At 41.8% G+C, this 144,179-nt stretch overlaps 2 protein-coding genes and 1 long non-coding RNA gene across 5 annotated transcripts; 2 read left to right on the top strand and 1 right to left on the bottom strand.

The window, feature by feature from the left end:
* Positions 1-26,158: 26,158 nt before the first annotated feature.
* Positions 26,159-128,662, bottom strand: foxp2 (forkhead box P2). The gene is given in 21 exon segments (XM_040035143.1): positions 26,159-29,984; positions 34,671-34,978; positions 35,826-35,895; positions 36,065-36,186; positions 38,569-38,670; positions 38,827-38,903; positions 39,789-39,882; positions 39,884-40,000; positions 44,199-44,282; positions 45,858-45,945; positions 51,869-51,973; positions 53,677-53,962; positions 55,226-55,406; positions 57,329-57,418; positions 58,667-58,804; positions 67,507-67,596; positions 85,828-86,014; positions 117,484-117,550; positions 118,766-118,832; positions 124,799-124,950; positions 128,266-128,662. Coding segments are annotated over 17 exon segments (2,274 nt in total). The 5' UTR covers positions 86,005-86,014; positions 117,484-117,550; positions 118,766-118,832; positions 124,799-124,950; positions 128,266-128,662; the 3' UTR covers positions 26,159-29,839.
* Positions 95,754-100,021, top strand: LOC120735649. Its single transcript, XR_005696322.1, has 2 exons — positions 95,754-96,005; positions 97,380-100,021. It is a non-coding gene; the product is annotated as an uncharacterized LOC120735649 (long non-coding RNA).
* Positions 126,963-138,605, top strand: ppp1r3aa (protein phosphatase 1, regulatory subunit 3Aa). 3 transcript variants are annotated; one of them, XM_040035141.1, is made up of 5 exons: positions 130,254-133,030; positions 133,875-133,933; positions 134,029-134,126; positions 134,793-137,418; positions 137,521-138,605. In XM_040035141.1, exons 1-5 carry the CDS (start codon positions 132,258-132,260, stop codon positions 137,934-137,936), a joined length of 3,972 nt encoding a protein of 1,323 aa, XP_039891075.1. In that variant the 5' UTR covers positions 130,254-132,257; the 3' UTR covers positions 137,937-138,605. The 3 variants fall into 3 exon arrangements, with proteins under 3 accessions (XP_039891076.1, XP_039891075.1, XP_039891074.1); XM_040035142.1 differs by lacking the exon at positions 130,254-133,030 and adding an exon at positions 126,963-127,321 and having other exon boundaries at positions 134,793-138,605; XM_040035140.1 differs by having other exon boundaries at positions 130,257-133,030; positions 134,793-138,605.
* The last annotated feature ends 5,574 nt before the right edge of the window (positions 138,606-144,179 follow it).

Raw genomic sequence — 144,179 nt, 5'->3', positions numbered from 1 at the left:
CATGAGAGTGTGGAGGTGATTGATGTGAAATATGCCCTCCCTCATTGACTGGATGAACTCCATTTTCTGCTCCTAATGCAGAAATCACTCAGGGTCCCCAGCATAATGATTTACGATGAATCTGTGTCAATGTTGAACTCGGCAAACCCCACGTAATCCATCTTGCAGATATACCTACCTACCCCGCCCCACCTTGCCAGCTCTCACCCGCCCGTCCCTTGCCTTCACGATAGGAAGGTAAGGAATGTGTGTCTCTGTCTCGCTCCCTCCCTCTCTCTATGTCTATAAGTGTTGAATCCATTACAGGCCTGATGTGTAATCACAAAGGACCTCTGTGCCCCCTTAGACTGTAATTACCTGGATACAGATACTCCCTCACTCCATCCTCTAGAGCTGCTCAAAGCCAACAACTCCATTAACCAGCATGCAGTGCTTTCAGCCTGCCTGACTGGGTGCCAAATGTAGAGATACAGTTGAAAGGGGAGAAAAAAAGTTAAATTTTCATTTAAATAATATGAATTTGGCCTCGGGAGTGTGTAATGGTCACAGTTCAGCTTCTGGATAAAACACAAACAGATTAAAGCCTATACTTGAAGGGTCCCTCCTCGACGTATGGTAATCTTTTGAAGACTGTACATGCAACGTAAGTGCACCGTGAAATCAACCCCTGTTGTCAGTCTTTGTCTCTCTTACATAGTGACACTGCTGTTGCTGCTGACAAACATTATCTTGTGTGTGATCATGTGCACAGTGTCATTCCCCACTCCCTCCCTGCCTCCTTTTTTTTTTTTTTTTTTTTCAAAATAAGTCAAAGTGGAGCTGGCTGTGTAGACACAGTGGGTTGTCACAGTGTGTCAAGCGCTGGTGTCAGCATTGCATCTGTTGCAGTCACATCTCAGAAGACACAAGGAAGCATCTCTCTGTTGACTTCATCTGTTTGTTTGGCAGCTTGCCTGATTGCTAGAGTGTGTAGTGGCGAAGAGAAGCGCCGGCTCAGTCGGTGCACACGCTGCCGACAAGTCTAATCCTCCTTTGCCGGGTAAGGAGGGAGCCCAGCCCCAAACAAATACTGCAACTCCAGGCTACCATGTATTTCATCTTCCACACTGCACACCCTCTATGTGTCTTTAATATAATTACATATATAATTTATGTATAATAAATCAATTTTCTTTTTCCTTCTAAAAAAAGGAAAAAGAAATACACATTCGTTTTTTGGTTGGAGTCATCTACCATCTACCAGTCAGCATGGTGGTACAATGGTCAGCATTATCACTTTACAGCTGTAGGGTCCTGGTTCAAATCCACCAATAATTGGTGATCATAAAATGGCCATAGGTGTGAATAGTTGTGTGTTGGCTCTGTGACAGACTGGTGACCTGTCCAGGATGTACTCCTTGTCCTCACGAACCTGGATTAGATAAGTGGAGGAAAACGGATGGAACTCTTTAATACACTGTTATGTGATGGTGTGTATAGTTTTTTTTAATTATTTTATATTTTTGGTTTCATAAACATTGATATTTAATTTTAGACCCTTTGACTTCAGCACAAATATTTGCTGACCATTGATCTGATTTCCAAGAATTCGTTCATACAAACAGAGTCTGGCTAGCTCTGTATGAAAGAAAAATGGCCATAGTTAATGTCATGCTTGCAACAGCTGACTGACGAATTAGAGTTTGGTATTTCGACAGATGTCATTTGCCGCCCACCGTGAAAAAGTTGACCAATCGTCATGCTAGCTAGCTTAGTTAGCTAGCCATATCCAAAATTCACCACGATGTGCTAATTTTGGCTAGCAAAAAACAGTCCTATAATAAACTGGATTATCCTTACCTGTGATTTCTGCCATGAGCCCAGTACACAGTAAGTAATAAAAAAGATCACCCCAGTACAGTAGGCATGTTATTAGTAGTAAGGTGTTTTAACATAAGATTCCAGTAGTGTTAACTGAGTTTCAAAACAAGGCTCTGCAGATTTCTGGAACCTCTTCCTAAACTTAATTTAATCCTAGAGGTTTCTAAGCTAACTAGCACCTTCCTCCATATATATACACATATATATCACTAATAAACAACCTTTTTGTTGTGATTGTTTGATTTAAACTTTTATATATGTAAAGGATTTCATTTTCCCTGAATGCTCAATGCAGCTTTAAAAATATTCATAATGGGACTGCAAAGCTTTAGCATTCCAAGTAGGCTATATAGTTAGGTGATCTGTATGATTAACTGTGAGTCTCCACTCTTATCATGAGCTTGCTAATCTCATTTGTTTTTCGAGGAAACTTTTGTACAACTCTTTCAGAAACTGAGCTGACAATGAGAGATAGCTTTAGGACAGAATATCTGTAATTAGCCCTAATGAGCTTATTTCTTAGCACCCTGCAGTTGTAATAGAAATGCAAAAATTGGCCCACATTGCTCTCTGCATTGACTTTAATGGCCAGGCGAAAGAGTTGAGCTGTCATTTTGAACAGCAAGAACAGGCACCTGTACCTGAACAAATCTTCAAAGATTTTACACAGAAGTCCATGCAGAATGAGTAGAACTTAATAAGGAAAGCTCTTTGAAGCTGACCGTGACACCAGCTGAACCTTGACGCCCTCACATGATTAATAGTATTATGGTAAGTCCTTTTTTCTTCTTTTTTTTCTCCAAGCAAAAGATTGTTTGAGGCTGTCTGATCAAAACATTCAACCTTTTATTGGTCCAACTGTCAAAAAAGAGAGACTTTGTATTCGGCACGGAATTAATCTGTCTGGATGGGAAATGAACACGAATGGACATAAATTGATGGACTCATTAAAGAAACTTTTCTTCATGATTAGAATGAACCCTGTTGCAGCAACTGATTAGGATTTTGATGCTAATAAACTACCTATTTTTTTTTAATTACTTAAAACTCTAGGAGTGGAATAGAGACTGACTTTCTGCTTATATAGATGCACATCTGGAATCCAAGTCTGGAGTGTGAAACCACACGTAATCAGTTGCAAATGTTCACACAAAAGGACCAGAGTTCATAAATATGTACTGCTTGGATAAAGGCAGAGAATAATAGGTGATTGACGATTAAAAATGACATTAAGAACCAAGGAGCCCACTCGGCGGGTTATCACAATGGCTTGGGCCAGGCAATGCAGAATCCACATGTGCCTGCATTGCAGCTTTCGAGAGCATTCAAAATGACTTCGCCTGTTGAAGAATATGAGATCAAAGCTGACGCCCATCTGTAATTAATTGAAATTTATTGACAATCATCCAAAGCCACTGAGACAGCAGCTGTGTTTGACCCATCATTCAGGCTCATTGGCTTGTCATATGCTGATATTTTGATGATATGTGGAAACTGGAGAAAGGTGGAAACTGGTTTATTATTTAGGTTTTAATGCAGACCACTTGATATGAGGAACATAAACTCGCACACTCTACCCTCCCATGTTTTCCGGCACAATAAGCCCAACTTGTTAGTCACATTTTCATTTTAATACTTTTACACTGACAGTTCTAACATCTACTTTACATTATGTACATGCCACTAAGGTTCACAGAGATAGTTACTTATATGACCAGAGATCACTCAGATTTTGCAGAAAGTGCACACAATACTTCAACTCAATGAGAAAGTGCAGCTCAGCTTTATAGCTCAGTCATATGAGAGTGACACTGGGACAGTGCAAGCAGGAAAAATGGGTCATATTCCAGGGATTGCATAGCATTTGCTGTTGGAGACTGATTACAAGTAGTTGTGGTGTCCAACTGGCTCCCCAGAGGTTGAGTGTACAACACCCTCAATTTCCGGGTAACCACTTTCAGTGGCAAGGCAGTTACAGAGGTTGCCTTGTGGGAGAAGATCTCTACCCAGACACTGGCGGTCTGACGTTTTCAATTTTTCAAATAACTGCAATTTAATTTATAAATGCTTACAAATTGCCAACATGTTGCAATCACGTCAGTTTGCAGTTAAACTGCTGTCCTGAAGCAACTTTGTGATGGGTTTTTTTTTTCTCAGATCTGTAAGATTCTGGCTGGACTCTGAATGTAAGTAGTTAATGTGATTTTTTTTTTTTTTGTATATACACAGCAACCCCCATTCAATTCCAAACTGATAGCAAACTGATTCAATGTTAATGCCATTTTATCGCCCTTGAGGCAACAAAGTCACGCTGACGACAGTAGCACGAATCTCAAAGGCAATGAGAATGCAGGTTCGTTGAATATGATTTCAGTAGTTTTGGTCATGTTGAGGTTTCCATCCACTGTTTTCTATGTGACTGCAGCATTAATGAAACTCATTATGTTTCATACTTTTTTGTTTTTGTAGTTCTCACCCAAATTTACCTAAATGAATGAATCAATTACCCACACGTTAGATTTCTACTCCTGAAAGTTTTGTGTCTTCTTTGTCCTTTGCTGCCTTTGTTGCCCAATGTGGAATGATAATCAAAAAAATGTCAGACTGTTTGGATTTCTATGATCCTTTACAGAAGCTATTAGCATAAACCATAAGCCAAGCTAAAGCGACACTGGCTAAAATCACAGTGGGATCCTTATTTGTAAAGGCGTGACGCCTCATAGCCTGTGTGTCCTGCTTTGAGGTTTCCAACATGATGCCAGCACATGCCCCTGAGTCCTGTTAGTAAAACCCCCCTGGGTTGAAGCAGATCAGATTTTACCCAGAGGCTCGCGCAGCCACCCGCAAACACACGCATTCAAAAGAATACACAAACAAAGCACAAATATTCTCCAACATTCAGAACTCACTGACTGTCACACGCACAGACACACACACAGAGAGACACTTCCCTGAACCCTCCTTCACAGTCCACAAACATACCTATTTCTTGATTAATTCGATGCCCTGCCTAAGCTTCCTAAATTATGCTTTGACATAGGTTATAATTAAATAAGACAAATTTGGGAAGTGTATGAAATCTCTCATTTTCTGAACAGAAATGTGAGTTTTAATTTACCTCATGCCGAGAAAAGCTGCGGTCACCTGCAGAGAGCCAATTCACTGTGCATCGCTCGGTGCATGATGTCTGGCTCGGACAGAATGCGTCGTTAAAACAAAAACCCCTATGCCAATTTATGGAATAGCGGTCAAATATTTATCCAGTTGATGAGCTGGGCTGTGTGTTCCTCCCTGACAATAATTAAAGACAAACCAAAGCTAAAGGTGAGCAGCAGCCATGACATAATTTCACAACGACCCAGTCTGAATGAGAGGGTAGTGGACAGTATAAAAGCACAGATTTTTCCTTGTCTTGATGAATGCATGTGAAGCAGGATGGGGATAGGGATGTGTGAGGCAGCTTTGATTGTTTGATCCTGTTTGCATGAGCTGATCCATGATGGGTAAACATCCAAAACTGTAGAGTGACTGCTTATATAAACTGACCTGTGCAACAGCTGTGGCGAGAATAAGCACTGTCACTCCAGAAAACTGAAATAAATGAGCTTGCCCTGTTGATCCGAACTGTCGCCTCCCACCAAGCCACAACAAACCCTGCTCGACATGACACAGTGGAATCCTAGTCTTAATTCTCTCATCTGGAAAAAAGGAGTATATTCCCCATCTTCTACTGCACATACACAATAGACTTCAAAAGATGTGAGATTGTGCCTCTATGCCTCTATGGTTGCCTGCTACTCCCCCAGTGGAAGCTATTGAGATGTATACATGAATGGGTATGAATGGGATGTTGGGTTGTGTGTTGTGGGAAGGGCCTGTTGTGAGATCTGGGGTTTCTCAGACAGGGATCACAGCCTGAGGTGCTGCGTGTGTCCAATGAACAGTGCTCAGCACCATGGGATAACAATGAGAGCAGAGCAGTTCTGAAAATCAATAACTGCTTGAGCTCTCCTTGGTCTCCTTCGTAGAGAAATAACACGATGCTAGAGTCTATCTACGTCTCTTTATTTTTCTGTCTGGCTCTTTTAATACTCTCTTTCTTCAGCTTCTGCTTTATATAGACACGGTTACGGGGGGGGGGGGGGAGCAGAAAAAGTGGAGTCCATACAGTAAACACTGACATATTTAGTCTTTCCACGGGGAGGATATTTTTCTGTAGCCTATCTCGCGGTTAAATATGCCCTTATAAATGTCACAACTAATCCATGGACTCCCAGCATTAATGTGAAGATTGCACAGCTTGCATGGAAACAAGTCAGGATGGGAGAAAAGGGGGGATTTTGCAAATCTCCCATCAAAGTTGTCTAATTATGTTAATCAAGAATTCTCCAAATGTCAGCATCGCTGGAGAGGAAGAGATTTGGAGAGAGCGTACACTGTAAATGATGAATCAACCAATCAACCAGACCGCAATGATAGTAATGACAGTTAAAGTTAGACATACAAAAAGAGTCGGCCTTAAATAATAGGCGCACTTCAACAGTGAACACATGAATTAACGCGAAGAATCAATTTATTGCAAGATAAATATTTTCTTATGCTGAATTGGCATCGGTTTTGCTCCATGTTTATGGGAATAAAGAGCTGAGGAATCTGCCAACAGTTTAACAAATGACATCCAAGTCCCAGATAGAAAAAAAATAATTGAACCATGTGAGAAATAAAAATTGTTTCTTTTCTTTTCACCATTTAAACTTTTCAAATATTATGTTAATATTATGTTAATATAATATTATGAATCACAGGTTATTTTCCCTAAAATGACAAAAGAGCCCTTGACCTTGAGCACCACTTGGAATTAATTTTTTTCCTTTTTCTTCTTTGTAAGTTAAGTTTGTTTCTATTGTATGAAACTACATGCTCAATGGCTAGTAAGCTATCAGTTTTTATTACAACCAAGATCGTAAAGATAGAACGCTGAACTCGAGATGTGAAAGCGGAACTTCAGAAGCCAGCTTGTAATCTTAAATTGAAAAAAGCTAGCTGTTGGTTCTGTTTTTATTCTTCGAGCAAAGCTAAATATTGCATGGTTTAAACATCATAATTAATATACAGACACTAGCACTCATATTTGCTCATTTTTATTGCTAACTTGATAGATGCTATTTCGTTACCTTTGGGAAGAATAACTTCATTTCCCCCTTTCTCAGTGCTAGCTTAGCTTAGCTTAGCTGCTCATTGCCCATTTATTGTCACTTCTAGCGTATTTCGGGTAAAAACCTGGGGAAAATATTTTGGTTTAACTCTTAAAACAAATGAGCATATATTCAGTATCACCAGTGTCTACTCTATTATATTACAGTTTTTAGCATATTTTGGGTAAAAGCTTAGGAATATATTTTAACTTATGTTTATCAAAAAAGCAAATCGGCGTTTTATTCATTATCAGCAGGATCTACTATATTGCGTTGTTCTCAAAATATCTATGAGCCTGGATATTTTAGCTTTAAATATGCTCACATGTCCAGTAATTTGTAAGTCGACAATTGAAAAAAAGTGCGAAAAATGACAACACAAAGGAAGTCGTAATTTAATCATCCGCAAAATAAAATATTACAGTGCACAGTGCTTTCACACTCTATAAAGCTCCACGATCTGTGTAGCACGCATTAAAAACAATCATGCTGTTTATTGTGTTTGCTATAATTAGATCTTTATCAGCGGGAGGCTTTCTCCCCTCTGATTCTCTAATTTGATACAGTAGCGTGTGCCACAGGTTAGCCACATGGGGAGGAAACATTAATCTAATACAAGAATTCATTCAAAACTCCAGGGGATCTCCGCTAAGTGTTGCAATCTTTGGCTATTAAATTAATGCTGTTGTTTGTTTCATGATGGAATAAATAGGATATGCATGATGAATTAGTTAGTTTGCCGAAGACAGCGTCAATGAGACGCAGTAATGGATGTATATGTATAATATTAGATAAGTAGCAGATTGAAATTTAAATCCAATCTCATCACTTTATTTTAGTCTTTATATAATTTTGTTGGAGTGAATCACTTTGAGCCCTGGAGCTTTTCTATGATATACAATCAGTCCAAATACACATGAATAATTTGTTAGCTATATTGCCTGGCACACTTGTAGTTCATGATTACTGACTGCATTAAATCCAGACTGTTAAAACTCCTTTTACATTCATTTAAAATCTAATGACACAAGAGTACCTAAACAGGAATTTGTCCTTTGTTTTTCTTCTTTTGAAGAGGACCAACTCTAAGTCCTGACTGCCACCAACATGGCAGCCTTTCTTTAGACACTTATAGAGACTGATAATTCCCATAACACCGCAGACCTCAGTGGAATGGGCTTGAGCTCGACGCAAAATTATACCTCATTTGCATGTCATTAGGAAAATAGAAGCCACCTCCCCTTGTGGATTTAACCTCTTATAAATATATTTAAATATATAAATATCATGAATATATTAATTGACACGGACATCACAACATAATCACTAAAAACACACACACGCACATGTGGAAACAGTGGAGTCGCTTTTGGGCGAGACATGCGTGCAGACGGCTCTGAACACACCTGGAAACACGTTCCGATGCGCACACACACACGCACGCAAACAAAAATCATTACTGCCTCTGCACACATTTCAGCCAACTTATCCCTGACCTTCTCATAAACACACGCAGAGAGATCCACACTCCACCCTCTATAAAATAGTCACACATTCTTCCTCGCCACCCACACCTCCCTGCATGTCACATAAACCTAGCTCTCTTTCTGTCTTTCTCTTCTTTTCCCCTTTTCTCCCTCGCCTTTTCTCTCTGTTTTCATGGATCAGCGGAGAGAGCAATTACATCAGCGTCGGTCTGACGGCCTGGAGATGAAGAGCTGTGTGGTTATGGGCAAACACCTGGCCATGGTTAGAGGAGCGGAGCAGGACCAGAAGTAGAAAGAGGAGGAGGAGGAGATGCAGTGTAGACAGATGTGCTGCAGGTTCTTTGGGCTATGGGGAGGCCTAGAAGCACACTGAGTTTTGTGCGGGTGTGTGTGTGTGTGTGCATGTTAGGGGTTGAATTGTGATGGGAAGCACTGAAGCACAAGCGTGAGAACCCACAAGATGTGTGTGCGTGTGTCTGTTTGTAAATCGTGTGAGTGTGGTTGAGTCGAGTCAGTGAAGCCGTTAAACAACCCCCCATCACAAGCAGTTAACATTACAATCGCTCACAGCAGTCAAAACTCCGCACCACCAAAGTTTCAGGCTATCCATTCAGCATGCGTCTGCCTTTTCACTTATTGACAGAGTCACGGCCATTTGCATTACAAAAGGAAACTGTATGAAAATATTCACAAAACATGTCATCTGTGATATGGCTTCAAAATGCTTCAAACATGCCCAAAATCATTGGGAGAAAGAAAAAAAAACACACTGAAATACAACAGTAAAGCGGGCAATAGAATGTAAAACACTTGCTGTGCCTCCATTTCCTCCAATCTGTTGCTGAGGGATATTTAACTTTAATGTGGAGACAAAAGGAAAGAAAGAGAGGAAAAGTGTGTGAAAGAAAGTGGCGGCATTGAAAGAAACTGAACAATAAAGGAGGGGAAAGAGTGAGTTAGTGAAGTTGCGTGAGGATCACAGGTCTGCTCTTTGACCTCAGACTAACCTCAAAGAGTCCTCAGACAGACATGTGGTAGCCATCTGGCCTGGCTAACCATGCTATTATATCTGGTGATTTATACTTAAGTGTTACTTGAATTATGCTGCTATGGCTGATTTAGCTTTAGTTTTGCTTACGGCTCAAGTTCGTTAAACTCTCACTTCCAGTGACAGTGTGTCATACATAAATGGGCATTTTGAGTTTTATACACACGTGGTTATTTCAATCAAAGGAACCGTGCTCAAGTTAAATTGTGGTTGCTACATAGAGGATGTGTTATCTGCAATGGATGTCAGAATGAGTGGCAAAAAAGTCTTCCATCTTGGATTAAGTGCATTTAAAAAAAAATCAAGTATAGCTGAGAGGTTCCGGTGCTTGACAACCTCTATTCTTAAATGGATGCTTCAATCAAGACTGTAGTTAGTGCAATACAATATTTTACTTCCAAAATGCTCAAATTCAAGTGTGAACAACATAACTAAAGAATCAGATCATTTAGCATATTGCTAAAAAATGTTGGATAACCACATTGTTGTTAACCATCAAACTTCCACAGCTTCTGGAAAAAATAGGCCAATGCCATTCTTTCCAACACGTTCTCACTCCCAAAGCGTAACATTTTACGTACCCAACACGAGATTGAAAATATATTACCATTGAAAAAATGAGGAAACATGAGAACCATTTGGAATGAATCTACATTTGTAAGTTTGTTTTACTTAAATCGCTTTGGAAAAAACTATCTAACGTCATTAAAGTGCTGGTTAAGGTTAGTGCTAAGGTTAGGATTAGGGCTAGAATACGTGGCTGGAACGTGTATTACCTCAGGAGAGTCATTCTACTGGATTTCATCCATAACCTGGTGCGTAGCATAAGAACGCGGAAGGTCACCTTTCGCGTTCCTCAGGAACGCCTTGGGACTTGACAAGTCGTCACTATACTACGCCTCGGGAGTAAGAACGGGCTAACAGACAGCAGAGAGCGATTGTTTTAGTTGCAAAAATAATGCACTTGGTATATGGGAAAACAAGCTTTCAGCTTCTTACAAGAAGAAGAACTGAATGAAGATTTTTATTGGGAGTGACCGGGATGGGCCAGATTAGAAGCGAGCAAATCCGAGGAACAGCTCAGATTGAGTGGTTTGGAGTTGAAGAGAGGTAAGGCTGTGATGGCCAGGACATGTGCAGAGGAGGGATAGCGGATATATTGAGCCCCTAAAGAGGTCAGCTGAAAGATGAAGATTACATTTAAAAAAGGAGAGAAGTGTTACTCCATTCCTTAGTGAGATGGACCTCTCTTTCATCAAATCTGGTTTCAAAATGCCAAGATAAACATGGTGAAAATGCTCCAACGAAGGCTTCAAAATGAAATTTCACAATCCAACAGGTGACGACCCTCTGGGCATGCTCATCTTTTACATACAGTCTGTGTAAAGATACATATGCAAGAACAAAGGACACTGAGTAAACATGACGCACAACAAAAAAATAGCAGTTGGAAGCAGTAGTTAGAGGAGCATATTGTTCTGTTTAGAGCTTGCTTATAAGTATATTTAAATTGAGTAAGTTAGTCTTTCTTTTCTTAGAGTCTTCAATGGCACCAAAAAAGAGAACAATGAAAGCAATCACCTTCAGACTTCCATTTGGCTTTTGGGGGGCTATGAAAATATCACAATTATAGCCTATTGTTAAAGGGTATTAGGAACTCTATCAGCAATACAACAAAGCAAAGCAGATGCATAGGCTGCTTTGACTGGAAAGAGGCAAGGATGAAACAGATGGAGCTGCAGGTCCACAGCTCTGTTAAGAGGTACAAAAAGTACTGTCATGTTGATATCACGAAGACAAGATTGTTATTTTAGTATTTCAAAATCCAATTTGTAGCCAAGCCACTTTACTGTGAGCTTCACCATGGGGAGTGATGGGAAAACTTTCTTCAAAGATAGACTCACAGATAAATTGCAAAGAATTTGTTATTGTTCTCCCCTCAGTGAAGCTCAAGATGGAGATTCACAAATTTTTAAGTAATACTGAAGGTGTAATATACCTACCCACTTTTATGCTGGCTTACTTATTCATTCCACGACTCCATTTATAGGCTCTGTAACTCCAAAATTATATTTAATTTTCAAAAGAAGGGAAGGCACAGATTGTAAAATAAAAAGAAAAAAGCCTCACAGCGGAGCGTGTTCTTACTCCCAACTTATCTTATATTGATGAGATGCACTGGCTATCCTTAGGCATCATTTTGAAGCACAGGATAAATGTTGTGAAGGGCTGGTTTTGAACCCAAACCACAACCTTTCCCTAATTCTAAACAAGTGGGTCTGGCAGCTAAATATGAACAGAGTAAAAGTGAGAGTAGACAGAAACAGAAAGAAAACAGAAACTTAAAGAAAACAGAAACAGAAAGTAAATAGGATACAAACCAAAGTTCTCTTGTCAACAGTGCTGTAATTTACATCACATAACTACGGTGGCCCTGAGAGGCCAAATGGACTGCAGCTTAAGAAAACACCAGCAATAAGCTGCAAAAGCACACAAAACACAAAGGAAATAGGAAAAATGAAAACGGAAACCAAAACATGCCAGGTAAGTGTGTTTTAATCTCGTGATTTATATAATACTGATGACGGATTTTTAGCCTAATAGTTAGGCTAAAGCTGAAGACAGCTGATGCCAACACGCTGAACAAGCTGGTTAAAAAGGCTGGTTCTGTCCTGGGTGTAGGACTGGAGAACCTGGTGAAGTTGTCTGAGAGGAGAATGCTACAAAAGCTTCTCAGTATCATGAACAACTCTTCTCACCCCATGCACGCCTCCATTATGCGTCATCAGAGCACACGCAGCAAAAGATTCATCGCCCCAAAATGCAGAACTGACCGGCACAGGAAATCCTTCCTTCCTGTGGCAATAAGACTGTACAACTCCTCCTCGCTCTGTAGATTACCTTTAGGATTAATATTAATGTAACTTTGTTTTATACTCTTTGTGCAATATTATTAGTCATCTGTTAGTTATTGATTGTATGTTTGTCTATTTCTCACAGTATATGCTGCTACACTCCTTTCTTTTTAATTCTTTTTTTTGTATTCATTTTGCACAAGTATTGCACTTTACTGATAGGTATGTTATTATTTTATTTATTGTATTATATTTTTATTTTATTGCACTGTATTCTACTTTAGTGTATTGCATTCTATTTTATTCTATTCTTGTGTACTCTTTTTTCTTCTTTTCACCTTGCTGCTGTGAGCATGCTCGTGACAAAAGAATTTCTCTCGGGATAAATAAAGTTCAAAATTAAATCTTATCTTAACACACTTACCTCTCATCTTTTCTTTCCTCACAAAACCGATAGATTCTCCACTTCTTTTAAGTGTCTCCCAGCGCAATTCTTAGCATCTTTTGGTTCCTGCAACTGGTGCGTCGGGTTATTGTCTCCCCAGAAATACTTCCCTTGTGCTTTTGGAAATCTGTTTTTTCCTATTTCTGCTTTCATTTTTCCTATTTGCGTTGTGTTTTGTGTGCTTTTGCAGCGTTTTTCTTATTGCTGGTGTTTTCTTAAGTTGCAGTCCATTTGGCCTCTCAGGGCCACCGTACATAACCCCCTTCTGCCTACTTATAAGGTCTTTGTTACTCTTCCAAAGAGGAACATTTGTCTAAAACTCTGGGAATGTACCTTTTTCAGCATTCTGAAAAAATGTTCTCCCTGGGTGAAATTGGTTCAGAAGAGGGCCCTGCTCCAAAACCCTCCCTGGGTCACAAGCAGATTGCCACAACAATTTGAATGGAAGATGTTGACGTGTCTGCAAAAGTTGCAAACCATTTATAAGTTTAAAAGGGTGATGCAATTCCCTGAAATTCACTAAAGCCAGAATTTCTTTGAGTGTTAACACGTTATTCTAAGAGAGCACAAATAGTGAGTAGTAAATACAACAATAACCTTAGTGAATTTCAAAGTAATGTCGATGTAAAAGAGAATTATTGGCTGAACTAGGAACAATAAATCAAAACTGTCGTGCATTTAAAAGCACAGTGTAAGCACAAAAAAATTGTTGGTTAATTGAACTCAGAGGATGTAGATCTTTGTACTCGCAGCCAACACAGAAGCACTTGTTGCAGACAAGTATAAACCCAGAGCACGCCTCCTAGCCAATTAACAGTAAAATCAGCCCAAACAGATTTTCAATTGATAAATCTTTAATGATACCAGGGATTTTACACAAATACACACTTGACAGTGCTAATTTAAAGCAAATAGGAAGCTTGATTAAAAATTCCCCGGGCATAGTGGGGGAAGATAAATGTTTGAATAATTTATCAGATTTAATTGACACGACTGCGATGTTGTAAACAGAAATATTTTGATGTTCGTAATGCATTTTGACACGATGAGATTTTGGGAGAGATCCAAGGAAGAAGACGACAGATTCAGAAGGGGAAAGAAACTCCAGGAAGTGACAGAGGCTGAGGAAGAGGGAAATCAGCTCTCAGAACTCACCATTTACATATTATTACAGATCAAGCTGCCTCTACAAGCACTTTGGAAATTTTTATCATAACGAATGAAAAAAAAAAGTCTGGGAAAGTGGTGGGCTATGATAGGCAGTGGAAGTGATCAGCAAACCCAATGATACACAAGCCTCGGAGGCTGCCTGAGGCTACAGCGCTTTGGTTTGACCCCAAGAATGTGACACTAAACAAGGATGTAAATACAGCGAGAATCGAGTGAGAGAAGAGGAAGAGATGGAGGCGGGGGGGTTCTTAGTCAGAGCACATATGGTGTTTGTCGCAGTACGGGACGCATAAATACAAGCACACATCAAGATAGGGAGAAAGCGAGTGGAATTGTAAGTAAGCATCACAAAGATGACAGAAAAAGAAAAAAAAAAAGTCAGGGGGACCGTGTCATGTTCCACTGGGGACCTAGCAGGGGTTACACGGCCAGCAGGTTGCAAGGCCAGCACTTGTCCGATAAGAAACCGATCTGCACGTGCCGGCCTGCTTTCCTGTCCACCCCGGCTTCTGGTAAACATCCCAGTTATCTGCAAACAAACAGAGTTTACCTGTGACTATGAATGAATACATCAAATTTTGATGGAACCACCATGTAAGGCTCCCTGCACGCTCAGAATGCATCTCCACCGTGATATGGTGTACACCTGAATACATGAATAGCCAACAAGGAGGCCCTCGCTGTTTGTAGGGGTGATGTTGACTGAATTTTTAAAGATGTTATTTTGATTTGACACGACTGCTTGGCTCGGTGGAGTTCGGAGGGGGGCGGTGGTGGATGGTGGATGGTGGATATATAAGACAGCCAGAGGAAGAGACAGAAAATCATCCAAGGCAGTCTGTGTCTGGGGAAGGGTGCAGGATAAACAGCACTGGGAGAAGCTCCAGAGGACAGAGACAAAAGACGATCATGTGGTGAGGGATGGAATCATCATACCGACTGTCATAGGGACGGACAGTGCGGAAAGACTGACGGGAAGGAGACAAAGATAGAAGCTAGCAGATAAACAGATCCGGAGATGACAGGCTCACAGTGACAATCCTACACGTAAAGATCTGAAGGTACTAACACGCGAAGACAGCCAGATGCAGAGATAGACTATAGAATTAGATGTCAGCATTACAGACAGCAAGATGAAGTCACCTAGACAGCCCGCAGGTAATGTAAGTAATTGGCACCATTTGTTTTTTTCTTTCCCTCACACCTTCAATTTATTCCCAACAACGACAGAAAGAGTCGCCACAACACGAGCTTCCCCACATTACTGCACGTAAGATGCGAAAAAAGAAAAAAAGAAGTGGCAGCGGGATGGGGGGGGAGGCTAGGAGCAAAGCTGACATTACAACACACGAGCGTTTATGTTGCCTCAAAATGTACGGCATCAACATCAAAGGAAGCCTCACCTTTTGCAAAGAAGGCGAAGACGAAATAAGCGTAGGCCCCTCGCTTTATTAACTCCCAATCAATAAACATGCAGTCGGTGGAGAGGTAATCAGGAAACACTGGCAAATGGCCTGACAATGTATCAAAGCCGACGCTCCGAGGCAACGGCACAAACTCTAACAAGCATTTTATTACCGGTAGCTGTTACTGACATTAGTCAAAAACCAAGAGAGATAAAATAGAATAAGGAATGCAGCGTGGCTGGCTGAGAGGGCCCCTCGGCTGAGAGTGTGCACCTCCTGTGTTTGATAGCCACACGCCTCCTCTTTGATATGATAACAAATATAAATTGTTTAAAAACATCAAATAGGTAGCGAGCGGGAAGCAGTCTCGCTGTCACGGATGTCTAGGGGGCGATAATGTTGCTTGTCCACGAGGTTGAGAGTATTCTGCTGCAGGCTTTTTGTTTGAGCCACAGGACGTATTAATGGGATATTTCAGTTTTTTCTGCATGTCTAATATCACTGTTTTTTTCTTCCTTTTCTTTTCACTGCGTCGTCTTCTGTGTTCCTGTGGTAAAGTAGTCACATCCTAACTGTTAGCATAAGTACAAATGAAACAGTCCATGATCCACACGTAAATGTGCATTCTGTATTCACAATCCCACTGAGATAAAGGAGCTTCCAGCAAATGTTCTACACCGCCATGTCCATAATTGTGTTTATTTACTTTCAGCTAACGATTCAATCAAAATGAAACACTTTTTACAATTATTCTTAGTCTTATTAATATACTTTTTTGATCCAAAAGTGGATTTCTGTTTCTGTATTAACCGTAGAACACTATCGCTATAAATAGTAACACAATCACTAATGCCGGGTGATTTTTACCCGATATAATATGACCAACAAAAAGTACTTGTCATCAAAATATATCAAAATATGACAACACATGACAAATCAGAGTGGTCTGCTTTTACTTTCACCTGTGCCATGTCTAACAGAATGAAAAAAAGTGTCGTGAGGGGACGCTAAAATAATGCTGCAAAATTACACAAAAATCAGGAATTCAAGAACGAAAAAATTCCTAAAAAAAATAAATAAAAAATGACACTGGAAAGCTGGCCTTTGATCCACCCATTCCTGGGACATTTGAGATATTCCTAGTGAAGGCACAGTCTCCTTGACACGCTAACAGCTGCAGGAGAGAGAAATCATGTAACTGTATTTGCTCGGATGAAAATCACCCAGCAATAGTGTTCTAGGGTTAAAGCTATGCTCTAGGTACATTATAACAACAAACCCTTCAGAAACCCTATGACATAACCTACACCATAAGCTGATGACTGTCTTCAACAACTGTGATTGGCCTGTTCACTACCACTGTTTCCTCCTTTGCACTTCCATATACCTTTTGCTAATGAACAAGATTGACAAAGGAAATTGAAGCCACTGCAGAAATACATCTAACCTGCATTCTGCCTGAAGGTCACCAGATGGCGATAGATTTGGTTGCAAAACGACTTCTGGCTCTATAGAAGGCTAGGGGGAAAAAAGGCTTTCTGCCTTGACCACTGATTTTGCAGACACGTGATTTTTGGCATATGAAAGTCATCTTGACAATATAGAGTTAAATGAAAAAGGCTCCGAGTGGTTTGCAACCATCCAGCAGCCACTGCTTACAAGAGATAAATGTGTACTACCCAACCACTTGGTAAGTGGTGGCAGGAGGCTGAGGTTGATGGTAGATGTTCTGAAATCAATTGCTAAAGCTCTACTTCCACTTAAAGCGCCCCTTATGCAGGCTTAGAAACAATAATTCCTTGGCAACTTGGCAAGAAAACGGCAACAATCAGCTGATCCCTATGAGCAAGCACTCGGTGACAGTGGGAAGGAAAAACACCCTTTTTAAAAGGAAGAAACGTCCACCACAAGCTCCTCAGGAGGGGACGGCCATCTGCCATGACCGGTTGGGTGTGATCGGACGAAGACGGGACAAAGAAACTGTGGAAGAGACCCAGAGATGCATGAACAATACATAAAGAAATAGTGAATGAATAAAGGTCATGAAGAAGAAACACTCAGTGAATCAAGGAAAGGGCCTAGCAGCCTGAGCCTATTGCAGTGTAACTAAGGGAGGACTCGGGGTCACCTGATCCAGGCCTAACTAAGCTTTATCAAAAGGGAATATCTCTGCCAGACAAGTTGGGATCTTCCATACATCTGCCAGCAACCAAAGCAATGGTTCTGCAGCCTCTTTGTTTCACTTAGTTAAAGCAAGCAGCCATTTGCAGAACACGCATTTTTCCTCCGTAATCTGTGGTTGTATCCAAAATGACAGACAACTCTCAAGCAATATATGCGTGACACACATGAAAAACATCTATACATGTTCCTAGTAATTTTAGGGCCTCAGTCACTTACTTTGGGTCACACTGAATAAAAAATTAACTCTACTTTGTAAATCTTGGTCATACTGTGTTTCAAAAGGGATTACATGTCATATGACTAACAAGTCCTTGGTCAATAAACAAGTGGTTTCACAGTCAGACTCATCCATCCCATCACCAAGATGGTGAAGGTGAAAACAGTAATGTTGAAGATTTAAAAATGGACTTCAGAAAGCAGTGGATTACATCACATGAAACAGAATGAAAGAGAATGGAAAAAAAGCAAAAAGGAAAACTTAGATTCCACCAGCTAGCGTTTCAGCGATGATATTGCAGAGTAACATAGGCACACTGCTCGCAGGTGTAAAGACTGACAACAGCATCAGGCACTTCTGTGGGCTATGTTGTAGGATCTATGTAGGTTAAACAGAAAACTCTTAAGCAAGCCTGAGGTCTTTAAAAACATATCCCTCACTTGACTGTAGCCCAATAACTTTGATGGAAGTCAGTAGGTGTGTTTGAGGTAGGTGCGTTTAAGGTACCCGTGTTTGCAAGCCTTGTTCAGGAGAAGCTGCTAAACCCAAGGGCTGCTAACCTCGCATCCAGGTGAGAAGCCAAGACTGAGACCCGCTCCTCCCGTCAGCTAATTTGTTTGCTTCGTTCGGGGGCATAGCTGATATTAAAAGGAGATCCTGAGCAGCTGGGAAAGAGGGATGCAGGGAGCTGGGGAAAACGGGAGTCAGGGAGGGAGGGATGAGTTTACAAGCCCCAGGTACGGTGAGTGGGTGAGTGAGAAGATGCAGAAGAGAAGGCAATGAGGGAGAAAGGAAAAAAAAAAATCTCATCCAAATAATTTTCACCCTGTGGGCGCTAAAATGCAAATCACAGATCAAAGACGTTTGGAATGGAAACTGGCGAGATTGGGAAGGAATATCATCAAGCCGGGGTTATATATGTATGTTCAGGTTGTGAGAGAGACATGTTGGACTCAGGTAATGGAGCTGACCTGTACTTGAACACTGCCCCCCACTGCCACTATCATTTTCCTGCTTGCTTTTTCCCAAGGTTGAAGCGTGTACAGTACAGTGGAAAGTAATTCAGTTTCCCCTTACACTACCCTTTTCCCCCCTCTCTGTCTCCTTCAATCCATGTTTAGAAAGCCTTTTTCTCGAGCCAGTAACTGTCTAGTTTACACAGACCTTCATAAATGTTGAAGTTTGGCAACCGCAAATGGTTGTTTGCGTGTTGCCTTGTACATCAAGACACTTTTCCCACCGCTGAGTGAACAGCTTCTCCTTTCTAAGGAAAGGAATGTCAAAAGGCTGTCAGGGAACGGCAACAACAACAACCGCCGTCGGAATGTGTACCTAGCGAACGCGGCGCTCTAAGTGCTCCAACTACTTCAGTGCTCCAACTACTTCAGTGGTGTTTGATTTGGGGATTTTTTTGTTTTTTAAAAGACACGGGAAGCTAAACGGAATCATCCCAAAATGCATCTTGCTTAAAATGTTCACTCTAAACCTACAGTGGAAATAATAGCGCAGCATTCATCTGTCTCTATACACACTGATGTGAGAGAACATACGGTCGATGGGTGTGGGCAGAGAGACTGAGAGAGAGGATGATGGAGGTAGAGGGGGGCGTGCTATAGATAGAAACTCAGGGGAAGGATGTGACTGGGAGAAGGTGAGGGAAGTCTGTACAAGGAGTCTCCACATTAATGCCTAATTAATGTCTCTCTACCCATTAATGTCTAATTAATAATTTACATCTGTCTCATCCACCTGAAGCTGTCATAACTTTTCTTGTATCCAGAAATTAAATGTGACAATGTTACATTTGTTTTCTACTTCTGACTCCGGCAGGCAAAAGAAAGCATTCAGTTTTTATTTTGAACACATCTGAGTAAAAATATACCAAAAAATGTAAAAATCACCGCCTCATCCACTTGTTGATGACGTGGCATAATCCCATTAGCACGTTAGCACTCGTAAACCCCACGTGAAGGTCGCGGCAAACTCAGTCATTTCATTAACTTCCGATATCTTTGAACATAAGCAAATAAATGTGAAGAAATGGCGTAAAGCGCAGTCTTATTTTCCAGAGCCTCAGCGTCTGTTTTCAGACACAGGGCAGGTATTCGGTTGCGGTTCCCTGGGTGCCATCTGCATCAGCACCGAAGCCTTTCACTGACGTGGATTAGCGGTTCACGGCACTTTGACTCCGACCGCCGCAGGATTCAAAACACAGCTGGATTTTTATGGTTGGTCAGCACAACCTGTGGAGGGTCACCCTGCTCCCAGTGTTCACCGAGCCCTCCTCAAATACACCGTTTCCTCTCTGCTGTAGTTGCTTTCTTTCAGGGTATTTGCTTTAAGAATGTAAATCCTTAATCCTCCCATCTTTTTCTTTTCTCACTGCTGCCTTTCCCTTCTCTCCACGTCCACCCATTCTTCCGTCTTTTATCCCTGTTAACCTCTCCATCATCTCTATATTGCATTGCTGTCCGATGTTATTTTTTTCTTCCTTCCTGCGCCCGGTGTCACCTGCTTTGTAATCTGATTACTTCACAGCGGAATTAGTATGTATATTTAATGCAATTTTTTTTCTCCTTTTCTCCTCTCCGTCTTTTATTCTTTTTAAATCTTGATGAGTGATGCGCGGAGGAACGGAGATGGGGTGGGGTTGCTCTACTTGCATGTCTGGCGGATATGCCAGGGCCATGCTAATAAATGACAGCTGATTTATGCGTCTGTATTCTTTTATTTATAAAAAAATAGCAAGCGGGCTGATTTCTGATATTAATAATACAAGTGGATCCACTTTGATTAGGCTTCTGTGGAGAGCTGTGCATATTCAGCATTACAATTAAAGCCTCTGATGTGAAATAGGAATGACACGCTAATGAAGCGAGCTAGCGAGCCTGAACCACGACTGTCCAACAGCATTACGGCCCATCTCAGATGAAGAGTAATTATACGAGGAACACTGAAATGTCATTAAAAATCTTCAGTAAGTGATTTAACCCACCATTCCTCACTAATGCAAGATATTTCTTTTTTCTTTACCACCATCCAACCCCCACATGATCAGCTCCCTAGGTCCTTCCCTTTTTTTTAAGCAATCTTTTTTTTTTTCTCCACGAGACCCAAACTTCTGCCTCATAAGTTCCACAAACAAGAACAACAATAAAAGAAGGCCTCAAGACCCCTTAAACACAAACATATTGAGATTTGAGACGAAGACATACAGAAGCATTGTCCTAATTTAATTCCACAACTCCGCGGTGCCAGTGGTGGTAGATAATTGAAATCATTCCATTACAGATTCCATTATGAATTGGCGATTAAAGCCAGATGTGATTACCATGGATTAAAAGGATGATAGTTGTGATCCCCCCCCCACCACATAACCTTACCAGCTAAATGTAAGTGCTTTATTTATCACGGTTAAACATGTAAAGGTGAAAACACAACATGGAGTATGTAGCGTTGTTTTTTGTCTACCTGCCAAGTGACGAGAGATGCAAAGCAGCTGCTGGGGTGAGTCCGGTTCAATTTCTTTTTAAATTTTCCACCGTCCCCTCAAAAATAAACAGATGAATAATACTAGAGAGAGCTATAATGTGTAAAAATGATGAGGGGGGGTTGATGATGAAGGCAAAGAGTGTGTTTGAGGGGTGTGTTTCTTTCTAAGAGGATTTAGATAATCTGATTCTACCCTCTCATTCATTCTTTGATGTGCTCATTTTCACAGGCAAAAAGGAAAAAAGATTTGCCAGCAGCCTCGAAGGGTTGTGTTTGTTGTTTGTTAAAGCATAAAGCAAACAAATAATGAGCTATATCATGTCATCATATCTTATTCATTAGGACGGACTATCGAGAAGTCTCTTTGTGCGTGTGAGTGTGTGTGTTTGAGAGACGAGGGGGAGAAAGACCTGATAGGATACGTGTGTGTGTGTGTGTGTGTATGTGGCAGATAATGCCAAAGGCAAGAATTCATGAATATCAGCAGTTTCTCACCATTTTGTTGGGTTAATCCCTTGTTTCAGTTGGAGAAATAGGCATTTCTCTTGCATACATTACACCGGTGCCTGCACATCACATTCACACAAAGCAAAAAAGTGCGTTTACGTCAGGTTCCTCTGATGAAGCGATGAGTGAAGTTTTATGTATCGAGGTCATAGTTTTTTAGGGGTTTTTTGCCTATCTCAGCAGCTCCGTCCACAGAGTGGAAAGTCAGATGTGGTAAAAGGAGCAGGTGAGCTTGGAGTCAGGTTCACTTTAAAAGGTAGTGACTGGTGGAAAACACTTAGTGGACTACACATTGAAGGATTCTCATCTCATGGGGATGTTGTTTTATCCTATGTTTTTTTCTGATTTAACAGAAAAATCGCTGACTGTGAAGCTTTAAGAGAATCTTATATAAAAGTGGACAAAAACATTACAAAATCTGCCTCCCCCAACCTACTGCTCGTGACACAGATATGTGATGGCATCCGATCTCAGCACCGGCTGGGTGGCTACTAGAGCTGGGCGGGGTGGGGAAGTGTCCCCTCGCCCACCACCGAACCGAGCGTCATGCCTCCGAGCCATGCAATTATTTTTGCACTGCATCCAATATCAACTTGAGAGCAATGCAAATTATTTAAGACGCGCTTTTCAGGGCTCGCAATTATAATAATGATGATCTCAATTAGCGTTGCCATTGCCTCGGACTATTTAGCAGGCAATTTTGCAGCCTCGGGGTAAGGGTCTTCTAGGGAGCCGACACGCATCGTCAGGTCAGAAGGGGTGGAAAGAGAAAGACCGAGACGGAGACTGCACTCTTAATCAATAAGCTGAGACTAGAGATATTTACCACCCAATCCCACAAGTGCACGGTTCATAAATTGACCTAATTGGTCGTTGTTAGAGAAATGAATGATGCCAGGATGCACTGTCTGATTTAAAAGGCCAAGATACAAGCTAACTTACTAGCTATTGTACTGAACTCCTGAAAGTTAGACATGGACACTGATAGCACTCTCTTATAGCACTCGCTCATTGTGGCAAGTACAGGCTAGTAGCTAGTTTGGCCTAGTTTAATGATGAGAAACAGATGGAAACAGCTAGTCTGGTTCTTTCCAAAGTTTACAAAAACAAGATATAATATAGTAACAATTCATAAAAGTGCTCATAAATTACTTTTGAAGTTAGCCGCTTTCCCACTTAGTCTTTTTGCTAAGCTAAGTCTTCTGGCTGTAGCTCTATGCATATATTTAGCCTCTGTTATGGAACGATGCAGCTAAAACAACTATCAGAAGCTAACATCTTAGCTCACCTGTGGTTTCTCACATGACATCATGGACACATTCCTTAAGAGTTGTCTACAAGATGATACATCCATTGCCAACCAGAATAAACCACACCAGGGAGGCATGTATTCCCTGAGGTTCCTGGTGGTTTCTAGCAAACGAAGGTGCTGCGCCAAAAACCTTTTGATGATTACTTTGGTTGCTAGCAACACTTGCCTGTAGTTCCTCAGGTTTGTCTCTAAATACTCACAAACTGCTACTTCATAAAGTATAACTTTAGCAAGACGCAAACAAGAACTGGAGAAAATTCAACTGCTGAGTAAAAAATTGTCTCATCGCTGCAACTAATGTGTTTCAAAGGGCACAACTTTTGCTCTGAAGGTTAACCTTCTCCTTTTCTGGTTTGTGTCACAGTTTTCACAGTTTCACTAAAGCTCAGATAGTAGCAGTAGCAGCAGAGTGGCAGTGTTTGTAGACAAGGCTGTTAGTTCTAGTTAACCTACGACCACAGCAGTATGCTAGCGACCAAACCAAGGTGCACAGACTTGACTTCCAGTCTTATCGACTTCTGTTAACACTTTCATGTTGAGTTTATGGGGTCAGTCGCTCATTTCAAGTCATATTTAAAACTTTGTTTCTATCATACTTGTTTATACTACGCATTTCAGAAGTGAGGATCATCTGACATATGCTCATAGGCTAATGAATTCTGATTGAGAAGTCCAGTAAATACATTAAATACAATAAATATAGAATAAGTAATGTATTACTTCCTTTATATATTACCTGGTATAAAAAATGACTAATTATATTTATATAAATTTTGCAATTCTCCCTTTTGAATAAGGGATATGCAATCTGATTAGCCAGTTCCTCAGAGAATCTTGACTCGACCAAATCAAGCTTCTTTAGCCTGACCTGTTGCATCACTGGCAGGAGAGGCCAGTAACAATTATTTATTAATTATCAACAGCTGTATCACACACCCTGATAAGTTAAATGTGTATTTGTTGCTACTGGCACAAAGTTTACAATGAATGGTGATCTTTCTCAATTTTGAAGGAGGCAAACTAAAAATAAAAACAATTCTTAGCTGTTGAAAGTATACTTCTTCTCCTATCCGTCATTCTCCATTCACCTTTGTTCAGCTTTCTGGCTAGTAGCCAGGATTAGTTTCCCTGGCCATGACCTGGCGCACATTCACATACACATCATCACATAGCCTACCTAGGGGAACATGACGACACAATTAGGTATAGTGAGGATTAATAACTACAATACTTAATTTGCTTGAAAATGGTCATCAAAGGTTTGGTTTTTGGACCAATTAGTTTGAGATAATTTGCTGCTTTGTGAACCTAGATATTTTCCCACCTTTAGTCCTAATGCTAAGCTGAGCTTAGCTAAGCCTTCTTGCTGTAGATCTATATTTACTGCATAGAAATTTTATGAACTTTTCCAATTGTCAACACAAAAGTAAAGAAGCACATGTCTCTAAATGTCTTAAAGCTTCCAAACATTATTTTGTATTTTGTAGATCTTTCTTTAGAAATTAGCTGCTATTTTCAGAGCCTTCTCCCACTCCCATCACACCATGCAGTATACTTGCAGCGTACTGAATAAGGAGGAACTCCCCTCCCACCACCACCACCATTCATGTGGAAAAAGCTTGCACCACCAGCTACCCTTTCTTTTATTCATCGCTCTGTAAATAACTCCACTTTATGAAAAGCAGCCACTGTGACTCACGGATACCTCTCTAACCACAAGCCATTATTATTTCATGGCCTTTGAAAGAAGGGTCTATAGCAGGCGCTCTCACACTTTAATGTCGGAGCTCCCTCTGATGTTGTGTAGTACACAGCGGCCCTTGTTGCACTCCGTATGCAATCCCTCACTTGAATTCACAAACACTTCCAAGTGCATAAACAGCATGGAAGACAAGTGCCTTGCGAGCTAGCTAATGCTCTGGAACGCCATTGCTGAGGAGATAACAGCAGCCTGCCAAGGCTGATGTCTGGGACTGTCATGGGGGGTGGGGGTGGGGGGGGTGAAGAAAGACAAGTGCGTCTGTGTGCCTTTTTATGAAAAATGCTGTTGTTTTCTGACCTCTCATGGGACATCATGTGGTAAGGAAAAAGAACACGCATCAGCGTTACGATTAAATGACCAGCGGATATGATTCAAAGAGTCCCACGATGTCCCTGAGCACCCTTTGGAACGTGTAGAAGGCTCTCGGCATACAGACGAGCTAATGGGCAACCTATTGGTCATGGTAGATTCAGTTTGAATCTCAATGAGGGTGTCAGTGTGTGGCTGCTCCATGACCGACAAGGTGTGGTAGGCCTGCTGGAGTTGATTTAGCCACATTGCCTGTCATTGCGTTAGGCCAGTCAACATCCATCAGTCGAGAGGGTAAAAAGCTTTTTTTTTGTCTTTTCAAGTGTCAAGAGGAAGCTGCTGTCTTTGAGATTATGGAAGATGGAAGATGTCTGGTGAAATTTCACATCTTTGTTTTCTGTACATGACACAGAGCCGTGATGCTAATAAGGCAGATATTTTTTACATGGCAACAGACTTAATAATGCGGTTTGTGCCAAAACCACTTTTGCAGTATGTAGCCCAGAAATGAAGTCTAGTTGGGTGAGTTACTTCTTACAAAAGCTTTTCAAAGGTACACAGCAGTGCTTGGGTGTAGACTGGGACACGCGTACGGTACATGAAAGCAGTGGGCTTGAATCATACAAAGGCTAAACCCATTACAGGTCCAGAGGGGTGGGCAATACAGTGCCTTGTCCCGCTCCTCTAAACAAGACTCTGGGTACTGGAGGCTGGAAAAAAGGCTTGTAACACATACATTAAATTTTAATTGTTTTTCCACCCCCTTCCTTCACATCTCTGAAGTAGCAGCTCCTGAAACCTTAAAAGTGTAATGCCAGCTAGATTTTCATGGCTGTGCCTTTGTAGAATAAAAGATACAACAGTGGAGGGAAAATAATTTACTCTCTGATGCTGGAGGTAGACAGTTGCTTTTCAAATTCCAAGTTTTGGTCCTTTATTTTATTCAGCAGTGAAATGCCATGAATACAGAAAATAATGTCTGTTACAATTCTCAACCATGACCTTCTAATGTCAGAGAACTTTTAACGTATGGACACAGTACACATTAATGAAAAGTATCAAAAAAAGTCGCTGGATCGATCGATCAAAAAGGAAATGAAAACGAAAACAAACCAAAGAAAAGTTCTCACCAATTACATAAACATATGTTTGCTACAGTCCCAATTTACTGTATACATAGGGGGATCATATTCTCAATTATTAGAGAAGGATAGCAGTAGAAAGGATACATGACTCAACTGCCAGACATAATGCTTCATAAAGTATGCACAGAGGTACAAGCAATAAATACACACATTAGGTTAAGCCTTACAGCTACGCAAAGCAGATGCAGAAAAAGCAAGTTTGCTATTCTTAGCGAGCAATGAGAGAGAAACAGTAAAAATTCAGGTAAGTCAGAAAAGAAACACTGAGATTTTTTTTTTCCTCTTAGAAAAAAGTCTGGTAAATTTATGGGTCCACCAACATTTTTTTTTTTTTTACATAAGTATGCACAGTTATCAAAATACAGACAAAAATCAACCCAGAAAATCCAGACAATCCTAAAATCTAGTGGAGGAGCAGATCGCAGTTCTGGAGGTCTTTCTGGTATTATGTGCAAGCAACTATTTTAGACATTTTTTTTTTTACTTAATTTATACAAAACCCATGCAAATCTACAGGTAATATGCATTCTGTGGCTGACAGGTTTTTATCCCTCCCAAAACAGTATATCTGAGGTAACGCACTCCTATGCATTGTACGTACAGTTAGGCCATCATCCCCATGGTTTTTATTATATTCTTTTTATTAGTTCTCGTTTCCAGTCCACCAAATGATTTTTTTAGACATGCATTTTAAAAAAAACACAATATTCCCTTACAGATAATCTATACATTATCATTCTACAAATGTTTTGAGGACAACCTATTACAATGCAAATCTTCCATATCTTGACGCAGGGAATGTAAACGTTGGGCTTGAGCCACGTCCTATGAGACAAGCGCAGTAAAGTGTAACGGCTCTTGTGGCATTCTCGTAACTCGTGCAATCCGTCGTAATTGTTCTGAATTGGTTGTTGTGCAGAGGTAGGAGCTTTTAGAAAGCCTTTTTGGGTAAGTGGGAGACCCCTTTTTTTTCTTTTTTTTTTTGGAAAGACGCAGCGTCCTTTTTATTTGGTGTGATAAGATTATTAAGAACGTCGTCTTCAAGTCGTTTTGCTGACTCCAGCTAAGTATTGAAGGGATAAGCTTTGTTCCAGGGCCCAGTACCCTCTTGACGTGGAACTGGTACGCGTGTGTATGTGTGTGTACTTTACAAGCTGAGCGTTTGTACAGTACCGCACGTGTCTTGTGTGTTAAGCTCTTACAAGCCCTGTTCTTTGGCTTGGCACAACACTTGAAAACATACATATGCACAGTGTGTTTCCATTTTGGTCTAAACAGAGCAGACACGTTGCTCGCTGCCGCAGCAAGACACAAAGCCACGTCAGGTCATTGACAGCATACGTTTTCAGCAGCTGGAGATTTAACCAAAACAAGAAAGCTGGCAGACCACAAGCCTAAGGTCTGTGTATGCTAGTCTCTGACACATGTGTGTGTTTGTGTAGTTATACTGTGTGTAGTTTCAGGTTTTCTTTATCCCATACAAGAGGAGGCAGAATTTTGTGTAACTTTGGTTTACTGAAAACATAAATGACCATTAAAGCAACAACGCTTTTCTAGATGACACTGGCTGTGAAATGATGGGACGTAGTTTCCACAGTAACTACCTCTCTTTAAGTCACCCTAAAGCGTGATATAAAAAGCTGGCTGTCTACTCAGAGCGCCATCAGTGGCGATGCCTTTCGTACGCGTTTGGAAGCTGCACAGACCCACGCGACGAGGATTTGATGAAGTTAAAGCAAATCTCACCTAGAAAAAGGTAGATAATCCTCTTCCGCAATGGCTATTACTATTTGCTTTTCCACGGTAACCAAGCCACATCATTTCATATTCACTTGAAAATGTGACTTATTTGGCTTCACTAGATATTCTTCATGTTTGGTTAGCGATGTTTTCAGTTTCGGTTTTGACGCGGCTCGGAAGAAAGAAAAAAAAAGCCACGGAATAAAGACATTATTTTGACAGTCCCACTTAGAACAATACATATTCACCAGGTTAGAAAAAATAAAAATAAATAAAGAAAAAACAACTATGTGTAATGCATAAGAAAAAGTAAAAAAAAAAAATAGAATAAAATAAAAATTCACAACAACACAATGTTTCTGCACTTCCATTGAATACACAAATGTTTTGGTCATGATCCACTTTTACAGTTAGCTGCTCTCTACCAGTTACAGCACAAAATGCCTGCAGTTCAAACATCACATCACCTCCTACCTATGGTATGTCTGGCAGAAAATCTCCAAAGTGGACTTTTTTTGTTTGTTTTGTCTTTTTTTTTTGTATGAGTTAGCAAATTTCACATCAAAACCAGCCTTTATTTTCCCTCCATCTTCCTCATGATCATCTTTGTATAGGGCTAAATGAAACAATCCCAGAGGTTATTCCAAGGTAGTTTGCGGAACAAAAGCTTCTCTTTGTACTAGTTTAAAGTGGCAGAAGGCGGACCAAGAGGAGTTTGGTGGCTTCTGTCTATAAGCTATTGGCCATTGCTAGTGTTGGCTTTGGTTTCTAGCTGTTGCCTGTGACTGTTTGAAGGTAGACAAAGCTTTCGAACGAGGAGGTAAAAGGAGAACAGTGAGAAGAAAATTATGCAGAAATGCATTTGTTTTGGAAATGGCGCTTTTTAACAAACTTATTTCTTCCCCAACTTAATTTAATTTTTTTTTGTTTATTCACAAACAGATAACAGACTGGAAGCCAACTTTTTTCTTATTTTTTTTTCTCCTTTGTTTTTTTTTTTTTTTGTGTTCTTGGTGTTTTTTTTATGGACAGCTGCAACAACAGTCTTGGTACCGCAGTTCCGTTTCTGGTGTGATTTGGGGAATGGCATTTACAGTTGGTGGTATCTAAAAAGAAATCGTATTTGGGAAATTAACAATGGTTTTAAAAGAAAGCTGAAAATAATATACTGGGTTTCATAATAGTAGCAACATACAGGCAGTGACACAAATTTCTGAGACTACTCCTGTGCAAATGATAACAGAGCAACAACTTGAATTGAACCAGCAATTGTCTCTAGACATTAACAACTACTGTGGGTTGGATTATTCACAAACATAAAATGTCTTCCTTTTTGGCAGTATATGAGGCCGCTAGCTTTCAACGGAACATGGTGTTCCCCATCCATGAGTCTATCATCCTTACACGGTATGTGGCCACGCCATCCCCTAATGAAACAGGTCTCAAAGAGTTCAATTTTTTTCCCAATCAGACATCTCATGCCTGCTTGTGTTTGGGGGATCCCAAAGGGCTGCAACAAAGAGTTCCTTTGGCCCAGTCTCTATCCGGATACATGCTCAATAAATAGTCCCAGTGGTGAGAGAGACAAAGAGAGTCAGCTGTGGTTGCTTGGACTGTGGAGTGGTTTCTAGTCTTGCGGGAGGTCTGTGTGAGAGAAACAGTGCGGTTCGGTGAAGGGATATGTTGACCAAAAACTGTATCCTAGTCACTCCAGGTCTTCCGATAAGTTCCCTTCCTCCAGCTCCCGGTCCTCCTCCAGCTCTGGACTGTGATTGGCTGTCGTCACAAGTGACATCGGACAGTCGTCGTCGTCCATATTAAGTGGCTCCTCCTTTATGTGAATGGGTGGCCTATGACACAAGCACATAGGCGATAAATGATAAATGTTAGATTTATTCTTTAATTCAATGACAAATCCCTGCAGCACGATCACATTTAAAGGGACAGTTCATCAGAAAATGACAAGTTTTCTCAGGCATGCAGTGCTATTTATCCATCAGGATGGTTGCGTTTGCATCTGTTGAATGTAATGAAACGAAATCACATGTTTTAGGGAAAAAGCAGATAGAGGCTTGTGGGCCATTTAGTTTCTCTACGAAGTTTCAACGAATGCAGACACCTCTGCATCAGAATCTCCACAACTGGCCAACTGATACCAAAACAATGGATAAATAGCAATACAGGCCAGAGGAAAAATACACATGATTTTATGGTAAACTGTAAAGTATAACATTTAAAGTAAGGGAAACCTCATTTACAAGTAAATTATGAAGGGAACATAGTCAGGTGACTTATTACCACCATAACGCAATGTGCAAAAGAGGTGTGGAGGAGTAATTCCCGTTACTGCATGGACTGTGTTCAGCTAACAGACAAATATTCAGTGGCATCAAAAAAAACAGGCGTTACATGCATTATCTAGAAAGTAACATGTTGTTTGCGAGACACTAATTCGACATGATGCCTCACGTCTACTGTAAGTAAGCGCATGAAAATTGCATGAAAAACATGGCCTCTGTAAGGCCGATAAGCTGTGATGTTCCAGACATGTTTGGCATTTAAAAGTTTACTGATGACACCAGGTTGAAATACATGAAAAAGGAAAAAAAGGGGGGGGGAAAAAACAGGCCACATAATAAATAATGGAGAATTTCTCATCCCTGAGCCCCCTGGAGCAAAGGCAGAGGAGAGGCTTTTTTATCTAGTTAATAGAAAGCGCAGCCACTCGTTAATATGCAGGGGCTGTGCGTGTCGCTCCTCAAGAGGAAAAACCGGCAGCTAGGTTCTGCCATTAATCAACTTCAGCCCCGGCAGTTCGCTCGGACACCATGATACATGTTTTTAACTCTAAATGGATGAATATCTTTAGCCAGTGTCAATAAGCACTGGGCAGGAAGCAGCAATGGCGCTGCTCACAGGACGCCTTATGTTTCAGAACAACAGAGGAGTGAGCGGGGGAAAAAAAAGAAGTGTCGGGCCACTAACAAGAATAATAATGCTGTCACACACAAACAAGGCATAACACGATCTGGGGCTCTAGTCAGGGAGAGGGGTTTGTGCCATGATGATAAATCTGACAAAAGCTAATTATTTTTGACACATCGGATGCATCAGAAAATCCCCCTAGACTCTGAAAGAGGAGAGCGGGGAGAGAGAGAGAGGGAGACTTATCAAGTGGTAGTATGTTAGGAAGCCTCTCTCCTGGGTTGCCTTCATCAGTGGAAGCGGGGAGGGCAGGGGGGACTTTGAATTTGAAAAGAATTTTAAAAGGTACAGATGACTTTAATATTCAGAGCCAAATACTGTAAATTAATATTCTGATGTGGTGGGATGAGAAAGGGAGGCTGATCTTAGCAGGATGCGAACAGGAGCGGATGAACCTTTCTGTTTCTGTGCCTCAGGTTTACAGAAGGTGGGAGATAAGACAACAACACCTCCACGTCCTCTTACCTGCCGATGTAACAGCTAACAGCATGGAAAGACAGATTTTTTTTTAAAATTAAGTTATTTATTTATGTTGCCGATGGAGAGTAAAACTGGTGTTGAAAGGTGATAAAATGATGGGCTGATTGCCAGAAAGTTACAAATTTGTTGTTGAAATATTTTATGTTCTACATGAGTGCTTGGACAAAAACACTTCCTGCTTTCTGAGACACTAAAATGTGGCTGTATAAAGGGATGTTTAGGTCACTATGTGAGGCTGTACCCCACCTTTCACTCATTAGTTATAGCTGTTCATAAACGCCATGCTGTAAACATTTAATATGTCCACTGATGCTGATCAGTACTTTATATTTGTGTACTAGCACCAGATACAAATCATGGTTCAGCTGGTGCCCACAGCGAGTGAAGCGATGCATCCCTAGTTTTGTCGAGCACAATAAAAAGTGTTTCATAAAGAAGATTTTCATCATTTTTTTAAACACCATTTCCCGAAAATGACAACGAGTCTGTACTTGAATGCATCACGTGGATCACCTGGCAGACTGGAATGTGTTCTCATGCACCTCATTAGATGTTTGTGTGGCTCCGACGATAACGTTCACAGGCTTTGTGACACTTTATTAAAATATGTGGATGAGCCATTTAGTACTTAATAGCTAGCTGCCATTATTGAGTCACTCAGCAGGACTTTTGCGATGTAATAAATACGCAGTGCTTCGAGTGTGTGTATGTGTGTGTGGGTTCTAGAGATGCCTGGCTCTCACATCAATTGGAGATTAGCACCTGCAATCATGCAGAGGTATGTCGGGACAAATGCGATCATTAGTGCATGGATCTAATGGTAGGCTGCGATGGGGGGGGGCAGGGGAAGTAGTGCGGTGAGGAAGATAGAGTATGAGAGGAGTGCAGGCAGCCTGGGGAAGGGAGAGAGTTTTGGCAGTGAAGGAGGGGGCAATAAAAGTTTGCAAAATTTCAGACACCAAAGAGAGTTGGGCCTCAGTGTGATGACACGTTTATTGGCTCTCATCTCAGAATCAGTTGAGTGAACAATAACTACATCACTCAGGGCTTGTTGCGAGGAGGTTTGCAGATGTTTGGACTGGTGTTAAGGACACTACTACTTTTTAGCCTGTGGCTACACTGAACAAAGCCAAAGGTTTCAGTGGAAATATAAACAATAGACTTGGTTTCACCTAAAACCAGTCATTCATTTAGACATTTAAATTGAAAAAAGATGTGTTTACAGTCTTCAATCCTGTTATCAAGATTGGTGCAATTAAATATCTAACTCACTCAACGTGGACACGGATTACGCGGCTCCAACCTAAAACATGTTTTACGAAATGAAATAATCAATACAATAAAGTTTTTAGACAGCGTGGCACTTCTGCATAAGTATTCAGAACCAAAACTACATGACGTGCACACGCTCACACCAGTATGCACAAACCCGGGATGGCCCGGGGCAGCCTGCTTTGCGGTTAAGTAGATATCATTAACCTTCAGACATTTAGGAGAAGAAGAGGTTTGAATGGACTTGCTTGTGCTGAGGACTCCTCTCCAGAGAAAGGCCTTCAAGGTGATGTACTATTTAGTTTAGTGCTACAAGCCACTCTATTATTTAAACACATCTTTGAAAAGCCATTCATGAAAAACACATTTCTTCCATTTTGAGGTTGTTGTGGCTTTGTAAAGGCGGGCGGGGACCGAGGGAGGGATAGAAGGAGGGAGGAAGAGAAGGATGGATGGATGCGTCTAATCTTCTAATCTAGCTACCCTTGCAAGTGTCAAGGCTAGTGCGGCCGGAGAAAAGAGAATGCAAGAAAAAGGAAGTGCTGTCCTGTTACTAAAAATTAAATGAGCCGAGGGAGTGGTAACACTGGATTCTGTCTGGAGCTGGGCAGATTTGCTCCACTTATTACCCCCTTTCAGAGAGGGGTAAACATGTCCAAACAGATTAATGTATAGATGTCTGGTACTAAGGACTAACCAAACACTCCTCTGTTCTCTCTGATACACTTAGTCACATGAAGCAGAAGTGCATCTTTTATCCATTAAAGAAGTGACTAGCTGATAGGTTTCCAACATGGTCTTTGAAGGAGAGTGGACGAGAATCATATAAGAATCATTTCTTTGTGTTTGTTTCCGTGTGTGCTTCGTTTTTCCACAGCGAGTGCTTACGCAGATAGTTCTTTGTGACATCAGCAGCCCAGACATTCCTAAAAGTCACATGAAATCAATTTTTAAAATCACTCTCACTCTCTCTCACACTCGCTTTCTCTTAGCCACGTTAAATGAGGGATGAGGAAGGGAGAGATTTTTAAAGTAATTAATGCTACACTTGCTAAATATTAATAGGCACAGTCTTGCATAAAATACAGCAGCTAAACCCCTTTAATGCAGACGGTGGTGTAATTAAAGACAAATGTGTAATAGAGCCTATTTATAGACTAACTGTTGGCCAAGCGTCCGCCTCACCTCAGGTATAAGCACAAAGACAATCAAATTACAGCAGAAGATAAAGTCTGCTTATGATATCGTACGTACTGGAAATTGAACCCTGCCCTTGGGTCACAGAAAACTGAAATAAATACTGATACAGAGGGTTAAATGTCAGGCAATTAAACTAACAAAGGAATTCAATGTAGGCGTACAAAGGGGAGGGGTCAATGTGTGCTTGCATACTTAGATAAGCACTCTTAAAAATGTGTGAGGTGTAAATTAGTGCATACCCACCACATTTAACATTACGAAGCATGAAATAGGAACTCTGATCCATCGTGTGCATGCTGCAACATCATAGGTATGCTGTAATGGTTGTCATTTAAATCCACACAGCAGCTGTTATGGGCTGAGTAAAGGGCAGTATAAGCACCGGCAGCTTTTAATGAGATCGACTGGGGGTGAATTGTAGTTTGTGTTTCAAAAAGCTTTTAGGTTTTCTAAAAAGAATCTTTGACAATGTCTTAAGATCAGTGTTTAATCTGAGAAAAGTGCAGATGATGTGCACAAATTTGAGTTCTTAGAGGTCTAAGTAGCCCCAAGAGTTAAATTACTTGCAGGTATATTTTCTTCTATGTGCAGGAGCTTACATGTGTACTGGAGGGGAGTATCTGGGGCTGCTGTGTCCGTTGGTGTCCAGGTGGTCGACTGAACCGTTGAGGTCCTCGTGGGCTGACTGCAGCAGCATGGGGGGGCTGCCGCTCAGCGTAACTGGGGGACTAACACCCAGCAACCCCGGTGGGCTCCCTCCCAACTGGCCAGGCGGACTTCCTGCGGTCAGTCCGGACGGGTCTCCGCCGAGGAGGCCGTGGCAGGTGCCTCCCATCGGGCCTGTGGCACCACTCCCCATGAGCCCCGGGGTTCCCAGCAAAGGCAAGGAGGTCTCTGCTAGGGCGGCCTGTGGGAGGAAGAGACAAGTAGGGAATATTAGGAATTAGAACTTGAATAGACAGAGACAGGTCCAGGAACACTGAATAACTGGGTGCATAAGAGGGAGTAATCATTTACTGTCACACAGTTGTTTTGGTGGTTTAGAGGCAGTATGAAGAGTGAATATTATGATTTAACACAGTAATTATTTAAAGACCGTGGCTCAGTGTTGTTCAGCTGGAAACTATTTTTCCCCATGTGACACTTTCCTGACGACTACTTCCCCTCACCTGCCATTCCTGTGCCCTTGTGTGGTGTGGCTATTAAAAAAAAAAAGTCCCCCCAAAACTTTACCTCCAAATAATAAAAACTCTTGACACTTTCGCCTGCTGAGCATTAAAGTTATATACGGTGATTAAATTTTTAAAGTTTTTGCCATGAGCACCTCGCCAGCGTACACTATGAAGGCAAATCATTTATGACAGGTTAGATAAATATTAATGCACATGCCCTTGCATTTGCACATGCCGCTATCAATCTAGGGTGGCTGCCACTGCTGAAAGAAGGGAAAAAGAAGGGAATCAAGGAGCGAGAGTTGCTCCTTGATTCAACCACAGGGTGGCCTTCTCTGTCTGATGGCAGACCGGAAGAGAGCAGAGTGAGTGGAGAGGTGCAGAAATTCACAAGCAAGGAACAAGGTGGTAATTCAAGTTAGAAAAAGAAGAAAAAAAAAACTTGCTCCCTCTTATGCAAAGTGGAAGTATGAATATGGAGTTCTATTGTGCACATTAACTGCAATCATTCAGTCACTCAGGCAGTGGTCCTGTCTGTCAATCACGTAACACCGGCAGCCAGCTCAAGGTTTTGGTCCGTACCTGTAAGCTGGCATTTAGTGCAGTTCCATAGCCAAGACTGGAGGGCAGATTCTTGACAAGTGATGGGCTTCTGCATACAAAAAAGTACGCAAAACAAACAACAACAAATGAGTCAATCAGTTCATAACATAATGTGTAATGTAATGCTAATAAGAGAGTGCAGAGTGTATTTAACAACGTTTCCACTGATCCTTTTAATCTTTTACTGATCTGGATCTATGAGTCAGCAGAGCACCTACCCCGTGATCTTCTGCGACCTGCGTTTCTGGTACTCCACCTCATCTACTGTCCACACTGCCCCCTTCACATTCTCCACGCGCACAAAGCACTTGTGCAGACTGAGGTTGTGGCGGACAGCATTCTGGAGGCAGAGAGAAATAACGCACAGGTCAGAGGGATGAGGTAAAAAAAAAAAGCGAGTCATGTTCATTCATTATCCATCAAGAAAAAAAATGAAGACGAGGAAGGCTTCAAAATTGATTTTTTTTCCCTGCATTTTGAAGAAATTCTTAACATTCACGCACCATTGATTTAATTAGTAAAAAATTGAGTGAGAGCGAATGCTCTTACAAGTCCTGCACACAGTACATATCAATCAGAGTAAGTAGGCTAAAAGGAGGTAATCAGCATAGCGAATGGCTTATGGTGGTGACAGAAGTGGTAATGCCGGCCTTGATAATGTGATGTCAGTAACCCTTCCTGCTCCAGAAAAGCATTGCTCTTAATGGACACATCGCTTAAAAGATGACAGTATTGGAAGGGGGAGAAAAAAAAAGTCGTCAGGAGGCCCCTGTGTTTGTGTGTGTTAGAGACAGCGTTTTCCTGCAGAAGTCAGGGCATTAAGCTGAACTGACTTCTATATGTCTAAATACTCTGGTAAAATGACACGATCATCTTTTCGATATTATTATCAAAGCTGCTGTTAAATTAAAAGAAAACAATAAGGTGTTTTCATTAATTACTAAATAAGAAATAGCTAGAGAAAGAAGCACTCTTTTATTAATATGACAATACGTCCATAATTAAAACATGCATCAGACTCTACAAATAATAACCTTGGCTTTAATATCCCTGCCTCTCATATTTATCATCTCCCTTAGCTTGGTGTGTACTGCTCAAGAAAAAGGGATTCAGAAAAAAAAGAAAGAAAAAAACCTCATAAGCAGATCTCGCATCTGACCTGAAAATCCCAGGATTTGATTGATCTTAATGCCCATGGCTCTGAATATGATAATTTTAATATTAATGAGCAAATGAGCAGTTTTATTATGCATGCTATATAGTTAGAACTAATAAGCTTCTGGGTGAGAGAAAAGAGAGAGAAAGGAAAAGTGGGGTGTGGGGTGCAGATCCCTCTTTTGAGCTTATGAGACCAAGCTGAGATATTAAACTACCTTTCATTTCTCTCCTTTCTTCTTCCCCCCCCTTTTTTTTTAAAAACAAATTCTCTTCATTAATCAAATGACAGGCCGATCGCTGATCATCCCCCTAATGCTTACAAAGGGAAGCGCAAGGCTGTAGATGTAAATAGATCGCACTGGCTTTTGTGCAGGGTGGGGCAGATTAGGATATTTTTCTAAAAAAGGAGCAGGAAAGATTTGAAACCGTTCAGATGCTGGTGGCGGTGGTGATGTTGGTGGCAGCGGTGTTGTTTGGTGCCAGTGAGAACATATCGTAACATCACTACGCAGCAAAACACGGAGCGCGCTGTACAAACTGGAAAAGGGCACCCATCTTACTACGTGTCCTCTTGTATTGGTGATCACACACCCATGTGCTCATTTGCATCCCAAATCCAAATTAATTCACTTTGCTAAATCTAGTGCTGCGACGCGCCTCGCATGCTGATGAGCGGCTCGTTGAGTTTTCCCTCCAGTCCTCTGTGCAGCCACAAAGGCTAAAGGGAGCTAACAAATGACATACAGGGGCCAAGGATAAATAACAAAAAAAGAAAGCAATGAAGACAGTGGTGCTTAAATTGGGCTTTCTTTATCAGCAGACAGGCACACTTCTGCTTAAAACATGTGCTGCAGGAAAAATATCTTTCACCATCTTTGTGTTGGGGAGACAGGACAATAAAGTTGTAGGGACAGATATACAAATGGGCCCTTTTGTGTGGGTAAATAAAGAGTGCTCCCTCCATGACAGGCCAGTTCTCACTTTGCCCCCCTTGCTTTAGTTCCACACTCTTAACCCCTCTCACAGGCACAATGTATGTGCTCACGTGTACATTGAGTTCCTGTGTGCATGCATCTTTGGCCTCCGCACAGTGGAGAACTGGTTAACAGGCAAACAGCCATCTTTCTTCCTAATTAACCAATGATATGCGAGAGAAGGTGGTTTTCGGGACTAGGAGGAGGGGTGTATCTCTTAACAAAAGGTGCTGATGATGGAGTGGCTGCTGTATAATTAGTGCGTCAGAGCCCTCTCCTCTCCACGCCAAGCCTCCGCTATTAATTGCACCGAATTAGAAAACGATATCTGAGGGGAGAATAATTCTTTCGCCTGTCATTTCTAAACAGAAAAGGCAGAACGGTGGAAAAATAAATAAGAAGAAGAAAAGGGCTCCATTCAAGACAGAGGTTGGAAGGAAAGGGGAGAGGAGTGCTAATCGCTCTGTGCTGAGCAAATATATGCTTTCTTAAGGTTTTGTGTTTGACTTGAGCAGGAGGAAGGAGCAGGCTTTGCTGTGATGGGAGTGAAAGTGCACGGGAGGGTGAAGAGGGGTGTTCATGAAGGTTACCTTCCAAGTTGCAGCATTGCGTCTGAAGTAAGCGAACGTGCGCGTGAACCAGCTGTAGATTTCATTAAGTGTTAACTGCATGTCAGCAGAGTCCATGATAGCCTGAAATGAGATGACATCAAATAACGGTTGACTAACGAGACCAGGTAACTGACACGCATACAACAACAGACAGAGAGGAGAGAGGCAGAGCTGCCACGATTCATGCAGCAATTAATTTTAATCTAATCAGGCAAAGTTAATTTATTTCCCACTCACCTGTCTTATGAGGGTTGCATAAGTAAATGGCGGTCTGACATCTGCGTTCTTATAAAACTCATAGTTTGGGGCAATCTCTGGAAAAATAAATACTGTGTCACCACCTGAAATAATTGGCACATTTTATTCCTTTAGGTATTGAATTTACTCAAGGTTACATCAAATTAAAATGGGGTGGGGTAAGGATTGGGGTGGAGATGGGGATGGAGGGGGGTTGACAGAGAAAGGGGGCACATCAAATCAACATTTTCCATGTCTAACAAAATGCATTTTTAATTAATCTCTCTCGTGAGAGATCTTAAACACTACTACATCCCATAAAATGAAATCCGTGTAGTTAGTTAGGCTCAAGTTGAATAATTTATGTTGCTCCACACTAAACACAGAGAGTAAATATAAACATCAAAAGACGTCCCGTTTAAAATGCAAAGCTTAACACATTGAATGTCTTAATGTAATAAATATTGTATTTTTTTTCCCACCATTATTTGAACTTAATTAACATTCATGTAATATTTATGCACAGAGGAAGTTCTTGTCTATTTACATATAGAGTGATTAAACACACGCTTGCTTTTATAAACCCACCACCAGACAGCTCACACTGGTAAGACCAACAAGCCTCTGCGGTTTGTGGGTATGCGTTTATGTCAGTTGTGTGTGTGTGTGTGTTCACTTTCATGTCTGTGTGTGTGCTAAACTGCTAGAATATGATTAGTTGAAATTACTATTAATAGTCCAGAGCTCTGGGTATTGAACATAATTTTTTCATTAGATAAAAACAGAAACGTACCCTAAACTAGATAAGTGGCATTCTAGTTTATGTCAAATAACTAATATATAAAATATATAAAAATGAGAATAAGCCACTTCATGTTAAATTCAATCAGGGATTGAATTTTTCAGTAACTGGAAGTATTTTGATATCTGTGTTAGGTGCTGCGCTGAGTAGTTGGTCCTACCTGACGACAAAGGCATGGAATATTTGTCCGAGTGGCGTCTGCGCATGGCTCCCATGCTGGGGACGTTTGCTCCTCCCAGCACCTGATGGCACGTGGGGCATTGCAGCCATGGGTGTGATAGGTGCTGTGGGCGTGGTCGGTGTCTGAGGTAAGTTGGGGGGTGACGCCGAGGGCAGGTTCTTGGACATGGTGACGCTGGACACCAAGTTGAGCTGCGATGGGAGGAAGACAGAATGTGATTGGTGGAGAGCGTGAAAGAGACAGAAACAACTTGGGGGAGGGGGGGAAGGGGGAAGGAGGAGGAGGAAGGCATTATTTTGTGGTTTCTCTGACAGAGCAGAGTGTCTGCTCTCCTCCTCTCTAACACAGCTGTGTTTCCACTAACAAGGCTCGTGGAGAGGAGCCAGCCCATCTCCACTAATTACAACCACCAAATTGTATCATAAGAATTCTAATTAGAGCACGCTGTTCAAGATTATCCAACGATCAGCCTCCGTGTTATCCTGGCCCCATCTCTCTTTATCTCTCTATTTATCACACCCTCCCTCTCTCATTTCCTTCCTCCCTTTCCATTTACCCCACTGCAGCCACCCATAATTCTTATGCACTGAGGAAATGAGCATATCAAAACTCTTTTTCTACACTGTTGGAGTGCTTTCGCGAACATGGGCTGTCTGACCCTAGTCTCTAACCACAACTTTTCTTACAACAGATTTGAGCTATGTCACAAAAGGGGAAGGCTAAATTATTTATTTCCTGGATAGTTTTAGTTGACGGGGTGATCGGAAAGTAGGGAGAAGATGGGTTGAAGTTCTCAGCCTTTGTGTACAGGTTGCAAACTCTACTATCTGATCGACAGGCCCAAATATGTTTTAAAAATACATTTTGGTCAAACTGTATCCAGTGATTTTGTAATTGTATTCTACCAACTACTTCTCGCTTTTTGTGTTTAATGGGACTGTTTCATACTCAACTCTGATTTGTCGATACTAGACTAACCAAAATAATGTAACCAAAAAGGTTCTAGTGCAAAAACAAATCTCTCCTGTCACTTTCAGATTCTATATATTTAAATGAAGACACTATTAGCAAATCAAAGCAACTCCGTGGACAAAGTATGCCATGCACAGGGTCAAACTGCAACTAATTATGTTGCTTTTAACTAAAACTGTCTGCATTTGTAAATCTCAACACTGGGTGGTGCATATGTCATTAAACAACTGCTACAGTAACTAATTACATTATCTTTAGTTTGAACTGATCTGCAATTTGTTAGTGAGAAGAATTCAGGAATGGCGTCTGAAACAAAAACAGTAACAGTACTGTAACAAAGTAGTCGCTACACAATAAAACTTTCTTCATGGCCAGGCTTGAGATACTATCAGTGTGCCTTGAGTGTTACAGAGGTATATGACTCAGTGTGTGCCAGTGTAGATTTCTAATGAAGAATCATAAAGCAAGTATTTTTCCCCCTACTAAAAAGCCTAGCCTGAGTTTTAGTCTAATCTAAACTGCTCTGTAGGTGGACAGTCAATCACAGAAATTCAACCCAACAACACAACTGAAAGCTAATATTCCTCCAGGAAAGATTACAAATGTAATAGATTCTTTGCCCTTAATTCAGTGTGACTTTCAGTGCATGAGGAAGTATAGGAAGTGGGAGTTTGAGTTCTTTCTTTGCGTGAGCATACAAAAGACACTTGAATGAATTTACACGGACAGTGACAGCCACTCCACACACATGTGCACTTGGCGTCTTTCTCTCCTTCCCTCCTTTGACATTAGAGGGGAGGAGAGCGCTGCTTACCTCTGGCTCTGCTGCCAGCTCTGCTTGCTAATCGTCCAGCTTTTCCACCACTTTTGCATTTCCTTCCCAAATCTCATGTGAGAGGCTCTAACCGACTGGAAAATTCCTAACTGACCTTTTAGTCTCTGCTCTAATTTAGTCGGAATGGTAATGACATCGTTACATATTCAAACCAAATTGCCTTAATTGTGAATCTACAAGTGGAATGCATCCATTGCGAGAGTTTGAATTAAAAGTGACTTGAAAGATGGAAGGGAATGAGGGCGCCGAAGGCACTGAGAGATGGAGGAGCGAGGCTGAGGAGAAGGTACCGGCGGTCATTTGTGGCATGTGTTGATAAATACGATAAAATGTCAAGTTTGAGACACTCCGGTGGATGTAGTGGTTTTCACATGATAATTATATCCCCACTTAACTATAATGAGCTGCTGTAGCGATGGGCTGGGACAAGGGATGAGTACGGGGAATGAGAAAGAAACTTTAGAGGTTATGGAAATAATGTACATATTAACCTGTTTTAATAGATCGGATCAAGCGTGTACAGCTACTTTTTTTTAAAGCGTGTACCAGGTAATGTTTTAAACATCACTTTATCTGAACACAAACCATTAATTACACTCCAAGTGCTCCCTGTTGTGTCTTTCACTGTTAAGCACTGTTTTACTATTTTTTTGACAGACTCACACTGCACAAACACACAACTGACGCCTTCAATAAAAATAGCAATTCATTTCCTTGCCAGCTATGCCGTCATCAAAGTATGCAATGTGCAAATTTGTGTGTGATTTGAAATGTTTCATGTTGTTTTCTCCGTGCATCCTGTTACATACGTGCTAACTAGACCCTGAATTGTGAAAAACTTGATGTGTTTTTTTTTAAACAGGGTATCTGATAAACACTCACGTTCTGTATGGCAGAAAAAGTGCACTAAACATGCAAACTAGATTCTAAATAAATGCCCTTGTATATGAATATTGGGATGTATTGTATATTTATAATGTTAAAACATAAACATTGCAGACTCCTTGCCTTCGAGCCTTAGTGGCGTAGAGTTCCATTTTTACAAAGTGGAAGTGATTACAGCCAAACAGAAGAAGTGAGCACTTTGTTACCTCTCGCTCATTTGAATACACAAGGTTGGGAGAAAGAGAAATGCTAACTTTGACTCGCATCCATCTACGGCATGGCCAAAAGGTAGCATTTAATGAAGTAGAATAGGGTCATATTGGAGACAGTGAACCAGTGTCTTGTATTCATCTGGTATTAGTTAGCCATGGGCTTCACTAATGAAAAAATAGGACTCACTCTCAGCCCTGATAGGCCAGCGTGGACTGCTCATTTTTATCAAACTGTGGGGTCGATTTTCTGTCTTGCATCTGCAGTTCTACTGGGTGCAAACTCGAGCTGCCATTGGAAACCGGCCAATCACGCTCTCTTTTGTCCCATCTATTAGCTTTTGCAACAGAAACACGCCTGTGCATGTTATTCCCTGCAACAAATCTCCATATTACCTCCCCTTAAAAAAAATGGGGAATCCTCAAAATTGAGAACTTAACTGTTCGTTTAGGAATTCTGTCTGAATTGCCCCCACCATCAAATGCAATTAGCTGCTCTTTCATGTGTGCTTTATGTAATGCAATACTTCATTAGCATCATTCATTCATATTCAGGCATGGATTATAGGCTGCAAATTCTTTATTGGACGAGATGGAACCAAGCTGCTGGAGTTTTGAAGATTAAAAAAAAAAAACTACAGAGAGGGAGAGGAAGAGAGACAGAGAGAGATTGAATAATAAAAAGGGAGTTTGATTCCTGATGGAATTATGGGATAATTATGCTATCTTGTGATTATCTACATTCTATGATGAGAGGTGATGAGGAAAATTATTCTATTGAAAATAGGCACTTACTAAGCAGCAGAAACACGCTAACAATGTTTTGCTCTCAAATATTTCAAAACGTCTGAAATTGGAAGGAAATAATGTTTGCAAAAATGTATCATCTTAATATCAAATTCAAACACTGGTTAGGAGAGATGCATTTATTTTCATTCAATCTAAAAGTAAAAGGCGAGAGAAAGTAAATCCAGAATGGCATCATTTGCCTCCTTCGGTGACCCCGTTTACAATTTGGGATTTTCTTTTTTTTTCTGTAACCAATTTCAGCTTCGCTGTGGGTATTTATGTCAACACCACATCATCTTCAGCACTCAGCTGTAATTTTCAGGTGTTTGTTGTTAAAATGACACGTCTTCTCCTCTCCCATTTCACTTTTGAGTGCCGCTGCAAGCCACCGAGCCAAACAGTCATCAGCAGCCAACAGGTTGTTTTGGCTATTATATCTATCACAAAGAAATGACCCTGCGTTTTAGCCAAGGACTCCACCGCTCCGCCATCTAATACACTTCCAAACTCCATTGTCCTCTCGCGGCGCACAATAACCGATAAGAAGCAGATGTAACTCTGTATTACAAATCCCATTCCTCCCCCTCCCCTCCTTTCATCTTCTGTCACTCACTCGCACAACTGCTGCACGGTTAAACTGTTCATTTTCTGCGTTCATGGCCGAGCCTGTTTACAGTATCCAGAGCAATATGCACTCACTGGTTTGGGAGATGACTTGGGTTCTGAGGGCCGCATGTGCAAGTGGGTCATCATCGCCTGAAGACGCTCACGTTCTTTAGAAAGCTGTTAAGAGAAGAAGAGAGTACATTAGAGGAGGGAATACACAGAAGAATGAAAATAAACAAAGGTGAGACACGAGACTTGTCTGGTAGAGAGAAAAAGAACAGAAAAGAAAAAGAGGAGATGAATAAAAAGAAAGCACGAAAGGTAAAAGAAGTAAAAAACGAGGGGCTGGGGGAGAAGGTGCAGACAGGTCAGGCAAAACAAATAGCATTTCATCTTTTTGTCAATAGCAGAATTTAGGTCAGAGAGGCTCTGACAGTAACAAGCTGGCGAGGCCATAAATTAGGTGGTCCTGAGTGTCTGCTCAAAGTCCTGTGGACACTGTTAGGGGGATGGAGCGCAGCCAGCAGCTGCTGAGAGGTGAAGAGGTCTTCCAAACAGGGTGCCAGGCGGCCCCGCCTCCCCGGTCCAGTTAGTTGCTCCAGCCATTGCCTATCATCAATCTAATTCACAAGGAGTGACAGGGACTGGACCATGTGAAAGCCTGAACCCTCTCACGCCCTTAATACATACACACACGGATCAAACACGGAGAGAAACAGACAAGCAAGTAGGTGTGCACGCATACACAGACGCTGGGCCTCATTACTAGTGACGGCTCCCAAGGAAAAAAAAAGAGAAGGAGAGATGGTGGGAGTCAGGAATGAAAGAGAAGACAAAGAAGACAAGAGACAGGACAGGCAACACAAGTGCATCACTGTAATTGGTCACACTGTAAAGAGCAAGCTTCAGTAGCTTGGACAGAAAATGAATACATATTTGATAAACAGCTTGGATCTTTTTTTTTCTATTTTGCACAATTTATTTACTTAAAAAAAACAATTTATCAAACCAGAAAGGGTGGAGAGATGCTTGTGTTTAAGCAGGCCCAGACTGGCTGAGGGGGTTAGAATTTACACTGTATACCCTCAATTATTATTATTTTTTTAGCACAAAGGAGCTGATTAATAAAACTACCTTCATTCGCTGGGGAGAACTGCTCAAGTCGTAACGAACCACCATAAAGAAACCACCTAGCAGACTGACTGTTTCAGCTGGCACTGAGTTTGTACCCAGTTTGAAATATTTGTTTCTAAAGGAAAAGCAGCGCTTGTTGGCAGTGCTGAGTAATAATGTCGCTCAATCAGCGCTCTCATTATCTAGCCAGCATGACTTCTTAATAAGGTCACGCTCCACCTACTGAAAATAGTTCCCTCCTTTTGAGCTTTCTTCAGGTGCAAAGTGCAGTTAATTAACACAGCAGACTAGGAGAGATGCGTTTGCTATTAATTGGAAAGAAAAAGAAAGGAAGAGAAAATAAAGCATACGCTTAATTCAATTAAAACAGCCATAATGACTTTGGTTGTAAGGCCCGAGGATTCCTTTGTTTAGTGGCTTTGTTGAATTCAGCAGGTCCTGCTTGTCTGGAAGTATTAAGCAGACCACAATATGGCCTTCCTCTCGCACACGCAACTTTCAGAACATAAAGTTTTGAACGGCCGATTCACGAGTTAAGTTCAGTATTGTAAAATAAAACAATATGTGAGACTTCTTCCCCCCGTTTTTTTATCCTTTATTATCAGAAAGAAAACGTACCTGTATTTCTAGCTGCTGTACGACCTGCATCTGGACTCTACACTGAGCCGTGCTCCGATCGTCGAGGGCGTGCTCGCTGTTTAGGTGCCTGGAGGAGAAGAGATGACAAGCCAACTTTAAAATCCATACAATATTTCAAGCCCGAAGAAGACAGCAAGCGAAATTCATTTTCACCATGATCAAAATTTCAGAGGATGATAATTACAGTATCAACTTCAGCACTGTTTTATTTAGATGATAATATTTCTATACTGGGATAATTATCTATAGGATCCCGTACAGGCCCATTGTTCCACTCTGAAATGAGGTAATTAGAAGTAACATGACGGTGTGTGGTGCCATGTTTAACATGACAATAGGCCTGCGCCAGTTTAGATGGCTAACTTCAGTGCCACCCCGAGCGCCGCTTTCTACAGAGAATAAAAGATGCTGGGCCAGCAGAATAGCTTTGTCTCCTTCGTTTACCGAAAACAATACTCACGATTTAACACCAGCAACATTTGACACACAAAAGCGGCTCTTTGCTTGAAGGTGCATTATCTAGCAGCAGACATATTAAATGTATCTGGTGTGTTCGCCTCATTAAAAGAAAAAAAGGCAGCCAGACAGCCATAACAGTCAATGAGGGTTTTTGCCTTGATTGGATTTCGTCTGTAGGACACAAAAGCTCCACCATTAGGATAGACCTTTATTCTTGGTAAAGCGCACATATGCAGACACACACACACACACACACACGCACACATACACACACACACACACTCAGAGGAACACCAATATGGGGCAAAACGGGGGTTTCTAAAGTGTTGTGATGCTGGGTAATGAGCCTCTATCTAAATGATCATTGGTGACAAACTCACAAAGCAAGCTTTGAGGAGACATGCTTATGAAATGCCAGAGCTGCCACTTTATCTCCAGTAATTATAGGTTAGCTTGCAGACCCTTCAATGATCATTTACAGCTCTGCCTCCAGTGCATTAGAGGGAGTACAAAATCTCTCTCGCTGGCTTTCACTTTATCTAAGAACACACACGCTTGCTTACATTATCATGAGCTTGCACAAACACTGATTGGCACATATAAAAAAAAAATAGATACACAAATACACAGAAATGAGCCCCCTCCCCCCCACAAACCCCGTATTCCTTTATTTTCTTCCAAAAGCCTCACTTCTTGTTTATCTGCAACGTGCAAAACAAGCCAACTCACTGAGCTGGTTCCTCCCGACCTGCCAATCAAAACCTGAATAGAACATTTGTAATCACAATAGCTCTGTACCTTTCAATTAGCCTGTGCACATTTAAAACTATTCCATTCTGTCCCTGCTTATACTTTTATAACCATTTCAGGTCTAATGCTCAGAAATTTTCCATTATAAATCAAAAATGAGGTAACATTAAAAAAAGTGGTGGGGGGGGGGGGGCGCGGAGAGGGACGGATGAGGGATAGCAGCAGAAAGGGAAGGGACGAACTGGTGGATTTCCTCAGCCCTGTGCCTAATTGCTGTTTCAGAATGCGCATGCAAAAAGGGGGCATTTCATTAATCATTTAATCACGTCCCTCGCAGGATGAGGGAACTAATGTTGCAAATACCCTTTTCATTTCACTGCCCATAATGCTATCTTATGCACTTGATGTATGGCGTGTGTCATGAATTACAGCTGCTTCAAAAGCACAGAGCAGGCTGCTCGCTGTCCCTGAAGATACCGCTTTACAAAAAAAAAAAAAAAGACAGAGAGAAAGAGAAAGGGGGAAATCTTTATTAAGCTTGCCTCTCATCAACAAGAAGCTTGTTTATCTAATATTTTGCATGTGTTTGTGCTTGGAGGCCTTGTGGAAGTCCTCCAGACAGTTGCAGCTTGCTGCATATGCTCATCCTACTGCTGGCCAGTTAGCAAGACAATTACAGGAAGATTACTACATGCATTTATGAAATATTCAAATGGCTGTATGTCCTACTGTGCATTAATAATGCCACACAAAGACAGAAAGGAAGGGCGGGGGCAGACGCAGATGGGCAGACAGGAAGAAATAATGAAAGAACGCTGTATTTACTGAAATGTGGAAAAATAGATGACTGTGTTTCTGTCCTCTCTGAACTATGAACTTCTCTTGTCTTCTTTGATTAAACAGAAATCTCTTTATTAATCTTGTGTCTCATTTTATTTCATTATTCCTGAGTTGTTAACTGACTTTGGCTTCCTCACTTGTAACCAAATTGAAGCATTCTGATGGAATTGTACATTTTGAGGGCAAATAAAAGAATTGATCTAAAATGTAGCATTCAGATCAAACTACTCACACTTTGAGATAAAGAATACGAGCCTTACTGTCCATGAGCCATTCTAGAGAAACACGGATTTCTGAGGATTACCCGTGTGATGAAAGGAATGTAAGAGCAGCGTAGAGAACAGTGTTGCAGAGTGAAATATGTAGCCAAGGTAGCAGAATCAAAGCAAATAAAGAGATAAAGGGACTGATGAACACAGACTGTGGGAGGAGTGATGCACAGCTGTTTTTAACTCTCACATAAAGACTCGTTTTTATTGGAGTCTGCAGTTTCTCTTTTCTCTAAAAGAGAGGGGAACAAAACATCTCAAAGGTTTTTCCCAGTAGCTGGGTACATGAATATGTATAAGCCATCAGTGTCCACTAAGGGCCTGATAATAAATCTGCTCAAGTCCAGAATATATGGATGATACACTTTTGCTAATTGACTGTGTGTATTATCAGGGGCTCAGCACAGAAAGTTGGCCTCCATAACTGTACACAAATTGAGAAAACCTGATATCCACCGCATGCAGATTTACACACACATTCTCTCACACTGTCTCCTTGGTGTCGGTGCCCTCCCTTTTAAAGGTCTTGTCACGGTGCAGCAGACATGTGGAGTGGTAAAAGCAAGCTTACCTATCCAAAGGGGCCGGGGGGCCTGCCTGACTGAGGTGCCTGCCTCTACAGTGTGTGTATGTGCACATTATATAGAGACAAAGACACTTGCCTGATGCCTTGTGGGTTTAATTAGTAGCGGGTTACAGACACTAGGTTAGCAGCTGAGCTCACCATTTTAACATGGAGCCTGCCTTCCTGCCAGTAATAGGAAGAGCAGAATGGTGACGGAGAGTGTAACAGTTAACTGTGTGTGAGTGAGAACAAGTATGCATCTGCAGGTATATTACTGAGGGGGGAAAAAAGCCAAAGTAGGCGGAACAAGACGTGCATGTACAGGAGAAGAACGCATTTGATGTGTTCAAGCTTTGTTTTCTTAAAGCGCTATAAAAATCTGCAGTAAGCTGGCATTTATTGTACTGACAAATTATACAAATAAAACATCCACATTTACAGGTATTAATTGCATTTTCTGTCTCTTCTGTTTACCAAAAAGGCTCCCACCAAAATAGCCCTGGCACACAACCTAAAAGCATGAATGTTTCTTTCTCTGTCTTTCTCATGTAACTAACACAAACACACCCACAAAGCAGCAACACCCACCACTCGGAGAAACATTCCCAGCAATATTATTTCATTTTGAACTTCACAGAGCTAATTCAGGGTGCCAGCCACCTCGCGGCTACCTTTTCCAGGTGAGAACACTTAAAAGCGCACTGAAGAGCTATTAAATGCTGATCTTGACAAGTTTCTTCATGGAACAAAACAATAGATGACTAAACGTGTCACCGCCGCTGAGCCGAGCTCCTACAGCGAGCTACGAGACGCCAGCTTGACTCGGGTCCCCTCTCCCCCCTTCCACCCCACCTCCCTGCATACATAACCCACACCCAAGTACCAACATCTAAACTGTCATCTACATCTGACACCCACTTTATGTAACCCCGTTTAAGCTGCACTTGTGTGTGAGTGCATCTGTGCGTCAGTGTGTGTCGTCGACTGGCATCTCCGGAAACATGAAAGGACTCCCTCTGACACCTACAATCACTGCTCCGAGGCACGCCACCGAGCAGCCATCTTTGTTCTGATGACGAGTCTGCCTTCTTTGTTGGTGTCTGTTTTCATGTTCTGGCTGGGTTACAGTATAGAGCCAGCCTCTGACTTGCAGTGGTGTGTGTGTGTGTGTTTTCTGTTTTGTACCAGCCAATGTTCTGGCAAGTGTTCTTACAAAACCGTCTGCCAACCTGTGCTCTCGCTTTCAAGTATGAAATCTACCCATTTTCCCTCTATCTGTGGAGCTCTCTCAGTTTGTCTTTACAGCCATGCATCCTTTTGCATTGGCTTACCAGCTTATTCGCAGGCACGTGGCTTTACACACACTGTATCTATGCCCCTCACCTAAATAACCAGCTAAGCCACCTAGACACAGTATCCTTACAGCACACAGACTTACGTGTGTTTGAGCGTGAAAGGAGCATACAGTGCCAAGAAATAGACTGATGTCTTCTATAAGTAAGTGTACTAAGGTGATAGGACAAGATATCAGAAAATCTGCTAATCCGATAGAGGCTTGCCTTATCACGCACACATCTGTCCTCAAGCTGCAAGGCAAACTGTTCTACCTGGACTGCCGTACATGTATTCCAGGCTGGACAATGGATTGTACACATGCATTTGGCTTTTCATAAGCATGACTAGATGATGCTTATGGTTATGCCATGCTCACTCTAGAGCACTGGTATTGGCATTGACATGTATGCGGCACATTTTCCACAGGGGATTAGCAAACACACTTGTCAGACTATGATTCATTGAACTCCACTGCCGTCAATAATGGGGCCTTTAAGTGATTTTATGCCTTGGCAGTGTGTGAAAATGGAGTCTAATGTACTGCCTCCCTCTGTCTTTGAAAGACAGGTAAACACCATGTTTATTAGTGTCATTTCATTTTACAGATACACCTTTTAGCTTTAATTCACAAGCCGGCATTGAATTAGCAAAGCCTGACCTAAATATGACCGTTTTTTTAAAGCCTTTTGTAACTTTACAGCCACTACAGTAGAAAAATGCATAATTTGGAAAATAAGCCAGAACAATGTCCTGATTTTAAGAGTTTGTGCGAATTCACATGGACATTTACAGCCCATGAAAAACACTCACCAGATCGTTATTTCACAGTTAATTACAAATCTAATTAGAATATTCAAATTAAAGCTTTCCCCTTTCTTTTCTTCTCTGTGTGAGAGCAGGGAGCCGGGGAAAGAGTGAGAGAGAGAGAGGCAGAGGGAGACTCTCAGTGAGTGGCAATGTGATAACCTGTAATCGGCAGTGCTGCAAACACCTTCTTCCTTTGATGTCCCCCCACTAACATCCTGGCAACAAAGCCGGCCAATTACAAATGAGCTAATTAACTAAATTGTTGATGGAGCATGAAGAGTCCATTCGCTCTGGCGCCTGCACCATGACAACAGTGAATGGGGGCCTTTGTTGTGGAGGTAAGTGTGCGGCCGTGCGAGTTGCCATTAGCTTTTGACGCTTTTTCACAAACCTATCAGGCCCCTCCACGCCAGGAAGGAAAATTTGTTATGGACCAGAGTTGGTTTGAATCCTGCACTACTAGAGAGAAACCCTGTCAACTAGCTGTCTATAAGGTCAAAATGGGCTCTGTGAAAAGCAGTGATGTTTTCTTTGTTAGGCCCCCACAGAAAGACCAAGCACTGTACTGAAGGCGATCGCTTTCAGAGATTGTTATTTCCATCTTCAGTCATTTTTATGTGTTATTATGGCTCTGTTCTGGGAGCTCCCCACCCTTCCTCACACGCACACATGGAAAGCAAGAGGCAGGAACAAGAAACAGCACTACCTCGAGGGATGTGGGTTGCAAAGCAACTTGCAGAGGGACAGCGACTATATTCAGGCTAAAAATGCTTAAACAGCACACCCTATTTGAGATGTGTGGCATCAGATGATTTGGGCTGGCACTAGGATCAACTGATCAGGGAGGATGGCAGCGAAAACTGACTTTTCAGCTTGCCTGAACTACTGCTACACTCAGTATATTAGTATATATATAATATATGTTATTTCCAGTATTACGTATTTGTATTAGAGCATGTTCTTACTTCAAAAACTGTCCAAAGTCTTCACAGATGTTCTCACAGCCGGGCCACTTGCACACACCGTGACCATACAGGGGGTGAGTCCCTCCACTTTCTTCGTGTAGTGAACTAGAGGCGGGCCCAAAAAAATGAGCAAACAAGAAACGGGAAATAGCAGATTAAAGACACGCTGAAAGAGGTCAGAGCACTAATTCAGCAATTCATGTGATGAATAACCAGGGCTAAATCAGACAGAGAGAAAGCAAGGGATGAATGCAATAACAGCAGCTTTATAAAAAGGAAATTTGGGAACTGGGATGTTGATGGCTAACAGCCATTCAGTTTAAATAATCACTACAGGATATCTATATTAAGATGGCAAAGACTAATGTGTGAGAAATAGGCTGGACTACCATCCCCGATGGAAATCTAGTTTTGTCTCCACTGTAGTCACCATCCCATCTTGTAAAGCCATTATGGGGAGGAGGGGTGGAGGCTTTCAAGTAAACATTAAAAATCCAGACAGCCATATAATTTTCATCAGGAGATTAATACTCTGTGTAACTTATGTTCTTTGAGGACAAGGGGAGCAGGGGTGTTCTGGCGTTTTTCAAATGGCACCCAAATAAGTTACGACCCTTCCTAGACAGCACATCCTATTAAAGATGACAGTTTAACCTTTTAGGCCAGGCGCTAGTGTGTCTGTGTGTGTGTGTGTGTGTGTGTGTATGAAAATGTGAATAAGAGTGTGTACAGTCTGTGTCTTAGCATGTGTTTGTCTGTATATAGGTTACACATGTGCACGCATGTGTGTGGTCGATGGCTACATGCATTCATGCCCGTGTGTCTTAGTGCAGGCAGAGCTCACGCTGCGTTTTACAGAGGGGCTTTCCCCTCATCGATCCATGGCATGTTAGTAAGCAGTGCTCCTGACAATACTCCTTGTTCGATCATTATGAGACACCACACACCCCTCGGGACACAAGCAGATAAAGTCTTTTTTCCTTCCTTTCTTCCTTCTCTTCTTATCCATTCCTTTCCTCTCTCTTTCCCTCTGTCTTCCTTCTAAAGATATATTTTTCAAGCCTCCTTTTAGTGGTACTGGAGAGATAGCATCTACTTTAAACCAATTACACAGCACTTCCACCTCCAGTGTGAGTCTATACCGAGCATCTACACAGACACACACACACACACACACACACACCGCTACACCCTAAGTCCTTATTATAATATCGCCCAAGAAAAGCCTTTGAATAATGCATGGGCCAGATAGGCAGATATGTGAACAGTCAGTGTTTCGGTGCTGGATGCATTTATAAAAGACGGCATCACAAGGATAAACATCCTGGAAACGCCACTCAAGGCATCACGTATTCTGTTTACATGACAAGCAAGCATGGAAGGTAATTTTCAAAAGAGAAAAAAGAAAGAAAGCACTAAATACTTAATGTACAAGGGGGTTACCTTGTCTTCTCTGCCAGAGACGCTTGTTGTAAGTGCGCCTGGCTACATGGCGTCGTCTCCCCGCTTTTGATATGTGTGTGCAAGCTAAGTGTGTTCAACTGAACGCATGGTCCCCCGGGAGAACAAGGCTCTTATTTTTTTTCCTTAAGACACTAACAAACTTTTGAATAAATAAACAAAACGCCCAGCTTTCCCTGAAGTAACGATGGCTTGTTGTTGAGTGCCTCGTTTTGATGTGTTCAATCGTGGCACGGCAACAAACAAGCTCGTGTGAAGAGTACGAGTGCTGTAAACTTTTCATCTTCCCTTGCTTCTTCCTCTGTGACGCATCAAAAAGGTGGCGGATGGCATTTTAGTTGGTTTACCTCTCTCGCTCCCGTTCTCTTTCCCTTTCCCTCTCTCTCCTGTGGTTGAGGGCGGGAGACTGTCCGTTGGCGATGGAATGGTGAGAGATGGGCGGCGATGCTTTGGCGGGATTGGAGGAGGAGGTAGTTGAAGAAGAGTTGTTAGTGGACAGGTCTAAACCGCCGCCGCCACCCACGCCGGTGCCAGTGCCGCTGCTGTGTTTGATGCCGTTGTCCTCCATTCCGTGACCGCCGCCTCCGGTAACGTCCTTCCACAACTGCTGGAGCTCTGCGGGGCTCAATCCAGCTAGAGACATCAAGAAGGAGATAGAGAGAGAAATAGATAAGGGAACAGAGAAAGTATACTGAATTAATAAAGTTGCTCAACTTAACACTTAATACAAAAAAAAGGAAAAGAGTCCAAGCTGTTTTATTAGCTCTCACTTGCACATTGTGGTTTTCAGTTTAGGATGCATTGCACTCTGTGTTTACAGGACAAAAGCTTAGCTCTGTATGGATTATTCAACAGCCAGAGAAATTCCATACAGCTGCATGACTGAAGGCCCTGCTCCCAGCAAGGGCAAACTCGAATATGAAATCACAGTTTCCTGTTTATTGAAGCCACGTACAGTCTTCTCTGCACAGTCAAATACTGGTTTTAAGCTGGTTATGAATCACTTGTGTAGCTCTGACGCACAACGACTCGTGTGTGTCCAATGAGTAAAACTACATAAAAAAAAAAGACTGATTATACTGAATATGAGCAAGTTCCACCTAAAAACAACAAGCTTTGTCAACTGCTGCTTTTCAGCTTGGCACAGAATTAAGCAGTTTCCTTTTATTTCCGCCTAACATCTTCCTGCCTGTTGTCTTCGTCTGCGCCATTTTGGTGGTAAACAACAAACATAGGTGTTTACTTGGCTCGGGAGGGGAAAAAACAAAAATGGAGCCTGCTCTCCTCTCCTCTCTCTCTCTCGCTTGTCTTTTTATTCTTCTCTTTTGCCTCTCCTTTGTTCTCAGTAAAGGCAGTAAACAAAAACAACAACAACAACAACCTCTGAAAGAAGGAGGGGGAGTTGGGGAGTGAGGGAATAGAAACAGAGATGGAAAAACAACAAACAGAGGCAGAGCACAGCTGAGAGAGGAACAGAGGAAGACAGAGAAAGCCATAATCAGATGAGAAAAGAGTGGAAGAGAAAGGAAGAACAGAAGACTAAAAACAATCATGAGGGGAGTTAAGGACAAAGTGAATGGTAGAAGGGCATACCAATGAAGGGATGGCAGACAGACAGACATACTTAAAGATAACGTATGAGAGACACAGCAGCATACCAATTAGAAAAAGACAGACAGGACAGAAAGGCAGATGAGTAGTAGGACAGATGGGCTTGGAGACGCTAGACAGCCGGAAGGAACAATAAAACAGAGCCAGACTGTGAAAAGCACCAGTAGACAAAAATACAGGAAGTATGTGACTACTGCTGCAAGTCACGTGCTTAATATCAACGCAACTACCTCCCTGCTCCCTCTTCTTCCCACCACTCCTCCTCCGCTCTCCTCCTCCTCTTACCTGGTGGGGGTAGGGTTTGTCCGGGCAGGGCGGCTTGGCCTGGAGCGGGACCAGGCAGCGTGAGCAGGCCCTGCCGCTGCATGTTGAGCAGGTGCTGCTGCTGTTGGAGCTGCTGCATCTGCAGGAGCTGCTGCTGGAAGACGAGCTGCTGGGCGGCCAGCTGCTGCTGCTGCTGCTGTTGCTATAGAGAGAGAGAGAGAGAGAGGAGGAGGAAGAGGAGAGGAGCAAGAGAGGAGTGAAGAGGAGAGGAGAGGAGGGAAAATTACAGACGAATTAACAACTGAGTGAGCGGGAGAGGACAGAGGAGACGGAGCGCTGTTTGTGCGTGAAGAGTGTGCACTCAGTCGCCTCTGCTGTGACCTTAGCTACACCTCTCTGCTTCTTCTTCTGCTTCTCTACACGCTCTCTCCCTCTCTGTCTGTGCTCACTTAGTCTTTCCTCCTGTTTTTTTTGGGCTGTACCACCTTCTTCTCCTGTCTTTGTGTATGTTCATGTCTTTGAGCACATACACACACACAAACAAAGCTATGCTGATATACCAGCTCTCAAGCCTGTCAGTGTATGTGGCTTGTGATTGTGTATGATACTAAGCCTCTGGTATAATCCCCCCCACCACCACCCCTGATAGTTAATTGTCTCGCCTTCACTGATGGTCTGTTACAGCTTATGTGACCAGAGGGAACTAGCAGAGAGAGATTTAAAGCTGCATGTGAATGCATAGACACAAACACGCACAAACACAAACACACATCCACTGCACTAAACCCCCCCCCTTCCACTCCCTCTCAGCCCTCCTTGTTGGCTCACAGAGTTGTTTATCGCTGGGCCAGACAGGCAATTGCGTAAGCTTTGTGCAAAAAAAGAAGAAAAAAACAAAGACGAAAACAAAAACAACAACAAAATGAAAAACATCAAACTCAGCCACCGCTGCAAAACAACTGAGAAAGGGAGTGAATTTAGAGAGAGACAAAAGCAGTTGGCTCTGAGCTCTGAAACACAGCCGTACTGCAAACACCTATTAGGAAGCAAAAATCTCAGGTAATGATTGGCTGCAAGTGCACATTCACTGAGGCTTAATGGGGTATACTTTTCTGTATTTCCAGTTAGCTGTGCATATGTAATGCTTTAACCACAGAGGCCAGTTTCTGTTGTCACGTTTCTGTATGCTAGTGATGGTGTACCTAGAAAAGTATGGAGACTGAGGGACTGAGAAAGGGAGAGGGGTTGGGTGGGTTTGGGGGATAAAACCTGTGATGCGCTCACTGGAAAACAGGCTGCATAATGGAGTGGTGGCGGGAGGCGGTTTGCTCCCCCCCCCCCCAAACACCTCTCCTCTGCCTCAAGAGAAATAAGGGAGCAATTTCTATTCCATATTTGATGGCGAGCCTCCTGAAAAACTCTATTCACAAATCCAAACAGAAACAAAGCCGCCGGGAGGTCAGTTGTGACTTCCTGTAAGGGCAGCATAATGGGCTGCTTGAGGAGAGAGAGAGAGGGAGATGAAAAAGAAAGACGGAACGCGTGTGTTTATGTGATACCCATTTTTGAATCAATTTAGCCGTTCCCACAGAATTGCCTGGCCGTGGCTCTAGACCTGGACCGACGCTGTTACGCAAATGTGGCTGGGGCTGTCATGCTCCTCTACTGCTCCATGATATCCAAAGAGAACAAGACAGAGGCATGTCTGTCGACCGGCTGCCTGTCATTGTGATTTATGAGCGATGCACATTGCAACTTCAGAGGTGCTGCATGTGTTTGTGTGCCCGCAGAAACGCTTCATTAACGAGGTGGCTGCAGCACCCTTTGACTTGTGTGAGCATGTGTGAATACAGACAAGACATGAAACTGTCTTTAACTGGATCTCCATACTGTATAATGCTAGCAGGAATCAGAGGAGAATAGCCAGCACTGCATGTGTATGCTGTGGGGGTATTGTAGTATTATACCTCCGGGTTAGCCCGCTTAATTACTTTATTTCTAGAACAACAAATCTGTCTGTTTTATGGTGCTTATTACTATCTATAGAGAATCTGCATGCACACATTCACCATCTTTTCCCCATGAGGCTAAATTACTATGTTATGTCCCCGGGTGTGCACCTACCTCTTTAACCTGCTTGCCAGGGTGTTGCTGCTGCAGAAGTTGCAGATGAAGCTGTTCCTGTTGTTTCTTATAAAACTCCTGCAGGTGTTGCTGTACATAAACACACAAGCAAATACAAGCAAAAGTAGAAATTCAAAATGAGTTTATGTATTTATCAAAGCAAAGTTAAAAAAAAAAAACCCTGAAATTTTCTGTTACACAAACTTGGTGAGGCTGATCTATTATATCTTTTCAGTGTCAGACTCAGATCTTTGCAGTCTTTCACAATTTATTTCCTATGGAATGTTAATAGTCCCACAGTGCTGCAGGGATAACAATCCATCATATTAACTATGTATTTAGCTGCCAGAAGGTACTGGCTTCCTTTGGAGTGGTTGAAATAAACAAAATAAACTCTCTTAGGATCAAGCTCTGTACTTTAAACTGATTCTATTAACACACATAGTCAAACCGCTATTTAAACTTTCATATCATTTTTTTTCCATGTGGCTGTTTGGCCTAAAAAGAGAAGCCAAAGCAGGCCAGGCCACTGGAATGCTTGATCCAGTTCTATGCAAACTCCTACTGAAATATACACGCTTTAACAGACTATATGCAAGAATCAATTGAGAAATATTTTTAAATACGTAAATCAACAACAGAAGGTAGCAGATGTTGATTTTGTGACTGATGTGTATGGCAGATGATCAAGCTTTCTATCAAATCTTATGTGAAACTAAAAATGTTGAGTCACATTTTAAGACAAATCCCTGTACTTGCACAGTAGAGCGTGAAAGCATGTGACCACATCGAGCTGGGGAACTCTTAATGAAGAAGAAGACTCAGAATGACTGACGTTCTTAATTAAACTATTGTCTTTTTCTTAATCAAATCTATGAATGACAAATGCATTTCAACTCTGCCGAGTGCGCTTTCTCAAGTTGATTCCAAATATTACATCACCATCACTTATCGTTCAGCTTCTGCTGCACAGCCCAACTATGCCCTACTCTCACAGTCCCTGATGGATGCTTGTCAGGGAATTGAACCAGCGACACACTAGAGACGGTTAATTAGAGGTGACATGCAGGAGTACGTCAATTTCCGATTCCCCTTGGTAAGCGTGTCAAGGACATGGGGCTGTGGTGAGTTGGCGTAACTGGTGGCTGGGCACACTTATGTGGAGGGGTTGTGTGTGCATTTTTGTGTATGCCTGTACAAACACCAGACTACATTTTTATGTGGATTTAAATGTGTAACTGTATGGATGTGGGCAAACCAGCCTAGGTGATGATGGGGTATGTCACAGCATGAGTGTCACAATGTTCATACGGTGCATGTAGGTTGGAGTGTGTGTACCTGCTGCAGCATTACAGCCTGCTGCTGCTGGAGCAGAGCCTGGAGCTGCTGGGGGGAAAGCACCTGCTGCTGGAGGATCTGCTGCATCTGCTGCGGCGTCATCACCTGGGGACTCATCATGGCCACTGACACTGGAACCTATACATGGACGATGATGGGGAAAAACAAAGAAAACGAAGAGCTGAATACGTTTTCAGGCATAGTGGCATGGATCTGCTGGAAGTGTGGTAATTGTGCCTTTGTGTTGCTCATCTTATTTTCCTTCCTTTACCCCGCTGGGAAAAGTAAAGGATTTAAATAGACATAGACCTTAATTAGCAGGACCCTTGAACTCCCCCACTTTATCAGCACCGCTATTATGAAACAGCGTGAAAAAATGCACAACTCTAAAGTTGATTGAAACTACGCTGATGAAGTGGACGCATGGCAGTTTGGGGTGTACCTGAAGTATTCTTTTTTAATCTGTTGGAACAGTGTGAAAGCAACTCTTAAGTTCTCATAAAGGCTGCTGGTGTAGTAGGCTACGTAATTTTGAAAAATGCATGCCCTTTTTAGGTAATACTCGCTGCAGTAGAAGAACATCTCCAAAACAAAACCAAGATGCGTACGCTGCTTATGCCACATTCTTCTGAGGAGACAGTGCGAGCCACTTCTGAGGCAGCAGAACAGTAGAGCGATGATACGTTTCTCTTCAGGCTTTGATTGCATGCACACGTTCTAACAGGGGAGAGTAGGCTTGCAGTGATGTTGCGGAATTTCTGCTCCTTGTAGCTGCTTAAATATTGAATGACTTTTGTGTGTGTGTTTGTTTACTCCTCAGTTATGGAAAAAAGAAGCCAACATGAGTGAATGATTTAGTGTTCAGTTCGGTTCAGTAACACAACAGCTCAATGCTTTTTTACTGAATAAGAAGACTAAAGTGGCACATTTCCAACATTTGCAGATACAAATTAGTTTGTTGTTTCTTGAACAAGAATTGTGGCATCCTGGAGCTGAATGGTAAACAGGCAGGCATTTTAGACCTTAACATAATTAAAATATCAACATGTAGCAACACTTTTACTGAACTGCGACACTGCTTAGCATAGAGGTGCCATGACAGTAGCTAGCCTATATGGAGTGTCAAGGGGCCAATAAGACGTCCCTGTCCTCATCGCCAGCTAATCAAGCTGGCTTGATTACTTTCCATGTGCGTCTCTCCTCCCTCCCTCTTCCTCTCTCTCTCGTTCTCTCTCTGTCAGGCCTTGACACGTCCTTGTTTAGTTCTCCTCTCCTCAACGCCTACCCCCCACCCCAGGTTTTCCCCCCTCTTTGATTAGCCGAGACATTTGCATGGTCACTACACATTTTTCATTTTAGAAGTCATTATGCATTAGTGGCTCCTGATCGCCCGCCTTGACTAATCCTGATGAACTGAAAATCACAGCTGAAGGTCAACTTCCAGCCGGCCCCGCTGCACATTCATATTCATATTCAAACAAATCCTGCCTCCATTGTTCATTAGGGTCTTAGAGAGAAGGGACTCCATCTAAGGTGGAAGAGATGGAGGAGGAGGAGGAGGAGGATGTTGTTGTGGTACATCTCTTTTCTTCTCTGGACTCCTCGATGCAAGAGTACAAGAGAAAATGCACAAGGTGCGGAACAAAAGCCGTCAAAAAGTTGCAAATTAAACAGTCCACGTGTAATTATGCAAATGCTGTGCTTACACCTTCAATGCTATTAACCCTTATAGGTATATTTGCAAGGTAAGTAATTACCCCCGCAGTCACTCCTGTTTTTGTGTTAGATGCCATTACAATGGGATGCGTGCAGCCGAGAAACAACACGAGAGATGCACTCATTAAGACTATTAATTGGGTGCTGGCTCAGAGATGTTTAAGTTTACAAAAAAAGCACAAAGTATGCAGATGCATATATTTTCTGCATGTTATTTCTAACCGTTTTTAGCTTAGAACTGATAAACTATAACCATTCAAAGTCAGGGATTTTAGCAGCAATGAATGCAACTAAACAAAACAGAAAAAAATCAATAAAAACAGAAAGCAACCAAGTTATGAGATGAGGAAGCTCTCTTTATGCTTTTATTAACTTTTTAGAGACATAATGGGTGATAATCATCTTCATTTCACAGCTCCAAACAAAAAAAAAAAAAAATAAAATAAAGGAAGGGGAACCAAAAAGAGAGAAAAGGCAGAAGGAAGAAAGAAAGGGGAGAAAAGGCACTGGCCCACGTCTATTGTGAAGTGCAGCACAATGCTAATTCCAGCATTTAACTGCATGCTTTTCTGCTTGACGTATCAGAGGCTCCAAGATGAAAGCAGATAAGTAATTGCTCTCCTGGTTCTTATTCTTCACTGACAACCCATAAATTTAATTTTACACACACGTTCATTTACATTTTCGAGTATATGACATGATAATTGCAGGAATATAACACCTCCATTCTGCAGGATACTGCAGGAGGGCTTGATTGACATGAGCGGTGAATTGAAAGGAACAGGAGGCTGAATTGCTTCTCCTTGAAATGATTTTGCCACGAAGGGATAAAATTAATGAGCATTTAGAAGACGCTGGCAGTGGCGTAAACATCCGTGCACCGTGAATAGACTCTCTTTCGAAGAAGCAGAGCCGTGATATCCAATTGGTCTGTGCCTCTGTTTCTCTGTAATCCAAAAGGATACATTTCCAGTACTGCAGCACCAAAAAAAAAAAGGAAAAGAGAAAAATTATTAATGGTATTTATTAAATTGTCTGAAATTAGCTGCAGCTGATGTCGCCACTGGGGACCTTAAAAAACAGAAAAGGTTAGCCTCCTGGTTTTAATAGTGCAAATTTGGATGGAGAGCAGCAAGCTAATGAGTTTTAAAAATGGCATTTGAATGTAACACCAGCTTTATAGACATTTGTAAAAAAAAAAAAAAAAAAAAAGTAGTTAAAAACTGCATATTTTGAAACATTTGAGCTGCTATTTATTTCCGCCCCTCGTTTTAATAAGCATGTGGAGCTACACTGACATGAAGGTGGAGAGGGTAGAGAGTAAAACAAAAGCCATTTAAATTGGCTGATGATGAGAAAACGTTGCTGGGGCCCTCACCAGAACAAGCAGATCATTACAGCACACTTGTCACACCTGCACCCTATATCCAGCCTCTCCAACACCCTGTGAAAGGTCAAGCTCATCCACAGAGAGCTCAGGTATCTCTTCCTGAGATGGCTCTCACAGTTGTCTATCCTGACCAATGGACACTTCCAGACATTACACCCACTGTGCGGCACTTTATCTGTGAGATACGTTTTTTTTAACGAACAAACTCAAATGAGCTAAAGCAGAGATAAAATGTATCAGAGTTCTAGCTCGAACAATTAGTCTAGCAGAAGGGAATTCCTATTATTTGATTTTATTCCATCATACTTAGCACTAATAAGCAAGCAGGGGGGTAGGGGGTGGGGGGCAGTGAATACATGGCAGTCAGAAACACTGAGGGGGTTGGAACATGTGGCTGTTATCAACGACATAAGTTGCTGTAGTACTGAACGGGGAACTGTGTGGAGCTTCAGACACGGCTGAGATAAAGGCAATGAGAAATGGAAGGGTCCTAGTCGGTAATTATTGTGGATCCTTGGCAGGAGAGTCACTGCTAATTAAGCCACAAGATTCATTTTACACATGAAAAAGAAAAAAAAAAAAGATTAAGAAATCTAGAGAGAAAAGAGACAAACCTCTCTACATGTAGCCTCCCTACATTTCCTTATTTCATCTCAATCTCCTAAGCATCCCAGGGGGGGCACGGGCCACAACGCCGAGCAGACCTCCACCGTAGTTTGTGGACTTCTGACCTCTCAACTCCATTTCAGTTGACACTGCTCATTTACTAGCCAATTACTGCCAAATGTGGCTGGGCGATTATTGATAGCTGGGACTCTCCACCAGAGGACCACCAAGGCGACAGGGCGAGCTGGTGTGGCTTGCACCTGACTGAGAAGTTTGCAAGAGGCCCGATTGTGTTTCCTATGCAAAATAACACACGCATACATAAGAGTGATTACGCTCAAATGCATGACGTGTGTTCAGCTTAGGGAGATCAATACTGTAGATTGTCAGGACTGAAGCTAAGTAGATTACTGAATGTTTTCCTAAATCAATTTCCATAGCAGTTTGGCAGCAGTGCATGGGAAGTGCAATTTATCATAACATAAAGACCCATCATGTAAAAGCCTCTAATAAAAAAGCCCAAGGAGATTGGAACGGGCTTAGCACAATTTCCATATTGATTTATCTCTACACGAAAGAAAGTCACTGATTAAGCGTCTTGAATGTAGTGTAGCTGTGCGACATTGTGCACATTGTTTGTGTCACTATCAGTACAAATTGTCACACCTTTATCATTAAACTGGCACAATTCACTCTCGACTGATGCCTCCCTGCAGGTGCACACAGTTCAAGAGTAAATGGGAGCGACAGAAAGAGCGAGCGGGAGGGAATTATAAAAGAAAGTGCAGAGAGAGGAGAGAACTGTAATAGAAAGAAAGTGAGAGAGCACAAGTGAGAGCAGGTGGATGTGGGGTGCGTGTGTGTGTGTGTCGGGGGTGGGGGGGTTACTTTCCTCTGATGTTGCAGGTAATATGGCCTCCACTGGATCAGCCTCTTCATCAGTGACACACAGTAAATTACAAGTGCTTCAAGCAGCTCAGTGAATTATAGTTCATCACTTGGAAAGGCTTTCCCCTCACCACCAGGGCCCGGGCGTATCAGATCTGCCGGTTAGGATCCAATTAACACCCTGGCCAGAATCATCTGATTGCATGTGTAAGGGCTGGTATAACTCGTTTATTGCACCCATGTATCTTCTGTCACAAGGTAAATTTGTTGCTGCTACATCAAAGGTCTGAGCTACTTTTTTTTTTTTTTATCCCTCCCTCTCACTTTCTCTTGATCCCCCAAACTCAGCTACCTCGCCTTGGGGTAGCATTTCAACTTCTTTTGCATCACAATGATGAACCTGCTCTGTCCTCGCAATTTAGCAATCTTGTCCTGTAGGTGTTGTAAATGCAGGGGGAGGAAAAAAAAGAAGTAGGGAAGGAGGGAGATGAGGGTGGGGGGGAATCTTGTTTTCTGGTTACAAAAGCAGTAACCAAGGGTGTTTGACTTAAAATGTGCTGACGTTTTTTCCCCCTCTTTCTCTCTCAGAGTCAACAGAAGTTTTTCTCATGAATAACATAATACCCCCCCCCACCCCCCCCCCCCCCAACACTCTTTTTTCCCTTCTTCTCTGTGATAATTTTTCTCTATTTTCAGATCCAACCAGAGGGGATGCAGAGGAAAGATATATTCATAAATGTAAATGTGAAGTAGCATCCTTTAGCCACGCAGACTGGAGTTGGCTAACTTATGCTTAAGCCTGGCGTCACAGCCCTTTTCCCTGCATTTGTGTGTGTGTGTGTGTGCGTGTGTTCCGGATGAAAGCCAATAAGCAGATGAGTGCTGCTATTGAGATGATATTGGTTCAGTGGTGAAATGTGTGGACCTGACCTTTAAAAAGTGTGACACTTCCTAGGATGGCCCAGTGCCCGCAGCCGGTGTGACTGGCCTGGGCAGGAAGCTGCAAATTTACAGAAAACACGGCTAAACCAACATCTCTGCCGATCCATAAACCAACCATAAAACCTTAAATATTTTCATTCATAGCTGAGCTTTGCACAGATGGAGCTGAGGTTATTAGTCTTGTAGAAAAAAGTAGTCACAGCTCGATGGCATGAAAGGTGACACAGCAGCAGTTGCAACACTTGCTCAGGGCGAGCTCTCAGATTTTGCATGATTTAGAACTGGACGTTAAGTAGCACGAGGTGGGGTCGGGGCGGGCGGATGCCATCCAACACAGTCACAGTGCAATTTTACATGTGGCTCCTGAAGCAATCATGATAGGAGTGAGGAGTTTATTTGAGATGTCTGGTGGATGGTGAGCCAAAACCTGCACCCAGCAGGTGTTACACTAACAGAGCTCTGCTCTGTTTCTTATCGATAACGATCAATAGGGCCGCTAACAAACACGTTCTGAACAAAGTCATTTCGGGCAATGTAAAACTTTAAGCAACTGTCGCTGTGCTTGTGTTTGTGCTGGCTGTGTGTAGATGCATGGTGCGAGCGAAACAACTGTCAGATTCATAGGCCTCTGTAATCCTCTCCGCCTCTCCTTGTCCGCGTTTCTTTATTTGTATTCCAAATGTCAGTGTATAAATGCCTTTCAGAGAGGGGGGGGGCTGGTATTGGCATAGAGAAGAGGAGAGCAAGGGGAGACAGGAGCAGAGGAGCAGAGACGAGAGGGTGTTGTGTGCCTTAGGAGAGCCGTGTAAGCAGAGGCAGGGGATTTATAGGAAGAAATAGGTGTTTATTGAGTGCTCCCGTGGGCTTACTGTGTAATAATAGACCTGTCACATTACGCAAATGTGGAAAAGCAGCTTGTGTGAGTGTGTTTTTGTGTGTGTGTGTTTTTCGGGCTGTTTTATTATTATTATTATTTATTTTTTCACCCGTACATGTGAATTTGTGTGCATGTGAACGCTAGAGCTGCTTGCCTCCGCATCATCAACTTCTGAGAAGCAGCGACAAGCAAGCGGATAGAATTAGTCAGGCGAGAGCCTTTAGCCGCTAATACGAGTAATTAAAACTGCAAGCCGAGGCACTTAGATGCTTGTGTACTAAATAATTTACATGCCGTGATCTATGGATCATTTCTCGCTCTTAAATACCAAAGATGGAGAACAAGAAGCAGAGGATTTATCAGTATCTCTGCCATAAGCAGGATGTCATGGTAATATTAATCCTTTTCCCACTTTCTGCTGTGCTAATCATACAAGGGGATCAATCCGCGTGATTCCTCTAGTGGAAAACATGTAGCTTGATTGCCAGTGACTCTTATCTAGCAGTGAAGCTAATAAAATATTGCGCTGCAGCACCCATTGCGGCCTCATAATCCAGGTAAATAATGCAGCTTTATTGAGTAAACTCCCTCAAGACAAGAACACAAAAAAATGTGGCATGAGACGAGAGACAATAAAAAAAGCAAAAAAAAAAAAAAAAAAAAAAGCATTTTAATCAAGTAAGAGTTTCTACCGCTTTATACTGATATTTGCACAAAGGAGTAATACAGTTAAAATGTCATTTGAAATGAGTGGATTCAAGCAAAAGCACATCCACTGCTGGAAAAAAGAAAAAAAAGAGAAAACAATCTGGGGCCAGAATGCACTGAGCCCTGTTTGTGCATCACTGGGTGAGCTGGCAGCAGCGCCTCTCCTGTGACAGTCTGCTGAATGGAAACTTTTTGGAACAAAGAGGTGAGGATGTTAATAAAAGCTGGATCAACAAATGGATTAGCTGGGAGCCGAGGACAGGCCGATCGGCAGGGCCCTCTGATTCATATTGATTCATATCGTCAACGAGTCAAGAATGGAGTAAGCAAATGTAAATATTCAATATTTACCATCTGCTGGTGTTATTAGAGGCAGGGGCCTTGGACGTGGGCTGACGGTTACGATGCACCCACACAGCTCTCGTTCAATATTGTTCTTCATGCTATGTACTGTACTTGGTGACTGTGCAGGCATTTGCAGATCAGATTCCCATTTGTTTCAATTTACTCAGTTTGGCATACATTTACTCAAACAGAGAAATCCAACAATAAGCTTATTCTTGATGAACCCTCTTCGCCACAGCTAAATATAGAAATATATAGTAGAATAAATAAACATGCCACTGCAAGAGAATATACTGATAATATTAATGCTTTTGATGAGCCCCAGTCAAATTATTTCAAGGAAGGGAAGACTTAGTCCTTGCCAACCTTATCTCTCAGCCAGTACGTAATTAGGCACACGGGGGTGTGACTCCAATTGAAGGTGTCGCCATTGTTAGACTCTGTGAAAATATCAACGGGTGAGGTTAACGCCAATTTCCCTGTTATTAATGAAATGCACAGAGCTCCTAATGAGGTAAACCATTGCTCCTTGATAGTACTTATTAGCCGAGTGGAGGGCATAAACTCCCACACTTCAATTTCAAACGGCTAAAAATAAATTAAATTTAAAAAAAAAAAATCCTCTAATAAAAACACAGAGCAGATGTCAAGGGGCCTTACATAATTTCAAGCAGGAACTGTCTAGTTGACTGAACGAAACAAGTTGCTGGTGTGAGAAAAGTGTTAAGAGTAGGAAGACGGAGGACTGAAAGGACTGTTAATGTATATATGTGTGTGAGTGTGGCGTCAGCGCGAAACTGCGCACGCGTGTGTGTGTTTGTGTGTGTGCGCATCTGTGTACAAGAGTGACCTTTTTCAAAATCACTGGCATCAGATATGGACAGCTCTACAAATCAATAAGGTAAATTAGCGTTGAAAAGTGGAAATGAGAGGAAGTTAAAATTAGCTGTCTGTGTGACCCACGATCCAGGCTGACGTGGCTTTCAAATGATAACTAGCCTCTGAATTTTCTTGTGTCAACAGCATTATGGATCCAGTGTAGAAAAGCCAATTTGTCATTGTACCACATAACCTTGGGATATACTTGTGGTGTATTTGTACAGTTTCATGCATCACATACTCGAAAACAGGCAAATGGCCTACAGATGAAACAATGCTCCTTGAGATCTGCCTCTGTTGTGTTTCTCTCGCGTCTGTGTGACGCTTCAGCTTCCCGGGGACCCGCTTGTCCAGACTTTAAGATTCCAATGACGGGCCCAAGGATTGCGTTGGCAAATCAAACACACTTTGTGCAACAGAGGAAATCTTCTTTTCGGGGGAGCATGTATTATGGATGGACTTAAGAGATTAGACAGGGAGCTGCTTTACCTGCAGTGGACGCTGCTTGTCCTGACTCTTTGGAGATTTCAGGCCACTGCCTGGCTGCTGCAAGAGTAATTGCCTCGCTGCTTGTAGAGCCTGGGAAGAAAAAAAACACAAGACAAAAGACGGTGTTAAAAAAGAGAAAGAAATAGAGAGAGAGAGAGAGAAAGAAAGAAAGGTGCAGAGGAAAATAAACTATTAGATTTCCTAAAGCTGACAGTAGAGATAATTCAAATTTTCGCAGATGAAAACAGTCATCTTTGAGCGAAAGGCCTGTCAAATATCACCTCTTCCATTGTGACGTGGTTAACACTATGATATGTTTTAGTAACAATTCACAGAGCTGTGAGCAAGGATAAATACAGTTTGTCTAAAGCAACCCTGAAGAAGAGGGTGGGGAAGAGGGTGAGGCGGTGGGCAGGAGAAAAAAAAAGGCAGAGTAGAATTGACCTGTCTAGTGTGTGCTCAACTGAAATACCCACTTCTCTCTGCAAATTACTACCACATTTGCATATTCATAATATCAATTTGAAGTAGAGGCAGCACCATGTGAAGTGTCCCTGGGAGCTGTAATTAAAGTTGACAAAATCAACATCAGATTACATTTAGAGTGAATTAACTAGCAGCCCAGGTTTTACACTATGCATTAAGGGTGCTTATGCGCAGCGGATGGGTGATAGATAGAAAGATGAATAGATCGGTAGAGGACGAGAGGCCTTTCCCTGCCTGATGAAATTAGTTCGCAGCTGTTTACACACGACATGAAAAATTAGAAAAATCCTATTTTGTAAATTGCGAAATTTGTCATCAACACCCTTTGATGTGTTTGCCATACATCGATATGATAGGAATCAGAGAGACTGCTGGGATATGGCGTAATTTATTTCTCTAGGGTTTGACGGGATTACAGACACCCACCCCCCGCCCCCGCCTGCTTGTGTGCGCTGAATGCGTGCGACGAGCAAGCACCAGCTTCACAGGTAACGGCGGCAGCTGGGCTAGCAGCTTCACTCAAATTCTTCAAGAGCAGATGGATGAAAGAGCCTGGCAGAAAAGAACATTGTGCACAGCTGCTGCTACTACTGCTGCTGCTCCACACAAGCGTGTACCTTGTATTGTTCAGGCCCATGAGCATCAAGTGGGAGTGGAGAGAGGGAGGGGGGGGGGGGGGGGGGCACATGCACACAACACAACAACTTCACAGGTGTTTGGCTTTTTTGATGAAAAAAGAAGGGGACGAGGAGGAGGAGAAGCAAGAAATGGGGTGGGGGGGGAGTAAAACTCAGATGGAGAGTGACACTTCCTCAGGAATCAGGGATGCTCATTTTATTTTCCAGCGCTTGCCAGTATCCATGACAACAGCTGCCTTGACAGGGCGTGCATATGGCGCAGCTCTGCCAGCTGGTGGGAACAATGTTTGAACTAGTACATTGAGATCCTGAGCAAACAGGAGGAGGAGGCAGGAGAGAGAGCGGAAAAAAAAAGTTGCCCCATCTTAACCCCTTTGGGAATGCAGACAACCCCCTCGATCAATTATGAAAAGACAGAACTGGAGGGAGGGGGGGTGATTGTAAAGGTGGAGGTGGTGCTGGTGGTGGTGTGGGGGTTCTGTCTGGCTGCTCAGGAGGAGCCAGGCTTTCTGGACTGAAGTAAACAAACACATTACACTGGCACTGGGTCCTAACTGCATTGATCTGTCTCCTTGGTAAGATGAGCCTAGTTGCCATTGCTTTGTGTGTGTGTATGTGTGTGTGCATGTGTGCATGTGACATCTGTAAACTGAGCCTTGGCCTTTCTTAGGAACACACACTAAAATACACATTAACACCTGCAGCAAGCAGGCACAGACAGCCACATAAAGTTTTGTTGACAAACTGGATGTGAAATCAAACACTGCTTGACTCTCTTTTTCCTGAAAGACAACACAAATTCTCTGAATGCAGCCAATCACATCGCTAATTAAAAACACAGGGCCTAATTAATCTCGCCATGATTGGTGAATCAAAGTAATTATCAGGCTTATTGAGTCCTGCACACAGTAGTTAGAGGGAAGGCTGCTTGATGAGTGCAGCTCAAGGTATCTGTCAGGGGGAAATGTTTATCTGTGTGCGAATCAATAATGACTCGCTGTGTTATACCCAAAGTCAAGAGAGCCACTCAATATATTTCACACGGTCACGAGTACAAAGACAGAGATGTTTTTAACTGCGCTTCCAATATCCACGCCGAGTAAATACCGAGGGAGGTGCAGGCGTGAGAGGTGACGCATGGGGGTGAAGCGGAGAGATCAACTACACCAGGCTTATTAGAAAAGAAGTCTGCTCAGACTGCATAAAGAGTCCCTCTCCAAACATAACACAGACCTTATCAACACCGGCCAAACTTTTCCAGAGTGGTTTGTCATGTCTCAAACTGTCTGTCACCTCTTCCGTGGAAGTGGGGTTAGCTATTTTTCAGAGAGCCTGTGATGGTGTGGAAGGCAAGGGAGGAATAAAAGTCCCGTCCCCTCACTTTCGCTGGCTCTGAGTATTCTGCCATTACAGTAAAAAGCACCAATTTGTGCCACCCACTTCCCACTCCACAGAGATGGTAAAGCTGAAGCCCATCTCAAAGCACGAAAAAGCACCAAATGCCAAGGAAAGTCATCAAAAGTTTGCTGAAGAGCTGCTGGAGCGGACAAAAACACAGACGAGCACAGACGCACCGTCTATTTAACCTGGGTTGCTATGCACAAAAAAATGACATCCCCAGTCTATTAATGCACACATTGTATAAACAGCACAATGTGACACATTCTTCAGAATGAGAGCGCTAGCCAGACGGAGAGAGAGAGGGGGAGAGAGAGAGAGAGCCAGGGCCTGCTATATAAATAACAAGGCACTCAGAGGCATATTTGATGTTGATATCCATCACTGAGGTTGGAAAAAAAATAAGGAGGAGGGAAAATAACACAGAGCAACCGAGACCGCGACACGGGGATCCTTATGAAAATAAGATTCAGCCCAAATGGATCTGGTGTAATTGGTTTCAGATAGTGAGGTCAGGAGAAAGGCGATACAGGCAACTATTATGCGAAATGAACAGAGAAACAAGAATGTTTACACAGGCATTCCTCTTCTACATTAATAGGCATGCAGAGATCACCGGCGAGGAAGAAAAGGAGAGAGTGAGAAGGGGCTGACAGAAGGAAGGCGAGAGAGAGAAAACTGAAAATAAAAAACCTCATCCATTCACCCCTCACCTACAACTACCCCCCCCAGTCTCCTAGCTCTATACAGAACTACAGTTCTATACAGAACTGGGTAATAAGCTACAGCCATCATAGCACACCTTTGTAAGGAGCATGCAAAGATCTTAAACAAGCATGAAATACATTAGGAGGCCCTGTAATACTGGGCCAAACCATTACGAATCTCCAGATTGCTTATTGCATGTGGTGGTGGGAGAAGGGTGGGGAGTGGGAACAAAAAAAAAAAAGTCATCCACTAAGAATGCCACTTTTTCAAATCCACCTGGAGACTGCACAATATGCAGCCATGACATTGGAATTGGATATATTTGAAGGGCTGTGACATTGTGTTTGGACAGTGTAGATCACTTCCTGGCTCCAGTCACATAGGGAGTTGTTGTTATTAGGGGGATATAGCCAATATTGGAATGATGACACAGGGATGAAATAAGCTAGCCTCAACAGGTACTTATTTACAGCGCCCAAGCCTTGACAGGATGTTTGCATGTTCCAGACAGTAGCTGTAAATAGTTGTTGATCAGTACGAAACAGGATTGCATCATAATAACACAGCCTTTCTGTGGTGTGCGGAACAGATGTTATGTGCGTATGCATGTGTGTGTATGTGTGTGTGTGTTGTAGGGAGTAAAAGGGCTGCTGTTCAACACTCGACTGTCGGCCAGAACAACTCCAGTCACGCTGACAGCTTTGACAACTCTCACACATACACCCTTGATGCATACGCACACACAGTACTGCACCAGCAGGCTTATCTATCTGCTTTCAGGGAACACATACACAAGAGCGAGGTGGGGGGGGGGTGGGGGTGTTTGTGGGGAGGGGGTGTGCGTGCAGAAAAAGAAAAAGTATGACTCTTTATCAAGCTAGAGGGAGTCACATGCCATGGAAAACAAGGCACAAACAGTTTAAGCTGAACAAACAAACATGGCTGATTGGACTGAGGCAGCTGGCCCGCTGGCAGGGAAGATATGCGCTGACACTCCATACCAAAATATTTACACCCTATCTCCTTATATAAGTGGATTCAGGGCAGATGGATGGATGGATATGGATTTGGAGGGGCTGGCTGGAGAGGATAGACAAATGAGAGGAGAAGGGAAACAGGATAAGATGTCCCATACAATGTTTGAATGCAAAAGTGGGGCCCGGAGTTTGTGAAAACAAGCAAAGTGCGACCAGAGAACAGCACAGGGTTTCCATGCAAGAACGGGCATAGCTTTGAGATTACAGAAACCCTTTTGAAGTTGAAGCTGAATTAAACTGAGCGCGAGTTTATTCAGGCGGGCCACAAAATCAAGCTCAGCTGCAGTCCTGGAAGCTCATCGTAACGCAGGGACTGCTGAAGATCCCATCAGCTAATTCAAGTGCTATCCCCACATCAATTAATGGATCAGCTGATACTGTTTCCAGCATACAGTTGTTCCACATCTGCAAGCCACTTTGCAATCCACTTCCCTTTCATTTCAGCATGTCCGTTGTCACTGACGCCAGCTCTGCTCTGCTACTTACCACCTGTCTTTTCTTGCATGTTCATTTAGTGGCAAAGAGGGCCCAGAACAGACACAAAGAGGTTCTTTTGACCACAGAAGCTATGGCCGATAAATCAAAGCAAAGGCAACAAGGCAACAATAATTCCACAAGCAAGGGTGAGAACACTGTGAAACTTTCTCTACCACATTAATGCATTTGCTATCAATTTTAAGCCTGGTGTGTGTAAGATCACAGTACACAGATGCTGCTGATACCACTCGCCTTAAGTAACTCAGTCACAGGAGTTGAAAGACTCTCTTCATAAAAGGTCAGGATTGATGACAGTGCCTCGGTGCATCAACCATAGCTCCAGAATCTGTTCTCTTATCACCTCCACAAAAAGCCCAAACAGAGCAAAACACACAACTGGTTTTAGTCAACTCCGCCTGGTTGAGTGGTTGGATAGAAACTAAAAAATGATGACTTCTTTTGACTGCAGATAGCAGCATGCAGAGTTAATGGAGGTGTTTGGATCTGCAAGCTGCATTTTTAAAAAGTTATAGAAACCTATGGGTGAAATCTTAGAAAGAAAGAGTAGAGAAAAGGGGAAGAATGGAGAAAGTATGAATTTGGAAAGTATGTAGGAGTAATGAGCATTTTAATGTATGAGCCAATAAATCAACAGTCTGAAGTGAAAAAGGGACCGGGAGAGAGAAAGGGAGGGAGAGGTCCATGGAGAATCTGCTTGGGCCTCAGGACAGAGGTAAAGCTATCCAGCAGAACAATGGGCTTCTGTGTCCCACTCTGCTACCTCTATCTCAATATTTTCAGCAACTTCAGCTTCCTCTGTCTATATACAGCGGTATTTAGCCGAAAATAGAAATTAGATCGGTTTGTTGTGTTACTTATGTCTAAAACTTATATTGACTGCTTGTACTGTTCATTTCCTTATCGCCTATTTGCTGCACTTTGAATTCAAGTCAAACTCCTTTCTCTCTCGCCTCCCTCCGCCCGCTCATATCACATTGTTCATTTCTTCTTCTCATCTTTTCTTTCTCCACCCTCTCTCACCTCTTGTTTATTGATTCTCTAGATTAAGAATTCTTAGGATAGAGGATTGTAACACACAAGCATCAAATTATTTTTGGGTGTGCTTATTTGCCTTTCCCTTGCATCTATTTGGCCTGTGTCTGTAGACAATTATGCCTACCCAGCCCCAGACTCAGGTGCTAATAATGAAGGACAAATAGAATCGTATGTGTAAACTTCTCCCACTGATGAAAATTTATATTAACTTTCTACCACAGTAAACAGAGCTGCATAGCTACACCGTCCCGGGAGGATTGACGAGATGAATTTGCTCGCTCCTACCCCAGGAAGAAGGCTCGCACTGGAGCGACGAGCGCGAACGGTAGGAGGGGCGCGGGGGTGTCTAAAGCTCCATTGTGTAACCTCACGCTTATTTTTCCACTAACAAAGACAAAACGCGGGTCTGTTTTGCCCATCACAGATAAAGTGTGCGTGTTTATGGCTGAAAGTTGAAGAGTGCATATGCACCGATGTGTCTGCTGAGACACTCTGAGGCCCGTGCCAGCAATAACAAGAGAGCACAGCCTGCTGTCGCTCACTGCAACCACTAACAGTCGCTAACATCCTACCTCCTGCTGGTGTCACTGTAGATATTCTGTGCAAGTACAATGGTGTATCTGTTCTAGCAAAGGACGGCAGTAGTTTTTCTACTTTCAGGCTATAGATCTTTTTTTTTTTACCTGAACCACAAAAGTCATCACAATAAGCATAGCTGCTCCTCGACTTTATAATTTCTTACTTTTTCCAAATCATATAGAGATAATAACTGCTTCTATCCATTGTCTCAGTGCACCTCTTCCATGCTTCATCACCATTGAAACACAATTTACCCACACAATGTACCTGCTTTCCTTGTGCTGTTTCTCAGCCGGTGGCTTGTCTTTAGTGTGACCTGTGCTGTACAACTCCATTTAGATAAGATGACAGCAGGACCATTCAGCAAAGGTCTTTATCTACTGCTGTTCCAAGGGAAGTCCTTTAGAGCCTGACAACAGCAAACCTCCACAATACACTATCACAAAGAGCAAGAAAAATAGAGACAGACACAGAGAGGAGAAACTGGGAACGTATTTGTGTGAGTTGAGCAAGACAGAGGTGTGTGTGTTTGAGAATGACACAATTTGTGTGAGGTCAAATCTTCTCTTTGCAAAAGCAAGCCTGGAATTAGCTATAGCTTTTATTCTCTGTTTCTCCCACCGCGTTAACACTGCAAAACACCATGTTCATATGCTGCCATAGAAAGGTCAGGAACAAATTAGAGCTCACAGCCAATCAATAAAAAGTTGTTCCGAGTGACCCTTTTTATTTTGTGAAGAAACATTTCAATTGGTCTCTTCCAGGATGGCAATGTCTCTATACAAGGGATCACTTAGAGGTTTGGGAAGAATGAAAATAATATGAATCATATGCTATTGGCTTTGTGGTCATTACATCTCAGCACCACCACCATCAAAAACATCAAATGAGGTGAATATCATTTGGAAGAATGGAGTTCCAGAGGCTTGGTGAATCTATGCCAAGTTGCTTTGAAGCTGTTCTGGCTTTAAGATGCTTTTTCCTTTAATTTGTCACCCGTCTCTACATGGAATAGCTCTTTTTGCGCCTGATTTCATTCTCAGGTGATTATGGCTCGTCTACTGTTCACAGTTCCCGGCAAGTAGAGTTCACACAGCTGGATGAATAACTGATATGTAATGTGGCATTCAGGCCAGCCATAGTTCATTTGGAAAAGGTGCTGAGCTGGGCGAAAAAAACTGGAACTATGGGAAAAAGACCCCAAATGCTTAGACCCAGTTTCTTAAAAGTAGTATGCTGATTATCCAGAACATGTTGTATATACATTATATTAAAAATAGAAGTATTCGCCTTTTGCTTACTGTAGCTATTAAGGAAGCAAAAGCACACTCTTTTATATAAATAAATAAACAACCAGAGGTGATTAGTAAATAATCAGCACCCTGCAAAATGCAGACACCAGAAAGGATCAGCGTGTTGACACAAATGTGTGAGTCTGTGCACTGTACATAAGATGCGTGTGCACAAACAAAGTCCAGGAGCATAAGAGTAAATAAAAGGTTAGGTAAACCCCAGCACACCTCAGCTGGAGCATCCCTGGTAGGTAAACTGCATTTAAGTGCATTCCTCTCCCATTATACCACTGATAAAAATACCAAGTCAAAGCTCACACAAAACAATCATTAGGGAAAACAGGAAAGCTACTGAGTAGCAGTGCCCTACACCCTTCATGCCAAGGAAAACTCATTTAAATTGGGGTGATATCATTTAGAATCCTCAGTATTTGTTTGTGAGTGTGCATAAGCAACTCAAGCCTTAAGTGCATCTGTATAAGACCCCCGTCTTGGGGGCTCTGCTGTTGCAGGTCAATAGTATAAGTGTCTGTCTGTCTCATCCTGGAGAGCTCAGGTTAAGTGTCGAGTCTAAGTGTTGCTCTCTCCTGGCGTCATCGAAAGAGAGCACCCTGACCTTAGTGAATGAACTCACCTCACCCACACATACGGCAAATTTTCCAGCCAATTCAAGCAATTATTCTGCGTATAGATAGCAATCACAAAACAGCATATAAATTACTATGCGTGTGTGGCCTTAGATAATCCGTTGCAATGATTTTTACGTACGTCTTTTTTGCCCAACCGAATTCAATCCAATTTTCTTTCCACTAAAGCAAAGGAGCACAGACTTTTAATAGCCATTTGTACACGTTTATGTGACTACTTGGTCTTGCCATTAGCCCCCTGTCTCCTCATCCAGGCTTGCTCTCCATTGAGGGCAATGTATCTTTCAGTGAATGCCTCACTTCCCCGAAAGATCAGCTCAATAAATAGCCGCTGCATCTGCCTGTGGAAGGGCAATGGATCACCTTCACTCCCCCTGTTCTTTCTCTCAATCTCTTTTCTTATGTAACACCTATCTTGTCCTGCGCTCCTTCTCCTCCTCTCTTTCTTTCCTCCGATCTGCATTGTACCTCGGCGGTTGCCTTGTGAATATTCCAATTACAGCAATGTGTGTTTGACCTTTAAGTGAGCAGCAGAAGATATAGTTATCTGCCTTCCACTCAGACACCCAGCGTCTATCAATCAGTAATCCACCCTCCAGCCCCCACCACCCTCACTAGAACAGGCTACTAGACTCAGCTGGGTCTGGAGAAATGTGTGTGTGTGCACCCATGTGTGTGTGTGTGAAAACTGAGAAAGAGATGGAGAGAGGGAGCTATCATGGGCACAAACTGTGACAGGGGTGAGGTAGACAAAGAGGCTTGGAAAGCTTTACTGATAAAAAAAAATGTTAAAAAAAAATGCATAAGGTTTGTGCTTGAGTACATAAATGTATACCACACAAACAGACTCACACAAGAAAGAAAGAAAGAGATGTTAAACACTTTTTTTCTTTAATCTGCCAACAGCCTGACTGGGCCTTACTTCCATAAACAAAGACTTTTCCAGCATCCTATATCACGCTTCTAAGAACAAGCAAGCGTGAGCAGAATCATACTTCTTTAGTTTCATTCTTGTGCCCACCCTTTTTCCAAAAGGCTAATCTACATCTTTCATTGAATCAAGAATGGAAATTCACAAGAAATGCTTCTTTTTCAATTTCATGCTGAAGTAGCTCAAGTTAGTGGATGTAATTTCTCCTAACAAGAAAATTTATCACTCTGTCGCACTCTTAGTCTGGTGACTATGTGAGAACAGGGCCTCCGTTTTGCTTTTCTTTTTTCCCCCTCTCTGGGCTTTGATAAATGTGCCAAAAGCATGATCATTCCCTTCATAGCACTCCATACAAGGACAGAACAATTACAGTGGGTATTAAATAAATAAAACCTATGGCTAAAATTTGTATGAAAGATAAATGACATAATTTAAGACTTTGATAAAAACCTTACAAAATTAAGTAAGGGCTAAGCCAATGGGCGAATGGGGGTTGTTCTATACAAATGATAGAGACCTCAACTTCTGAGTCTAAATTATGCGATACTCTGTGAAAAAAAAAGAAGAAAATTCCAGTTATTTTCTGAGGAATTTTCTCCTCACACATTTAAAACCTGTGCCAACAAAGAAGTATTTCCTTGCTGTGACAGAAATTCTGGCGAGGACTAACGATGCAAGAAAAACTCCTACAAATCCATTTGAAGTTTTTGTGCAAATTAGGATTATCGGGTTCACGCTGAATTGGATGATGAAGTCCAAACAGGTGAAAAGGAATGCACAAAGAATAGTATCGCAGAAACAATACCACGCATGGCCAAGCCACCAGGCTAATGTATATTTATCATGTAAACTTCTGATAAATGCATATGCAGAAACAATCAAATCTCTGGCTTTCCATTGGAAGATTTCGCACTACAGACTCAAGCGTGAAACCAATATCAGCTTAGTGTCTACTCAAGCTTGAAGTGCTGCGCCTAGCCCACAAAGCATGTTCTGCATATGCTCATGGGCGTCATTTTTATTAGGGTGGAACAAGCAGCTTTCCACTGCTATCACTGATCAATTCATGTGAGTTAAGTCCCCAGTGTGGGTAAATAAGCAGCGGTTAGTTCTTGATGAGGAATGGCAGGCTGTCTGAGCATGAACACAGGCTGGAGAAAGGTGGGCCTGTCTATCTCTACTGAAATGGATTCCCAGCGTGACTTCTATTATTAACCTCTGTACATCTTATTCTCTGTTTTTACCCCAAAAGTATGCATTTTAAGTAGCGTCTTCTGACTGACTTTATAATTGTTACATTTGTCTTAATGTAGAAATACAGCAAGCCTGGCATTATTATTATTAAGTTGTAAATGATACAGATAGCACTCCACCTTGACTGCAAAAGTGAGGACCTGACCTTGGCTGATACACTTTTAAAAGCCACCAGCTTCAGCTCTAAAGCCTGCAGTGAAGAGAGCCAAAGCCAGCGCTAAGTGACATGTCAGTTTGCCTGTTTGGAGCTTTCAAATTCCCCACGGCCTGAGCTTATTTACTACATTTGTATGAAAAGCTGTGAAGAGGAGAGGGCTGAGAGCCCAGCTGGCTCTCTTACATATGTATACAGTGTTTGGAGGCAATGTGTAAAGACCATCTCCCCCTCCCCTTGTAGAGTGTAGTGTTACAACTACAAACAACTTGGGAGAAGGATAGAGCCATTTATATATTCAAAAATGGGTCAGGGATGGAGGTAATCGGAGCAGCAGGGAGTGTTAACAAGTGCAACAACAAAAAGAAAAAGAGAGAAAAAAACTGATGATACCTGGAATCTGCACAGATTGGGGCGCTTTAGAGAACGAGAGCACCGGTGACATTAAAGATGCTGCTTCTTCTTCCTAGTCATCTTCTTAACCAGATTTGAAGTCATTTTAATATTAGTTAGAGGAAGGGAGGGGGTGATACACAACAAACCATCGGGCATGCGTTTCAGAGTCTGATTTGTTACTATTCATGACTAAAGCAGAGAGGAACTGTAATACTAGACATGCTTGTTAAATTCACAACACTCCAAAGCTGCCTTCTAGCAAATCCTGTCTTTTGGTTGTCAGCTTAAGACACCCCAGCATATGCATATGTAGGATTTTTAAGCTCTGTTAAATGGATAGCGGTGTCGTGGCCTATCAAATGACTATAAGCCACTTGCCTTTTTTTGGGGGGGGGGGCATTTCCAGAAAATGCAGTCAGCAATGCGATACGTCGTATGCATCGGAAAGCACCCCCCTGACACACATGCACACACACACATGCACGTGTTTTCTTCATCCTCCTCTTAACTCCACATTAGAAGAAAACAGAGGCATTTAAATGTATGTATTCAGGCTGTGTGTGACACTAACACTCCACCCCACCATATTAATGACTGGTACGCAGTTTAAGCCGACGACAGGGGAGTGGCAATAAACAATGACAGAATGCTCGTTTTCGATTGTGAGGCCGCGAAAGATGATACACTATTCAACACTGAGCCAGTTTGCAAATAAATTATTGTGAAGGGTATTGAGCTGAAAGAATTGCTCAGTCCCCTCAGAGTATGCCACAGTGTGTGTGTGTGTGTGTGTGTACGTGTGGCTGTTTATGTGTTTGTGTCTGCGTGAGTGGACTTATAGATCCAGTGCCATTTATTTCCCTGAGTTGGACCAGGGCAGTTAGGGAGGCGTAAAAGGAAATGAGTTGTGAAGTGGCCATTGATCCTGGCCTGCACGAGGTTAGCTAGAGACTGGAGGACTATTGGCCACAGTGTGTGCTGCTGAATGACTGCCTCTTATTTACACGGAGGAGGTTAACGCTGGCTTAGTCATTTATCACTGAGCTACTGCACTATATAAGAAAAAAAGAAAAGAGAAAAAAGTGTGTCAGGTCAAACATAAGGCCTAACCTAAGCTGAATGAACTAGATTCCATTTAATGTATTCCTATATAATTGCATGGTAATGTCTTTTCTTTCTTTTTATATTTCAGTTAGTCAAAAGAATATCATTATTTACAACTGTAGTGATTTGGATTAAGAGGACTGGGTTTATTCAGGGCAATCTGCATACATGCAAACCATAAAGTGCACAGAACGCAGCATGGAAGAAGGAATTATTGTGGAAGTGGGTTGTAAAGTGGCTTGCATCAACTTAACTTAATTGTGGGATCTGTCAGTTGGATGACTTGAAAGGTATCATCTGAGCCATCATTTGATTCGAACCAGCGCTGAAATCAGTTGATCTGACATGAATGCTGCAGAGCTCAAACTAACTCTTTTCTTGATTCTTTTTTTTTTTAGCAGAAAATAAACAGTTACACTAAAGTCAACTTTTAGTGGTGAACCATATAAACGCAAGCCTGCACGTGCACACACAGAGCAGGATCTGTTTTCTTCTTCTTGTGCCACCTTTAACCCGTATACTCATCTGACCTTACTGCAACTGCTTGAGGATAAGATGCCCGTAAGTGTTTATTTCCAGCAGATTTCCACTATCTCTCTTCATCCTCGCCTCTCAATTCCTCCATCGCTTGCTTTCCCCGCTCTCTTACTGTCCCTTTCTCCTCGTCTCTCTTTCAAGCTTTGCAGCTTGACATTTCGCCATGCTCTCAAGGGACACCCGCACGAAATGGAGTTACTGGGAGAGCGCCACTGTAAATTCCAGAAGGCCACATGTAATGTGTCTTAAACATAGATGGACAGGCCAGGTTTCTGCGAGCTGAAGAATAAGAAGGAGGGGGGGGAAAGGCAGAGAACGGGAGACAGAGGGAGAGTTGGAGGAAGAGGTGGTGTCTAGATAGATAATAGAATAATACTGTGTTTTGTCTGGGGAAGCGTGAGCAAACAGCAGCTATGCTGTCATTCACATCCTATATCTTTAGTGTCATCGCAAAGGGGGAAACTACAGGCCTATATGTCACAGGCCTGTATGTACTATTCTGTGGGGACTGTCTGCTGATAGCCAGGCTTGAAATAAAAAGAAGGATGACTTTCATTGTAAATAAGTCAGACACAAGGATTGCCAGAGAAGAACTGCCTTTTCGCTGAAAGGGGAAATAATTTTACAAAGACATATAGTACAAGCTGCTTTCCTAATGCTTCTCCTGCCTTTACAGAAAAACCTTATCTTCACACAGACGATGATGGTTAACAAAAGGCTCCTTTATGAAATCGTTCATATTTCAGTGGAGGTCTTTCTCCTGTCCTGAGAGGTGATTGATGCATCAGGCCAGGGCCAGTGTCTTATTTACACAGTTGAGTGGGGCAATCTCAGGCCTGAAAGATAAACCTAATGAGCTTCTTTGTGTAAGGGTGCAAATGAGAGACACCATCCTCCCCTCCCTCCTTCCCTATTCCATCCAAAGGGACAGTCTGGGTGATTAGGCCTTTAAATTATGCTCAAGGGCAAAGCCCAGATTTGCATCTTAGGTATGTGCGTGTTTGTCTGTGTGTGTGTGTGTGTGTGTGTGTGTGTGTGTGTGTCTCTCTCTTGCTTCTCAAATACAGTACAAGGAGACAGACAGAGAGGCAGGTGAAGGGCATAGAGAGAAAGATGCTCGAGGCTTGTTTATGGGAAGGGATGGTAGGGGAAGACTGTGTGTCAGTACCCAGTTTATACTAAACAACAAACTTGAGTTGTTATAAGAGGAAGATGAGCTCATATGTCTGTCAAATAAGAGCGTGCACACCTACACACACACACACACACACACACACACACACACACACACACACATTGTCATTTTGTCCTTTGTCTGTGGGGTAACTTTCTCCCTAATGACTTTCATTTTGGGGAGAATTTAATTTGCCCCTAAACCCTAAATACTACCCATCACTTGCTGTCAGATTTCTCATCCCTTCCATTTCCTCCAGCTAAACAGCTAGGAAGGCAGGTTAATTGCTGTCACTCTCAAGTTGGACCACTGCCTAGCTCTTGTGTAGCGACAGGGGTAGCCTAGAAGTAAGATGGCACCTTGGCGCACTTATTGTAATTTATGTCAAAATGCTGCACTCATTTAAATGGGGTTGGATAGTTTGCATTTTGCTGCATCATGTGCCTCAGGAAAACGGTAAAACGCATACCTAACCAGTTTACCAACATGTAGAACTCTGCCTCTGTCAGCCGTAAGTGGCACCTTTTGCACAAAATAAATATTTGGCCAGCAAGCATGCAAGCAGAAAGCACATTGCATGCAAAAAAGAAAATATAATTAATTAAAAAAAAAAAAATCACAGGAGCAGGTTTATGAAAATACAAAAATATGAAGCCAGCATTTTCTAATTATACTGGATTTTAATGAGTGAAGTCTTTAGACTAGTAGCAGATTGCAGTGGTTGTTCATACAGCTGTCTTTGGTTACAGTGGCTGACCCAACCATAAAACCAGATTATCAATATATTTCCTACTGTAGGAACTCAGCCCATTTAAAGGAGGGCAGCAGTTCTGAGCATTGGCTCATCAATCCCACTGATAACCCTGGCAGGATTAAGTCTACAGAACACTGTAATCAACTAACAGGCTCATTATAGGGCATTATGTTACAGACCCAAAGATCGATGCATGACTTCCATGTACATACTTGGCAGCATATACTATTAAAACATAAAGCTAACTCCGGTCAATGACAAATAGATTGCTACTATGAGCTCAGCACATTTTTTTTTTTTTTGCTCTACAAGAGAGCTTTTATAGTGATCATTTTGCATAGCAATTAGAGCTGTGTAACATTCATCATTTGCTCTGATACATATCTGCAGCTGGCAAATTGCAATCAGATACAGTGGGTATCTAATCTGTGATCTCAAATCAAATTAGGTCTATTTAGACAACCTTGGGAACGGGGTGATGAAACCCTGACAGAAATTAGGGACTGGAAATTTAATTGTGACAATGGTTATTATTCAGATAGCTGGATAACGAAATGTGTGGCTTTTACACTGAACACAATGACCTGCATAAAAACGAAAGACATTCAAATTTGTAAAAGATATTCACTTTATCTTAAATGAAATAATAGTGGATTATTATTAAAGGAAAATCTCAACTTTTGAAATCTGGATGTGGAAAAACTGTGTGCATTACTTCATCTTGATCTTACAGACTTTGGCCGAATCTAAGGTGTCGAGACCTGAAGATGCTGCTTTTCTAATTATAGCTGCAGGTGGTATTTTGGAGCTGCTAGGTAATGGCAGAACCCATAGGGACAGTGGAGAATTCATCAGTGCTTATTATTAATCATCCCCCCAGCAGCGTGATGAGAGGCTGCAGCTTCTATACCCACTGGACCACTCAATGTCATTCCAAATGTGGGTGGAAAATTACATTCAACTGCATTCCTTCAAAATGGACTCGGAGCAAACGTGGATAGAAATTTTTTGAAGCTGCATTGAAGTGTAAAAAAAAGTGCAAGCATATATGGATGCATGTATATATGGCCACACAGGGTCCATGCTGCATATACGCCTGTCAATATCACATCCGTCACACAAAAGCAGCAGTGCTCAGTGCTAACAGATGTATATATAAAATATATATTTTTTTAAATCTAACCTCATCCTTTTGTTGAACTGTGCTTGCAGTGTGAGCACACCACAGGAAGTGTGTGAAGTTAACAGCACAGGGCCCCTGTTTTAAAAAGCCTCCAGAGACCTGTTAGCCGGACTGCTCATTTCAATGTGTCTCTCTCTGGGTTGGGAGAAGGCTCGGGCTGGCCTCTTTACGAGGCGCATACTGTCATACCCCCCCACCCAACCCCAACCGCACACCATCACAGCTCTCAGCCGTATGTCCATCTCACAGACTTAACTAGACACCTTATGCTTACATTGCTTTTTTTCCACCTCTCAGTGCTGTGGCCTTTTTAAAAATTTTTAACGGCACTTTTTTTCATTTTCACTGACAGACACACTTTTATCCATTCTTTTCAATTACATTTTGAGTACACAGTCTAATATCTCTAAATCTACTGCTCAGATTGCAATTTTAATAAAATAAAACATATAACATGAAATGTAAAGCAATTCAAAGTTTTCTCAGGGATCACCTTTATCTTAGGATTTCTCTCCTGATGGGAATGGTCTCTTCCATAATGACTGTGCTCTGTTTCAAAGGACACTAGGACTCACTGTGTGGTTTGAGTATGAATCTGATGTGAATCACATGCTACGGCCTTCAAACCCACTCGATCTCAACCCGATTAAACACCTCTGAGAGATGACATGTCAGACAGTGCTCTTCACCACCATCATCAAAACACAGAAAAGGGAATATCTTTTTAAAAGAATGGTGTTCCATCACTCCAGTAGAGTTTCAGAAACTTGAAGAATCTGCGTCAAGGTGCCTTAGAGGTGTTCTGGTCACACATGGGCGCTCAACACCTTACTAGGGCACTGTGGTGGTTTTTCCATTAATTTGTCAAGAAAAAGAAGAGAGAATTACCGAAATCTACCCAACATCTTCAAATGCACGAGTGATGCCTGAGAGAAGGAGAGGTCTGACCCCAATCATACGTGTGTGTGTAGGAAGAGTGGCAGAGTGGTGATAAAGCAGGAGGATGAGGCCACAGTGCTATAATGGAGCTGAAGCCACCAGCAGGGGTGAATAGGGTTGTGGAGAATGGGTGTTTGGATGGTATGGGGCTTATGGGGAACAGAAGAGGTGATGGTGGACTGGGGGGGTGTGCTCCAGGACAAGCTTCATTTTGCTACACTGAATAGCCCGTATACACACATGCAGAAACTCATCGACACGTATTGTTCCGCCCTCGCCAAATTGACCACAGGGCTTCAGCTGCCACCAAAAAGAAGAAGAAAAGAAAAATTCACATAAACACAAATACACACTTGCATGAAAATTTCACCATTAGCCCAAAGGACAGCACGCATCATTACAAAACCCGCGGTGTTGTCCTCCATCTACCCCAAAGCATGGCCCTCTGACCTAATCTCCCACTGCTCTTTTGGCAAACTGTCAAAGCCATCATTCACCGTGAAAAGACACGAGAGACACTTGACTCCTTTACTCTGCTGGCGACTGACTTTCACAACTCCTGCCCCCCAACCGCTCCACCACCCTCCCCCCGCACCCTGCACTTAATTCACCCTCAACTTGCTGTGACTGAGATGAATAGCAGCGGTACAATGAAACATGTGTTGGCAGGGAGAAAAAAAAAAAGCAGGCATCAAATATTCGTGATCAGCGGTGCCTCTAAGAAGCGCCATTTAATAAAATCGATACAATAAATAACTAAACTATGGAAAAACTATAAAAAGTACATCTAAAGTATTTGCTAGTTGAAGGGAAGTGAAGATCGGAGACTGCAAGCTATAAATCAAAAGCGTCCCGGTCAAAGGTTTCTCTCCTGCTGGTGGGTCTGTGGTTAGAATGTCTGCATCTGTGTGAGAGCCTCCAACTAGTGGCGAGTTAGGAGGCCCTCTGGTGGATACAGCGCAGCCATGACATACACACCCATGCATATGCGCGCAGATACACACTCTCCCTGTCCAAACTGGTCCGTTTGATGCTCCAACACGCTCTCTCTTTCTCTGTCCTCTCTCCCTCTGTCATGCACTTTTTCTCTGTCTCACACACACGCACTACATTTCTCACATGGCCTCACAGGGCAGCAACAACCCCCAATATATTCCCAAATTCAAATGCTAGTGGAAAAAAACTAAGCAAAACATGAAATAAAAAAATAACAGCTGAATTTCTAAACTAAAACAGTAGCAGCAAAACACTCTGAGCATCATCTGGAGGCAGCAGCTTCAAGCAGAGCACGCTGTCAGCACAACAAACTGCCGAGAACATTTACCAACAACCTAAACAGCCTCTTATATAAACAATGTGTTTTCCACATGCCTAAAAAACAACAACGCCACACACACATACACAAAACAACATAATTCATTGTGCCTCCTGCCTATGTAGAACACCCCAGCGCTGCCTGAGAAGAGAGCACAGCAGAGCGGAGAGGTAGAGCGAGGGGGAAACGGAGTGTGTGAGGGAGAGAGAGCGGCAGAGAGAGAGAGAGAGAGAGAGACGAGACGGGGAGAAACACAACTTACCTGCTGTTGTTGCAGATGCAGCAGCTCGACTGTGCTTACTTCGCTGCTTGTGTCACCAGCGCTTGATCTCCCATCTCTACTGCCAGCCTCTAATTGGCTGCTGCTTAGGGTGCTCATTCCATTTTGACTCATTGAACTGTTGCTTATTGTCTCTGTGGCCGACTCCTGCATCATCATGATTTAAAACCTAGAAGTGATTAAGAGGCACCGGTTAGGGCTCTTCTTGTTACAATTCCCCCCTTTTTTTCCCTCCTATTTTTTTTTTTTTTTACGCTTCCATTATCAAGCCCTCAGTCCCCCTCTGCAAATTAAAGCATTTAAAGAAGAGGGAGGGGGGGAAAGGAGAAAGGGGGGATGCAGGAGGAGCAATTATGCATTCATTGTGTAAATGAAGCAATACAAAGAGATGCATGTCCTGGTGCTTTCTGAAATGGGAAGAATATCTAAATGTGGTTTTAAAGCCACTAAAATTTGGCTGTAAATCAGAGCACCTGCATTGCTTTATTAGTATTTGCATTATTAAAAACACATAATACACTGGTAGGAATTAAAGGCAAAAAATATATATATAAATAAATAAAATATGGGATTCTTAAATAACATGTGCTTAATTCTTAATATCTCCATTGCACTTTGAGGACGGCCAGGCACCACGGACAGAAAATACAGAAGCGAGGGCACTCTTAAAATATTTGCCGTCTGGAAGCTGTCCGATTTTTCGTGTGTTTCGCATCTGAATGAAGTTGCCTAATGACGCAAGGCTAATCATGCAAAATTAAAATTTGGTGGCGGGGAAGAGGAGGAGGAGGAGGTGGAGGAGGCGGCACCAAATCACATGGTGCAGGGCTGGTGATGAACACCATAATGGGTTTGTCATCCTTGCTGTGGCTAAAGAAAATCTGCCTCGCAGGCTTCCATAGAGAAAGAACGCTCATAATTCATTTTATTGGCTTGAATCATGTTTTTCTCCACTCTCTTCTTTAATCAAGCCTTATACATTCATTTATTTTACCACATTTAAAAAATAAATATCCCTGGTGTGGATGAGAGGCAATCAAAGTTTCTGCTGGCAGATTTACAAGTCAAAACCACATTTTAAAAAGTGTAAATAAATATAGGAAATTGAATTAATTCTGTCAGCATCTATTAGATATGGAAAAACTTGGGTAAAAATTGAGAAGAAGAAAAAAAGGGATGAAGAAAGGATTCTATCATGAATATCACTAATGATTGTGCTAAAAACAGCATAAATTATGCATATTACCTCCTCTCTTTCCAGTAATAAATGTTTTATCATTATCCCCTGCATTTAATGCTCTGTACCTTCGCTGGGGCAGAGAAGAGCAGCGCCAACATCAGTTCTCACAATAAATAAAAGACAACTTAAGCACTCCGCAATCACAAATTGTGTGCAGGAGAAAGAAATTCTGAAATGCTGAAAATTAAAATGGGGAAAAAATAATGTGAGACAATTAATTTTTAAAAATATACCCCTTTTTAAAAAAATAATAATAATATAGTGACTCTCTTATGGAGGAACCTTGCTTTAAAAAGCTGTCAATATTTCCAGTCCTATTACTACTTTTTACATTTTAAAACAAATGCTTCTTTTTCTCCACCACCACCACGACTGAATCCATATATATGCAACCAGAGAGGGACAAACAATGATAATGATTGTGTGTGAATGCGCTTTTTTTGTGTGCATTTGTGCCCAGCCCACATGGGTACCGTGTGTATTCTTTGGCCTGTAAATACCATTTTAATAGAAGTGTGTACACGTCCCTTCACTGTGTTTGTGTGTGTGTGTGCATGTGTGAGTGTTTGACGAGGGGCAGATACAGGACAGGCCTTAAAGGATGTCCACAGCCAGGATAAACAGGATCTAGGCAGGGAGAACAAACAGGGCTGAGCTATTACACAGAGCAGGGCGACAGCTGCCCGGGACACAAGTAAATAGGGAAGAGGCCAGGACAAGGCGTGCTTGTGAACAAACAGGCCCCTGTTTAACACCGCAGCGCTCACTACTGATGGAGAGAGACGCAGTAAAAGAAGGCAGAGATAGACAGAAAGGGTGGGGGATGACGAAGAAAGGCAGAGGAGAAGAATGAAAGTGAAGGAGTGCGAGAGGAAGAGAGGGTGTGGGATGGAGAGAGGGAGGAAGGTGGTGATGTTTTCAGGGGGGAGGTAGAGAGAGAGAGAGAGAGAGAGAGAGAGAGACTGGCACAATGTGACATCCAATCCGGTGATGAATCTCAGCATAAGAAACTCAAGGCTGCAGCCGAGATCAGCCGGCTAATAAGTATTCAAATTAGGCATAAATTTTACATGCCCAATGTTTAAAATATTCAGAGAAAGACTGTCTGATTGCCTTTACTATGATTTTATGAACATTCTAATGGAGCTTGGATCTCTCTTTTTTTTTTTCCTGCTTTCTTTCTTGGACCGGCGACGGATGTTCGGAAAACCTGAAGATATAAGAGACGAGGAAATGAGGATTTTTAATAACATCTGAATGCAACGCAAACTATGGTGGAAATCCAAGGAAAATTGCTACTTTGATATTAACAAATCAACGTGATTTTACTCTTTTTTTTTTTAAAGAAAAATCTGAGCTCACATCAGATTACTATTTATAAAAAGTTAAAGTCAAATAAAGAAAAAAGGGTTAAAAAAAACTGTTAGAAAAATCTGAATCTGAATACATAAATAATAAGATGGCCAGCTTAATCTCAACGCTATAATCTTCCTCACCTCCTCCAAAATAAAATCTGCAACATAATGATAATGCAGATATATGCAAAGTATATTCGCAGAGATCAGATGGTGCTTTAACCTTAATGACAGCAGTGAGATAAATTAATTAGCCATCTAAAGGCGGCATTCAAATCTGCCAATTAGAATGTCAATTAGAAACACAGCCAGGCTGCAATGACGAGCGGGCAACCAAGCTGTGGATCTGACTGTGGGGGTGATGGAACTGTCACAGATAGACACACACACACACACACATACACGCGTGTGTGCGCACAAACACACGCACAATACTCGAGAGTGACAATGCTCTGCACCTGGGGGCGTGACTGTATGAAGCATGCATGTAAGACTGCGTCTGTATATGTGCATGAGCCCACCACGGTGCCCTCTCCCTGAGGGGTACCAGCCCTGACCCCAGCTCAGCCTGTCCTGAACCAACTGGGTTGGAAGGAACCACGCCACCTCCAGCTACAATATCCGCCAAGGCCGTCGTTCCAATGTGGCTGCTTTATTGCTGCATGAGTGAGGCTTGCCGGCTGCCGGCTTGCCTGCACGTGTGTTTGACATCCATAAATTGGTGTCCTGCATTTCAACACACCCGCTATTTGATGCCATTTCCTCAAGCCATAATCTTCCAATGAGGGAGAACCTAGACCACTTATTATCATGATCGGAAGCAAAGAGGAAGCCTGTTATTACCTGGTAATATGCTGGTAATTCTGCAGACGTATAGCTTTGGGAAGGAAGATGACAGTGATACTCGGCGTTTGGGTTATAAGAGATGAAGATAGCTTTGAGCTCTCTAAATTTACTGTCGCTGAAGGCACCAACATTTCTATTAGGATAGAGGTTCAACAGAAAGAAAAGACACTTCATTTTGCAAAGCTTCAGAGCAACTCCAGCTTTTGTCTCATTTCGTGTGCAACTCTACAATCACTCGATTGCTTGCTTCCTCTTCAGTTATAGCAAATATTTACTGTTGAATCTTGCATCGTCAGGAATCTGAGAAAGTGTCCCGACGGGGCGTTTGGCCCAGAAATCTGGAGAAATTCTCCGATTTCTTTGGAGAAGTGACACAACAAAGGTGTAAGGAAAATTGAGCCTTTCATTGCCTTAGTCGCACACACACACGCTCCCAGTTCTGCACATACACGACAAAACACACACCTATCATTAAAGGGGAAAGAAGCAGCCCTCCATCTTTGTTTGCGAGCTCTAAAAGCCCTTAATGTAGCCTCATTACCTGGCCTGTCTCCCGCTCTATCATGTGCAGTAAACACACACTATGACACTGGCAATCCATCTAGTGGGAATACACAGCTGTCTCCAATGCTCCAACACAGTCTGGGGAACACTGAGGAATTTTTGTTCAGAGTCCCTGGGCTATCCATTCTCAGCATGAGGATGTTCTCCACTGTGTCTATCTAAAACACAGATCCATTTTCACATTCTACGTGCATGAGTTGCAAAAAATATTTTCATTAGGATGACACAAAAGAAAGGGCGGAGGGAAAAAAAAAGTGACCGGTAAATCTGTGATCCCAGACGTCCGTTCATTATCGGTTCACATTTCAGGTGGTTGGATGGAATTCTTTTGGTGTGTGAGTTCAGAATGAAAAAAAATATATATCTAATAATAATAGAAATTACATTTCACAGTCTGCTGACTCCTCACAGCTCTCTGATCAAGTCTAGATATGGTTACCATTTAAAATAATCACAGATTCTGTGCTTGAGTGAAATTAATTCATCATTGCCATAAGTTACTATGCATACAAAATAAAGAAGTAACTAGGCAAGGGCAAGAGCTCACATATTCAATACTTCAGATTGCTTAATAAATCAAAATGCCACGTATGTGCTTGACTGAAAAAAACGATGCTAAAAAAATCACTGAATTTTAAATAATGACTGGCAAAAAGTTTAATAACTTAATCTACAAATTTTATGCCTTCAAACAATCTTTGATTGTGATCATATATCTGTTTGTACCTCAGTGTGAATTGTTGTTTTTTTTCCCTGCCAGTGAGCTGTCACAGCACGAGGGGGGACATCACAAGCAATTCATTACAACCTACAGCTTCTTGTAGCGAGTTTGGAGTTTGAGATGGAAAAACGACCACTTGGAAAGCTACGTTCGACACAACCCAGTCCTCCGGATTAAGTAAGGAGAGCCAGGCTGCCGTGCCTTAGAATTAAAAGCTTCCCTTTTGGCACTAAAAGGCCACCATAAAAGAGCATTAATGACTACTTCTTATAAACCTGTGTATGGTAATGGTTTCTGCTCTCAGATAGAGGAATTTCAAAAGTGCTTCACTGGTGAATAAAGATTGCTTTGGGAAAAAAAAAGGGGTGTGGGGGTGGTAGCTGAAGAAATCATATTTACAAAATCAGGAGTGGGGCCAAATGAAAAGAGATGAATATGAATAATGGACTTTGCTTTTTTCCGGATTAACATTATTCAAAGCAACGGAATCAAATGTGGTTATCTCCTGTCCAATGAGCCCCTACACTGAGAAAAACCTCAGTCATATTTCAATTCTTCATTTGAGCTGACAATAAATTGTAGTTCTGTGATAGGAGACATTCAGTCAAGAATGTTCAGAACTTAATTCTCTTCTATTTACAATAAAGAGATGAGAAAGAATAAGATAAAAGACAGACTATTTGCCACAGTATGTAAGTGTCCCTGAATGGATGTGTGAGAGTGTGTCAGAGTGGAGAACAGAAAGTGGAAAGAAAGAAAGAAAGAAAGAAAGAAAGAAAGAAAGGGGGTGAATAAAATGACAAAGAGGACCATAGGAAAGAGTGTAAAGTGCATGTTCAATTGTACAATCTGCACAATGTCTCTTTAGATTCAAATGCAAGAGGCACTCAGGAATAGTGGGAATGATACTGCGTTAATACAAATTAGTGTTATGTGAATGCAACCAGCTCTGAAATATAATAATAGCAAAATATTCATTGTACACCAGCTATCCAGTTACTAATATAAATGGATATGAAAGGCAAGCATTGGTATTAATAAAATAAAATCCACTAGTATCTCATTTAAAAATCAAGAAAAAAAATTATAAACAAAATATTTTACTATTAATAGATTTATGTGGTATAGTAATAAATGCACACGTCTTTGAAATATTAGTGCAGCACGGCTTGTCCCCTGATGGAAAAAGAGGAGGAGAGAGACTAGTCCTCTCCTGCATTTAGGCTCGACCCATATCATTTACATGTTACCTATCAGGCACCTCGTTCTGTTGAAGCTGTAGACAGCCCTGCCGCTGTGGGCGAGCGAGACAGTGACGAAAGCCCGATCAGTCGGCTCTCATTTGCATATTTGCCAATTTCATTAATTAACTCAGCCCACCTAATCAGGGCTAATTGACCTATAAAGAGGGGAGGCCTCATTGTCTCGTGCAATAATCTTTATCACGAGGAGAGGAGGTGCGCGGCGAATACAAGGCACTCCAGACCTAACTGTATTTATAGACATCGTATCTGGAAGTGTTTCACTCAGAAAATACTGTAAGTGATCAAAACTGAGCTGCTTTGACACATTGCAAGGACTGGATAAGAAAAAAAAAGAAGTAAATGGACAAAATTCTTCACGTTGCTCTGGTGTTCTTGCTGAGAAAAATCAGAGGAGCTAATGACAGTTGGATGGGTCTGACTCTCCGCTCCTCTCCACAGATCCAGCGGACGGGCGCAGGGGAGCCAGCCGCGTCTGACACAGCTACAGAGACATAGCTCATTGTGACGTTTCCAGTTATTTCTGGTTGATTAGGGCCATTATGTCTCGAGCTCTGATTTATGTTGTCATTCCCTCTCAGCAGTCCTGCATCGATAGATCTTAATGAATTGGTAAATAAGGGTGAAGATTGCAGTTGACAACACCGCAACATTCCTCATTCATACCAGACAAGATTTATGTAACCAATTAGAAGCATAAAAAGGTGGGTTTGGTAAGGAGGGGGGGGGGAAAAATCATCTCTTCTGAGGAAAATTACTAAAGTCTAGCCAACGACAAAACAGATAATGAGATGTCCTTAACTTTGGCTTAGTTGGACTTTCTGCACAGAAAGGTTGGGGACTCGGAAGAAAAAGAAGAAACGATCTCGCTCCTCTTAGGATGAAAAAAAAGAAAAAATATATATATACAGAGACCGCTGAGTGTGTGTATGCATAGACTGCTTGACTGCACCTCTGCTTTAAAATAAAACATACCTGAGTGTCCAAATCACATCACAATAATGCCCAATCTAAAAAAAATCCTGATGGAATCAACAGATTAAAAATTAAGCCAGAGCACCAACAAAGAAGCACTTTGATGTGGAAATGTTAAATTCAAGAAGCCACCCCCCCCTCCCGCCTTCACCCCCCCCCCCCAACAGCCAAAACAGAGACACTGAAAATGAAAAGTAAGGCATCCATGCAGGTGTGCGCACGCAAATCAACTGTTACCTTAATGTTTAATACAATCAGCAGGGAAATTTTCATCCGCATTTTGTAAACGCCTCGTATTTCGATCGCTTAATCTCCCCAGATTGTAGTCATAGAAATCTGTTAGCAGGCAAATAAAAGGCCACTTTGTCATTAAAAAAAAATAATAAAATAAAAAATAATAATCAGATAAAAGTGCTGATCATCAATAGCCGGTGACAGGCCAGGAAGACCCAAAGGGCAGCAGTGAACAGAGGTGGAAAATTAAAGCGGAGTGATACGGGAGCCGGCTCCTTTCAGCCTCTCTCCCTTCAAGCACATGCAAATGAGGCCGTGCTGCTTAACTGCATCATTTATGTGGATAATAGCGGCATCATCATTACGGGAACTCAAATTAAATTACATCACAATTAGCATAACAAAGTGATTGGTTAAACTTTCAAAACAAATAACGCAGCTCTGCTAATGAACAGTGTTAATTGGTGAGTGTGCATTCTAAATAAAACATGTAGGTAAACATGTGTTTTAGTCTAACAATTTTAAATTTCACTTCCCCACTTTTTATTTCTTTTTTGGGGAGGAATAGAAGAAAACAGAAAAAGAAGACTTAAAACTGAATACTGCCAGGGGGATTTGTAAGCTGAAATATAAAATGTGTAGCATTTAATTTTATTGCGCTAAAGAACCTATTATATGCCAGACTCTAGAGAACAATGTAAATTATCTGCCTTCAAAATGGAGTTTGGCCAATTCTCCATGTGAACTAATCACATAGCTCATTATGCATTAGGGTATTAAATTATGAAGAGGAGTCCCTTTCACATTCCTGCACAAAGCCCTATAAAATGTTAATAATATGCCCACAATAGCCCAATACCATGCCTTGCTCACCCTCATCAATATTTAAGTAAACAAATGATCCCACTCGCCTTTGATAAAGATAATTAGTGCTTCACCAATTATCAGTCTTGTGACCTCTCTCCTCTTCAAACTAAACGTCTGCTCCAAAGAGTTTGGGATTTTTTTCCCCCTCCACACGCAAAGAGATGGGAGAAAAACAAATAAGTCAAACTTCAAGTAACAGCTTTGCCCTCTCAGAACACATATCTGCAGCTGATTAATATTTGATTGTTATTAGCTTATGAAAGGTTATTGAGTGGCTGTGCCCTTTTATTCGGCTTAATCATAGTGGTGCATCACTGTCCTCTTGATTTTAATGATCAATGATTAGCTTAGCAAGCGAGTAGCAACATCTGAAAAACACACATACTCACACACACACTATCCAAATAGTACAAGAGCAGAAAATACCACAGCAAGTTCATGCACACACACACGAATTCATTCAAACACACACACACACACAAAGCCAAAACCAGCACACACGTGCTCACTTGTACGCATGCACATAGACACACACACACACACACAGCCATACACACTGAGCCATTCATCAACACTAATTAAGCAGCAGATTAACAGAGCCCGCAGACCAAGGCTGAACGGTTACACAGTGGGACGACCAACGGGGAAGGCAGGAGACACAGCCCGGCAATAAAATACAACCATTAAACACAGCCAAGAGCCTGAAGTCGACTATGGGTGACAGAGGATTGATGGCTGGATGAATGATGGATGGATTGATGGATAAATAGATGGATGGACAGTCTGCCTGACTTTTTTTTTTCTTCTTTTTTTTACCTGAAGGTGAGAAGTGCCAGAGAGCTTGACCGAGGAACAGAGTACTTGGCTCTGCCACCGCCGAGGGTGTCTAGCTGCAACGGCCCCAAGTCGACTGGTGTCACCGTGTGAAGAGGCAACACTATCTGTGTCATCACTTTAGCCGTGTTTATGGGGGATGGCATCATAAACAAGCCACCCCCCACCACCAACCCCCCCTACACTTCTCGCCACCCGCCACACAGCCCCCGCCCCAGTTCCCCCCTTCTCCTTTCCTCTCCTCTCCCTCTCTTGCCACCTCACCACCACTGTACCATTCATGCATACTTAAATCACACTCGCCCCATTAAAAAAAAAAAAGAAAAAAAGAGGGGAAAAAAAAAGAGAAAGCCCAGACGCCTCTCCTGACAATTATTCTATCATTTCCAGTTGTCACCGGGGCAATTACCGATCGGGGGGCCCTTGTGCAGGTCGGACATGCAGGCCCGAAAGAGGAGGCTTGAGTTGGGGGAGAGAAGGAAAAGAATGGGAGAGGGACAGCGGAGGGCGTGTGTATGCGTGTGTGCGCGCATGTGTGTGTGTGGAAGGAGGGAGGTGGGGGTGTGGGTGAGGGGGTGTAGTGTACAAAATGGAAATTTATGACAGAGAGACGGTGGCTTCTTTCTCTCTCCGCACTGGATATAATTAGACCATCATTTTTTTAAGTCTGAAGATAATGAAATTTTGCAATTACAGGAAAACACCACTTAATCATTTCATTCACCGGTTTAGTGGAAATGAGCAATACCGCAATTACTAGGTAAAGCTCTGCTTTTGGTGCATTTTTAGAAAATAAATCTGAGATAAGTTTTTTTTATTTATCTCAGCTACTTCTAAAAAGTAGCAATAAAGCATGTGCATCCGTGTGCAAATGTCTAAGTGTGTGTGTGTGTGTGCAGGTACTCTGCGTGTGGGTGGGTCCTGTGTATGACTGAGAGAGTGTGTGTATGTGAGAGTGTGTGGGGATCTTCACACGGGGACTGCTGTGACTCGTCACAGGATGTTCGCCGGCTCTCCCCTTGCATCTCGCCTGCATGCTTACCAGGGAGGCTCGCGCCGCTCTCGCTCTAATCGCACATCTGCTTCTCTGAGCACACGCTCTCTGTCTCTCTCTTTCTCTCTCCCTCGTGCAAGTGCACACACACTATCGCTCTTGCGCACAACCTGCCGGACCTGTTCTCTCCTTTGCTCTGTGTAGTCGGCATTGCTGAGACAAGAGGGGGACAGAAGTACGAGAAGAGAGAGGTGCACTCGCCGCAAAGGTATGTGTGTCTGGCTTTATACTAGTGCTTTTCCTTTCAGCTCCGATTGTGTGCATGTCAAAGTGTGTGTGTGTGTGTGGATTCAAAGAGTCTGAATGGGATTAGTGAAGGGCTCAGCGGCAGTCGGTAGCCTCCATACCGTGCACGGGGCACTTAAAAACAATTAAGCCATATCACATCCGTGTATTTCCAAGTTACACGACATCACGAAGCACTGCTACGTTAACACAAAACTAAGTCATAAATAGTCCAAAAGAGGCAGATAAAATGACCTACCTTTTAAACAATGACTGAGAAATCCACTCTCCCTGGTAAGAAGCATTTGAAGAAGTATTCTCAGAAACCTGAGAGCATTACGGTGCATCAAAAATGAAGAGAAGGGGAAAATGCCAGTAGCGGAAAACAGACGGCAGGAAAGTGGAGGCAAAAAAGGAAGAAAAAAAAAGTAGAGTAACTAGCTGACGCTTACTGTCAAAGACATCACCAGAGAAGTATTTACAGCGGTATTTACAGTAGTGCGAGGGGAGAGCACCTCTGCCTGGTCACGTCTGAGAGACAGTTGCCGTTTCAGTGCTGCCTAATTAAAACAAGTCAGGCAGCCCCGCTGGATTGTTTTGACGCCTGAGGACCAATAGTACACAAAAACCAGTGGCTTGATCGGCGGGGTAGGGGGGCTGGTCGTGGGGAGCAGAGAGGAGGGGGCGGAGGGTGGCGAGAGTTGGCAAAGAAATGGGGGGGGGTACTGGAGGAATCTGAGAGGGGAGGGAGACGACAAAAGGTTGAAAACTGGCGAGACCGCCACATGCCGGATGCTTGCTTACTATTTTTCTAAGATGATCATTAAAACTGTTATAAATACCTTAACAAAAGGTATTTTTAAATGTAAATGATTGGCCAAACAAAACAGTTACGGGAAGGGAAGGAAGAAATATAAAAAGATATACAGAGAGAAAAAAGAAAAAAAAATTAACACACAAGCTGACAAACATTTCACAGCTTTTCTCCCTCAGCCAGAATGTTTAAAGGCTTGGTTTACTACTTGATAAAAGGAGAAAATGTGCTTGTACAAATGTTACATTCACATATTTGAAGCCTAATGAATTAGGTCAGTATCTATTACTAGAAGTGCAAAAGCTGCCAATCCCTATCGCCGGCTAAAGACGCTGACAAAAGCTGAAACGAGCCGAACGAGTCTCGGCTGGGATCAGATGTGCTGCGTGTGATGTATTGACGTGTTTCCCCCATTGTAAACAACGCACAACAGGCAATGAGACGGAACATTTAGGGCTAATGGTGTTTGCCAATCTTTTTGTCAATTTTTTTCCTCCTCTTTCTCTCCCCTTTTTCTCCCTCCCTCTCCCTTGCATGCCACAGATGTTTTTCTTAGTCGCTCCAACAGACAGGAATCTACTGGCAAGAAGAAAGGCTCGGTCTTCCCCAGGAGAGAGGAGTACAAAGCCCCCAGTCTGCACACAACAGATGCCGAAAGCTAGTCCATCTGCCACCAGCTTGCAGTGCCACATGGGCCAGAGAGATTTAATACAAGAGAGGACTTTTATTTATTCCTTTGCCTATGTAAGTTTGTGCCACATAATCAAATACAAATACACATCTAAATCTGGCACAGATGCAACTTTAAAATTAAATTCACACTAACGGACACACACATGTGCGAGCATACAGGCAGCCGCAAGAGGTTATAGGGAGTGCAAGAATCTTCTGTTTTAAAGAGCGGCACCCGGGGCAACTATGACAGATTTATTTAGGCAAAGATGTAGCCCCCAACGCGGGGTAAAGACCACTTGAACTCAGAGCTCAGAGCGGCGCACTGGTATAATTTAACAGCCTCTGAATAGCACATTATCTCCCCGGCTCTGTTGGAGCATATTTTAGCTGTATGATATCATTATTAAGAGACAAACACAGACCAAAAAAAAAAAAGGTAGCATTTTCATTAGTGTCAACTGTCTGAGCTCTGAGCCAGGAAAGGTAAACACCAAACAATCATGACAGGCTGAAAGAGACCGTGGGAGCTGAAGCAGGCGAGAGAAAGAGAGATGACAAGAGTGGAAAAGCAAGCAAGAGAGAAAAAAAAGAGACAGCGACGGAGAGAGTCAAAAGGGGCTAACATTAAACAACTGCTGTTAATTGCTCTAAGCATCCACATTATGCCAGTAATTTCTCCCATTTCTCTTTCAGCGCTAAGGGCTTCAGGCTAGAAAGCTCCTTCAGCCCCTTTAATAAACTACTCAGAGTGCCCCACTGGAAAAGACAAACACGAGGCCCCTGGCCTTAGAAACATTTGCCTCACTAGGGGGAATGCTATGCCTGTTTCTACACTTCTGTGACAATTCTGTGCCTTCTCCCTTCAGGTATTTGTTCCCTACGTCTCTTCTTCCAGTGCTTTCTGCTGCCAAGGTCAACAGAGACAAACAGGCCCACCAGCGTCTTGATGTGGTGGCAGCAGAACAGTGAGAGGGGAAAGAGGGAGAAAATGGGGGAGATGGATAGATAGACATGTGTAGTGGGTACAGCGGGGAGGGGCGATGGTGGCAGCAGCTGGTTACCAACCTCGGCAAAAGCAGCAGCAGTGGAGGAGCAGTGCATCTGAAACGCACTCAAACTCCACACTGATGATAGCAATAAATGCTTCCCATCTCCCAGCACTGCTATAATTTCCATAGTTTATAGGCACACAAACACACCACTACTATTTTAATTAAAGCTACACTGGCGCTGGGGACAAAGTCAAGTGTGCCTTGAAAAGCACATGCACTGCTGTAAGGTCAGCTACTAGGAGCCAATCGTCAGCTATAATTTTATTAACAGGTATTAGCCTAAATGTATTGAATTTACAAAATAATGCACTAATTTTTAAATTAAATAAAAAAAATAGGACAAAAGGCAAGCACAAAGATTTCTCAGAGATTACAAGTGTAATATATGTATATTTCTCTCAAACCTTTCAGTAAGTCTATTTATGTTGTCTTACTTCCCAGAAATTTAGTGCCACCTGGAACAATTGGTAGAGCACCCGTCATTATTCATCACCTAGCACGTTAGCAAGGGCAGCCTTACCACTGCAGGAATCGTTGGCTTAAAAATAAATAACTTTTGAGTTCTATGCCACTATGGAGAGGAAAAGCTTTGCATTTAAAAAATAAAGGTTTTCATATGTCAGTCCTCTGAAAATCTTTTTTTATAGAGAGGTAAAAAGATTTGCTTGTCTTAATACTTTGGTTTACTCAAAGCACATTCTTCCAACTTGACACTGAAAGTGCTCAGCCAAGATTGAACTTGCAGGAGACTGTAAAGGCTTTTATAAACACATTTTACTGTCACAGAGGAAATAAATTAAGCAGGGATGGTGATGAGCCCTTAAATTGCATTTATGACTTTATGGTTAACTCAAGTTTCTATTTATATTATACATATGTTACACTTGTATTGAAAAAAAAAATGAATATGTTATTTTTATATACACGTGTAATATGGGGTCAATAATCCTGACTTTTCAATATAAGGTTTAAAATGTCCTCTTTTAATTTTCCCATTTTTGGAAATAAATTCATGTCACACACACACACACACAAGCTCCTTTCATAAGTTGTCACATAAATGTTCCACAAGCATAATTCCTGTTCCACTAAGTCCTGCCTACAAAGAATGAAATGAATAAGCCAAATAAGGCATAATGAGGGGGTAGGGCTCTTACTAGTCCTGGTCAATGCTGATCACATGATATGTTGCTTATGGCCACAGAGCAAAGACCATTACAGACCGGTGATTATATAAGTGGTTGGAAGGCAGCACCATTTTAATATACTGTACTTAAGCACCGGGGTATCCATGGCAACTTGCCCTGCACCGTGCATTCAGAAAATCCCTCATGAAATGCCTATTAAGTGGATGATAATGACAGTGTCCAAATATATTTGCATATGTGTTTGAAAGCCAAAAAAGAAAAAGAAAAAAAAAAACACAAGAGAAGTCAATGGGGGTGGAGGGGTCCCCGATTGTTGCAATCATAGTAATAATCATAATAAATATGTTGACTTTTGTTTGTTTGCTGCTATTGTAAGAAATACAACATTTTTAAATCAGTGATTAATGAAAGGCTTTGCTCCCAGTAAGACCAGTACTGCCACAGTTGATTATTATTGGTAATGTGTGTGAATTAAGGCCTCTTCGCCTTCCTCTGGGATTCTCCACATGTGACTTCCATTTGCAACTCTGGCCGAGTGCCCAACAGGACATCCCTGAGAGAGTGTTTGCTTGACTCAATATCAACAGCCCGAGTAAGCAGCTGGAGGGGACACTCTGGCCAAACCCAGCCATCGCTTCTATTGAAAATAAACTAGGCTGTGCATTCACTGGGCCCAAAAATATCAACACGCGCTGCAAGGAGCCACGTATAGCACTCTGCACTGTTCCGCTGGTGCCTCTCAAAGGCTTAATGATACCTGCACCTCCCCTCCAGCTGCTTCTGCCGACGCCGTAGCTACACACAGACGGCAGGTGGGCGGGAATTAAAGTATACATTACAGCAGAAAAATAAAAAGAGATCGAAATGACAGAAGTCAGACAGTTCAAGCTAACTGGGCCTCTTGAAGCGAAGGAGCTGGTAGACTAGCGACAGACACTCCAGGTTAAATTGGCCCTCCAGTGCCTCCTCTTATTTTCCCCCACCACCGCAGCTGCCTCCGATGCCCACCCCCAATTCTAAAAAAAAAGAAAGAAAGAAAAATAGCTTTTCTTCAAAAACATATTTGAATTAAACGAGTTGCTGAAATCAAAGGCGCAGCTGAGATGGATAAATTTAAACAAGCAAGTGCAGCTCACAGCAGTTTACCTGTTATACAGCAGATTGGAAGGAGATGAAAGAATAGAGCATGGAAGACAACTTCTCTTTTTTCACAGCAGTAGATATGATCATATAGTAAAAGGCAGCTACGGTTTAATTAGATTCCTACTAGGAGAAAAGTACATGCTACTGAGTTGTTGTGGGTTTTTTGTTTTTTTATCTTCTTGGCCACTGAGATGTCATCAAGCTAAAGCAACGGCCAAAAAGAAAAAAAGGCGAGGGGGGGATTCAATAGTCGTCTCATGCATTCAGATTTCCTGTTAGGGGATGAATCTGAAACCCATTTATGACAGTGATCTGTAGTGTCTGAGGATCCCACAGCTCCAGCTCTGCCAAAGAGATTATCATTCCCAGAACCACGGCTACACAGTTGAATGGCAAAGAGACAAGCTTCACTGGCAGTCAAAAGAGCACAACACCTGTATATGCTATGCAACAACCCGCTATCTAACATCCAAGGAATCCCATCAATGCACTCACAAGTAGCAATAAAAAATGCTTTCATGCCAGATGAAAAATTAGATGCTGACCATGAATTAGATAACAGGGAAACTTTTGGGAATAATCCCCAGAAGCTGTTGTGACGTGGAGCTTTTAAGTGGACTTTACAGACCTCCGATTACCTCAGCCTTCTGGGTTCACTGCTGACATAGTGGCTATCCATTCACGACTAAAACACCATTCGACTTGATACCAATTACACCTTTAAAAAAAAAGGACCTGATCAAATTAATTCAGGAAAATGGCATTCTAGCAAAGAATAATAAACTCATTATATGGAAAACTTAAAACTCTCATATTCTCCACACCACGGCTAATTCAAACCTAATTTTTACTAGCCACTAATTTGAGGGTGAAGGGGTTGGGGGGGGGAGTAGGAATTACATCTGGAGGTAATTCAATGTGTGGAACTGAGCCCAGTGGAGGCTATAATACCCCCCCACTCGCCCACACGCACAAAAAAAAAAATACAAAAAAAGACAGACAAGACATAGAGAAGGAACTATTTAGGTGAGTGGGACTTCCGGAGCACTGAAACGACACTTCTCACAAAAATGTTTTCATTATGCTGTCACCAGACACAGGCTGGAGAGGATATAGGTGCTGCAGGCACAGACAGAGAGACAGACCGAAACACTGATAAATGAGGAAGAGGGGGAGAGTTTTTTAGGAATTGTGTGTATAAGGTGCAGGCTCCTCCAGACAGCTGCACTGGCTCAGGATTTAGCCAAGTATGTGGAGTTGAGGGAAGGTTGCGGGTTAATTTTGACTCCACCGTTGGGTGTTGTGCCCGCTGTAAAGGCTCAGAGTTTATGAGGAAGTCTCCCTCTCAAGTGACCAGCTACATCTGGGCTGCCTAAGTGGGCTGCCTAATAAATGGCACACTTTTTCAATGATCTGCAATTTCAAAGCACTGAGTAAAGGGTATCCAGCTGTATCAATTTCACTGTATGGATGCAAACTTAGCAGCTATTTGCAGGGAAGTATTTGTGCGGAGACTAGAAGTGGTAATGTTTGAAAGCTTATTCGTGATGACGCTGAAAGCAGTCACACCGCTAGAAACTGCGGGGAAGAAAAATCTAAAGTTTGGCTCCCAACAATCCCTGCAGGAGAACATTAACATGTGATAGAGAAACTCGCCTCAGTCCCTTCCACACCAGAACCCCCTGCTCTTCACTTAAATCCTTTGCCATCCCTTCAACGCTAAATGTGTTTTCCAAATGAAAATAAACGGAGTCTGACTGGTTTGAGGCAGTCATACTCGGGAATATGAGATCAAATAAAGGCTTCTGTGGAGGCTGAAAGGAGAAATGAAATGGCTTCTGAGGGGGAGATGTACCGAGTAATAAAATTACTCCTTTATATCTTCCTAAACAGCACATGTTCCCCCTGGAGTGGGTGAGGGCTTCACTTCGGTCAAAGACAAGTATGCAAGTGGCAATTTTTCCTTCAGGAAGATTCCCTGATACACTTCTGGAGACTTGGCACACTGCAATTTTCTTGAAAACGAGAAACTATTTCAGCAACAAGTTAAGCGGAACTTTGGAAGTTTCACTTTGATGATGTGCTGGTACACGCTGTCATTGAAAGGTATGTTCCATTAAATTGGAACAGCAAGATGATTCATAAGCCTATTGCTTTTCAATGTGTTCAAACTAGGCTGAAATGTTCGACTGTATTTTATACTAACACATACAGTTGACTTAGAGCTGACCATGATGTACCACAAACACAGCAAATCATTTTTGGGATGAAAAATGTCTCTGCTTTGAAATTGGTTAGCTATTCCAATTATACAAGCACCACTCCATTTGGCATTGGGGGGAAAATTTACAACAAAAGTATGAGTCTAACTACTTAAAATCATGCAATTGATTTGTATTATTAAAAAGCTGGTCACAATAATATTCAGATGGACTTTTTCCACTACAGCAGAAGGGCTGTATTAGAGGAAATTTGCAATCGGAGAGAATACATTATAATTCATTATACAGTAGCTATTAAACCTTCAGTAAAAATGCTTTAGTACAAGGATTGAGCCACTTATCAGACCTACTCACTACCTTTAAAAGCTGTCCATGTTCAGTGCTCTGAGTGGCAAAAACGCAATCGCTGATGACTTTGAAAATAGGACGAGATGTACAATTTATCAAAACAGAAACGGATGGCAGGGATTTCAAAGAATCAAAAGGTTGTAACTGTTTGTTCAAAAATCACAAGAGAAAGGAAGACTGCAATTTATGGAATTAGAAAAAAGAAATTCAGAAAACCATTTTTAGAAGTTATCAATAGAGTGGCTTGGGTTATGCCAGCTGAAAAAAAGAGACTTTTAAAAAAGAATAAGTGTCAATAAGAAGTGTATTCTTCACAAAATGTTTTTCACGTTTTGTGAGGCGTTCACGAGAGGCGTGAAAACGTTTCATCTAAAAATCTCTGCATCTTTCGAGCAACATATATAATGTGGACTTCTAATGAGATTAATTCAAGAAAGTTATGCATCAGTTTGGCATTAATTAAGTTAACTACTTCTTTATAAACAGTGACAACTAGCAAACCTGTATTGGTTACAAACATATACAAGCAGACTGCAGACTGATTAGAGATCTCATGACACCAGGCACCAAAAATAGTGAGTGCATGCATGAGTGGCTTATAAGCCTTGTCAACTTATCACTGTGGATGACTCTTAATTTACACAAAGGTGCCCAATTATACTTGGAGGCAACATTCTCAACACTGTGCAAACTTGGGAGACAATAACTTTCTCTCTTTATTGTCATTTGCCCCTGTCGAAGCCTGTTGTCATCTATTCAAGAAGACAAATGGCAAATGGGATGTTTCTGACAGCTTAAAAGTACCCATCAGCTGCCCTTTAGACATCTCCCTGCACATCCATCTCCTGAACCTCCCCAAACAAACAGCAGGCTCCACTTCAAATACATAGCAGGACTATTAGGTAATCTTCTCTTCTTTGTTCACTCTCCCTGAGACTTGGTGACTTACCTCAATCTCTCCCTCTTCCAACTCCTGCCTTCAAGCTGACAGAACTAGAGGAGTGCACCGCAGCGAATGACTTGAAATGATCTTGTGTTTTCAAAGACATTTTATTTATCGGTATGATGATGATGAAGGTATGGTTTTAAAGTGCGAGGGGGGAAGAGAAGAGGATGGCCGGAGCACAAGGGCTCTTTGTTTTAGGAGAGGACAAATCTGAGGTTTCCTCTTGGATTTTCAATATCCTGCAAGGTACCAAACAGTTACAGTAGTCTAGTGTCTGAGCTTTTCATTTTTTCTTTTTTGAGAAGGGAGGGGGTATAGAGGCTTGCTACGTGTGTCTGTGAATTGTTGCATGCTTCTTAGTAAAACGCCGTGTGGCTTCCAACAAAGCCTGGGAAATCAATCAATCTGCAAAGAAATACTCCATATGCCAGATGTGGCACTTGGAAAAAATAAGACTTAAAAAGACTTGGACCCACAAAGGGTTCCAAACAGTATAAAATCATGTTGAAATCAAATATTTGCTACAGATGAATCGAGCTGTCAAAGTGCTACCTATTCCACTTTGAATTTCTGCTTGTTATTTTAGGTGGCTTCACGAAGGCATAGCATGTCAGAGCTTTAAGTGTGTAAACATCTTACTCTGAAATATATCGCCACTATTTACTTTACAAGTTGCCAAGGAGAATGAAAGACAAATGTTTCATTAGCAGGTGACTTTTTTTTCCCCTTTGGGTTTCTTTTACAAGTCTTCAGTAGTTCCGCTTCTTGACACATATACATACATACACTGAGCATAATTATAAATGCAAGGCTTGCTATAGGGAGCTGAACTTTTCACACCTTTCAAAGCCACAAAATTGGATGGTTTTGTGGTTGTGCAGCTGCCGCTTCGCGCTAATGCAAGGCGGTGTCATATGAAAAATATTCCTCTCCCCAAACCACAGGGCTGGTCATTAATGAAACACAGGCTGCGCAGTGAGGTCATACAGAGTCTAGATTTCAGCAGCCACACTTAAAAACCGCTCAGAGAGAATAGAGAAACATGAACACAAATCAGATTCCAGCTCCAAGGACGGGGAAAATAAATAAATAGAGAAAGGCACTGGCCCCTCTCACATTTTCCCCCAGCGCTCTGCAAACAACCGTCAACTGCAGCTCAGAAACAGCTCACAATGAGAGCAGACTAAACAATCTGGTCCCGGCCAAGGAAAATGCTAAGCAACTCTGCACACAGGATGTCTCACCCTAATTGCCAACTATCAAATCTCACAATGGAATCTATCCATTTGGCAAAATCTTTACAGCAAACTTGGCAATATGTCTTTGCTTTTAAAAGTGTCAACTTTTTTGATGAAAAGGCTGGACACATAAAGATGGGGAAATACTGCTGTCAAGAATTTCATTTCCATCTTGGATTCGACGGGGGTTTGTAGAGCTTACAGGAAAACTACCAATAACGTGTGCTGAGAGGGAGAAAAACCTTTTATTGGACAAAGGTGCTAGGGGTCTTGTTAACGAGTGATTAAAATCCTCAGCATTAAGATAAACAGACTAAATAGGTCCCCAAAGACGTGCAGACTCATGAAGGAGAGGGAGCGAGGGCAAGCCCGAGTCAGCAAGAGGGACGGACAAACTGTGTGCTGGAGCTGGGCATGCATGGGAGTGTAACTGGATCCTTGGGACTGGTATAAGAAGCAGTGTTACCAGGAGGGACAGGGCTCTAAACAGGAAACTAATGGGACAGTCTCCACCATCCGCCATGTGGCATTGTATTTTCCAGCCGGTCGTAGCCACGCTCACAGAAACCCCATGACTTCAAACAGCCAAAATAGCAGCACATTCATGAAACAGAACAGAACTACTGGGAATTAAAGAAGGCAGGAAAAAAGAAAACACACACACACACACACACAAAGGTAGCAGACCTCAACAGCAGATGGTAAAATTAACATTTCAACAGTTCCTTCCTTTCATGTAGGTCTCGGCAGAACTTTTTCTTAAAAAAAAAAAAACTGAAATCCAAAAGTAAGAGGGGCTTGGGTTTTTGGTAAGATATAGTGGTGTAGAAGGCATCTGGAAAAGGTGAAGAGGAATATTGGCTTATTGCTCCTGATGGTCCACCTCTATGAAAAATTAAATAGGTCTGTTTTGCAGGTTTCCCCTCTCTAGAGTGCCCTAAGCTGTGTTATGGAAACATCATCTTGGTAATTTATACGCCAAAGAACACCTGGTGATGAAAGAAAATAAACTATTCCTCCCTTTCTTTCTCCATTTAAAACCTAACACTTTGACTTTGCGTTCTCTTCCTTTGATGTTTCCTTTTTCCATCTTTTTAATGTCCATCCATTTGGCTTTTTTTTTTTTTGCAAGAAGTTGGCATCTATTGTAGAGTTAAGTCGTTCACAAAATGCTTGTCAGATTTCATTTTGAAGTCTTGATAGAAACTTCAAAAGGTGCTGTAAAGATGTTATCGTGGAGAGACGGAAAGACTGAGGCATCTCTAATAAAGACCCAAACAATGGACAGCCTCTCTCATTTCCAACCCTGTCCAATGGAGCGTCTCAGTAGTACCCATTAATTTGGACACAGTTCTGGCTAAATTACATGTGTTCCACCTCTGTGACATTTTAAATGCAATTAAAAGCTGGTTATGGAAGTGTGCACGGACTTCCCTGTGATGAAGGGAAATCACTGACGTGATTAACATGCAAACGAGCTCATGCTGGCAGACTAGATTGGGGTTTGAAAACCTCAATTACTTTTGTGTGATTATCTATTTACCAGTACACAGATTTCCATTTCTCATCTCCAGCCGAGTTCCCCGTGCACGAGCCTCAATTATACGTGGCACACCTTTATTTATGATGCGCACGATGCTGAAATACAAGCTGTAGTTATTTTTTACTGTGATATATTGCTTCTTTACAGGCTGCTTGTGAAGCAGGACCACCAGATCAAGACTTCTTAATGTTGAGCAATTTGCTTTGTGAGCACTTAATATGATCTTGATCCCCCAGCGCCCCACACACCTCTAATCCATCCATCCAACTCCTATTTAAACTCAGCTTAAGTCTCACTCTGTGTGAGAGAACAGGAAAACTAATGGACAAATGGTGGCCAGAGTGGAGCGCTCTTAACTACAGTTTTAGGCTTGAATACTTTTTATTTTTTTCAACTCATAACTACAATGTAAGAAATATCCCTGTTAAATAATGGTATGAACTGGCAACTACTTTTTACAGTGTAATACCACAATTTATACCAACAAATATACAATTTACAATCTAGCACTGACAGATATTTGGTTGCATGCATATATTATATAACATTCTTTATATATTATTGTAAAATGATTTAAATATTGTAATAAACACATCATTCATAACCCTAAAAATCCTCAGTTTGCTTGACCTTATTCATGAACCCTACATTCAGTGTCTTGTCACTCTTGAACAATGAGAAGAAATTCATTACACAATACAATTTTAGGAGTTTCATCTAAAATATTAGCAACAGTAAGTCTAAACATTAAAAAGAAAAACGAAAAACACGAGTTAATATTGTGTCGACTTAAAAATTTACATTCCCAAAGGTGAACCATCTCCTGGGAATATTTAAAACTTATTAGCTAATTTCTTTTCTAAGGGTTTGACAAATGACATGACAGAATTTGACACATGATTTTGCACTGAGTGTACTGACACCAAAGTCTGACTGACCGAAAAAAAGCACTTTTCAAAACACTTTGAGTGGTCAGTAAGACCAGAAAAGCACTGCATAACTACAAGTACATCACATGAAAAAAAATAAAAATACAAAAAATATTGTATTGGCTTCTAAGTAGCTTTCTAATAATATGTTTTGCCCCTCAAAGGTCTTGGCATTTACAGCAATAAATTGCACAAGAAGAGCTGTACATTACCATACAAGATTCCCACATTTTTCTAATCAGCAATTTCATACAGTAAATGAAAGCCTTAAAAAAGTGTCTATTAGTAAATGGTGAGGTCTAATATGCAGTCTAGCAGTATGTGGTGATTAATTGAGTACAAGGACTATATCAAGGAAAGAAATTAACTTGAGGAATGTCTTATAGTGTGCATCATCTTGCTTGGAATGAGTAGAAGAATTTATAGCAACACAACCGGAGTGCATGTGGATTCATTTAAACAGCGAAGCAAAAACAACAAGGAGTAGTTTAATAAAGTATTTTAGTAACTGGATCAATGCGTACTTAGATTCAAACCATTTCATCCGTGGGATATTTTTCTTTTTAAATAATATAGTGCACATTTTATTTTATTATTTTTTTATTGCCAATGTTCTGACAGTTTCTCAGTGCCCAGGGACAGAAGGAAAGAGGAAGACACGTATCTGTGGCATAGCCAGACTTTTCACATTGTGCCCAGCATACATAAAACATTCCCTGTTGCTTCAGCTGGAGCAAAAAGGAAAACAGTGCCATCAAGTGAAATATTTGAGGATTCCTCAAACACCTTTGCAGACAGATCTATCATGTCATCAAAGAGAAACCAGAAGAAGAAGAAGCTGATATTCTTTGATAAACTTTAATTAAATTGATTTATTTATCCAGGATAAGAGATTGCTTCTCTTGTCAAAATGATAGCTTGTCACTGTTAATCATATTGAACACGTTTTAACTTTATACTTAAAAAAAAAAGTATAATTCAAATGTATTTGGATTCCTCTGCATGCTTTTAAGAATAAATAATCCACAAATGTGTACTCTGAATGAGAATGTTCAGCACCTCCCACTCAACTAGTGAGATGATAAGACAAGGATTAAACATGGTGCTTTGCTGACTTCATGTTCAGAATCCTGTTCGAGGTACGTCAGGAACAAAGGGAATCATTATTACTATTTGAACTCAGTTGCCAGGACTTGACTACACCATTGGTATAAGGTTGCTAGAGTAGGGAGGGAAAAAGAAGCAGTGGATACAGCATACTGAGTGAGTGAAACTGGTGGTGATGGCTAGAATCATGAGTGAGAGAAAATAAAAGAGAAAGGGAGAGGGAGAGCTTAGATAATAGCAGATAATGGACAATTAACTCAGGCTAGTAGTGCTTGCTGCAGTGAATAGCAGCTTCTGGTGCAGCAAGTCCCCGATCACCACTCAGCCATATTCACACTGGGAATACAGGCAATATCAAGCTGCAGGCTACTGGGCCTCAGAGGTGTACACGCTGCATTAGCAATCTCCACAATGCCTTCAAACAAAGCACGATACCAACAAAGTGTCCCAAAGTGCAAACGCAAGCACTCTGCTGATGGGAAGTCTTCGGTGCCATAACCTTATTCATTGTTTCTTGTCCTTTCACCACCAAATAAACCCAGGAGCTGTAAATCCATTTAAAAAAAGTGACATACCATTCCTGTCTGCCGACATTGAAATTAGCATAATTAAACCTACATAAAAGCTAATTGCATAAATAAATGAGTCAATGTCACCACTGTGCATCACAGGAACAATGCTTGTGTTCATATCAGGAGCCTCAGAAGTGTTTTAACTTCCCAATCAGCCCCCTACTCCCTTCAAACTCCATCTAAATCTATTGATCTGTGAAACACGGGGACTCAGGGGAGGCAATTCACTTAATATCATACATCTAATGATGAGATGAATAACGATTATACCATTTGGTAATTAAACGTCTTACAAACCATTTAACTGACTGTGCGTCTGCAGGGGTCGCTGGAGGTCATAACGATTGTTTTTCATTCCTTGCTCGGCACGAAAGCAGGAGACACGCAGGAGGCAGAGCTGGGGGTTGGTGGTGGTAGAAAACAGTGCATGACACAATGGTGAAAACACACTAATGATTGTTAGCAGCTATGGCACTAATCTCTAAAGCTGTCAAGACTCTGAAAGGCAAATAGTACGGCAGGGCAAAGGAAACGAGAAAAATAAAAACAATAAAAAGGTTTGGCTTTTCATTCTTTGAAGTTTTATATTTAGAAATCTCATTACCGCACTTGTTTTTTTACACAACAAAAGAGATATTTACCAAATGTGCTGCCAATCCTTAAAAAAGGGTGATGTAGAAAAGAAAAAAAAAGTCCTTTTATGAATAGTCACCTTCCATTTTTGCAAGAAAATAGGTGTCTGTACATAAAGGCGTGTTTAACACATGCTCTGAGCCAATTTACTGTCAACATCCACAACCCTAATCCCTACTTACAGGCAATAATTACCCAACGGTGCTGTATCAGTGTGTTGTCAAGCCTGTACTAAGCTTATTTTTTCAAATATACTGTATACACTAAGTACAAGGATGACAAGAGGGTCAAGTAAAAGAAAAGTTCTAAAATGATTTTAAAGGTTGCAAAACCTGCACACACACACACACACAAAAAAAAGTCTAATCACTTTGTAGAGCCAGCCTCTCCTTTATCCTTAGTGGGCTCACAGCGTGTTTCTGTAGCTGGCTCAAGCACATTCACACAGCATTTAGTGATAGAGGGATGTGTCTCGTGCTCCTGGCTCCTTATTGAATGATAGCTAGTAAACATTGTCATTCCAAAGAGAGACAGGATTAAAGCCTGCTTTGCCCATTGAGGGGAACAGTATGCGAAAAGAGAAAGGGAACAATAGCCAAATGGAGGACGGTATCACAAGGGTCCAATGTCTGCTGTGATGAATATGTGGGAGATTATAACCCATTCCATCATTTCCATAATGTAAAATTCTTTCTTTTTCACCCGCCAACTATTCACTAAATAAATGAGAAAACTATCACCCGCACAGCAATATTTGACAAAAGGCAGAAGGGAGGGAGACCGAGTTTTGAATGACCCCCGTGCCTTTGACAATATAGGCGCTGTCCGGACACATTCGGAAGCAGCGGAGTGAGTAAAACCCGGTAGAGTATTTATCATTGGGCACAATGCAAATGTATTACCATGTCACCAATACCACTTTACAGCACAGAATGGAACTATACTGAATACAGGAGAGTTTTAAATAATAGCAGGTGAAAATATGAATGGAGGGCTCTATTGATGTGTGGCTTTAATACCTCACAAGTATTCTAAACTGAGGGATCATTCAGTGGACATTGGTTTAAAACCCTGCAGCCACAAAGAGTCAGCCCTCACATTTAACCAATATGCTAAACTAGCCTAGCTATTAAGTCTGTCCAACAAAAATAATTCGAATTGGACTGACTGAAGTCAGAAGGGTCTTTCAAAAGGGTGAAAAAAAAAAAACTTCTGGAAAGAAAAGTATAATTACAAAGTTCAGACTAGAGAGAGTGCTAATAAATGAAGATGAAAAGCTTTTAGCCAAGCAGCAACCTCCAGGCCTAAAGAAAGAAGCCAGAACCTGCAGTTCCTCAAAAAGCCATTTGAGGCTGGCTCCAAAGGTGGAGGAATGAATACTCAGTGCCACATGAAAATCTCCCACATTAATGGTTTAAAGTTATGCATTTTAATTGTTTTGGCTGATTTCACTGGAATATGCTATCTATGATTTTTGACAAAGGCAGCTGCAGCTGGTAACTGTCTCTTAGCATAACCTTATTAGTTTGACTCACTTGATCATGTTTGCGGTGTGGGGCCTTTTGGAGCACTTAGCTGACAAATAATACGTGTTGCTTTGTGGTGCCACCCATACAACAAATCTGTGCTACAGTGGTTGAAATTATTGTTATAGTTATTTTTTTTATTTTGCTGTGCATTAAATAACAACATCTGTATCTATTTATGGCCTTCATCGTTTTAACCAAACCTACTAGCATTATCTGCCAAGTTAACCTTAAATGTTCTTGTGTAATATGACGGCTTCTACCCTCCAAAAATAATCTGGCACTGGTAAAAAACTAAAATCAAAGCTTCATAACTGGACTTTACAAACTCATTGGATGACATAATGGTGGTTACAGCCATCCTTTATATACAGTCCAAGGTTTCTGGCTATGGGTACGCTGTGAAATATGTGAAAACTATCTAGTTAAGCATGACTTACTTACCTGCTAGGAAATTCAGTAAGTAAAGGATAAAATGTTTTTTCATTAGATCTTAAAATAGATACTAACAATAGACTCTATAGCTATATGCTTGCTATATAATCGACCACTTGACTGCAGATCCTTGAGTCCAACTGTTATTTTTCTAGAGAGCTTCTCAAAAAACATTAAACTTGTGAAATTCCTGAGCCATAGAAAATATCTCCGCGCCCTAGCCCTGCTCACGCCTCAGCCTCGCTGACATCTCTTCAGCCATTTGCTTGATGTGTGAGTGTGTGCGTCTTTGTGTAAGTGAAAGAGAGAAAGCCTCTGCCAGTCTACATGCATGTGAATGTGTGTGTGTCATCTGTGAGATCTCAGCAGTCTATTCCAGAGATTTCTCCCATGGTACCCCAGTTTATTTACTTTATCTACAATATAATGCTTCAGTGAACATTAGCAACTTTGAGACACAAGTTTCAATCAGTCATCCAGCGGCGGTGCAAGCAAGCTCGTGCGTGTGTTCATCCAGGTGCAGAGAAAAGATGAACACCACCGCCTCTTTGGCTTCAAACTCAAAGGAGTGACAAAAGAGGTCCCAAAATAATTCAAAATCAAAACGGACAGCGGGAAAGGAGAGAGAAGGAAACAAAAGAATAGTAGAAAAGCAAAAACAGGGAAGAAAGCCAGAAAAATAAACTGTACGGGACAGTAGGGAGAAGAGTTCGGGAAGGGAGGTAGGGGTGGATTTTAAAAAATGACTGAGAGAGAAGTTAAACAAAAATGATACTATGTTGAGAAACGGGAAGAGGAAGAAGGACAGACAAAGGGAATGATAAAAAGAGACAAAATAAAAGAGAAGGCATGGGAGAGAGGAAGAGAAAAAGAAAAGGAGGGGAGACAAGATGTTCTCCCTGGGTAATGTGGAGGGGGTCTTGTCCAATAAACACAGGTGAGCAGCTCGACAGGCCAGGACCACCAAGCTGACTGACAGCTGAGAGCTCTCACTGACCGCCAGCTTTATGTTACATGACACGAGGTGTGCAACTCATCAGACAAAGAGAAACTGCCTGCACCTCTCAGAGTGTGGTAGGGAGAGGGTGGAAAGCACACACGTACACCCACATGCGCTTTTGCACGGCTGTTTAAAGCGGCATCCACGTACCGTGGCTGCAAAGTTGCAAACACAAAAATACCCACTCTCTCATATGGCCAGACAGGAGGAAAGCCCTGCCATTTTCCTTCACAGGTGAGCAGAAGAAGGAAACACCCCGGTGCTCCAGTTACTTAGCGGGAGAAAGTGAGAAGTTGTAGGGTGGGGGGTAGGATGTATGCTGTGTGCCGACTGAATCTTTTCCACATGACGGGCCTCGGGCTGTTTTTGTCAACTGCACTCTTGAGCAGCAAGGAGTCAGGTAGTGTGACCACATGATTGCCCAAGAGGCACTGCGGTGAGAGGGGGAGAAATTGGGGGGTGTGGGGGGGGTGGAGAGAGTGGAAGGCAAGAGGAAAGCAGAGAGAGAGGGAGAGAGATGGAGGGAGGGAGAAGGATCGGGGGCCGGAGACAGGACCGATGCAACACGCATGATGAGGTGTAATCACAAACCCCATTCAGAGTGCAGTGGAGTTTGTCAACATACACACATTCACATTCCACTGTCTGTCAGCTCCATGACCCAAATCGAGCATGCTGTGTGAGTGTGTTTTTCCACACACATGAATACTTTTTGCCCATTTCGCCTCCAACCAGGTAGTAGCGGTTGCACTGTCTAGGCTTGTGGTTTGTGGTGAGGAAGTCAGATTCCAAGCTCTTGTAGGATTTCGCTGCCGCCTGTATCCCTTTTCAAGCTGCGATCAAATGATCATTACGAACAAAGGACTTGGCTTGTTGCCTCTGGAGTAAAAGCTTTTTCAGTGGCTGTGACCGTGTGGTTTGATTTGAAACTTTTACTTTGAGAGAAAGTAAAGGGGGGGAGGGGGGGAGAGAGAGAGAGAGAGAGAGAGAAAGTCTTATCATAGAGAGGAATCCTACCATTAATTAAAAACAGCAAAACTGAGTCACTCAAATAAAAAAAAAAAACTAAATGTAGTTATGACAGACTTAAGTTCACAAAGCTAACGTGCAAAAAGTTAATTGTAATCACATTTAAAATAATGTTTGATTTTTAGTGTCTCCCAAGAATTCAGGAACAACTTCTTGGCAACTCAGTTATTTCCATGTACTGCACCTTAGCATGCAGACCCTTACATAAACAGAACTCATCAGCAGGTTAAAACACTGTAGGATTTAGTTTATGTCACGATGGCGATATCCCTATAAAACACTGCGCTGGGAAGGGCTAACATAAACTTTAGACTATTTGTGCAGGCTGAAAAATGAGGCTGCGTGACAGCTTGGTGATAACACACGAGTTCAATCTGTCAAGACAATCAGCATTCAGACCTTGGGAGAAGAATGCGCGACTGTGTGCGACCGATTCACTGGACACGATCACCTGCGAGCGAAGCCCACTCATAATTCGTCCCACCTGAAATAAGGAGTTCAACCTAAAGTCAGGCCTCTCTGATGTCATGCCTGCCTCAGGTTGGGTTTCACAATAATCTCAGGCTCTTGGAGAGATGCCATCAGGCCCTGCTTCCACGCCCCAAGATTTTCTTGAATTAAATTGCAAGGAAAGAATAACACTTGAAACAGCAGCTCTTTGCTCCCTTTTCTTCAGAAATTAAGCTATTGCATGCGGTATTTCCAACGAGTAATATCTAATATGACGCACACACATATACAGAACTACTGCAAGGGCCCCAACGTATGCTGAGGCAGGCCACCTTTTCTGAGGGAAATTAACTTTCTTTTTCCTGCATTAAAATTTCTTAAATTACATATTCTAGATTCAGATTCATCCGTTCATATTCGAATGAAGATTTGGCAATTTATAATCAACTGGATAACAGATAGCATGAAAGAAAAAGAGGGGAATACCGCAGAGGATCAATAGAGCCATCTTCTTCTGAGGTAATGATGGTAATACTCATTCTGAGCCTCCTTGCAAACTTCATTCTCATAGCAACTGTGCACTCAGGACAAACATTCGCCGTGCAATTTCTTTTCTTTACTCATCACCCGACATCCTCCATCTCCACATCCTCTCTTGCTTTTTAACTCTGACCCTCAGTTATTTCTTTTTTAGATAGATGTGAGTGAGATAAATACCCGATAGTTGCTAGGAAAAAAGTATAGTGTGGAAAAAGAGATTAATCTAAAGTGTTTATACTGCGAACAGGACCTGGACTGAATTCTATCTTCTTCTTAAACTGGGTTTTATATGGAGCATTCACACCAGTTAAAAAGAAGAGGAAAAAAATGCTGGAAATATAAATGTCAGGTATGCAAAAATAATTCCTTCATGGAAGTAATGTAAGAACAGGACATCTCCTAATCAGAGAGCTCAGCAAAGGGCAAGATGTCACTGGCTTTTCTTCCAATTTGCTCACAGTATGACACAATCAGACCCTACCCCAAACTTCATTAAATCGAAAAATGGAAACTGGGGAACTTCCAAAAAACTTTCAGCTTCTCCCCCTCCCTCTTTCCTAAGTGTGAAGACAAAACAGTGGACCATAGAGAGAAGGGCGCATGAAGAACGGCAGCAGATCCTTGGGAGTGAGTGCAAAAGTGAGGAAAAGGGGGAAAGAAGGGAAAGTAAACCTTTGATGAGTAAGACTTTTTTTGTTAAGCGATGGAGCTTAACTTTAAAATATTCTGGGTGGCAGTGAATGGGGGATTGACCAATGGCCCTGATCTCAGCCACACACGGGGGCACTGGGGTTAATGGTGGATAAAGATTAGAAAAAAAAGAAGGGTTGCTTTGCCTGATCTCCATCCACCCCCACACACCGACCCTGCAGTTTTCACCTTCTCCACCAATCCCAAATCAGCTAGACAATGGAGGCTGCCAATGGGGAATGATCCAAGTCCCTTTGATTTCTGCCTCTACCCCCTCGACTGTTCTTAGTGCCCAGGGTAAAGACCCGTGGAGGTTCCCCTGTTTGCCCACTCACAGGGACGACAGTTAGCGGGCTCAGAGAAACCATCTGAGGATTGAAAATGGTATGACAAGAGGTCTCTGATCTATGACAAGAAATCAATTTCAAACTGGAAATGTGCACAGAGAGCTGTTCAGGCTGAGCTGTAGCTTCTTTAAAGTAGCCAAAGATATGCTTAATTGCTGTAGATTTTTATATGTGTCTACGGTGGAAGTGCAGCTTGCAGTGTTGAGGCAATTACACATTTTTGCAATGATTAGAGGGACATTTTTAGGCTAGCAGATATGCAGTAAGAGTTCATCTTTGAAGATTTAACTGAATACTGGACAAATTAAGAAGTAATGTTTAAATCTCTTTTAGGTGGAAAAAGAAATCTTGACTCTGTTTCACTCAGGAATGAAAGCAATGGGAAGGTGGAAGTGGTCTTGCACCCAAGATGCTGAGTGTCTTTGCTTATGTGCACACACTTTAATCACATTTTAACCTCAAAGACTGTACTCCAAGATGGTGTTTTAAGAAAAATTTATTTTTTTCCTGTTAGGTTATGGATTGAATAGATTTTAAAAATAGATTCAAAGCAAACAGACACAAACTTCTAGCTTCAAACAATAAATCAACCACAGAAAAAAGTTTTTTACTTCTTTTGGAAATGAACCAGATTGGCTCCAAAATGTAATAGCTCCACCTCGACAAGTTTATGCATTGTCTTGCAAAAGAGACAAACATTCCTCCATCTTCGGCCTTGACAGAATAATTGTGGCATTTAATTAACTGCAATAAATAAATGGCTATTGCATTATGTAAAATGGCAGATTATCATGTGCAACCTTTATACAACACTTGTGCTTTTTCTTTTTAATAAGGTCACAATAACACCCTCCAGACCATATGACCAATATCCATAAGAAAATGATACACTGATATGTACACTTTTCTCATACCCCGCTCTGCTGATTTGTCATTTCAGCACCCAGGACTGTTTCTCTAAAGCCAAACCCCATCAGCAGTCGTGACTGATGTGCCTCATTACAGTGGACACATTAATCTGAAAGAAAACACAACACCAGGCATGCAAGGACAATGAAAACTGCTTTCACTTACCACTTTGCACTTTACAGTGTTTGTCGTCTGCTTTTTTCTACGGGTGCACTGTATACATATTTCATCCCTAAAAAGAAAAATAAGAAACACGTCGGACCATAAATATGAGAAGCACACTGAAAAAAACAACAAAAAAGCGCATTTGTCTGGACATGCATTGAGCAGATACTTTGTAACTGACTCAAATAGCTAGAAATAGCTGGATTTGGAATCTGAGGCTACGGGTTGATCTGTGGACTCCATTTAATTTAATGCAACAGTTTCCAATGTTTTTAAGTTCTGTTTGGCTGCTTGCATTGTGATTTTATTTTAAACAAACATTGTTCTATCAATGATAGAAAAACTGTCGGCTTTACTCTCATAAGCTCTGCTTAGCAGAGCTCAGCACACAATGTGACAGAGACGGTGAAACAGAGAGCAGAGGAAGAAAGGAGGTAAAATGCAGTAAAGACACGGACTAGGCTGGAATAAAACATGCAAATAAACTAGATTTACATCATAAATAAATGTTTTGGGGCTTTTTAATAGTCATATATATTTTTGTTCCTTGTTTGTTACTCTTCATTCCAATTCACAAAATTCAATTTCATAATTTATTTATTTCATTATTTGTATGGAAAAAGTCTGACTGGTGGAGTCCCACTTTTGCCACCTGCTGTGTTCACCAATATAGAGAGATACATGTGGAATATACCGAATTTAGGAACAATGTAACCCCTCTTCAATTCTAGTTCTGCTACAAATCTCAATCAAGACATCAATTGCATAAAAAAGAAAAAGAAAAAGTAAAAAAAAAAAGAAAAAGAAAAAGAAAAAAGAAATCCAAGCTTGCTCACATTTGTCAGCCATAGTGCATATCATAACTTCTAAGTAAGAGTAGATTGAAAATCCTTGGGGTGTGAAAACCAAACAGGCACAACTGAAAGGTTGCCCAGTGAAGGGGGAATTCTATCAAGGTAGACAAGATGAAGATTTGTTACATTTGAGGAGGAATGGGGCCCCACTGACCTCTTCCAGCCACTACAATCACCCTAACACGGGCAGGTTAACAATACCGTAACACTATCAAGCACAGACTAAAAACAAAGACACAGTCATTGCATGCAAACACACAACTGTTTTACATAAGAGTTTTACTCTGAAAGATTAATTGGCCTTAGGAATGCACTGTGTACTTTTAATTTTAACACAGAGCTTTGAAAATACATGCTGCTCTAAATCCCTCCCAAGGTCCAGGATGCTTTGACCGATGGACATGAAGGGACTATGTTCAAATACTTACCCTCAGGGAGAGAACTTGCTGTTGTTGTCCGTCACAGGTGGGGTAGCAGTCCAGCAATGTCAGCTCTCTGAGATAAGAGAAAACAAAAGCACACTGTTAGTCCAAAACTACTTTATGACACACTGATTTTTTTCCCCCTAGGAACATTCATTGCTGGAACTAACAAGTGTGGGCTAGATGGCTTATTGCATAACTATTTTCTGTAAGGTTTGTAGGTGAAGGCAGTAAACTTTGTGACAACAAAGTGCACCTGGATTTTTGCTGTGAAGCCTGAGAGCATATGTGTGTGGGTATATATCTGTGTGTAAATGCATGCACCAACAGGCAATGTACGGTACAGTACACTCCCCTGCCCCCAAACTGCTCAATCTCTGTAAAGTTAAAAGGCGCAGTGCCTGGAAGGCTCTAGCTCTCAACGCCAAGTAAATCACACCGTTAACCTGACACGATTGATTTCTCATATACTTCCATTCAGCTGTCTGAATCTAAGTACACATGCTATGGTATCCATATAATTTAGAGCCCATTAGCATTGATGATTTTTGTGTTAATCACACCAGTACATTGAAAGAAGAATACAATGCCACATCTGCAGCTACTGATTGATCTGGACACTTTTATTGCACATGCATTAAATTTAGAGAACTAGGGGCTAACAACAAGTCCCCAGGAGCATCAGAGAGGCCACTTTCTGCTGCTGGGGGCATGAAGGGCAAAAAATGGCCTGGATGTTCCTCCCTGGGATGTTTTTTTTATTCCTCTCCCTTTTATTCTCCCAGAATTCCAATGACCCCTACAGGCAACCAGCGACTGCTGAATCCTAAGGAATGTGCTCTCTGAACTGTGCAAAAGGCCCGGAGCTCACAGAGCACAGCTGAAAACAAAAACATGCCAACTGGTATAATTTCTCACTGTTTTGAGTTTGTGGAAAAAATGTTGCACATATTGCTGCACAATATTTGCAAAGAATGGGGTAAGAAGGTTTAAGACTGGGGGGTGAGCACCAACCAGTGGACTGGATATTGGGAAAACCGACATGAAAAGTTTCAGAATAACGATTGTTTTAATGTGTATTTAAGTAGAGTGAAACATCTACTTGGATGGGATTACTACATCTGGAAAAGCACATTTTAGATATAATATGGATAAGCTACTTTCAGCTGCTTCCTTATTCACAAAGAGTTGCCACAGCAGGTATCTCCACATGTTTGATTTGGCCGATTTTTTTAAACCTGATGCCCTTCCTTTCACAACCCCAAAAGGACTTGCGGCTCCTGGGATCAAACCGAGGATTCGTTTCCTGTTATCGAATGTGTAAACCACTACACTAAGGAGCCACTTTAGATATAATATAGATATAAAATATAATTTTTAGATAATGCCCCCCACTTCTCTTAAATCATTTGCTCCTGGGTAGACTTCCATCATCACAGCACCCTGTGGCCATGCAGATGTTATATTTTATTCAGTGGAAAAGCATTTGGAATGCTATTAGTCTGCATGACCTCCAATTCGTGGGGATTTACAAATAACACACATGTCTTTATGCCAAGTCTAAAACCATTGGTAAATTCTATCAACTTATAAATATGGCAAAAGCATTCAACTATTCATGAAGGTCTAATAATGCTATAGGCTGATATTTACATAAAGTGCTTGTGCGCTAAGTCAAGATAAACTATTTAAGACCTGGACCACAAATACCTCCACACAGCAGAAAAAGGAGGGTCCTGTGATGAAAGAGGACATTATGCTAACAAGTCAGATTACTGTACACAATAACTTTATCTTAAAAGTAAATACCATCCTTGGTGTTGGAAAGAGAGGGGGGGCGTTATGGAAAGTCACTGGCAATATTTCTGTGGGGACCAAATGCTCCTTATCAGTGTTAGTCGAGCAATTCAGGCCTGCCTGAAGAAAGATGAGTCTTCAAACTCATTCTATTCATGGTCAGACGTGTAATTACCCTCAGCTCACAGTCTAGACGTAACCGCTTTCACAGTATTTAAGACCCCCTATGCAACGCACGGACGCCGGCTCCTACCACCAAGCCCTGCACGTTAAATCTGTGGGCAGATAAATTAGCGAAGAATGCAATAAAATAGACACAATGAGAGGAACTTTATCCTCCCCGCTGCTAAATGAGATTTCTTTGAAATGCAGATCAGTGGCTCTAGATTAGTGAATTTTAGCTGCTGTCAACATCATAACAAAATACAAATGCGATTGTTCGCTGCTGCCTTATCTCCTTGCTTCCATCTGCTGGCTGGTTATTTACTCCCCCCTGATTTACTATGCAGATCTAAATAAGTCGCATCAAAAGGAGGGCTTACTGCACAATGGCTTCTTAAGCTTCTACATCAAGGTATTTGAAAAACCGGTAGTCACATGAAAAGGCTGCCCATCAAAGGCACATCTCTAATGAACTCTCCCATATCAGAGGGGGCTTGTGGGGCCTGGCTTTAATGCCTTCTGTGAGAGAGGAGCAGAACTACAAATCAGACCCACCAAGCCATGGCAGAGAAAGGAGGAGGACAGAGAGTGGGAGAAAAGAAAGGAGGAGAAGGAAGGGGAAGACAGCAGTTATCAGATGAGATTAACTCAGCAAAGGCACTAGTCCTGGGTCTTTCCATCCATCTAACTCTTAAGTGTACGCTGATGAAGGCACTTGTAAAAAAGTTCAAGAGAGCACGCTACACTGAATTCAGTGACAACACACCAAGGTTAACTACTTAAAATACAAATTTGTATTTTAAAATAATTTGGAATCTGAAATGTTGATAGATACATTCAGTGTGAGTGTAACTGTAATGCCTTAAAGGTTTTTTGAACAACTGTAATGAAAGGAAGTCTGAACATTCTAAACATCTGTTTAAAATGACCCATCAATCCAGTGATCAAAGGAAGATATAAACTGTCAAACACAGGAAAGGAAAACATACTGTGTTTTCCCCACTTCTCATCCTCCGCAAGTCTGCAAACAGCTTTGGTAATCTCAAACAGAGCTTTTGCATTACGCTCCTGCAATAACCTTTAATTTCATGGTGTATTTGTTGCATTCAGCACACAGGCAGGATTACAACTGACAATCTTCAGACTTATATGGGAAAAATAAACTGCATGAAGAGATCATGATCTTGAGCCCCCCCCATCCCACCCCACGCTCTCAAACACACCGCCACCCTGCTTTGTATCCCTATGTCTGGTTGAAGGGGAGACCCCCACCAACAAGCATGCAGTTTTACCAGTGAACAATTAGCCCCGGAGCAAGAGCAGGCCCTGCACTGGCACATGTGGTTAAGAGACGAGCGCTGCGGGAGAGCGCCAGATGATGAAGGGATGAGGTTGGGAAGGGGGAGTAGAGGAGAGGATATTGAGGGGGGGGGTACCCCCACCCCATCCCGGGTGAAGGAGGCGAGTGGCGCGTGCCAGCCACACGTGTGCCAATTTTTGCCTTCCTTCATCATTCACTTTCGGATCCTCTTTACAGAGAAGATATACATATAAAATAGAGAGTGGAACTTTCCCCCCTCCTTACATCCAGTCCAACTTTGTCCCCAAATTTTAGGAGCCCACCCCGAAATTGAGCTGTGATGTAAAGGAACCCAATGGTTAAGTCGCTTGTGCTACAGAAACCAAACTCGTCTTCCTTCCCCTCACCCTGCCTCAAGCGTCTTTCTACAGTGCAGCGTGCCAACTGGGCCCAGTGCCAGTCGCATTTGCAACCACAAGGGACCCCCGTCTTTTCGCCTTGCCTAATGAAATGACAAAACAACAGATTTGCATATGCAGAAACAGGTGTTGTAACAGGTTTGACTCCTCTTGACCCGAGCCGTGTTAAAGAGAGAAAATGCTAGAGAAAAAAAGTTTATGGCCAACAGCTGCCTGGAGGTATTTAGGCTCTGATGGGCACTCAAGTCTGCACCATCTGCCCTGCTCCTTGCCAGGAGTGACAATCTAAATTAAAAACCACTCATCAAAAATCGTAAAAATAAACCATTGTTTTGTTGGGTCCATATGTTGTGGCTATTTTACTTCATTCTCAGAGAGTTGCATTTGAGGCTGAGCTTCATGGCCTATAGCTGTGATCCAGGGAAAATCCAAAGAGCCACACAGTAGCCTGTAATTACCCTCCCACCGATCTGTTGCCTTCAAACCAAAGCCCTGCGTCATCCTCCACAATATCCAAGTCCATCCTCTCCACATTACAGAGGAGAAAACCTAGAAGAGCCTGTGTGGTGAAAACATGGCCATTGTTTAGAGTAGGATTAGGGATTGCCATCCAGGAGCACGAGCCGGGTGTTCAGATGGTGAAAGAAGAGAAAAGCACTACGCTGTACTTGCTCTGAACTTGATAACTGCTATTATGTTTTATGCAGATTTACATTTGCATTGCCAGAAATAAAAACTGTGGTGGAGAGTGCATGGTGGCGAAACAATCCAAAGTTAAAGCGATGCATTTCTGGAAATGTCAAACGTCTCCCTTCCACGTTTTGACCAAATTATGTCCTGACTCAAAGGGGCCTGACTGGGAACATTCTCTTTGTCCTTTTGCTGAAAGACACGGCTAGTGTACAACACCAAAGCTATGCCCAGCATGCTCAACACCACCGCAACCCAACCCCCCACTACCATTTTTCTCCCCCCTGTTTTTATTTAGACGGGTGAGACAGAAGGAACAAACCTGAGACAGTCGTGACCCTGCACGAGTGCTGTAACTTGTTCTAGAGCTATGCCAGCAGAAGGCAGCACCATATGCCCTCAGCCCCGAGCTGGATGCTCTTTCTGCAGCCTAATGTGCCTGTCAAAAATTGTTACTGTCATGACCCCCCCTCTCTTTCATGTTTTTCCCCCCTACACACAACATGTTTGAAATAAACATTTTTTTCCCTTTTTCTCTGTGTCTCTTAGGGTAAAGAGGAAAGGTTGTTTCCTCTGTGAGGCACGGTGTGTTTTTGTTTCTAAACAGGATAAAACCCTTCAATACAAACCATTCTATAAAGCCCAGTCTTTACAACTGTACACTCATTAACTAATACTATATTTATTTATTTATTTAAGGTAAAAACCAACTTAGGCATTATGAAACCTAACCTCTTTTTCTTTTTTCTTACATTTCTATTGTGAAATTAATTAAAATAATCATTATTCTATTAACATATCATATATAAAGACCTTCTAAACCTCAGTGGACCTCAGTCCTCACTGTTTACAAGTGACAAGCTGATGGCTGAATGCAGTCTGAGTAACAGTGACCTTGCCTTTTACCATGAGTGACCTTCTGTCTTTAATTCAGGGCAAGACCCCCAAAACCAACACTTTTTTTTTTTCACATGAGGACATCGTCCATCTGACCGTGACTTGAATAAAAGCTGTCATGCCCTCACACCACACTGGCCACACAGTAAACATGCAACTGCTAACTCAAAAAGAAAGAAAGAAAAACTGAGGATATAAAAACATGTAAGGTCTGTGGCTGCTATCAAATGGACCCATGGTTGTATGTGGCCACAACCAACATCGCCCGTTGTGGGCTCCACATTTTGAATCCTGCATTTCCATCTTTTTTTAGAACCAGAAGTGAACACATCTGGATGAGTGGGTGGAAGCTTGGTTGTCAAGGTGCATCCATAGACTGCGTGGATGCATCATACAGACACAGATGTCTACTATTTAGTGGAAAAACAACATACAAATAAAATGTTAGAACATCACTCAGCAAACTTAAAAGAGACTTCCTGGAAAGTCTGAAAGTACAATTAACAACACAGCAATCCATATCATTTGTCAGCTAACTGCATTAAAAAGGCTCCAAAAGGCTGCATGGTTGGAAGGTACTGTTAGTGACTTGAATCAGCAAACAGCTAGCATTTATCCACCTCTGTCAGCACCCACCTTTGAGTGGTAGGACTAGAAAAGTGAAATACCATTCCAATTGCTCATAGCAGTTTAAATAACATTTAAATGGATAAAACCTAATCTTCCCAAAAAGCTGGAAATAAGCTAAAGAGAATGAATAAAATGCTTTTGTACCAGGCTGTAGAGTTCAGCGATTTAATGCTGGAGTCTGTGGAGATTGACTCGCTTTTGGAGACAGCCTCAAGTGGCTATTACAGGAACTGCAGTTTCTGGCAATCCGTGCTGGCTTCCATCTTTCACCCCTGAAGGTTGCAGCTTGGTGTCAGCTGAAAGGAAGACTACAATATATGAGGTCACGGTCAAGAGTAGAACAGCCAAGAGGAGAAATTTAAACTTTATGAAAAGCATGACTTATTTTTCATAACTGTAAGAAAGATTGTGTACACAAAGCTAATGTTTTATAACTTTGCATGAATGCTTCTTTGCATTTAGAGTCAGACACACTGTGAGACACGCCAGCAAAAAACTACACATCTCAGCTTGTGGAGTGTGGTCATCTGTTTGTAAGTTTTACAACCCTTGGAGGGATACATGATGACGTAAGATGTAGTAATATTTGCAAAAACAATCTTTACAGGACATTTTGATACGTGACTGTTTTGATTAAAGTCAATTTACAGCATAGCCACATAATCTTTTTAACTTGGGAAAGCAAGCATAAAAATCAAATGGTCAGTGAGTATGTTACCAACTTTTCCCTATTAACTCACCCTTGTGTGAGGAGCCTGCAATCTCTCTATAATCCACATCCCCTGACCCCACCCTACACAGCTTTCTCCAGCCAAAGAGTCACAGCGTTCCTCGTCGACAACAGTGTCTAGCTGGGCTTAAGAAGTGACCCAGAGCGTAACTAAAAAAGTCTGAGCTGTCTCAAGACTCTTAGTAACTGGGACACACAAAACATCATTACTGAGATGTGGATAATTACAGTCCAAAAGAGTGGCCTCCTAAGCATGTAATGCACTCTTTTATCTTAAGAAGTCAATCTCTCCAAAGCTGACAGCTTGCAGCATATGATCCTGGTAAACAAATACTTTTGCGCGGCACAAAAGTGCCATTAAAGGCCAAAACTGTCAACACAAATTCCATTCTTAACTTGGAGGAGGAGGGAACCAAAGTGCAGCGGGGAGGGGGGGACGGACGTGATCACTTCTGGTTGCTTTAACTTGCACGGAGGTACGGAGGTTGTCATAGAAACATTTCTATGAAGGGATATAACCTGAACACATGCCATTTAATCACCTTTAAGTTTATGTAACAGGGGCTGAGTGAAAACACACTGGATGGGCTCACTGACGAGGTTAGATAAGTGATGCTGCTAGTGCGCCACTCCCTCAAATTTCTTAACCATGCATGCCCCCCCCCCGAAAAAAAAGAAAAAAGAAAAGAAAAGCACCAACACCTCAAGGGTTGAGTGAACAGTCTGCTTCATTACAGTGGTACTGGGGGATGGGTGATGGTGCGATTCAAACACTAATCCAAAAATGAGTGTTTCATTATCTAAAGAGCCAAAAACAACACTGATGTGATCTGTGTATAAAAGCCACTTTCTTCTAATCAAATCCCCCCACCCCCTTTTTTTTTATTTTGCACAGTGCACAATAAAAAAACTGTGGAAACTGTGCAAGTTTCCACAGGAGTATTAGAATAAAAAAAATAATAAACACAAAGGATTTTTCTACTTGAGTTCAGCTAGAAGCAACAATTCTCATATCTGAGACAAAATCATGCATCAACCAGCGTTCATTGAGCTGAAAGCCGAATCTTAATTTTGATAAATGATTGAAACATATGACAGGGTATACACATTAATCCTGTGGAGGACATTCATTTTCCTATTACCATAATGTAGAGCACGACCACCCAATGATGAATGCTGCAATCAAAAAATGGACGCAGAGTGGGGAGAGCCGGGGTAATAAGTGCGCTGCTCCCAACAACGGTCAGTCTTGAAGGGAGACTAATGGCAGGTCTCTCTGCATCTCTCCCACTGCCTTAAGTGGGTAAGGGAAGGAGAAGAATGCATCCTGTTTTACAAAATCCAGTGGCCTCACTTACCAAATGCAAGGACACCTAAACAACAAGTAAACAAGAGTCTGTTTTAAACACACTTTGAGAAATAATTACAGGGGCATTTCAACAAAGGTTGATTGTGCGCTGTCGCTGACATATTTCACAAGGGGCATTTATTGCCGCCTGGCCTTTGAAGAGTGAGAGCTGCTGAGTGAGGGGGGGAACTGGCCCACACCTGCATAACTGAGGAGGGAACACCTGTGCACCCTGCGGCTTGAACAAGTAAGGTCGATCCAGCTAATCCAGGGGTGAAAGCTGATCAGAGGACAGGCCTGAAGAGTTCTGCAGCTCCCAGTGCCTTGTTAGCCTTTCTTTACCAAAAGAGAGGGGGAAAAAAAGTTACATCTATTGATTTTTGGGCCACACTTGATTGCAAGACAGGAGGGACAGGGAGTGTGAAATAGAGGAGGCCAGCAGAAGATTTTTTTTAGGAGCTTGTAATGTTTAGAGAAATTAGTCTGAATTGGAGGTTTATCATGATGAAAAGCAATACACTACCAACACCCCTGTCTGTTTCTGGACAACGAAAAAAGATGGAATATAAAAATGGAGCATGCAACTACGGTAAGCTGATTAATCGTAGATATTGATAACGCAGACAGCAGTCATGCAGGTAAAGGATCATTAAATCTAAATGCACCTTTTGAGCTTAAGAAGCTGTGACAGTGGTATTTAAAGAAAAATATAACTGAGCACTAGTGGAACATGGTTTTAAAACCACCAGTCATATGTGATATCATTATATGGCTAGAACACTAAAGGATTGCACTGAAAAAGAATTAAACTGACTTCATATCTTACACACAGAAGCTGTAATAAGATGCAAATCAAATCACAGTTTCCTTCTTTTTTTACTAATTACTACAACGTAGTAGGTAGCTGCATAAAAAATAAATTCAGCTGGAAAATAAAATAGCTTCCAATTAAATTCATGTAGATACTTGTCCTTTATGTAGTTTTTTATTTATTTTTTTTCTAGTGAAGACTATATATATATATATGTGTGTGTGTGTGTGTGTGTGTGTGTGTGTGTGTGTGTATATATATATATACAAAAAAAAGAAACAAAAGAATTGAGCTGGTTTCGGAGCAAACTTTTTAAATGAATTTTTAAATATTTAATTTATCACATAACTGTGAATAAAAATCGGTAAATAGCCTAATTCTGTTAGACATGTGTAATAAATGTGTTAGAAAATTAACAACTTGTTTTATATCGTCGCACTTAAAAAAAAAAAAAAATCAGCGTTCAGCTTTCAGAGCAGGCAAAGACTGGACAGTGCTCTCAAAAGGTCCTAACAGTTTTTTTAAGCGAATACCGAGCTAAGGGAAATCTGTCAAAGCAGCTCGCTAACTCCGAGCGCAACGTGTAAATAATAACCCAACAAAAAGCAAAAACTTGACAACCAGCGGTTCACTTCCTAATTCAAATGCAGTGGACAGAGAGGTTTAGAAAAAATAGTCAAAGGTTTTCGGAGACTAATACGCTCCTGCGCAGGAAAACTTACCACGAGAAACGGCAGGTATATTTCCCTAAAGTCAAAGTGGACACGCCAGGTGAGAAGCCGTCGTCCTCTACACTTGCAGCCGTCTTCGCACGTGACTGTCCAAGTTCACCATAACGCAGAGAAAATGAACAACAAGCTGCAGAGTAAATAAAAAAAAGCTCAAATATTCCTCCGCTGGGCACCGCTGTCGGAGACAGACACACACACACACACTCTCTCCTGCGGTCTCCCGTCAACGCCGCTGTTATTACTAATGCAACAGAGAGAAAAGCAATATACTGAGTCCTGTTTGAATGACGCGCAATGCGAGGAAGAAGAAGCGGCTTGTTTTTTTTTTTTTCTTTCTTTCTTTCTTTCGTTACGATTCAAACACACATCAGGCAGCAACCCGGCAAGCAAGTAGTATATTTGGGACTAGAACCCCCCCAGGGGAGGCACTTGCTTGTTCGCGGAGGTGTGTTTGTTATTTTTGGGCGTACTGCGACCCCGTGTGACGTCAGGGCCACCTGCTCTGTAAACAAAAAAAAAAGTATTTTTAAAAGTTTGCTCCCCCCCTTTTTTCACTCTTCGCTAACGTTTAACTATTAAGTATTTTAGCGGGGAGAGCTGCTGCCCGTGTTCACCATAGTTAGATATTATTGTTGGGGATTGAACCGGTAACCTTCCACTAATGGGACGATCCCGCCAACCAAAAAGCAACATTTCTTGTTTTTGATAAACTTGACTTTATATGCTAAAACTCGCAAAGAAGTAGTGCGAAACCATCCGCTATTAAACTGAAGAAAAGAATCAATATATGCCTTTAATGTTCCTGCAATATTTCATCAAGAGGATCTGCTTTTATGTAGCAGCTTCCTCCGGCATACATCAATCGTGATTGTTTCCCTTTTGAATCTTTTTAAGGAATAGGTCATTTTGTGTGTTTTCTCCTCTCAAATTTTGCCTAATTAACCGACTTTCATAAAACTGCACGACAGGATTTTTTTAAAACAAATAATAATGCAAATGAAAGCATCGATGGAAACAAATATACCTTAAAATCTTCAGCAGCTTTCGAGCCAGAGTTTAAACTGCACCTCTCTCATCAGCAGTGGCATTTTTAAAGCTGGCGTTTTTACGCGCACGTCATTAAATTGTAGGTTTGCAGATAGAAATATTCGCGGTTGTCTACAAGTGTTTACACTGAGAGGATGATTGGAAACCAGTGCGTGAAAAACATAATATCCTAAACGCCATCATCATTATGAGTGTTATTAAAATTGTGCTTTAGTGTAAACACGTTTAAGGTTAAACTCTGTATACAGAAAATCACTGTTGAATAAATACTTTACAAAAGAAAAACATACGACAACATGTACAGATTCTTGACTGGAGGATTTTATTATTACTTATTCTGTCATACCTTTACAACGTAATTTAGTGTATTTATTCATCTAATAGTAGATCCGAAGCCAGTCAAACACTGAGCACAACCCTGAGCAGTAGTTAAAATGATTTGCTTTCTTCTATCTCGTCTTTCCTCTTCTTTCTTTCTTTTTTTCTTTCTATCCCCCCCTCCCCCTTTTTTCTTCAAACGCTACGATGGTTCATAGCTTAGAAATAAATATTCAGAATAATATCAAGTGGGAAAGGAAAAGGAGTAGGAGCTAAGTGTTTTGCTTAAGAAGGGCGATTAGTGCATTTAAAGATTATATATCTGGTGTTATTTATGTTACAAATAATTGAGAGAAACACGGTTGTAGGTGATGTGTACATGTTGCTGTGTAGTGTGGCCATGTGAATTTAATATACAAAAAAAAGATGTATTGTTATTACCATTATTATTGTTATTACTGACTAAATACGTAAATATTTTTAAAAAATACATTATCTTTTAGTTATTATTATTCTTATCAGCATTATCCTGAAAGCTGTTTCCTATTGGCGTGTATGCACGGAATACCCCTATTATATTCTGAAATCATCTGAAAAAATACAGTATTAGACACTTATCTGTCTGATGTAATATAAACTGGGATTGTTCCAGTAATTGTGTGGTATACGCACACAGTCTTTTCTACCGTTTTGTGCTTTTGTTTGTGTTAAAAATCTTTATTGCAACTAAATATTCCGTGAAATGTGAATTAGAGGAAGCAGCATCTGCAAAATGATGAGGACATGAAGGGAAAAGCAGTCTCGTGGAATTGTGACGGTGGTATGCCGCCACCTACTGGTCATTCTTTAAAACAGAAAACAACTTTCTGATGAAGGTAACTGGCACAGGAAGTCTTAGGTACACAGAAGAAATATTAATATTACCTTTTCCTTCTGTAATGATCTTGTTTGTGGACAAGGCTAACTGTACGCCTGGAACTCATTATCACACTAAGGGAGACTAAAGTGGAAATGCAAATGAATTTTAACTTGTGCTGACATGAATTTTACTATGATCACATAGTGCCATCTACTGATAAAACTTAGTCACACAATTCGTCTTGCATTTAGACTTTTTTTTTTAGCATTCCTGCTACTGACTGTATGCATTTAGTGTTATGTATTTTATATGATTGCACTTAGCTGTAGCAAATTAACACTTGTCACGTGTCTGCCTTTTCATACGCTGTAAATGATGCAACTTAATCACTAAAACTGCAGTTGAAAAGTCCAAGGAGAGCATTTTTGCCTTTAGTATGAAGAACAAAGGGTCCTTTGGGGGAAAAGAAAACCCACTCACACACTTGTAAAAGATTATACAACAAGCACCAATGTCTATTTACAAGATATACAAGATCTGGGGGTATACTTATCCAGCATATCAAGGATCAGTTGAATTAAACTTCCTATCTGAGATCACTTTGTGCAAAATCATGCCAGTATGCACACACACACAGCCAAAGAAAGAGTCCAATCTCATAATAATGTTCTGTTTTGTTGTCCAAGATACAGTGAAAATTAAGTCTGCTTTAATGTCGATGATACAAGAGAGTCCCTGGCCTTCTATGAACAGCAACAGAACTAATACTAATTTGATACATTATTGATGACAGTGTGGACATGCTTTCATTTCCTTGTCCACGTGGAGGTGACTAGTCAGCTGCAGCTCCCCCGCAGTGGGTAGGATGATACTTTTCTTTCTAGGGGACATTTCAGCAGGGGACACACTTGGTAACACAAGGAATTTAGGTGTGGCAATTCAGTTTCAGTTTCAGACCAACTTACTGTAGCTTCCTATGGTACTTTAGTTGATCAGTGTCGGTAAATACTTTGAAGCGGCAGCACTAATAGTTACTTTGTCTGGAAAATGCATTTTACATTTTATTGCTTTTAACACTGGTGAGATTCCTGAACAAAAACTAAAGCATCTCAGAGCTGTTCTCATATGTGCGCCTTATGCTAACAATCAGTCCTTAGGTTGATCGATCACTCTCCATTTGTGCTGTTTCAAAGGATGACTTTTCATCAAACTTTAGTCTGTTGAGCTTTAGATTTATACCCAGAGGCCTGATCACCATTAAGTAAAACTAGACAACTGCTTTTACAGTGTAGCCAAGAATGCAGAGATACTGTATCAGGTGTGGATTGTCGAAAAGCAGGTAGAAATTTTGCTATGTGAAACTTTTAAGACTTTGTTGCTGCAAAGCAAGTAAATGTAAAATAAAATAAAAAACTTCAAAGTAGCTTCAAGTATGTCCTTTTTCTGCACTAATTTTCCATTGTAGAGCTCTGTAAATGCTTTGCTTTCATGTAGTTATGATGTTACTAACAAACATATTATGAGAGCGTAACCGCAAGGATAACAGGCCAGCCTTGGTCTAGTTATATGTGTCCTATTAATAGGCCTGGCTCAGGCTCACGAGCTTCGCTGTAACCGAACTCCATCTGTCAAGTCACGTCCTCTCCCTGCTCTCCCCTCTACACTATCACTGTAGCCGGGCGAGGGTCACTCTGGTCTGTGCCACCCTCCTAGTGGACAGACGGCAGGACAGGCAGACAGCTCAAGACCATCGCGTATTATGGAGACTCTGTGCGTTCAACCCTCGCGACAGGACGGGCTGATGATGGAGGAGGAACAAGGGAAAAGTGGAAAACAGGATGAGGGGGGAATGAAGGCCTCTTCTCTCACGGGCTCCACCACAGATGAGGAGACAGATGACGACTCGGAACCAGAACCCCCACCAGTTATTCGCAGGAAGGTGTCTTTCGCAGATGCATTTGGCCTCAACCTGGTTTCTGTCAAGGAGTTTGACAGTGCTGAAGCGGCAGAACTAGAAGTCAGTCGGGCTGCTGAGCAGGAGGCACTTCATTCATTAGAGGAGCTCTATATGTGCTGTCTGTTTACAGTCCCGTCATCCCCGGTGGAGCTGGAGCAGAGGCTGCAGGCACAGATGGTCGAGCTGGAGAGCATTGAACTCCTCCCAGGGACCGCCACCCTTCGAGGCATCGTCAGGGTGGTCAACCTCTGCTACAGTAAGTCTGTTTTTGCCCGGATCACTTTCGACCGCTGGAACAGCTGCTTTGACCTCCCGGCAGACTATGTGCCCGGGTCCAGTGATAGAAAAACAGACAGGTTTGCCTTCAAGTATACTTTGGTGCCTCCGTTTGAGAGAGAAGGGACTAGATTGGAGTTCTGTCTCTGTTATGAATCATCAGCGGGCACATTCTGGGCTAACAACAAAGGACTTAACTACGTGATGTTCTGCCACCAAAAGGGACAGATAAAGGAGCACGGGCCTCACATGCAAGAGGAGAGCTACAAGAGCAAGAGGAGCTGTCTCAAAGCTAACAGGTGTGAAAGTCGGAGTTTTTTTAAACATGCCTTTCTGCAGAAGGAAGTCACTTGTATGTCAACCAAAGCCTTCTGTGAAACTTTTTTGTGCACTATAGCGAGAACGGCCCTATAGCTACAATTACTGTGGAAGGAAGTTTGAAATTCGGCACAGTGCAAGTGCACTTACAATGTGCTGCTCTTCTCATTAAGAGAAGTCATTGAAAGCAATATGCTCCACTAACTGGGCCATTGTGTGTTTACAGTGAGGTGTTATGTAACCATCCAGTGGCCTGTAGAACACACATTGCCCATTTATGGCCAGATGTATGCGCCGGTTTCCATGACGTCTCCACTGTAGCAAGATATGCTCATTTTATCCTCTTTGACCCCATCTGCAAAATTCTTTTTTTATGCCTGAAGAATTATAGCTCCCCTTTATGTGCATGCTCTGGCTTTGAGTTGCTGCAGCACAAGGGCCAGATAATGCAGCAGACAAACATATTTCAAAGGCCTCTGGCGCAGATACACACTGTCTGGACGTGCATAATAGGCATTTTGTATACTGTGTAGCATAATTATACAGCATGGCCAGTTGTTGTTCAAGGCGTGTCTTTAATAAAAGATTGAAACCTGTTTTCTATTATACCATTTGACTTGAACCCCAGTGCTCGAGGTGTTTATGGGGACTTTAAGCTTCGCGAAATTATGAAACACAACATCTGGAGGACAGAGAGCAACAATACCCCTTTTACTACAAAAAGATCTGATGAATACTATACATAATGGATTGTTAAATTAATTATCTGGTACTGTCTGGAAAACATCTTATGTCACGCTAGCCATATCTTATTTTGAACAACAGGAATGGAAGCACAGTGGAGAAGACCCGGGATAATGCTAACACAGCAACAGTTGCTACAGGTGTGTACTTAGTGTTTATATATGCATGCATGTGTGCATATATGTTTTAATGTGCAACAAAACTTTCACCCTTGCCTTTTTTTGGTCTTCTGCAGAACTAGAAGCAACACAGAGAGCAGAAAAGGCCCACAGGCAGACACTGGACAGCAAAGATGTCCAGTTATTACTTCACAGTGATGAGCACAGAACTGTGGTGAGGCTCTTTTTATATTATTTTACCCTACCCCAAATGATAATGAAAAACATTTATTGATAATGAAGTAACGTGCTAGGCCAGAGGCTGCAGTTTGAGGTTCAGCAGTTCCCACCATGCTTTTAAGAGAGGATGAAAAACAGAGAAAAAGGAGTGGCAGTGTGGGTCATAGGGATTTACAGAGATAACGCCAGAAGGGGTAATGTTTGGGGTGTCTTCGGTGTTTTAGGAAATTAGAAAACACCAGCATCACCAAAAAGTAAACTCCCCTAGCCATAAAATGTATGTTGTGTCATCATAAAAACGCAGTTCTTGTTTGTCTCCAAGGTACAAATGATAGCTGAGGAAGTGGTGCATGTTATACTGCACATTGAGTCCCAGAAGGGTACATGAAGTTAGCTAACCTGATACTTGGGAACACATCTGAAATCCTTCACATTCAGTCCATTAATAATACATGGAGCATGCTTGTAAACATGTGGGAAAATTGATGAGTCAAACAAGAATAGGTCTGAAGTTGCTAGATTATTGAAATGCATTGCATCTTGGATATATAAAAATACTCAAAGGAAAGGCACATTTTTAATCACCAGCCAAATATCAGGGTTTCGCCAGCACAGTGACTTAACAAAGCTCACTGCTTTGACTTTTGGCCTTTTTTGACAGGTGGCGAGCGTAAAAAGCAGACGCAAAGCAGCACGTTTGGCACGTGTGCAGGACTACCTCTCCCAAAGAACGCATCAAGAATCCAAGAATCTTGCATGTGACTCAGCCAGTGGCCAGAAAGACTCTCAGTCTATGCCGGCTCCCTGGGGTGACTCTGCCAGCATGCTCTATAAATACCAAAAGGCGCAACCGAACGAGTGCCCGCAAGTCCTCACCTACCATCAGATTCCTCTCCTTACACTGGACTGGAGCAATGACAAACCCCAGCAGTGGGAGACGGCTGACGCGGATGACATCTGGAGCGGAAGAGCTAAAACAATCTTGTCAAAAGAAGAAAACGCACCTTCTGCTGATGACATGTGGGAGACCTTTCTTCCTGGGACAGATGATACTGACAATAAAAAAGCCTCTGTGTGCGATGCGTGGCAGGCCTTTCTTAATGGGCCCGACCATTCTAACGTTCCAGAGTCAGAATGGCTGCAGACAGCAGCATCAGTGTCTCCTTCAAACGACAAAGGGCTCCAACCCCAATATTCAGCATTTCGAGAATTTCAACTGGGTGCAGATATTCCTGCCGCCGCACAGGCACACTGCTTAGATGCACGTCAGCCTCTGTCAGACACATGGGGAGAACTGTTTGCTAATGTTGCCTTGAACACCGAAGACCACCAGCCAGCAGAGGCATGTGTCACCAGCCCAAGAGATGACAACGCAGCAACACAAGACGCATCCCAAAGGTCAGAGACGAGCTCTGTAACAGACACTCCACAGAAACTTTGCCTCGAGGGGGCACCGCGGTCCGAGGACTCTATTGACAGTTCAACCGAGTGTCACAAGCATGTGGTCCGGGAGCCAGAAAGAGAAGGAATAATAGGAGGAGCAAAAGAAGTAGAAGAGGAGCCCATCACATCACACATGGCTGACTTAATAACAAGCTCAGGGGAGTCGGAGACAACAGACATGACAGCAATGCCAGGGTTTCAGAATGCCAGTGCTGTTGATAGTATCTCACAGGGAGCAAGGCTGGATGAGGGTCTTTCTTCCACCGGGGAAGGAGAGGTTACAGGTACTACACACAATGGTGTAGATGACATGCTGGCATTTAGGGAGACAATCAGACAAGGGACAAAGGATGGGGCGAGGTATGTTTCTTCCACATCCAGAAAAGGAGTGGAGGAGGAAGACATCATGATGAACTATACGGAAAATAAAGCATCTACAGAGGAGGAGATATTTAGGCCACACAGAACAGAAGAGAGTGAAACCTCCCCAAGGTATGCAGATGAAATGCAGTGTGAGCAATTTGGGCCAAACAGAAATGGCGGAAATCAGCAGGAGAGTGATAGAAATGAAACAGGACCTCAACATCTACACGATGGTGGATCTGATTCAAAGCAGGAAAACAAAATCGTGGCAGCTGAATTGAATGAAGGCGTTCCATTGAACACCAAATGCGTGACAGCACTCGAAGAGACAGAGCAGGAAACTTACTTTTCAACAACAGGTGAGGAAACAAAGGGACTAATAAGTACAGCAGAGGAAAGGTTCCAGGCGTTAGATGATCAAGCATGGCAACATAATGATACAGCTTTAGATGTGAGTGCATCAATAATTTTGGATGTGCACGACAAACAGTCACAGTCAGACCAAAGAGGCAAGGAGCCAAAAGTTGAGATGAAGCAGGAATCACAAATGGAACAAAGTGGAGTGAAATTGAAAGAAGGTGAGCACGGATTAAACTTCAACAAGACAGAGGTGGGAAAAAGCTTTAGTTGCAACGGAATAATAGCAAATCCATCAGAGCAGACGAGACCAACAGAGAAATCAAATGAAGTCAACCAGGCTTTCCAAAGTGGCTGCAATACATTCAGACCTCCAGCAAATAAATGCAACCCAAAGGGACTGGAAGTGGTTGAAGTGGGATGGACCGATTCACAGGAAGACACGGAGGGTCAAAATGAGAACATATGCGGTGAAACGAGCCAAGAGGAAATCGAAGTAAAAGAGAATGTCGCAAAGAAAGACACTTCAGCGGAACACCAATCTGAGACGTTACAAAGACTAGAAGGAGATACGAGTCAGGAAGACAGAGATGAGATGATGAGCATTCGGGAGCTGAAAATGGAAGCAGGGAGGGAGTTAATGGGTAATGTGGAGGGCCCTCAGGGGGAGAGGAAGAATGCACCGGCAGAATTGAAAGAAGAAGAAGAGTTGTCAGCAGAAGTTGAGAGCTCTCTGCGTGTTGAATATAAAAAGCTGTCACATGGAACAAAAGAACCTATTATGGGAGAAAATACTGCATCACTTGAGGTGATAGAGGTGGGATTGGAGGAGATCTTCATAGAAAGATTTGTAGAAGATTTGGTCAGGGGGATTTGGGAAGAGGTCTTTGGCAGAGAAGTGCAGGCATCAAATAGACACACTGATATTGTTGATGGAATGGGGTGCATGCTGAGAGATACTACACAAGGCTGCCATGTTCTTTTTGAAAAAGACCTCAATGACACTTTTGATTCAGGGGTATTTTCCTTGACGGAATTACCAACAGATCCAAACTCAAGTTTCTGTCAAGGGCTGGAGCAAGCTGTACCCACTAAAGGCCATGAACGCTCTGTGGTAGAAGGAAGTAAGTTACTTGACATAGCAGAACAAGCTCACGTTGTCTCTGAATCACATGCAGATTTGATTTTGAGTGCTAATCCCAGTCACAATCTCACCACCACCTCAGATGCGCATAGTCTGCAATCATTGCCTGAAACAACTCCAGCTCTGGCAGAAGCTCCGATGGATCTGGAAAGCCACACTCGCATAAAAGAAAGATCGGCTGCTCATTGTGAGACAGGCAGACAAATAGTTGCCCATGGAGAGATTTTTAATAAATCAGCCCACCCATCTCACAAACATCCATCATCTTCCTCAGAGAAATTAAAAGAGGCCGATGGTCTTGTATGGTGCAGTATATTATATATCCTCAGTCACGTCACCAGACTTCTAATCTATGCCCTCTTAATTAGTGGATTCTTTGTCATTGTTTTCCTCTATGATTTCCCATCAGTCTTAGCTCTCTACATATTTTCATTATCATGGTGGTTTTATAAGTGGAAGAGACAACACGTGATGACAGACAAGGAGATGGTGGGATAGCCTAAGATTTAAGAAAAAGCAAGAGTGGTGAAGAGTGCTACATCAGCACACTACTGTAAACTGTAATGTCCACTACCATGTACAGTGCTATTAGTGTGTGTGTGAGTGTGTGTGCGTGTTTGTACACTTGGCTGATTTTCCCATCTATTAAGTTACTTAATAGACTGATTCTGAAACTTTTTGGGGTTGACGAACCATTAAACCTGAACACAATATACTACGTACCTGTCTTTGGACTTGCGTGCATTTTTTGGTTAATTTAAATACAGTCTAGTGGTAAAAAAAAATGGTTTAAGTTACAATAAGACTCACTAAACAAACAGAATTTGGTGCAGAAATATGTTTTTGTTGTTGCATGTTTTGTAACGCTATAAATCTGTCTTGCAACTCCAAGTAGTCGATCTAATTTGAGTTCCCATTAGGGCGTCATTCTGTGGTTAAAAAAAAGACAGAATAAAGGAATACAATAAACTTCAAACTGAACTGAACGTTGTTAAAATCATAGGAATTTTCACCTTTTGTTGAATGTTTTAGTCCACAGAAATGTTTAAGTGTATGACGTGTGTATGTTTGCTGTGTTTTATGGGCCCAATACCACTTTATTATGTAACAAATGGAACAAATTTCCTTGATTTTCTTCAATAAAAGAAATTCATGTGACAAAAAAAAATACAACAAAGAAACCCCCATTGTTTTTTAAATTGACACAGCAAGATTTATTTTGCCCTGGACATTTTCATATTTCACAACTGATGAACTTTGCATGATGCATGTTTTATGACACTACAGCTTTGTGGTTTGTTCACTACCAGTGTTGGTCAAGTTACTTGAAAAAAGTAATCAGTAACTAATTACTGATTACTTACCCCAAAAAAGTAATCACGTTACTTTACTGATTACTTATTTTCAAAAGTAATTAATTACTTAGCTACTTTTTAAAAACAGGATTTACAACCTGAATAGGTAATAAAGCAATAGATCTTTCAGCCCAATTCTGCGTTTTCTGCATAATCCATCATACAAAATGTAATCAAATGGAAACGTCTCTCTTTAAAACTTGTTTTATACGTTTTAATCTTTTAACTTTATGCATCAAGCAAAAATTTTATTATATGCAACATGCACATAAAACATTTTTTTGTGTGTGTTTACACTCACTCTTTCAAATAGATGCAAGTAAAACACAGCAGAAAATAAATAAAATCAAAGACTAGCTGTCCTGTTGCTCTATTTTCACCTGTAAAGCAGGAGTGAGGTAGGCGGAGGTTCGCCCTGGTGCAGGTGTGCCGCAGTGGTCAGTTGAAGAATCTCTGTGAATTTCCCATTACGTCGTAGCGCACTCGGTGCTTGCTTGGAAGTTTAGGGGGTGTTTTTGCTGTAAAAAGAAGTTTTCTTCCCACGCAGTGAACAGCGGACACTAATGTTTTTGTCACTTTTTACGGAATCAAACTCAAAGTAAGGTCAGTGCTTCCACGCTTTAAACGCTGCACGCTCATACTCTCTCCCGCACTCGATATATTATCCATTGTTGATCTGCACACAGCTATTGCCATGAATGTTGCACTCGCTTACGTCACTGTCATGAGATTCTCGCAAAAAAACCCCCACGGTTTTAGTAACGCAGTAACTCAGCGAAAGTAACGATAATCTAATTACCGTTTTTGCAATAGTAATCCCTTACTTTAATCGTTACTTGAAAAAAGTAATCGAATTAAAGTAACGCGTTACTGCCCATCTCTGTTCACTACTTCCTAGACTTTGATTGTACAAGGTCGTTATACTTACTGTAATTATTCATTGAGACAATGAACTAAAGTAAGTCTTTAGAGTACTCAGATTATATTTTTATTGTACTATGTTTTGCAATTCAAGTAATTTGTTAGTTGCACAGCCCTAGGGACCAGTCAGTGACCCTCTGGAAAACTCCGGTCGCTATGGAAAAGTGTGTACTCTGTGAAAGGTTGGCAAGTGGGTGCTGGGAGTTGGTTGCTGTGGTCAGGTGAAATCAGTTTTTAAAAAAGTTACTGCTATGGACAGAGAGGTTTTTGTTTCCCTTATTTAACTTAGCAACAGCGGTCAACTTCCACTATCATCTTTCCAACCAATTGGTGAATATATATTTCTTTCCTAGTAACCACATGTTCCCAGTGGGTTTCTGACCTGCCTCTAGGCCTGCGAGACTGATTCCTAAGCAGGAATGTGAGCTATTTTTAAAATGTGAGCACATTTGTCATTTGCTTTGGTTGTGACACAAGATGAAAAACGGAAAATATCCAAAGCAAATGCAGTGTTTCTGTCTTGCTTGTGTCAGTGTCCATCTTAAGGTAATTGAGGAAAGAAGCTAAGGAGCTCAGCTTCATATTTTAAAGTAGCAAGTAGCTAAGCAAACCTTAGCTGGCTAGGCCAGTTGACTTAAAAGCGAGCTCCACAGAAGCTAGCTTTTAGCTAAGCTGTTACCCAGAGGAGAAGCTTGTTGCTGGTAATGTTGTGGAAGAGATGATCCTGTCATTAATTTACTTAAAACAGCGTCACAATGATATAGTCAGAGGTAAACTGACAGCAGGCTACACAGATACTGGACAGTATAACCAACATGCAAAAGCTAAGTGCAAAGAAACATTTGGTTTTTTTAACCTAAAGTTAGCAGGTTTTTTGTTATTGGATTTACATGTTGCTATAAAGATTACTGCATCTTTTTGGAGATTGCAGGTTTAGGGATATTCATTTGGAATAATGACAGTATCTCAAAGAAATTAAAGAAAAATAATATCAAACATTCAAATAAGTCCTGTTGTTTTATATTTTTGTTTTCCAGAATAATCACATTTTAATGATCATATTAGTTCACTCTAAACCTTTGTACATGCTGACATGGATTTTTAAATTATGCTGCTTGGACAAAATGCAATGAATACAATAACTCCATCTGCTAATACACAAATGAACAGATTGTCAAGGTAGGTGGTGATGGAGAGAGGATCCAAAGGCAGGAAATGGAGGCAGACTGAATGAAGGAATAAAAAGAGCCTTCATTGGCTGATACAAACACAACATAAAGCCCAAAAGTGAACCAAGAAGGAATAAGAAATACTGGAACACAAAGAGTATAAAGATGACTATATCTACAAACATGGCTGATTGGTGAATCAACAACAGAAGGAACAGAACAGAAGGAAGGAAGGAGAAAAAAAAGAGTAATGTCTCTGCACAGCTGTAATCCCATATTCCATTTGTGCCTATGGCTTGTGCTGAGGACAAAAAAAATATCCCTGTATACATGTTCCAACCCTACAGAAGGGTTAGGAAGATTATTTTGATGATTACGTGATCCCAAAGAAAAATGAATTCATGCATATTTCAGGCATGTATCTTGCAACACAATGTATTTCATAGCTAACATTTATTTTGGCACCATATTGACTATGGTGCTTGGGTGCCTGTGAGGCTCTTGTGTGACTCAATATTTTATCTGTTAGTGTACCACAAGCAGAGAGTTTCTCACTGTGTGACAATGTGTGCAATAAAGTGGCAGCTTGAGTGACACTGCACTCCAGTAGAAGTCACTTGATCCTGTCTGGGGTATGTTGACCTTTTGTAAGCTGGCTCCAATCCTATGCTGGCACCTTTAGAAAACTGGCCCAAAGCCAGTGTTTTCAGAGCAGAGGACTACTTTTTCTGTAAGGCCCTGTACCGATGAGACGCAGTGCAAATTTGGCACAAAGACTGTGGTGTGCACTGACAAAAAGTAGCAGTGACGGGAAGAATCTGAGAAACAAGGACAGAATCTTGATTATCTGGGGTTACCCAGAGGTGTAAGGCTGCTTGTTATTTTCCTGACTAGCTCGTATGCCAACGTGTAAGGATTATAAATTAATCAGTGCTGCACCAGGCGGAGGGATAAGGCTGCACATTTACAGATCTAGATAGCAGTGAGAGGTGCAGAAGCTGTTAGAAACCACAACAAATTGTATTTCCTTTTCAGCCCGCTCCCCTTCAAGATTTACAGAAAAATCTGCAACAAATGACAACAGAGTTTTAGTACTTATGGCATATTTAGCATTGAGATAGCTTAACCTTCACATACTACATAAATTACACATATTTCTTTTTCTTGTTTGAAATGAAGGAATGTTTAAAAGGAACCAAATGATTTGAACTAGGTTCACATCAGGCTGCTGGGTGTCACAGATGTAGCACTGATAACTGACTCTCTGGAACACACCCAGCACCTTGTGATACAAGACTAAAATGAGAGACTGTCATCAGATGTTAATGCTCTCGTCACTCCTCCTCTCACATTGCAGTGTGGATTGTGTGTTAGCATTTGTAACTATGGGTATGTGGTTATATGGGGATATGGTGGCTATCCTGTGAGAGATACCCTCTATCCTATATAAGCCACCAAATACTTAAAAAGGCATCAACTGTTTACTTGTACTGTTGAATTGTGTTACCTTAGTGAGACCATGTTGTCTGTGTATTGACAAAGAGAAACTGATGAAGGAAAGGGTATATAAGCCTTTAAAATGTGTCCGTGTCCTGTTTTGTTGTACAGAATGTCAGTACTTCTGCTAAGGCTGATTAATCAGTTCATCTCGTAGTATAGTCTTACACATAAATGTCCACCAGCAGCTTTCAATAAAAAAAAATAAATGCAAATTTGTGCAAAAAAAAAAAAAGTCATGCAATGACACATTTCTTCCAGCAGATGTAAGTGTGGCTCCATTTTTAAAAGAATCCACTAGCTGAGGATTGGAAACCAAAATTATGGTTAAAGGTTTTAGTAGTACACACACACACACACACACACACACACACACACACACACACACACACACACATATATATTTTAGATTTGTGCAGTCACTTTAATTGAAATGTGTGACAAAATCTATAAAAATCGTCAACTGAGCACGATGAATAGAGGCAGTCGATTCAGTGACAAATGCAACAGTCCTGTGGCAAAAAAATCAGTGCACACTGAAGTGCACTGGCTGGGACAAGAGGGTGCATGAGGACAGGATATGTGAGTGGAAGAGAGCGCAAAATGCGGCAGGGCCGTGTTGCGCGGCCCAAGGGGACCAGAGGCACTCTGCTGACAGATTGGAGACCTGACAGACTGCATAGTCCACACTCTTCCCGGTCATGGAACCGCTTTCTATTCAACCCTCTCTGCTCCGCCTTCCTCTGCAGTTGGCTTCCTGGGCTTTGCTCCCTCAACCAGCATCATCGGTCTGCGACCCTACACCAACCAACTCCGTCTCAGCTCTTTCTCCCCCCCCCCCCCCCCCCCTCCACCCCGCATCTAGGCCTTCCTCCTCCGCCATGCTTAGTGACTCGACATTCCCAGATGTCCGCTGGCTCTTGCATCACTGAGACAACAAGGCTTTCTGCTGTTGCCACTTGGCATTTGAAAAGTTGTACATGGGTGAGTGGGACACCATCACCCACTGTGTGGGTGTAATGTACAGGGTTCTTCTAAGAACAAAGCAATGACGTACTATCATAAGAGTGCATATTTTATGTGCTTCATGCCAGACTGTAGATAGGATGTAAAACTGATGGATGGCAGTTAATACACTTGTGCTTCTTCCACATTTCATAAATGTGGTGAATGACTCAAATAAAGTTGTATTCCAAAATGCGCATTCCACTTTAGAGTACTCACCACACAGTGCATCTTATACTTAGTACTCATTACACAGCTCCTACATCCTCTGCTTTCATTTGCAGCATTACCGTGATGACAGAGTTGTTTGTCATCTTTAGCGTTGAGATTTTTTTCATCGGTACAACGAGGAGGTGTGAGAAACAAATGAGGAAGATGAGCAGAAGAGGAGGAGGAGGAGGTGGAGATATATCACTCATACGGTATGCTGTATTAATGTGAGACTATTTGATTTAGGCAAAAACTGTGCAACAGCAAGAGGAGGATGACAAGGAAGAGAAGATAATGTGATATCAAACCCCATGTAACACTTCTCATAACAAGATTTCAAAGTCTATCCCGCTGGGGGGAGATAACGGTTGATAGTGAGTACTTCATGAGATCCTGGATAGTAAGAGTGGAAAACAAATAATCTTGTTAAACAGGTTGCATTTACCCTAAAAAAACTAAAATAACACAATTTACTTTAAAATTGCACAAAGCATATGCACAGTGATTTCATAGGTTGGGGATTTGTTTTTAGCACAGAGTGAATCACAATAAGCTGTTTTCTGTGCTGTCCTGTGACTCAGCCA

The sequence above is a fragment of the Simochromis diagramma genome, unplaced genomic scaffold (assembly GCF_900408965.1).
Source record: "Simochromis diagramma unplaced genomic scaffold, fSimDia1.1 OVJJ01000816.1, whole genome shotgun sequence".
NCBI classification, from domain to species: Eukaryota; Metazoa; Chordata; class Actinopteri; order Cichliformes; family Cichlidae; genus Simochromis; species Simochromis diagramma.
The sequence above is the reverse complement of the archived record's forward strand: the minus strand, read 5'-3'. Positions and strand labels throughout refer to the sequence as shown.

What these genes read in the sequence shown, in the direction of transcription:
- ppp1r3aa (XM_040035140.1), top strand. Translation starts at nt 132,258, where the DNA reads ATGGAGACTCTGTGCGTTCAACCCTCGCGACAGGACGGGCTGATGATG. An exon ending in AGCTGTCTCAAAGCTAACAG is followed by an intron (nt 133,031 to 133,874) that starts GTGTGAAAGTCG and finishes TTTGAACAACAG; the next exon opens with GAATGGAAGCACAGTGGAGA. An exon ending in GTGATGAGCACAGAACTGTG is followed by an intron (nt 134,127 to 134,792) that starts GTGAGGCTCTTT and finishes CTTTTTTGACAG; the next exon opens with GTGGCGAGCGTAAAAAGCAG.